This window comes from Talpa europaea, assembly GCF_964194135.1.
Source record: "Talpa europaea genome assembly, chromosome: 5".
Taxonomy (NCBI): domain Eukaryota; kingdom Metazoa; phylum Chordata; class Mammalia; order Eulipotyphla; family Talpidae; genus Talpa; species Talpa europaea.
The window spans coordinates 129882702-130026880 of record NC_140071.1 but is presented as its reverse complement, the minus strand read 5'-3'; the positions used below and the strand labels follow the sequence as shown (position 1 = coordinate 130026880).

At 40.9% G+C, this 144179-nt stretch overlaps 1 protein-coding gene across 2 annotated transcripts; it reads left to right on the top strand.

The window, feature by feature from the left end:
• Window positions 1-51450: 51450 nt before the first annotated feature.
• RBPJ (recombination signal binding protein for immunoglobulin kappa J region) lies at window positions 51451-131694 on the top strand (the record flags this gene model as incomplete). 2 transcript variants are annotated; one of them, XM_084233428.1, is made up of 11 exons in its annotated part: window positions 51451-51524; window positions 98444-98482; window positions 108933-109028; window positions 116495-116660; window positions 121205-121379; window positions 124345-124482; window positions 124637-124749; window positions 129232-129372; window positions 130398-130553; window positions 130928-131031; window positions 131182-131694. In XM_084233428.1, the coding sequence occupies 11 exons, from the start codon at window positions 51466-51468 to the stop codon at window positions 131495-131497; spliced, it is 1503 nt and encodes a 500-aa protein (XP_084089554.1). In that variant the 3' UTR covers window positions 131498-131694. The 2 variants fall into 2 exon arrangements, with proteins under 2 accessions (XP_084089554.1, XP_084089553.1); XM_084233427.1 differs by lacking the exon at window positions 130398-130553 and having other exon boundaries at window positions 51466-51524.
• Between the last annotated feature and the right edge of the window lie 12485 nt (window positions 131695-144179).

The window sequence follows — 144179 nt, the reverse complement described above, 5'->3', positions numbered from 1 at the left end:
TCTTTAAGAAAATGCCACTGTTGTTGGCTAAGGAACTATAAATACATAACCTGTCAGGTTGTGAGCTCAGGTGGATCCATGGAGTGAGGAGAAAACCCCAAAGGCAATTCCAAGAGTTGTCCTTTGGTACTATCACTATCAGGCTCTCACACCAGAATTCAAGCCCTGACAGTAGCATAGTCTTCTGCAGTTTTTTTTCTAAAGCCCTGACTAGCGTCTGCTTTAAGTGTGTTGCCTTAAAGAAGGCACCTTAAACCCTTTCAGGGGAGCAGATCTCAATGGGATCTGATCTTACTTAGGGGCTCCACAGCCTATTGTGGTCAGGTGTAGCTTATTTACAAGAGCCTTGTTCATAAAAGATTGGTCTCTAGGGCTATAAAAATATCTGTGGGACATATCTTGCTATTTTTATTGCAGTCACTGTATACTGTTTTGTTTTAATATGTGGTACAGGAAGTTGTCCTTTCCTATCCTTGCTGGAGATGCTCTTGACAATTTTTGGGTTTTTTTAATTTTCTTTATTTTTATTTTTTTAGATTTATTTATTTATTTATACAAGCGCTGGGTACAGTCAGAAGTGCGGGAGGGTGAGAGAATTCACCAGAGCCAGAGCGGGGAGCAGAACAGGCAGACTGATGAAGAAATACACTGCTGAGGGGAGCAGCAGGCAGCAGGAGAGGTCCACGTGCCATGTGGGACACTTGCTGGTGGCCGGAGATCGAACTGGCACCGCAGAGGCTGCAGGCAGCTTCGCAGCCCAATGCTCAACCACTGCGCCACCAGGGAGGCCCGCTCTTGACAATTTTTGAAATTTTTACTTTTTCATATTCTTTGATTACTGGATCCTTCATAGAATTTTGACTGGACTAATATTTTTATGTTAATTTGGGAAGGGTTTTATTTTCATGAAATTTTTCTAATATATCTTTTGGTTTGGCTTTCCGTTTATTCAATACATGCTATATTTCCTTTTATAAAATTTTACTGCTTTCTTTATATTGTTTCCAGACTTTCCTTGCTAAATTTGCTCTAATACTATTTTTAAGGGGTTTATTGTATAATTTCTATATACAAGATTATTACAATGTAAATAGAAGCTATTAGTTTTAAAAAGTATTATGTTCAGTCCCGCTGCCAATTCTCTTATTGGTTTAAATAATTTTAATTGCGAATTTTGGGATTTCTAGTTGCTAAAGTATGCAAACAAAATGAAATAAGAAATAATGAAATAAGAAAATGCCTTTTCTTATTCAAAATTTGTAATTCTCAATTGCTTTTCTTGTCTTATTACATAGTTTGAGCTCCTCAAATAATGCTAAAAATAGTGTTGATATTTGTTTACCTGCTACTAAAGCTGAAAGTATTTGCTCTTGAAAATTTTGTAGCCAGTACAAACTTTAATGTAAAATAGAACAATAAACTATATCCCCTTGGGACATAGAAATGATTATATCTAGGCTATAGAATAATGAATAATGCCCTGAGAGCAGAGTAAGTCTGAGTCTCCACAGGATAAAAATAAAGACTCGAAGCAATTTTTCATTCCTTAAATTCTGAAAAGAGGAGATGGGTGAGAGGAGCCAGGAAGAATCTGATGTATCCAAGATGGCAGATTAAGAGTTCAAAGATTAGGAACAGCTGGCAATAGTAAGAGAACAGAGATCAGAAAGCAGGATTTCCTTGGACAAAAGCCAAAAACACCAGCTGGGAGGTGACCACTATGTCAAAACAGTTTTATGCAGAAGCCAAAAGGGAATATGAATCTCTGATAGGAAAGAATCTTGAAGATTAATAGAAAGTCTTGACAAGTACCTTCTAGACCAGTTTTTCAAGCTTTCTAAATATGACTTGTCATTTTCCTATCAGTGTAGTGGAGTCCTTTGCCTAGCACATTGCCTTGTAAACAATAGGTTATAAAAATTGTTGTGTTAATAGACATGGAGAGAGAAAAGCAACAGTACCTCGAAAAGTCAAGAAAAAGTGGTAATATCTAATACCAAAAAGATGACTTTTAAAGTCTTTTTTAAGTAACTATTTTATTAAAGCATAACATGGATACAAAAAAAAGTGTACAAATCATATAGCTTAATAAATTATTAACTTCATCTAACTGCAACTGATCTAGAGTATCAACATTTCCCCAGAGGCTCCTCTAGAGCCTCATCTTAGGCAATACCTATCGCCCTGGATACAGAACAGCATAGTTTTAGTTCCCTTTTAACTTTGTGTAAGTAAAATCATCAATATGTACTTTTTTGTGTCTGACTTATTTTGCTAAATGTTGCATTTTTGAGATTCCTCCCTGTTGTTGCAAATAACAATGATTTGTTTATTGTCACTGGTGTATAATATTCCACTATGTGGATATACCACAGTTCATCCATTCTATTGTTGATAGGCATTTAGGGTTTTCAGGTTGGAGCTTTTGTGAATAGTGCTGCATTTCAGTACAGTTTTTGTATAAAGATACATGAGTTCTGCAGAGTATACACTGAAGCATTGAATTATTGGCTTACAGATATTTGTCTTTTCACCTTTAGTAGATACTACTAAACAGTTTTCCAAGGAAAGAATTTATATCCCTACTAACATTTACATTGTAAACATTCTGCTGGATATATAATGGCATCACATTGTAGTTTAGATTTGCATTTTCCTCATGACTCATAAGATTAAAACATTGATTGCAAAACTGAATTATGTCCACAGTAAGATATCCAACAATATAAAAAAATAAAGCCTCTGACATTCGTCTCCTACAGTTGCCATAGCAAAGTACCACAAACTGGATGGTTTACAATGATAGAAATTTTCTTTCTGTTCTGGAAGCTAGAAGTCTGAAATCAAATTTTTGGTAGGGCCATATTTCCTGTAAAACCTGCACAGGAATACTTTTTTTTTTTTATTTTTATATTCCCCATACAATTGCAATCCCCCCATTCTGACCCCAATCCCTCCCCTCCCGCCCCCCACCCCCCAAAAAGTGTCTCTGGTTCATAGTTTTTGTTGATTTTGATTTTCACTTTCTTATAGTTATTCATTTTCCTGGTCCCTTATTTAAGTTTTCTAGATCCCTGCTATGAGTGAGACCATCCGGTATTTTTCTTTTTCTTTTTGGCTTATTTCACTGAGCATGATCCCTTCCAGCGTCATCCATGTTGCTGCAAATTGCATGTGTTTATCTTTTTTGAATGCTGAGTAATATTCCATGGTATATATGTACCACATCTTCTTGATCCAGTCATCTATTTTTGGGCATTTGGGCTGTTTCCAAAGCTTAGCTATTGTAAACAGTGCTGCTATAAACATAGGGGTGCAGGTGTTCTTTGGAATTGATGTTTCTGTGTTCTTTGGGTAAATACCTAGGAGTGGAATTGCTGGATCCTGTGGAAGCTCTATGTTTAGTAGGTCCAGAAATCTCCACACAGCTCTCCATAGTGGTTGGACCAGTTTGCACTCCCACCAACAGTGCAGAAGAGTTCCTTTTTCTCCACAACCTCGCCAACATTTGTTGTTGCTATTTTTTTTGATATGTGCCATTCTCACTGGTGTAAGATGGTATCTCATGGTAGTTTTGATTTGCATTTCCCTGATTGCAAGTGATGTTGAACATTTTTTCATATGCCTGTTGGCCATTCGCATTTCCTCTTCAGAGAAGTTTCTTTTTAGTTCCTCTGTCCATTTTTTGACTGGATTATTTTCTTTGTTGTTGTTGAGTCTCATCAGCTCTTTGCAGATTTTTGTGATCAGTCCTTTATCATTAGTGTTGTGTGCGAAAATTTTCTCCCAGTTGGTGGGGTTTCTCTTTGTTTTTGTTATTGTCTCTTTTGCTGTGCAGAAGCTCTTTAATTTGATGTAGTCCCAGCTGTTGATCTTTGCCTTCACTATCACTGCTTTGGGTGATGTGTCTGTAAAGATGTCTTTGATATGCAAATCACGTAGTGTTTCGCCTATATTTCCTTCTATGTATTTTATGGTTTCAGGTCTTATGTCTAGTTCTTTAATCCATTTTGAGTTGATTTTTGTATATGGTGTGAGGTAGTGGTCAAGCTTCATTCTTTTGCATGTAGCGACCCAGTTTTCCCAGCACCATTTATTGAACAAACTTTCTTTCCTCCAATGCATAGTCTTTGCTCCTTTGTCAAAGATTAGTTGACCATAAATCTGTGGGTTTATTTCTGGATTTTCTATTCGATTCCATTGGTCTGTATGTCTGTTCTTGTTCCAATACCATGCAGTTTTGATGATTATGGCTTTGTAGTAGAGTTTGAAGTCTGGGAGTGTGATGCCTCCATTCCCTTCTTTTTTTTTCAGGAGAGCTTTGGCTATTCGGGGTTTTTTGTGATTCCATATGAATTTCATCAATAATTGTTCTATTTCTTTGAAGAATGACATTGAAATTTTGATTGGAATAGCATTGAATCTGTATATTGCTTTTGGTAGGATGGCCATTTTAATAATGTTTATTCTCCCAATCCATGAGCAGGGGATGTCTTTCCATTTCTTTGTGTCTTCTTCTATTTCTTTTAACAGTGTTTTATAGTTTTCTTTGTATAGGTCCTTTACCTCTTTTGTTAGATTTATTCCCAAATATTTGATTTTTTTTGTTTCAATAATAAAAGGGATGGTTTTTTTTGATTTCTTCTTCTTCAGATTTATTGTTTGTATATAGGAAGGCTACTGACTTTTGCGTGTTGATTTTGTATCCTGCCACTTTACTGAACTGATTGATGAGTTGGATTAGTTTTTCTATGGAGTTTTTGGGGTTCTCTATGTATATTATCATATCATCTGCAAAGAGTGATAGTTTGACTTCTTCTTTTCCTATTTGGATTCCTTGGATGTCTTTCTCTTGTCTTATTGCTCTGGCTAGGACTTCCAGTATTATATTGAAAAGCAGTGGTGAAATGCACAGGAATACTTTTAGGCCTCTTCCTAGCCTCTGGTGGTTTGCCCACAATCTTTGACATTTCTTGATTTGTAAATGCATCTGTCTAATCCTCTATCTTCACCCTATGTTCTCTTTGTTTTCTGGTTTCATTTGGTTATCTTCTTATAAGGACACAAGTGGTATTGGATTAGGGGTCCATTTTATCATAACCTAATGTTAACCATATTTGCAACAGTTCTATTTCCAAAGAAGATCACATTCTAAGGTTTGGGTGGTTTGAACTTTAATGTGTCTTTTTGGGGAAATAAAATTCAATCTATAACTCCTCCCTTCACAACTTAGAATGTATCCTAGAGAAATTTCTCTATGCATTTACAGATGTGTGTGTGTGTGAATATATAATACAAATGTATACAAATATATGATGTGTGTGTGGTAACATGCACATAACATATATAATATATAACTACATCTTACATGTTCTTTGATACACTGCACTATATTCAAACTTTTCATTATAAGATATGTCTATTATCAAAATTTATCATTTTAAATATATTTTTTAAAGATTTATTTTTATTTATTTATACAAGCACTGGGTACAGTCAGAAGCACGGGAGGGCGAGAGAACTCACCAGAGCCAGAGTGGGGAGCAGAGCAGGCAGAAGGACCAAAGCACACTGCTGAGGGGAGCAGCGGGCGGCAGGAGAGGTCTGCCTGCCATGCGGGACCCTCCTCCGGGGCCGGGGAGCAGCCAGGGATCGAACCAGCGCTGCAGAGGCTGCGGGCAGCTTCGCAACCCAGTGCTCAACTGCTGCACCACCGGGGAGGCCCTCATTTTAAATATTTTAAATGTACAATTCAGTAGCATTAAGTACATTCACAGTTTTATGCAGCCATCACCACTATTTCCAGAAATTTTTCATCATTCCAGACAAACTCTATACCCATTTAACAATAAAGTCCTCATCCTCCCCTCCTGTAGTTCCCTAGTAATCTCTCGTCTACTTTGTCCCTATAAATTTGCCTATTCTCAATATCTCATATAATTGGAATTATACAATATTTTTCCTCTGGTGTCTTGCTTATTTTATTTGGCTTAATATATATTTTCAAAGTTCATCTATGTTGTAGCTATACCTGAACTTAATTCCTTTTGACAACTGAATAATATTCTATTGTATGCCTATACCACCATATGCTTATTCATCTGTTGATGGATACTGGATTGTTTCATTGGGGCTACTGTGAGTAATGCCACTATGAACATTGTTTGTTTTTTTAAAGATTTATTTATTTATGCATACAAGAACTGGGGTGCAGGGGGTGAGAGGGATTCACCAGAGACAGAGTGGGGAAGAGAACAGGTCGATCTACTAAAATACACTGCTGGGGGAGCAGCGGGCGAGCCAGGAGAGGTCTGTTGTGCCATGTGGGTAGCTCCCTGGCCAACTGGGGATTGAACTCGTACTGCAGTGGCTGTGGATAGCTTCATATGTTGCGTCTTAACCCCTCGCGCCACCATGGAGACCCCACTATGAACATTGTTAATACAACATCTGGTTGATATCCTGCTTTTAATCCTGGCAGTTTGCTTTTGCCACTTATTAAATATTAGACACCTCTTTAAGTCAGTCTAGTCAGGTATAGCTGAATGATGGATACATCTGAGAAATATATTCTTGAGTGATATCACTGTTCAAATGTCGAAGAATATAATTGCACAAACCTAGATGGAATGATCTATCACGCACCTAGGCTCTGTGGTATAGCCTATTAGGATCACTGTTGTATTTGTGCTCCATCACTGACTGAAACACTGCTAAGCAATGCATGACTGTAAAGACAGAGCTACCTCATTCTTTTTGCCAGTTGCATTGTATTCCATAGTATGATGTGAGGGTGGCATTCTATGGAAGTAAATTTTCTCTTTCTTTGCCTTCCTCCTCTCCATGATGAAAATGAAAAGAAAGAGACTGAGGTTGTATAATGAAAACTCAAGTTTTCTCTAAGTAGAATTTCCATACATTTCCAAAGACCTATCTTATAAATCCACGTATTTCCTTAGTATGATGAAATGGTGTGCTTTCACGTATAAAATTATCTAAAACACAGTTGTAAGCATTATCTGAATCATCTGAATGACCAGTTTCTAATCAAGTGTTGCCAATCTATGTGGGCACTTTTATTTACTGTTGTATTTGTGACTATAATGATGCCAATCAAGGAGGAACACAACAAATTGAATGCAAACCTAATAAGTTTGACTCCTTGCAGACTGAATGGTATGTGCACTGAAGGAAAGCAGGTTTTTAAGGAGGTTGAATAGAGGCACATAGAGAGAATGTGTAAGTGAGTCATCAGTGTAATTCACACAATGAGGCCATGCTGACTTTCAGAAAGGCTACAAGGCTGTGGACCACAGGATTTCTAAAGATTTCAGTAGTTTTGTTTGAACATAATTTTAAAATTTGTTATGGATTCTATCATTGCATATATAAAAACTGTAGCGCAAGCATTTACAACTAGTTTTTTGACCATATATTTCAACTCACATTCTTTGAAAACAGATTTCAATCAATAACAAGTTCTAACCCCCTTACAGAGATTTCCATCCACTGCTCAAATCTGAGAAACACTAACCTAGCAGTTAATTTGATGCAGAATTTCTAGACCAGGGTCATCACAATGGGAAAATGTCAGAACAAATGGCCAAAATGAGCTGAAAGCAGCCATTCTTGAGTTTGAATATGAATTCAGATATAAAAGTTTCTCTACTCCAAAGTCAGAAAGAATGATTCATAAACATGGTCTATGGGAGAGACTGGTTCTAGGAACGAGATGCCTCCTGATGTGACTCTATCACATCTGAACCCCAGCTGCTTCTTCCCTAATCTGGAGCTGGATAATTCCAAACTTGCATGTTTGCTAGAAGGATTATATTGAACAAATATAGAGCATCTGGGATGCATTAGGAGGGTTCAGTGGCAACCACCAACATGACAGGACATTTGATCTGTAGGATTGGAGCATGTTCCATTAGTTTTGCATCAAGCTTCAGTCTTTTCCACTCTTGGGAAAATATTCTAAACTGGGTAACCAAGCATTACACAGCTAACCAAGTAGTATTTGCTAATGCCATTACAGGAGGCAAACACAAAAACAATACAAAGGAAAAACTTTTAGGTTAGAATCTAACTAGTTGAATGTTTATCAACTATTCCTGATTAGTTAAATTTTAACAACCCTAAAGTTAGAAATATTTCTAAGGCTGCCAGTTCACTTTAATACAATATATTTTATGGATTTGCCTCAGCGTCCCTGGTCAAGACTAAAATCACTGAAATATGAATATATCTCTGTGATTGTCATATACATAAGAAAATTAACCCAACTTACCTGACTTCGTAAGCTCCCAGATCATAAACTTGAAGCTCATTTTTTTATTTTATGAAAATTCTGATATCTACTTGCTTTCTTATGATTATTTTTTTCTAAATTGAAGTGTAATAAGGGTGAAGATTCTAGTCCTTACAAATAATGATAATTTTAATTTTTTTATATTTTTTATTTATGTATACAAGAACTGGGGTACAGGCCAGAGGTGGGGGGTGAGAGGATTCACCAGAGACAGAGTGGGGACCAGAACAGGCAGACTGACTGAAATACACTGCTAAGGGGAGCAGCGGGTGAGTCAGGAAAGGTCTGTTTTGCCATGTGGGTAGCTCCCTGGCCAGTCAGGGATCAAACTCATGCTGCAGAGGCTGTAGATAGCTTCACGGTGCTGTGCTTAACCCCTTGTGCCACCAGGGAGGCCCCAATAATCATATTTTAGACAGTTACAAGATCTAAAACAACATAGGCGCAAAATTGATGATAATGGTGTTAAAAGATTTAGGAATTTAGCTTTACTTATCATTCCCCAATATTATCAAGAAGAACATTGAGTACTAAGGTCGGGAACACACCTAGCTGTGTCTTTTCTGAGTACCTGTGTGTCTATATTCCTGGCCGCCCCCCAACTCCGCTGCGCCCCTTGCAGCCATGCTGGGTCTGGAAGGCCCATCCAGACATCATCCTGCCTCCGGATAAGCACCATAGCATCCAGACTCACTTCTTGCTTCTGCTCTAGCCCCTTCCAGTCCACTCTCCATGTAATATGGCAGCTTGGCCTTATTCACTGCCTGTTTAAAACTCTCCCAGGACTTCCATTGTTGCGATTAAAATGCAATCCACAGCCCCACCTGATCCGGCCCATCCTCCCTCTCTCCACCACATGCCCAGTACCCCCTGCCCCCACCTTGCTCCCTGTGCTGCAGCTTTCTTTCTTCAGGCTTCCTGTCATCAAAACTCCAAATCAGGTGTCCCTGGTGGCGCCGCGGGTTGAGCACAGCGCTGTGAAGCTGTCCACAGTCTCTGCAGCGGAGGTTCGATTCCCAGCTGGCCAGGGAGATTCCCAAATGGCATGGCAGACCTCTCCTATCTCGCCCGCTACTCCCCTCAGTAGTGCTTTCTGTCTGTCTGCCTGTTCTGCTCCCTGCTCTGTCTCTGGTGAATCCTCTCACCCTCCCACACCTCTGGCCTGTATGTACCCCAGCTATTGTATAAATAAAAAACATATCTTTTTAAAAAAATAATTTCAAATCATCCCACTTGGGTCTTACTAAGTGCCAAGTCCTCTGCCTAGCATGCACTATTCCAGTGTGTGTAGGTTTGCTTTCTTTGTGTCACTCAACTAACTTCTCAGAAAGGGCTTCCCTCCCTACACATGCCATTACTCTGGGCTGAACACCCTGTCTTCTTTTCTTTTTTTTTTTTATGATTTATTTATTTATACAAGCACCGGGGTACAGGCCAGATGCACAGAAGGGTGAGAGGATTCACCAGAGACAGAGCAGGGAACAGAACAGGCAGACTGAAGAAATACACTGCTGAGGGGAGCAGCGGGCAAGACAGGAGAGGTCTGCCGTGCCATGTGAGACCCTTCCTGGCCGGCTGGGATGGAACAGGCACTGCAGAGGCTGCAGACGGCTTCGTGGCGCTCAACCACTGCGCCACCGGGGAGGCCCTGTCTTATTTTCTTTAAGGTGCTGGATGCCTAATTTCATCTTTCTATTTATTGGATAACTAGCTGATGTCATAACATCTCTCCCCCTAAAATGTAAGCTACAGAAGTGTCTTGTCACTCAATATTAGGCATTATTCCAATGCCTAATAAGATGTCTACAGAAGAAATCTTTAATAACCTTGCTTGAATGAATGAATGAATGAATGAATACCAAACTTCAGATATCACCTAAGTTCTAGCTCTGACTTGGTTACTGAGTAATGAGTAATCTCTGTCAAGTCCTAAGCATCTTTGGGACTCAATTTCCCCTCTACTTATCTAGTAAGTTGAACCAGATGACTCTTGCGGTTTCTTCTCTTATATTTCCATAGTTCATATTCAAGTATTAATTCCTTTTTCCTTTCCCTTTATGCTCTCTTTCTCTTTCTTCCTCCCCTAACCAAACCCTCTGTGTGTGTGTGCGTGTGCACACGCGTGTGCATGTGTGTGTGCATGTATCAGCAGCACTCCCTTGGATTCATGAATGTTTCTAAAGCAGTTGGAGATATTTTATGCCTGATCACAGACCTTTCAAGGATGTATGGTCTCTAGACACTGAAATGTCCTCACAACCACATGTTGTGTTTATTTTTCCTTGCCTCGTCAATCCCATCAAAACCACACCCTCCCCTGCCAAGCCACAGCCCCACCCTGCCTTTGGAAATAAAAATGAACTAGAAGGATCCCTGGTTTCTGGGGGGAAAAAAAAAAAAACTGCTGCACAAATTTTAGCTAGTATAAGGTTTCTTGAGAAATCAGGGTGCAACTAACAGGATTGATCTCAACTTAATAAAATTTCTGAATATAATAAAACCTGTGAAGAAAGATCATAGCAAGTAGTGACATCAGACTTTCTATAGAATGAGAGACAATTTTTAAATGACTTTTTTCAAGTCCATACTTACAGTGACTGCCCTTGCACACACTTAACTTTTAGTCATTTAGTTTATAATATGCCAGAAATATGTATGCATGTTAAAAAACAATATAGTGGTGATAAAACAGCAATATTACATATTTGACCAAACATCATTCCTTATTTCAGCTCCTGTGAAATATGGTCTCAGGAAATGAAAAAGGAAATTTATTCCAGATCTAGGAGAATTGACGTCAATATCAGAACAGCACAGATTTTATTTTGCTTGTAAATGTATATCTACAAAGTTTTAAAAACTTAAAATTACATGAAGACTTAGAATCACAGCATTTATGAGTTGGAAGAACTTTGTGGTCTTTGCTTAGTAAATGAGGAAATTGAAACTCAGACAGGTCAAGTGACTAAACCAAGGTCATTAATGCTGGGATTGGAACTCTGGTCTCCTGGTTCTCATCACACCAAATTACCTTTATGAGACCCTGCACTTACCTGCAATTTTCAATCAGATGTGCCACCCTAGTCACAGGACCTGGTAGACTGGATTATGGGAATTTCAGTATTAGTTGGTATGTTGTCATTACAAGTGCTAGTATTTGTTGAACTTGTGTCAGGTACTATACTATCTGTGTTACTTGCATTATCCCATTTAATCCCAAACTAGTCCCATGTGGCAGGTAATAATGATAATCCTAGTCCTAGTTAATCCCAGTTTGTCCTAGGGACTTACATTATTATAGGTTAGGCAGTCTTCTAAACACTTTACATCTAAAAAGTCATTAAAAAAAACCTATCTTATCAAGTAATATGATTACTCCTATTTTATAGTTGAAGAAAGTAAGTCATAAAGAGGTTGAACCTTGTTCAAGTGCAGCCCCTCAAACCAATACATATGCTACCTCTCTGTGTTACACCACCTACTAATTAGTTTCTAATTTTCCATCAAACCTTTAGAAGAAATAACATGCAATTATTTTTTTAAAGATTTATTTATTTATTGCATACAAGAACTAGGAGGGTGAGAGGATTCTCCAGAGACACAGTGGGGAACAGAACAGGCAGATTGACTGAAATACACTGCTGAGGGGAGCAGCAGGTGGGTGAGTCAGGAGAGGGCTGCTTGCCATGTGGGTAGCTCCCTGGCCAGGGATCAAGCTTGTGCTGCAGTGTCTGCGTATTGCTTCATAGATTGTGTCTTAACCCCTTGCGCCACCAGGGAGGCCCAGAAATAACAAGTAATTAATTTGAGATTCTTTCCCTTGCATTTACCTATCTTTTCAATATTAGCTTAGAGTAGAGAGAGTCAAAGGTAGAGGAAGGAACAGGTAGAAAAGGCCCTCTACAACCTTGGACAATCCAGAATTTTATAATGACATCAGTAATACTAAGCTTCAAAGGTCATAACTATAACCAATGAAAGTGTTCTCTGCACAGTATAACCTGATATAAAATTATAGTCAATAAATTACTATGTGAGCTATATTCTTTGGGCAACAAGGAGCAGAAACATGCTCAAATTATGACAGTAAGGGAATTTGTCATAAGAATATATGGAGGTTCAAGAAGATGTGGTACATATATACCATGGAATATTACTCAGCATTCAAAAAAGATAAACACATGCAATTTGCAGCCACATGGATGGCGCTGGAAGGGATCATGCTCAGCGAAATAAGCCAAAAAGAAAAAGAAAAATACCGGATGGTCTCACTCATAGCAGGAATCTAGAAAACTTAAATAAGGGACCAGGAAAATGAATATAAGAAAGTGAAAATCAAAATCAACAAAAAACTATGAACCAGAGACACTTTTTGGGGGGTGGGGGGCGGGAGGGGAAGGATTGGGGTCAGAATGGGGCGTTTGCAATTGTATGGGGGAATATAAAAATAAAATTTATTATTTAAAAAAAAAAAAAAAGAATATATGGAGGCCTCCCTGGTGGCGCAGTGGTTGAGCGCTGGGCTACAAAGCTGCCCACAGCCTCTGCAGTGCCAGTTTGATCCCCGGCCACCAGGTGAGGGTCCGAAATGGCACGACAGACCTTTCCTGCCGCCCGCTGCTCCCCTCAGCAGTGTACTTCATTTCTTCTGCCTGTTCTTTTTTTTTTTTTTTGGCATTTTATTTTTATTTTAATTTAAATTTTATTTATTTATTTATTTATTTATTTAAAATTTTCTAGAGGCATGTCTTATTTATTTATTTGTTTGGTTGGTTTATACATGCACTGGGTACAGTCAGAAGCGCGGGAGGGTGAGAGAATTCACCAGAGCCAGAGCGGGGAGCAGAACAGGCAGAAGGACCGAAGTACACTGCTGAGGGGAGCAGCGGGCGGCAGGAGAGGTCTGCGCGCCATGTGGGACCCTCCTCCGGTGGCCGGGGAGAAGCCGGGGATCGAACTGGCGCCGCAGACGCCGCGCGCAGCTTCGCAACCCAGCGCTCAACCGCTGCGCCACCGGGGAGGCCCTAATTTAAATTTTATATTCCCCTTACAATTACAGCCCCCTTATTTTGACCCCAAGCCCTCCTTTCCCCACCCCACCCCCCATAGAGTGTCTCTGGTTCATAGTTGTTTGTTGATTTTGATATTTTCTTTCTTATTCTTTTTCCTGGTCCCTTATTTAACTTTTCTAGATTCTTGCTAGGAGGAGTGAGACCATCCGGTATTTTTCTTTTTCTTTCTGGCTTATTTCGCTGAGCATGATCCCTTCCATCTCCATCCATGTTGCTGCAAATTGCATGTGTTTATCTTTTTTGAAGGCTGAGTAATATTCCATGGTGTATATGTACCACATCTTCTTGATCCAGTCATCTATTTTTGGGCATTTGGGCTGTTTCCAAAGCTTAGCTATTGTAAATAGTGCTGCTATAAACATAGGGGTGCAGGTGCTCTTTGGAATTGATGTTTCTGTGTCCTTTGGGTAAATACCTAGGAGTGGAATTGCTGGATCATAAGGAAGCTCTATGTTTAGTAGGTCAAGAAATCTCCACACAGCTCTCCATGGTGGCTGGACCAGTTTGCACTCCCACCAACAGTGCAGAAGAGTTCCTTTTTCTCCACAACCTCGCCAACATTTGTTGTTGCTAGTTTTTTTAATATGTGCTATTCTCACTGGTGTAAGATGGTACCTCATTGTAGTTTTGATTTGCATTTCCCTGATGACAAGTGGTGCTGAACATTTTTTTATATGCCTGTTGGCTATTTGCATTTCCTCTTCAGAGGAAGTTTCTTTTTAGCTCTTCTGCCCATTTTTTGACTGGATTATTTTCTTTGTTGTTGTTGAGTCTCATCAACGCTTTGTAGATTTTTGTGATCAGTCCTTTATCATTAGTGTTGTGTGCAAAAATGTTCTCCCAGTTGGTGGGGTTTCTCTTTGTTTTGGTTATTGTCTCTTTTGCTGTGCAGAAGCTCGTTAATTTGATGTAGTCCCAGCTATTTATCTTTGCCTTCACTATCACTGCTGTGGGTGATGTGTCTGTAAAGATGTCTTTGATGTGCATATCATGTAGTGTTCAGCCTATATTTCCTTCTATGTATTTTATGGTTTCAGGTCTTATGTCTAGTTCTTGTTCTGTTCCCCCTCTGGCTCTGATAAATTCTCTCACCCTCCCACGCTTCTGACTGTACCCAGTGCTTGTATAAATAAATACATTAAAAAAAAAAAGAATATATGGAGAGGCCTCCCTGGTGGCGCAAGGGGTTCAGACTCAACCTATGAAGCTCTCTGCAGCCACTGCAGCATGAGTTTGATCCCAGGCCAGGGAGCTACCCACATGGCGCAGCAGACCTCTCCTGACTCGCCCACTGCTCCCCTCAGCAGTGCGTTTCAGTCAATCTGCCTGTTCTGTTCCCCACTCTGTCTCTGGTGAATCCTCTTAACCCACCCCCCCCTCACTTCTGGCCTTTACTCCGTTTCTTGTATGCATAAATAAATAAATCTTTAATGAAAAAAAAGAATATCTGGAGAAGTGAAGAAGCACAGAAAATAATCTATGTGGGTACACAGCCAGGCTCTGGGAGTATCATTCTTTATTTTTCTGGTTGCAGTAGTAGTTCTAGCCATTCATCAGCAGTTCTAGTTGTAGAGCATAGTCATAACAACTTCCCTGTTGGCCTGCTTTCTTTCAACCTGCTCACAATCAATTGACTTTTGTTGATTTTCCTCTCCTATTTCATTCTGCTACCTCTGCTCAGGGTCTCATCTCCTTTCTGATTTTCCTATCTCTGCTTTAATATCTCATCTTCTGCTTTTATGTATCACCCAGGGTTTTTGTGGTGGTGGTGGTTTTTTGTAGGGCTCACAATGAAACTCCATGTTGTATGTATCCAGCAGATGATGCTTCCAGTGGGCAGAGTCCCATATCAAAGTGTTTAGAAGCTGCCTTTCCCTCCTTCTGGGAGAGAAACACTTCTGATTTCATTAGCTGCAGGCCAGGTATCAGGATCATATAGAATAAAACATAGACCTATATGCTTGGAAGGGAACTTTGAACATGGCAGACACTTTGTACAGCTTGTCTAGTACAGACTCATATCCTCTTTTATGTACTAATGGCCCTAATCAAGCCAAAACTCTTGCAGAAAGAGGAAACATTTTTTAAGGGAGGGGGAATAAAGGCAGAAGAAAAAAGGAAGAAAAGCACTTTTAAGATCTCCTTAAGAAAATACTGTATGTCAACTAGAAGAGCTAATTTGGGCTTCGGGAAGTAGAGGAGAAATGAGGAAGGCTCTATCCCTTGGTCAAAGGTAAGAGAACTGAGAAAAGTAAATAGAAGATAAAGAGGAAGAAGGCAGGGAAGTGGTTAGTCCTTTTTTGGTTATTAAGATTATTCCAAACAAAATCATTTCTGACAACTTTGCAAAATCAAGGAGAAAAAAGAAAACTACAGTGAAAGGCACTTTGGAGTCCAGATTACACATTTCTTGTTGCAGTGAAATATTTTGCTAAAAGTAAAACTTTTAAAGTTACTTCCCACTTCTGCTTTATTCTAATGTTAACGTGGACCTCAATAGCACCCTGAGATATCAAATGTTCTGTCAAGACCAGGAATATGATTTTGATTCAGAAAACCTATGGAAGAGGGATAATTATAGGTAAAACTTCTAAAACATGAGATTGAAATATGGGAATTACAGTATTATTTGTTATGTTGTTGTTTATAAGTGTTATTATTTGTTGAATGTGTGGGTCTAGTCCTACACTAGGTGTGTTACTTACTTTTTTCTTCAAATTTTTAAAACATTTAAATTTGGTTAAATTTTTCATCATTAAGAAGAACTCAACCATTTTATTTTTTTAAAGATTTATTTTATTTATTTATGCATACAAGAGCTGGGGTGTAGACCAGAGGTACGGGATGGAGGGGTAGTGAGTGGATTCACCAGAGACAGGGTGTGGAGTGGACTTACTGAAATACACTGCTGAGGGGAGCAGCAGGCAAGACAAGAGAATCTGCTGTACCATGTGGGTAGCTCCCTGGTTGGGGGATCAAATTCCTGCTGCAGTGGTTGGTGATAACTTCATAGTGCTAAGACTTAACCCCTTGCACCACCAGGGAGGCCCCAATTCAACCATTTTAAAGCAGAATTTTCAAATGACTGTCTCATCTAGCAATGTCTATGACACCCTAAGTTTGACTCCTAGCCTGCAAAGTTGTTAGGGAAAAATACATTTTAATTTTATTAAAATTAGAAACCAAGGATAGATGTTTAGGGGCTCCCCTCAGCAGTGTATTTCAGTCAGTCCACCTGTTCTGGTCCCCACTCTGTCTCTGGTGAGTCCTCTCACTGCTTTCCCCTCAGGAGTGTATTTCAGGAGCTCTGCCTGTTCTGTTCCCCGACTCTGTCTCTGGTGAACCCTCGCACCTCCCCCACACCTCTGGCCTCCACCTCACTTCTTGTACGCATAAATAAATAAATCTTAAAAAAAACCAAATAACCTGAAGCTTGCACTTTCTGAGAATGCAAACACTAAATTGCCTCTTCTCTGGATTTCAAAGAAGTGCGGGAGTGGGGCTAGATAGAAACCTGCCATTCACTTTGCCTGCTTTCCATGGGGTTCATGGAGCTTGAAGGGTCTCTGTACACAAGCTGTAAAATAGAAGAGGCCTGATTTCCCCCCAAAGCCATATTTGCTTGTGTGTTCCAGAGCCTTGGAGTCTGGAGGGGGTGGAGCTTGGAGAGGGGACAAAAGTTGTCCCGGTCCAGCCTCCCAGAGCCAGAATAACAGACTCCCAATTTAGGAATTTGCTGTGGATGCTGCCCAAGGATCATTCCTGGGTTCTTCTGAGTGTATTGCACTAATTGAAGAAAAAAAAAAAAAAGAAAGAAAGAAAAAAGAAGTAACTTGTATTCTTATGTAAATGCTGATATTGTATCATCACCTGAGCAAGAACAATAGGTTTCTAAGTGCATGTTACTGCTAGAGGCAAAGGAATGGATTTAATGAAGCATTCCTGTAGCTGGAAATTTTACAATTTCAATATGAGAGTAACAACTATGGGCAGAGGTCAGAATAAAAAGATCTTTTGACTTAATTTATCTGCCCAATTACATCAGACATTTCTAGAATAATAACAAGTGAATACAAATAAATAAAGGTAGGCTTGTAAACCATTTCTTCTATGTCAAGAATTTGCTAATCTAAATTTCCTAAAAACTGAGCAAGCCTGTAAGTTTTGATTTTTATATGGAGGGAAGAAGGAAAAAATAGCACGTGCTATGATTTAGCTTAAACTTCCCTCTGCTTTAGTTTCAGTCCCGCAGAAATCCATGCTCTCTGCTTGCCTTGCTTCTTTATTTTTCCAAAAAAGTATCTATCCTCTTCTGTGTAAAGTTCTGGTCCAAAGTAATCATTTGGATTATTGGAAGTTGGGCTGTTTTTGCTTCATTTCTGTGGTCTGAGTCATTCTCTCCAAGACCAGGATGCCCTTAGGGAAGATGAGAGGAAATGATGTAATTCTCTTTGGTCTCTTTCACGCTTTGGGCTTTTTCTTTGGACCCAAGCCTTAATGAATCTGTTTTCTAATTAGCCTGAGCTAGGAGTACAGTGAAATAAAATATGGATCTTCTACTTCTCCTTTCTCCTTCCTAACGGAAAACACACTATCTGAGCCTCCAGTGAACTCAGGTGATTTTGCCAGAATTAATGCATAAATCTCCTCAGCTTCATTGTCAAGCAGCTGGAAGCAAAAATATTTTTTATGCCTACTTTACGAGATGGAAACCAAAAGCAGCAAGTGTCTTACCCAAGGTCAAGCAGACTGCAAGGAGAGGGAACAGCAGAAAAGAGGGACGGGAGGTGAGGTGGAGTGGAGGGAAACAATATTCATCCCCCATTCCTCTGCCTCATCCCCCCGGGCTTGGCCTTTCCATGCAAGTGCAGAAAGTAAAAATCTAATTTAGAAGATCTGTCTAGAACAGATTTCATATGTTAACTTGATAAACATGCCGTGAACATTTTGGACACCATAAAATTTCATAATTATAACTTTGAATCCGTTTTGCTCATTTTCTCTGATATTCAGTTTCTTGGACTGTTCTGATAAATTGGCAGCTGGCAAATGTCGGTGCGTTTGCTTGGTGGGAGGGCAGACGCTTGGACCAGGCTTTGTCACTGTACCCCTACTTTGGCTAACTGGAAACACAGCATTTGGCACAGTTCAAAACTCTTTCTCAAATACCCTTCCCTCTGAACCCATGACTCACAAAGGCAGCGGTGCCTGGAAGGTCCACACTTAACAGCTATTTTAACACGTGGCTTTCTCTGTTGAAGTGATCTGTCTGACCTGTCTGTCTACTCAACCGCATGCTTCAGTCTCTAAAGGGCAGGGGCATTTCTTAATTCATTTTTGTTTTTGAGATAATCCCAGCAGCTTGAATTCTAGTGGAGGCTCATGAAATAGCTTTCAGAACTAAAGGAAGAAGAACACAGAAGGGGAAGCAAGGGAGGAGACAAGCAAAAGAGGAGATGCATGTGGAATGCTGAGAGCAGGCAGGGTTCAGGCTGGCATTCCAAATTACCTTGAGGCACTAACATTCTTCCACGAATGTGTAAGAATGAAGTTCTTTCCCGGTCCTCAAGAGGAAGCCACACACTTACTAAAGAGTTAGCTGCCAAGGGTTATGGACAGGGGTCACAAAACTTATGGGTTTCCTATGAACAAATACCCTACAGGTGGGGGAGGGCAAAGGAGGACAGACAACCCAACAAGTAAACAGGTAATATCAATGTAAGGGCCATTGCTATGAATGCTTTAGAGACATTAACTCTTTTCCTCTTTGCCATAACCCCATGTGGTAGATAATGTTATCTCCAACTTACAGATCAGACAAACTGAAAAGTTAAGGAATTTGCCCAAGGTTTCATAACGATGAGGAAGTGTGGGATTTGGGCCGCAGAACGCTAGCCTGTGCCACTTTATCACATTGTTTCCCATAGGATGAGTCTATGTGCCACTTCCAATAGAGCAAACCATGATTTAAAAAAAAGAAAGGCTGACCAAAGATTGCAAGGAAGGGCCTCCCTGGTGGCACAGGGGTTAAAGTCTCAGCGCTATCAAGCTATCACCAGCCACTGCAGCACGAGTTCAATCCCCAGCTAGGGAGCTACCTACATGGCACAGCAGACCTCTCCTGTGTCGCCTGCTGCTCCCCTCAGCAGTGTATTTCAGTCAGTCTGCCTGTTCTGCTCCCCACTCTGTCTCTGGAGAATCCTCCCACACCCACCTCCGGCCTACACCCAACTTCTTGTATGCATAAATAAATAAAAACAAATCTTAAAAAAAAATGATTGCATGGAAACAGAAACTATCTGGCTCAGAGTAAATAGGTGCTCCTTCACCATGTAAGTTGCAGCCACTGGTGTGATTGTTAAAATCCTGATTCCTGGGTCACCCTGGGACCAGGGATTTAGAATCTTTGGAGGTGGGACCTCAGAGATTTTGCAGCAAGCCCCTCAGCTACTAGAATTTGAAAAACATCCATGCGGTCTTTCCTGACGCCCTTCATCCCACCAGATCCAATTAGAGTGGTGTGTTTTTCACTGATGACTTAGCCTTCCAGGTGTAAACCTGGTTTGTCAATTTGGAAAGAACCAGGAGGCTCCAACATAGAAACTATGATGTCCTGGCATTCATTCTGCTGTGTCAAGGCATTCCATGCACACACTCACAGATACACACGCCTGCACACGCACACACCCACACATGCACACACATGCTTGCAGTAGATTCCAGATATCTGCAGAGTTTTGGGTTACTTGCCTATCCCTTAAGATGCCTCCTGACTAGGGCAGCCCTAATCAAGACTCAGGCTGGAAATTAGGTAGAGGAATCAACCATGGAAGGAGGGGAGGAAATATGGTCAGGGCAAAAACTCTTTGTGCAAAGTTTCTTGTATTTCAGACCTTTGATTTCTGTTTCTAGATGAAACCAGGAGCTATTTGCAGGAAAGAGAATGAAAAAGTTAATTGTATTTTCTGAAACTCACTCCATATTTGATGACAGATGAACTTGCATTTTGCCTGCATTTTTTCCAAAGTGATTCATTCTTCTTGGTTCCTTGAACACCTGCTTTGAAACAGGCCTCTCCTTTCGCTGTCCTCAGGGCACGCCGACCATGTTTGAAGCCATGAGGTAGGTCTACTACCAGCGGAGGAGTCCTGAGGTGGAGGAAATTTCTATTTGATCTACATAATGTATTCATTGTTTAAAACCATGCATTGCACAGAAAGCTGTGGTTAGATTTGTGGTGTCAAACAGGGAACTTGATGCAAGCTTTGAGAGCAAGAGTTTCCATGCCCAAGGTGGGTGTTTATATTACAGAGGTTGGAATCCCTGTTAATGCAGTAGGTTTTCCTTCCATGAAAATGGAGTTAAGTTTGGGATTTTCTTTCCCTCCAAGTTTTTCAAAGCAACCCACAATAAAAAGGAAAGTTCAACCAACAGAATCTTCTCGCAATGAAAACTGGTCTGTGTGTCCCAAGTTTGCTCATGGCTAGCACTACCTACTACTCTCCCACTTCCCTTCTCCTTGGTTGCCTCAGTATCTTTTTTTAAGCTCTTTGTCAGTTAATTCACATTTCCTGATTTGGCAAACATTCCCCCCCCCTCCTTTTTCTTGGTTAAAACTTCCTGAGTTGACATTAAAGAGAACTGTTACCTCACCCGAGAGCTTTAGGAGGAAAGTGGCATTTAAGTTGAATGACACAAAGCCCCACAGTAGTTACTACTTTATAAAATTTAAGTGATATTTTCCCAAGCTCCCTGCTTTCCAAAGATGCAACCTCCAGAGGGAAGATGCCGCCAAGGGAGTGGGCCTCCTGGCCTGGGCAGCACCAAGGTGAAGGCCTTCCCAGCTGCAGCTGCTGAAAAGATGCCAGCAGCAGGGGGAGTTGAGGGGAGAATTTCCAAGGCTGCTTTGGAATCAGGGAGGAGGAGGGCACCCATTACTCAGCCAGGGAAGACCCACTCTGTGGCCACTTCACCCAGAGGTCACACCCCCACTGTCAGAAAAGCCTGGAGGACCTGGGCAGGGAGCTGTTCCAACAGGCCCCCTCTGTCCCTTTGTCCACCAACTTTCAGGGGGAAGTGGGCAGTTGTTTACAACAGTAGCAACCACAGCTTGTCCCGGTGCCCCTGGCAGCCAGGCACCCTGAGCTTGGCACTCCAATGGGTCTTCCCTGTTCTGGACAGAAGACTCAGCCAACTCCATCGACACCTTCCCGTGAATCTGTCCAGGCCCAGGTTTGCATCTCCTGGTTGAGTTTGCATCATCTCTGGTGCAGAGGAAAGAGCTGGTTCCCGTCCACTCTCCTACTACCTGTGGCTCTTGTCTCTGGTGTGGTTTCTCCCAGTGGCTTCCCACCCACAATTGTAGCCCCATCCTAATGGCTCCTGGCCTACCTTCTCCTCTGCTTAAATTTCCACTGAAACACTCATCACCTTCTAAAAAATCCTTTGTCGCTGCAGTGCATTTGACTTCATTTATTTTGTCTTCTGCTACCTGCCCCCTTCTGCTCTCCCTTCCTACAGCCGCACTCAATCTCCAGAATGGAAACTTCAGGGCATGGAAGTTGGGGTTATTTGTTCCCTGCTACATCCCACCACCTAGAGCAGCCCCTGGCACATAGCAGGCACTCAATTCATGTTTGTGGAATAATGAATGAATTTGAGGAGTTTCTGAAACCAGAGAGATATGGTAAGGTAGAGTTTTTGATCCAGGAGAATCTCCCCAAAGCACCAGCGCTGGAGGGAGAGGATTAGCAGGCATGGAAAAGAGAACCTGTAAGAAATGGCAAGTTGGCTACTTATTTAAATTTTACCATTAACTCGTGAGTTTGTTGCCATTGCTACGGGTTCCCAAGTGAAGACATGGAGAAACAGAGTGTTGGCATATTTGCAAAGAGAAAGTGTCAGGCAACATTAGGGTCGAGCTGGCTCCACTGTTGGCTGACTTCTGTTCGAGACAAAAAGTGGTGGATTTGGTTAAAAACAAAACCTGAATCCCTTCCCCAGCTCTGCAGCCAGTGGGTGTGGGCCCTTGACAATGTCCCGAATAGCTGGGGGACCTGTTTTCCCTACGAAGAAACAAAAACTTTATGATTCTACTTACCCCTCCATCAGCCCAGGGGATAAGAAAGGGGATGAGTAGTATTAACCCCGGAAGAAGAAATGAAAACCCAGGAAGACACGACTTGCTGTGTGGTTAAGCGACATGTCGACTTGGTGGTTTGGAGAAAACCAGCCGGCAGAGGTGTCTTGATGGATTAAAATTGTTACCTCCTCTCCAAACCACACAGTCTGTAAGGCTCAAAAGAACCTACTAGTATCTCAAAAGAGACATTAAGAGTAACCTCTAACTTGGAGGCTGTTGTAAATTTAACATGTCTACTTCTAAAGGCTCTGATTTTAAACAATCTCCTTGAGGTGACTAAGGGAAAGCTCGAGAAGTCATGAGAGGGTGGAGGAAAGCAGAGGGTAGGTTGAGTGTCCCTGTTTCTTCAGGAAAAGTCTATTTAGTGAAGGAATTCTCCTGTTTCTTTGCAGCGAAGGCAGAGTCAAATAACATTCTTCTGCAACCTGTGAAATTGGATTTGAATGTTTTCCCGTTTTGGCCGGATGGCATTCTATCTTTGCTGGCACAGAATCATCTGGCCACATAGTTTTCTATAAGTAAAAAGCCAAACTTGTGAAAATTGGGTTCTGATCCCTCTCTGTAATACTAGCACTCGTGAAAAATCCAACGTTTATGGAATTCCATAGCTTATGATTCAGGAATCTCCGCTCCGCCCCCTGCGCCACCAGACAAAGCCTCTCCACCCTTGGGTCTGGAACTAGGCTGCAAGCTGGAGGGCTTGGGGCCTGCGCTTTCCAGTTCTTGACCTGGTGGTTCACTCTGGACAGAGGTATCGGTGGGTGCCAGCCTGGCTGAGCAACAGATGCCTGAGAGAGTCGGTCAATGCTGTGGAAAATCAGATTTGTGAGAATTGTGATGTGAAGGGTACATAGCCTCAAGGGGTGGAGGGGGCCTCTTGGTCTCTTTGCCAGGATTCGAAACTACGTAGGATAGCAGTGATGGGGGAGGACATGGCAAACGTTAGCAGAGGGTGAGACTTAGTTTGTATGCGTGGGCTCACATGTTTCCCTAAGAGAAGTGTCCTTCTGACCCTCTCTAGCCCCAAAAGCCCAAAGGAAGGCTTTTGCTGGCAAAAGTAGTGTTTTGAATGTATTACTTCTCCCCATAAGTTTCCAAACCGCTTTTAAAAATTGGATGCAGCATCCACATCCTCTTTATTAGTGACTGCATGATACCTTTCTGTTCTTTTTTCTGCTTGTTGCTTATTTCTCATGTATGTGTATATCTGTAAAACATACACCTATGCCTACATTTATATAATATATATTAATATATATTTACATATATGATATACATACACACATACACACGTGTGTACCCACATATCCATAGAGATGTGTATATATATGTGCATATAGAGTTCTTTTCCAAGCTAGTTCCTTTGCTAAGTATTTATTGAGCACCTACTATGTGCTAAGCCCTGTTGATAGTATTGTGACTGATAATGCCAAGACTTTGACATTCCAGTTAGGAGCTCTTTGATGATCCTGGCCTCTTACCCTCTCTCTCTACTGCCTTCAGTGTTTAGTTGTTTTATTACGTAAACTTTGTATTCATCTCCAATTTTTCATCTAAAGAGAGGGTGCTAAAAATAATTTTCAATAAGAGAAAAACGACTCTCATACCAACATAATATGAACACGTACTAAAGACTTTAACTCATTTATTTGTGAGGGAGTCAAGGTCTGTTACACCTGGTAGTTCTTAATAAATATCACTAAATGAAACTGAATTGAGCAGAAGGTGAGAAGAGGAAGGTGACCAGATCCTAGATGGGCTGCTTAGGGAAGACGCCAAGTTTTACACAGCAGGCTATTCTGCAAAGGATATTTGAAAAGTTTATGCGAAGTCCTCTAGTCGCTTAGACTTGCTTTTAATTTAGGATGATTCTAAGACCAGACGAGACAAGTGGTTATGAATTTCAGTAAAGCCTCCCAAGAAGACAGCAGGTTTTTACAAGCCACATTTGAACTTCTCCTTTTCAGGTAGGAAGAGGTGAAAGGGTCTTTGTGAGCACAATTGAAATAGCCTTTTAAGGACTAGAGTCATAAGGAACTGTTACTACTCAGGATAGCAGAGTAAAAATTTAGCACTGGAGCCTCCCTAGTGTTGCTAGGGGCTAAGTCTCAGCACTATGAAGCTATCAGCAGCCACAGCAGCACAATGATGAGTTCCATCCCGGCCAGGGAGCTGACCCACATGGCACAGCAGACCTCTCCTGTCTTGCCCACTGCTCCTCCTCAGCAGTGTATTTCAGTCAGTCCTCCTGCCCTGCTCCCCACTCTGTCTCTGGTGAATCCTCTCAGCACTACCACCCCCACCTCTGGCCTACACCCCAGCTTATATATGCATAAATAAATAAAAATAAATATTTTTTTAAAATTCAGCACTGGGGCCTCCCTGGTGGCGCAGCGGTTGAGCGCTGGGTTGCGAAGCTGCCCGCGGCCTCTGAGGCGCCGGTTCGATCCCCGGCTGCTCCCTGCCACCAGAGGAGGGTCCCACATGGCGCGCAGACCTCTCCTGCCGCCCGCTGCTCCCCTCAGCAGTGTGCTTCAGTCCTTCTGCCTGCTCTGCTCCCTGCTCTGTCTCTGGTGAATTCTCTCACCCTCCCGCGCTTCTGACTGTACCCAGTGCATGTATAAACAAAAACTAACAAATAAAATAAATAAATAAATAAATAAATAAATAAATAAATAAATAAATAAACATGCCTCTATTGGAAAAAAAAAAAAAGAAGCTATAAAATTCAGCACTGGTGACCAGATACACCCCATTCCTGCCCTGGTTTCCTCACAGAAAGCAGCCCCTGCACAAGTCAGTTCATTTCCCATGCCTGAAAAATCAGAGTACATGATTCTTTTAAAACTTTATGAAGATGCTTTGCAAATGTTTGGTTCAAATTCCATTTTTAACTATTTAAAAACTGGTTATTAAAAGCAAATGGTTTGGTATCTAGAAATGGATTGTTTTGATGGTTGCATGATCCTGAATATACTTCATGCCACTTAGTTATACAATTGATTAAAATGGTAAATTTTATGTTATGCATTTTTTATCTCAGTAAAAATGTTTTTAAAGCAAATGAACACGTAGATGAATTATATATTAAATTTTCATATACTAAAGACTTCTGTGTGCTATTCAGGATTTATGTAGACTTTTAATATAGTATTTACTCCCACTTTTGTTTATTTGAAGAATGTAAAGATTGAAAGGTGGATATTTAAAAATTGTTACAATTTATAGTTATACTTATATACAAGTCCAAATTTTCTTGATATCTACTAAGTAGCCATAATCAATACAGAAGCAAATTGGAGGCTCTAACTATTTTCCTTTAGGTTCTATTTCTAAATGTTTTTAAAAAGCAGCCTCTTGGAATAACATTATAATAGGAGTTGTTTTCATTTTAACAGCGTAAGGTCAATTTATGCAAAAAAAATACATTTTAATCTGTAATACTTTAAGATGCTGTTGAGAGTTCTCATTGCTTAAAAAAATTTGAAACCACTCTACATCATCTTAAAATTCTCTGTAACTTGTTTCTTATTATAATATAAAATACTTAGTGTTTGAAAAAGATTTATACTCTTTGGGTTGCTTTAGCAGCTAATGAAAGCATAATATAAGCAAGATGTGTATTAATCTTTGAAACAGACAAATCAAAAAGTTGGAGTTATTCACTATCTGCCAACTTCAACTGATTACAGTAAAAAAACAGACACTAACGTTCTAATATCTTAATGTCTAAGCAGGAAATTTATGCTAATTTGACAGTTCTTAGTCTTGGTCATATAAAGTTATTTCTTAAAACCCTTTTGTTCTAATTTAATCCTCCTTTTCTAACTGACTTAATAGAGTTCTTTCAAAGAAAAGTGTTTCACCCTTTCCAAATTATCTAGATCAGGGAGGACCTCCCCAACACACAAATTCTCATGCAAACTTTATGCGTATGTGTTTATCTGGGGAGAAAGGCATAGTTTTATAAAATTTGCAAGGGATTTTACAAGATGTAAATAATTGCCTTCATCCTTAATCCTCCTTTTCTCTTTGCAATGTAAATCTTCCCTATGAGTCATCTAAAAAGGAATTTTGCTAAGGACAGTAGGATCTGGTGACCAAGAGAAATAAATCCTTGAAAAGGAACATGTCCATGTCTGACAGTTTAATTTTTCTAGGATAAAAAGCCAACATTATGAAAAACACCTCAATTTAGTATTAATATATATATATATATATATATATATATATAAGAACATGAAACAAAATCAAGGGAAGAAAAAAAATAACTGATGCAAAGAGCTCAATGATGCATTTCATATTCAAATACACATCTAAGACATTTAAATTATGACATCATGAGTTTAATATGTTTCATCATAGTTCAATGTTATAAAAAAGGAAATATTTAGTTGAGATCAGGAAAATATTGCTCCATTTTTTTTAAATGCAGACTCATTTTTTTAATTAAAAATACCTTATTTGGTAAAGCAACATGATCAAAAACTACTGATTTTCTCTTCCTTCCTACTAATACATTTAAATGAGCTCTTAAATGCAGTAATTTTTTGGTCTGGTAAGGTATCCAGAAGACTTAAATTAGAAGTAAATGCTATTGGACAGGCCATCTAACTCAGACGTCTCCATTTTCTCCTAGTATACAAATTGATCAATACATGCAAACTATAGGACAAAATAGGATAATGATTATTAAAAGCACCTCTCAATTTAATTTTTTTAATATTTATTTATGCATGCATGCAAGAGCTGGCCAGAGGTGCCAGAGGCATGGGGGCAGTGTGGGGGAAGGGGAGGGGTGTAAGAGGATTCACCAGAGACAGAGTGGGGAGCAGAACAGGAAGATTCACTGAAATATACTGCTGAGGGGAGCAGCAGGCAAGACAGGAGAGGTCTGCTGCACCAGGGGGATTAGCTCAATGGCAGAAGATGGAACTCTTGCTGCAGTGGCTGCCTATAGCTTCATAGCGATGCGACTTAACACTTGCATCACCAGGGAGGCCCCCTTAAATTTTTTAAAGATTTATTTATTTATGCATACAAGAACTGGGGTACAGGCCAGAGGTGAGGGGGAGGGGAGGGGAGAGGATTCATCTGGGACAGAGTGGGAAACACAACAGGACCTACTGAAATACACTGCTAAAGGGAGAAGCAGGCAGGTCAGGAGAGGTCTGCTGCACCATCTGGATCAGCACCCTGGCCGCCACCAGGGAGGCCTTCTTTCTGCATTTCTGCATAACTATGTCATCCCCAGACAGCAGTTTTAAACCCCCCATTCCATTCCCCACCCCTATGTTTGTACCCAGGCCCTGGAAATCTGTAATTAGCAGTCAGCCACCTTCTTTTAGTCATCTATTGCTGCATAACAAATTACATGCAAATTGAGCAGCTTTAAACAACATTAAGCAGGCTTCCTTGATGATGCAGGGGTTAAGTTTCAGGGCCATCAAGCTATCACCAGCCACTGCAGCTTGTTTTCAATCCCCAGCCTGGGAGCTAACCCACAAGGCACAGCAGATCTCTCCTGTCTTGCCCGCTGCTCCCCTCAGCAGTGTGTTTCAGTCTGTCTGCCTGTTCTGCTCCCCACTCTGTCTCTGGTGAATCCTCTCACCCCCCCACGCCTCTGGCCTACTATACCCCAGTTCTTCTATGCAAAAATAAATTTTAAAAATGGTTAAAATGGTAAAATTTTAAAAATAATAATAATATAAAATAAAATAAAAAACCCCACTGAAGCACCAAGGGGAGGGGTGGGAGAGGAGAAGAACTAAGAGGGAAGGAAGCACAATGGTCTATGGTGGGGGGGGCACTGCGGTGGTGACACTTGACAAGAGTATCCAAACATTACCTCAACTGAGAAAACAAAACCTCACAAGCATGTGCTGGTTAGAATAGGTACCATAAGACAGAATGAAAGTTATAACAACAAACATGTCTAGGGTGAGTCGCTGTTTAGAAAGTGTCTTCCCAGTTTGTCTCCTTTGGGTGTCTTGATCCACAACCAGCCAACGGATCAAGAGCAGTAAGATCCCCATTTAGAAATGAGGAAATGGAGGCTGAATAAGGTTATTCAGCAAGTAAGTTGTATACTAGGAGTTAAGTCCAGGTTTTCTGACCAAAAAACACAAGATCTCACTCCCCTGTAAATAGGGAAATTGGCAGAAAGAGCTTTTGTGTAGAGAAGTGTTATTGGCAAGTGTGACTTTTCCTTACTGCTCACCAACTGTTTTCACCCATTCTATTCATTAGAATTTTTACTGTCAGGAACCTCCTTGGTGGCCTGGGGGTTGTCTCAGTGCTACCACCTGCAAAGGCCCACCACGATGGCCTGAGTTCGATCCCATCCAGAGAACTGACCCACATGGCGCAGCAGACCTCTCCTGTCTCACCCACTGTTCCCCTCAGCAGTATATTTCGGTCATTCTGCCTGTTCTGCTCCCCATTCTGTCTTGGTGAATCCTCTCACCCTCCTCTACCTCTGGCCTGCACTTGGGTTATTCTACGCAAAGATAAAAATAAATAAATCTTTAATAAAAAACCAAAGTCATGAGTTTAAAAAGAAAGAAGAATTTTTATTGTCAAATTACATATTTCTAAAACTATTTGAGGTAGCTTGAAATAAAATATTTAATTTTTATTAAGATGAAAGTTGGAGTAAATACTTTTAGGTTCCAAAATTGATCAGATTAAAACACTTGAGAATAAATTTGGTTCTTTGCTGGCAGCAAAGGGGAAAAGAGAAACATGACAGGCTACAGAGGCTTCACTTTCTGACAAGAGCAAGCATACATGTTATCAAACCCAATTCATGAAGGAACTTAACCCATGAATCTGCAGAGATAATACCGATTGACATTACAGCCCAATGCTATCAATGTGCTTATGTGAAAGATACCCTCATCCCAACTGCGTATAGAAACACAGAGGACACACTTCACCTTAATTTTTTTATTTTAAAGATATATTTATTTATGCGTGTAAGAGCTGGGGTACAGGCCAGAGATGCAGGGAGTGAGAGGATCCACCATAGACAGAGTGGGGAACAGATTAGGCAGACTGACTGAAATACACTGCTGAGAGGAGCAGCGGGTGAGACAGGAGAGGTCTGCTGCACCATGTGTGTTGCTCCCTGGCCAGCCAGGGATCAAACTAGTGCTGCAGAGGCTGCGGATTGCTTCATAGTACAGTACTTAACCCCTCGCTCCACCAGGGAGGCCCTACACCTCACCTTTAATTTGGTAAATGTCCCTGAGCCAGAGGCTAAAGGAAACATAGCCAAGGTAGGTTGTCCTTGAATTTCTTTACAAAATTAAAGGATGGAACTTGGAGAATATGCAGCAATGGATGGTTACTCTGTCTGCTGAACTCTCTTTAAGTATCAAGAGTCATAAGTGACAATCCTAAATAAGCTGCTAAATCTTATTTGTCTTGACCCCCTCTAACAGCACCCATAATGCCAATGTTCTATATTGTTGCTTAAATAAGAGGCATGGGACATGGGCTCTCAGGGAGCAAGTCATGCTAAACTAATGTTATAGAAAATGTAAAATAAGTTGGATCCATGAACTTTAGAGTCCTTTTTTGTGTTAAAATTCTGTGATTCTTTGACTTAAAGGGTGAAATGCTAATATACTTTAGCATAGAATTAACCTGTTTTGATTTGGGTGTGAGAAGGCCTTCTCAAGTATTGACTAATTCTTTTTCTCTGAAAGGAATTTCAAATATATCCCAGCTCCTGTATTCATGACTGATTGAAACCAAAGTTTTATGCTGCATGACATAGGATCCTGGATAGATAACTGTAGCCTGAAAAATTGCTAAAGCAGGTGCAAGCAGCTGTCTGGTCCTGCCACAGAGAACTCAAGTTCAGCTCCAGTAACAAAGTACCTTCTTCCAAGTATTCCAGTTCTGTCAGGGTCTCTCCAGTGAGCTGAAAAAATGTACTCTAAATATCCCTACAAAAGTAGATCACTTGTTTCTATTTGTTAATGGGAATCCTCCTTCCAGAATAGAAATGTAAATGAAATACATGAAAAGGGATGGCTCTGATTTCTGTATTGAACCAGTTGGTTTTCCTTCAAGGAAACACACAGATAATAAATAACCCTTTGTTTAAAAAAAATAAAATTCATTCTTCTTGAACACTGCTCATGTTCACTTCTTTTTTAAAAAAAAAACTTTATACAAGAACTGGGGTACAAACCAGATAGGTGAGAGGATTCACCAGAGACAGAGCCGGGAACAGAACAGGCAGACTGAAGAAATACACTGCTGAGGGGAGCAGCGGGCGAGATAGGAGAGGTCTGCTGCACCATGTGGGTTTCTCCCTGGCCAGCCAGGATCTAACCCTCGCTGCAGAGGCTGTGGACAGGTTCACAGTGCGGCGCTCCACTGCCTGCACCACCAGGGAGGCCCTGCTTATGTTCACTTCTAAGGCTTTGCTTTGTTATCTCTGATTCTATAATACCTGGTGGAGATGTATTGCAGAGACAAAATTAACATGCATGAAACGAGGAGAGAGAAATGAGTGTGATTCTTTGTGTAATTATCCAGAACCCAGAAAAGGAGGCAGGGTAGAGAAGCTATTTGTCAGAAGCTAGTAAACTTGGCTTCCCTTCTGGTCTGTGGTGAACATCTCCACTTGCTAGATTCATTTACCTTTCTTATTCAACAGGACAAAGTTTAGTATAATCCTTTTCCATATCAGAGTTACATATATTCATTTTCAGGGCTTATAAAAAACTAAAGGTTGGATAACTACTGAAAGATACTAAGACAAATTTGTCACTTAGAGTAAAAGAGCAGAGGGCCTCCCTGGTGGCGCAAGGGGTTAAGCACAACACTACGAAGCTGTCCGCAGTCTCTGCCTGGCCACAGAGCAACACATATGGTGCAGCAGACCTCTCTTGCCTTGCTGGCTGTGCCCCTCAGCATTATATTTCAGTCAATCTGCCTGTTCTGTACCCCACTCTGTCTCTGGTGAATCCTCTCACCCCCCACACCTCTGGCTGTATACCAGCTCTTGTATGCATAATTAAATAAATCTAAAAAAAATTGAATAAAAGAGCAGAACTAACAAGTGTACAAACTTCAAAGCCAAGGGAGGATGGAGAAATTTTAAATTGTTGTGGGAGCAATCTATTCTTGGGAATTCTATGAACTAAGTAAATATTTACCTGGAAGAAAAGTTGATGGAAAAAAAAAAAAAACAGAGAAAATGAGCAAAGAGGACATCCTGCTCTTGGGAACAAAAGCTATCTGAATGGAGCCTGGGACCCAGGGAGGCAAGTGGAGAGGCTGAGAGGCTGAAAGGGTAGGTAGGAGCCACATCCTGCTGGGTCACACAGGCCATTCACAGGTTTTTCTTTTCTTTTCTTTTTTTTTTTTGAAGATTTATTTATTTATGCATACAAGAGCTGGGGTACAGGCCAGAGATGTGGGGGTTGAGAGGCTCCATTAGAGACAGTGGGGAACAGAAGAGGCAGATTGATTGAAATACACTGCTGAGGGGAGCAGCGGGCAAGATAGGAGAGGTCTGCTGCACCATGTGGGTCACCTCCTTGGCTAGGGATTGAACTCATGCTGCAGTGGCTGTGGATTGCTTCATAGTGTTGTGTCTTAACCCCTTGCACCACCAGGGAGGCCCATTCACAAGTCCTATTGCTCAGCCCAGGACCCACCTCAGGAGCAAGTCAGCTCTCAGCATTCTCTGCCTTCCTTGGTGGCAGGCCCCAGGGCCTGTGGGATTTCCTTCCTTTTGAAAGCTGTCACTGTTAACTCTCTCTCCTGCAGCCGGAAGGTAGTGCCTTCAGTTCCCAGCTTCTTATTTTCAGTCAGCTTTTTCTTCTTTTTCTCCAAATTTACTGAGATATAATTAACATATATCATAGTAGAAGCTTAAGGTGTACAACACAATGATTTGACTTAGATGTGAAAAGTTGACATCTGTGAAGCCATTTTATTTTTTTTAATTTTTTTAAAGATTGATTGATTGATTGATTGATTGATTGATTTATACAAGCACTGGGTACAGTCAGAAGCGCGGGAGGGTGAGAGAATTCACCAGAGCCAGAGCGGGGAGCAGAGCAGGCAGAAGGACCGAAGTACACTGCTGAGGGGAGCAGCGGGAGGCAGGAAAGGTCTGTCGCGCCATGTGGGACCCTCGCCGGCGGCCGGGGATCGAACTGGCGCTGCAGAGGCTGCAGGCAGCTTTGCAGCCCAGTGCTCAACTGCTACACCACCAGGGAGGCCCTGTGAAGCCATTTTAAATGGAATCAGGGAGCCATTATAGAGAAATGGCCTGATGTGTCTCCTTGACTTGTGCCAATGATGTTTGGACTGGACCAAAGGCAATTGTTTAAAGAAACTGTCAAGCAAACAATTGTTTGAGAACTGATGATATGCCCTTTTAACTGGAGGACAGAATCAGTCCATTCCCTTTCATCCTTCCTACAGAATCAGTGACTGATTACATATAGCCAGGAATCCTTTAAGCCTGTTTACACTAATCAACCTTTTTCCTTTAACCACTTATCTTCCTCTTTTCCTCCCATAAATCCCTGATTTTTACCCTCCTTGTGGCACATTTTAGGTCTCTAGATGAATCAGTCTGTCCCAAATTCACATTCTTCAACCCCAAATAAATGCGTTTTGCCCTTCTAATTACCTCCTGAATTTTTATGTTGACGATATATACTGTGAAGTGATTACCACAGTAAGGTTAGTTAAAATTCATCAGTTCTAAGAGAGAGTTATATATTTGGTGAATTTTTTTTTTCTTTAAAGATTTATTTATTTATTTATACAAGCACTGGGTACAGTCAGAATTGTGGGAGGGTGAGAGAATTCACCAGAGACAGAGCGGAGAGCAGAACAGGCAGACTGACGAAATACACTACTGAGGGGAGCAGCGGGCGGCAGGAGAGGTCTGCGCGCCATGTGGGACCCTCGTCTGGTGGCCGGGGATCGAACCGGTGCTGCAGAGGCTGTAGGCAGCTTCGCAACCCAGCGCTCAACCGCCGTGCCACCGGGGAGGCCCTATTTGATGAATGTTTGAAGTCAACAGTTCACATAAGAGGCTGTACATGGTTTGATCACGTAAAACCATTTGGCTTCACCAACTGGATTTTGTTGCCATCCTTGAGATAAACTTAAGAAAAGTCAGTTAATTTCAATTTTTCCCTGAAAATAAAAATTCATCCTCTCCTATAGATACTAAAAAAGGGGTTGGGGATGTCCTTTCCTTGTGATGAGAACTTTTTTTTTTTTAAAGATTTATTTATTTATGCATACAAGAGTTGGGGTACAGACCAGAGGGTTGAGGGTGAAAAACTTCACCAGAGACAGAGTGGGGAACAGAACAGGCAGACTGACTGAAATACCCTGCTGAGGGGAGCAGTGGGTGAGTCAGGAGTGGTCTGCTGCTCCATGTGGGTAGGTCCCTGGCCAGAGATGGAACTGGTGCTGCAGTGGCTCTGGATAGCTTCATAGGTTGTGTCTTAACCCCTTGCACCACCAGGGAGGCCCTGTCGACTTTTTAGTGCTCAGCGTTGAGCACTAATTCAATTGAGTGCAGGAACAGAACAAAACAGGAGGGATGTGAAAGAAAAATACTAATGGCAGTAGAAGAGGTTAAAAAAAAAATGTGTAGGGATCCCAAAAGGCACATTTTACCTTCCTATTACCTATTCTCAGAATTGATTCTGTAAAAAAAGCAAGTCTGCCAGGGGCCCCTTCCATACCCCTGTTGGCCATACTGTATCAGGGCCTCGATGACAAGGCTGATTTGGAGTTTGGAGGAGGGACACTGGTTGTGGATCTTCAACAGCTTGGTCCCTGTTCATCTAATAATCAGATGGCTCAGGATGTTTGAGGAAAAGGAGGAGTCTCCTTAGGGATTCCTCATCACAACCTGAGCCCCGCTGCTGGATCCATATTCAAACTGTAATGTTGTGGTTACTGCAGGGGTGAAATTAGAGGAACTGTACAATTGGATAACCACAGTAAATCACTCTATTCCTGCAATGCTGATTTGATATCAGTAATTGAGAAAACAGACTTCCCATTTAGATCAGCTGTGCTAGCGCTTGATAAATGAGTCCACAGGGGTACAGTGGAGAGAAGATAATCCCTCTACCTCCAGTAAAGATCCTTTCTTTAAATTTATCAAAAGTTGGAGTTTAGAGGGACTCATTTGATTCCTTGAATAGCAGTTTCTATAATCACCAGCAGTAAAATAACTTTCTGATGTCATTGCTTCTGTAGAATAAAAAGTTGCTAATATTGAGCACAGTGATTTCCCACTATGATTACAAGGACAAAAGATTGTCATATCCCTCCCACCTCCCCTTGAACAGTGCTTTTTTTTTAAGATTTATTTATTTATGCATACAAGAACTGGGGTACAGGCAAGAGGTGGGGGGGCAGCAAGAGGATTCACCAGAGACAGAGCGGGGAGGAGAACAGGCAGATTGACTGAAACACACTGCTGAGGGGCGCAGGGGTGAGGCAGGAGAGGTCTGCTGCACCCTATGGGTCCGTCCCCTGGCTGGGGATCGAACTCATGCTGCAGTGACTGCGTGTAGCTTCACAGTCTGTGTTTTAACCCCTTGCACCACTAGGGAGGTCCTGAACAATGTTTTTTTTTTTTTTTTTTTTTTTTTTTTAGCACTAGGTAGCTGACAGTAGACTGGGCCTAAAACTCAACTCCTGAATGCAGTCGCTGAGCATAAAGCTCATCCTGACATCCTGCCATTAGGACAATATTAATCAGGTTTTGTATCAGTGACATGACTCAGTGAAAGGGATAATACATTTATTTACTCATTTATTCTCTACTCTAAAACTTCCTTAAAAGTTTTCAGGAAACTGGGCCTCCCTGGTGGCGCAGCAGGTTGAGTGCAGAGCTGTGAAGCTGTCCACAGCCTCTGCAGCGTGGGTTCAATTCCCGGCCGGCCAGGGTGATACCCAAATGGCATGGCAGACCTCTCCTGTCTCGCCTGCTGCTCCCCTCAGCAGTGTATTTCCATCCGTCTGCCTGTTCTACTCCCTGCTTTGTCTCTGATGTATCCTCTCACCCTCCCGTGCCTCTGACCTATACCCCAGTTCTTGTATAAAAATAAATAAAATATTTTAAAAAGTTTTCAGGAAACTGCTCCCTATGAACTATTATTATCTTACTCTTAATCTTGATAAATAACCAATGGTTTTATTTTAACCAGTGACATTGATGTCTGTACTCTTTTTTTTTTTCTCAGAGTAGACTATTCCCCTTGGTACCTAACACAAGCTTTATATTTGTAGTTGGCTACCTACCACACCCCCTTTTAAAGATCAAGGTCAACAATAAGAGAGCTTAATACAGAGGCCATAATTCATTCTGCATTCTGCTAACAAGCAACATCCATTTAAAATAGCAATAGTGCTTTCAAGTATTATTATTCAGGGAGGGACTTAAAAGGATTGGTTTTTTGGATCACTTTCTTGGCATACATTGAAGCTCAAATGTAAGATGTGTTCTGTGGGCAACTGTCTGCTTATTTTCTTTCCTAGACAAGTGGTTAACCCGTGTTGCATATCCTGTGTTTATAGAATTCCAGAAAGGTTATGTCATAGAAATCACTGGGGTGTGTGTGTGTATGTGCGTGTGTGCGCGTGTATGTGTGTGATTTATAGAGAGAATGTAAACTGAAACATCTTGAGGAGAAATCCATCGGTTTATAGTGACTGAAAACGTCACTGGAGGATGTTGGCCCTTACTTACAAATGCTGCCTGTGATGTTGACTCCTTTCTGCTTCAGAAGCCATGGAGGGTGAAATACATTCAAGTGACACCAGACAACTGAGCCAGAGCACAAAACAGCTCAAGTCACACAGGAGTTTCTCAATTCTGTCATTTGTAAAGTTGAAAAACTGCCTGAAGTTGTAATCATATGCAAGAAACCCTAATTTACATTAACAAAAACCAATTTATCTTGTCCTAAAATCACTGAAGATTCTTTAATGAACATGAGCTTCTGAAATAATGAGTACTTGGGGGGTGTGCGTGGGTTGGGGGCAGACTAGAATTCATTAGAAAGAAAAAGTCCCACAGGAGCTTTTATATTTTTAACATTTGCTTTTTTTAAAAGCTATTTTACTGTTTATCCCCATGAATTTAACAATTTTTGGAGGGGAAGGTATTATTTTAAATTCAGGGTTTTGCTTCTGATTTAAAAATCACAATTAGCACAATCACTAAAGAAATTGTCTTTCAATGGGCCTCCCCTGGTGGCGCAGCGGTTGAGTGCTGGGCTGCGAGGCAGCCTCTGCAGCGCGGGTTCGTTCCCCAGTCGCCAGCGAAGGTTCCACAAAAAAAAAAAGAAAAAAAGAAAGAAAGAAAGAAATTGTCTTTCCTGATATCCATAAAACAGCTTAATATTTGAATTCACCTAAACACCAACAGACTGCTATAGACCATTTTGAAAACATTCCCTAATCCTTAGAAATAGCATACTTCTCTCATATTCTTTCAAACACTAATCCTTGGAAAAAACATACCTCCTCTCATTTTCTATTCAATGTTTGCTATTGTTGTAATCTAAGTAGGGGCCTCTTTGAAAAAATGCAAAATTAAGTTTAACCCACAATTGAGTCTTACATCCTGTGGTCTTGGAATTTTTAAATTTCATTCAAAACACACATTATAAACAAAGTCTCCCAAATGACCATCTAGAGAGGAATGTGGCAAAAATCCAGAAACTATTGTAATATTTGGAACTAGCATAAGCACAAATAATCAGTGTGTTTTTTCAAGAGGGGATTATGGGTTGCAGTTTGACAAACTCTACAGGGGATTTGCACGAGATGGGCAAAGCTAAATTCCATAGTAGTTGTATGCCTCCAAAAGAAACCAAACCCTGCGCAGAGAATGAAGAGGAAGAAGAGGAATTAAAAGGATTTTCTTAATAACTAATATTTGTTCAATGTAGCCACAATTTGAGGAAACATTCTGGCTTGTAAATTCCTATAAAATTCAAGTTCAAAGCCATATACTTGACAAGCCTGTTCTTTAACACATTAGTTTGGTATTATTAACAGTGGAGTCTGAATCACAGTAGGAGGGGGTTTTGGAGAGGATGACCAGAGACTACACCAAAAATTATGTTACCAAGTCAGGAAATTCAAATGTTAGAGGCAAGAGGACCAGTGGAGTTATTGGAATACCAAGGAATATTTGGAAAAGAGTACTTTTAGAAGTGAATCTATAAATGGAATTTAAGCAAAATGAGGAATAATCATGTTGAAGGCGTTTAAAATCTAGGCTTCCAAGATAAAAGGTAGGACAGAAAAAGCAGGATTAGAACCTCAAGCTATGCAAATATATATCTTACATCCTTTTTTAAAAAAAGGTGAAAGAATGCCAAAAAAGGAATGAAGCAATGAATAAAAGGTTTATATCTCAAAAGAGACATAGGAGAGGAAGCCAGGCACATTTTAATAGGATTTTCTTCTTAGCAAAGTTTAATATGATGTTATCTTATGCATTTGTCATTTTATAACTCAATTCATTTTAAGAGTCTACTGATTCATCAACTCTTCTAATCCCGTTTAGAAGAACTTCTTTATCTAAAAGATCACCCTCAATTTCATGCTTATTTCTAATATAATTATTAACACATAGAACAGATCTGCTAGACACCTTCGGTATATAATATTTTTCTACTCATAAATAATTGAATGTGAGTAGCTCTCACCACCTCCATATTGTTTCAGTTTCAGTTTTAATACACCATTCTGAGAAATTTTTGTGAGCGAATATAGCATTTTAGGTTGTTTTGCTTTTAATCATCATGAAAATGCATCATTTCACTGGGAGGAATGAAGGAAAAAGACTTCATATAAACTGCACTAATTTTATAATACACTTATAGGAATTGCATTATCCTGATAAACAACCAGCATCCTCTCAGAAAAGATAGCTAAGGTGCTTTTAAAAATAATCTGATAATCACCGTTACAAATAGAGCATTGTCTCTGAATATTAGTTCTGCAAATATGTGACCAACCAGGCAAAATAAAGTGAGTGATTAGTCTATTTTGATTTTTTAAACAATTCTGAAATATTTACACCAAACCTCCTCAATATTTTTTTAATGAAAAAGCAAAATTTTTGGAGGAGTAGGAATTGTACAAATTATAGGTTAGCTGGTATATGTAAGTGGGCTCTTGAGTTGGAGACAGAAAGAGAACTTCAGATCTGGTTTGACCACTTCTGACCTGGGTGTCCTTGGGCAAATCACTTAAACTCCTGGAGCCTTACTTCCTTCACCCATAAAATTAGATGTGTGTGAGTGTACATGGGGGGTGGGAGAGGTGGGGGGTAGATTATGAATGTGAAAAGGTGGATGAGCCATTGTATTCAGGATCTGAATGCTCCTCACTTTCCTTTCCCCATATGGACTTCACAAAAAAAATGCTAGTAAAATATCCAAGTCTATACTGCTGAAAGGCTTTGGTATTTACGTAGCACTAGATTCTCAAGAATCGCCTGAATATTGTAAAGGTTGTTTCTCTCTACTTGTGTTTGAAAACTTTTTTTGAAAGCGTTTCACAATTAAAGTACTTTGAGCAGCTTAAGAACAATGAAAGGAATTTACTCTTAAGAGGGCAGTTAATCCAAATAAAGTCGCTTCCCTCCCCCACCTAGCATATTTTCTTTCTCTCCTGTTTATTTTTTTCCATAGCTTTTATCATTATTTAAATTGATCCTACTTGTTTACCTTTTTATTATCTGCATCTCCTACCTGGGACACTAGTCCCCTGAGGGCTATAATCTTGTCTTTCTTGTTCAAACCTGTCCCCTTATACTAGAAGAATCTGGCTCATAGTGTTACAGGGCAGGGAGAGGGGCAGCCCAGACCTGGAACCTCCCCTTTTCCTGGGGACCACCCTGTTACAATAGTAGGTATTCAGTAAGGATTTCTTAATGAGTCAGGAATAGATTCCATGAAGTGCAAGTCTGATAGGCTAAATGAAGCCACTGGTCCCCTGAATGATGTGTGGATTTGGTGGAACACCGACTGAGAAGACAACTGAGTTACCAGAGGGTGTATTTATAAGATTATTAGGACACTCAGTTTATCTGACCTTGGTTCCAAGCAGGGGCCTTCATGAGGAACTTAACAAAAGTACTGATGAACTCCCTAAAACACCCAAACATGGAGGGGACTCCACTGATGGCTACTTTGTACTAAGTGTTCTGCCTGCACGGTTACATGTGTTACTTATTATTCAATACCAATGTACTTTAATATTAGCCTCCTTTTGAAAATAATCTCAGAAGTTAAGCAACAGACCCATAGTCACCCGTTGGTATCAACTAATATCTAACTCTCCTCTGTACATCTTGTGGACCCATTAGGTTTTTTTAGTTTTATGAGTCTGAATTAAAAACACAGACACTGTTGTATTCGTTTTAGATTTTTTTTCTAGATTGCATCTTGTACAGGGGCTTGATAATTATGATTACTTATGGGATTACATTGATTATGGACTATCTCTGGATGGATACTTAAGAAACTGGTAATAGGGTTTTCTTTTTAGAGGGTAACTGGATCTTTGGGAACACATAGTCAGAGGAAGACTTTTCTCTGTATTTAGTGTTGCCAGTTGAAAGTACAGGATGGTCAATGAAATTTGAATTTCAGATAAATAATTTTGCGAATAATTAGGTCCCAAATACGGAATGAGACAAATTTATACTAAAAGTGTGTGCAGAGGGGGTGTATGGAGGAGTGCTTCCTATATTACGAAGAAGTTCCCTGATATGAACTGAGTATCCTACAATTCTACTTAATTCTGACATCACTATCTTCCTGCAGATAGTTCAGATCCCACAGGTTAAGGACTCACAGACTGCAGCCGCTTCCAATGCCAATCACAATTCCAGGCTGTTACCTGTGCTGCTGACCCGCTGGTACAGATTGGAGATTCCCATGATCCCTTCCTTTTGTTTCATTAATTTGCTAGAGTAGCTGACACAACTTGGCTTACAAAACCCACTTACTAGATTACTGATTTATTACAAAAAGGATATTAAAGGATATAAGTCAACAATGAGACGAAGAGATACACGGGGCAAGGTCTTGATCAAAGGAGCTTCTGTCTTGCCTAAGATTCTACCATGTTTCCTGCATGGTGGAACCATTCTAGTTGCCCAACCTAGAAACTCCAATTTATATCCTTTTGGGGTTTTATGGTTCCTTCATTGCACAGGTAGGATTAATTAAGCCATTGTCAAATGGGGCTTGAACTCAACCTACAGCCCCTCTCCCTTCCCTGGAAGTCAGGGGGTAGGGCTTAAAGCTCCAATCCTCTAAACACTTGGTTTGATCCCACAGGCAACCAACCTTTACCCAAAAGTCATCTCATCAACATAACATGGCCTAAGAATACTCTTTCTAAGTAAGTTTAAAGGGGGCCTCCCTGGTGGCGCAAGGGGTTAAGCACCGCACTATGAAGAAATCCGCAGCCTCTGCAGCATGAATTTGATCCCCAGCCGGCCATGGAGGTACCCACATGACCCAGCAGACCTCTCCTGCCTTGTACACTGCTCCCTTCAGCAGTGTACTTAGGTCAATCTGCCTGTTCTGTTTCCCACTCTGTCTCTGGTGAATGCTCTTACCCCCTGCATCTCTGGCCTGTACCCCAGCTCTTGTATTCATAAATAAATAAGTAAATCTTAAAAAAAATAAGTATAAAGGGACTAAATTTGCAAAGATGATTTCAATGGTTTGTATTTTGCTAGAAGAGTACAGCAAAGGCAGGGGGGAAAAAGTCAGAAAACACACTTCTTGATGAAGTTGTAGCTATTACAACCCAGAAGACACCTCACTCATGGCTCTTGGGACAAGACTGTTTAGAGGGAAAAAGTTGTTATCCAAATTCCAGGTCACCTTCAGCTTCATTAAGGTGGAACCTTAAATTCACTGAACATTATATTGGAAGAAAACCTTTTGGGGCTTCTTTTCAGTATATCTATCTTTTCCTTCACATTTGAAAATAAATGTTTCATTGCCAATTTCATCCCCCATGCCTACCCCATCATCAGCTTTCTGGCTTGGCCTAGAGGTGATATCCCAATTTTTTGGTCCTTAAGGTAACATTAGCATACCTAATATGTAATTACTCTTAGAAGAATCCAAATCTTTAGATTCTTAATGCACCAAAGGTACTGAAGAACAAAGTGTTCCCTAAGGCAGCTTTAGTAAGAAAAGTCTCAAGAGCCCACAGCATTCACATTCTAGACGTATTTATAACTGTGAAGGAAAATTACTTAATTTCTCTAGGCCATATGTATCTTTGCTTGCTATTAAAAAGGAAGGAGGAATGTTCTTCAGTGGTGTGAAAGATCAAATGAGTCTGTGCATGAAGTCCCTTGAATTAATTTGGTACTCAATAATTTCAGTTATTATTTTTATCTTCTGAGATACTTAGGATTGTTAAGGAATTTTATCCTTATCAGAAATATAATCTCAAACTTATTATGAATCTAGAAGGTAAATCAACTGACAGTGATGCCTAGTCTCTAATTTTCTCTGGCGTTTATTATTTGTCTACAATTGTCTCAGTCTATGACTAAGATAAAGGTTATGAGCACATTAATTTTTAAAATATCAAACTGAATAAAATAAAATTTTAGTTTTTACTATTTTCTTAAGTTTTATTGGAATACACTTCACATACCATATAACTCACCCATTTTAAGTGCATATCCAATAGTTTTCTGTATATTCACAGAGTTGCTCAACCCTCACCACAATAAATTTTAGGACATTTTCTTTTTTTTAAAGATTTCTTCTTTAATTTTAAAAAGATTTATTTTCATTTATTTATGAATACAAGAACTGAGGTGTACGCAAGAGGTGTGTGTGTGGGGACTGAGAGGATTCACCAAAGACAGAGTGGGGAGCAGAACAGGTGGATCTACTGAAATACACTGCTGAGGGGAAGGAGCGGGTAAGATAGGAGAGGTCCAGCTGTGCAATGTGGGTCACCATCCTTGGCTGGGGATAGGGGATGGAACTCATGCCTCAGTGCCTGGTGATAGCTTGAGAGTGCTGAAACTTTAACCCCTGCACCACTAGGAAGGCCTAGCATACACCTTTTGAAAAACATCTATAGCACAAAATTAAATACTTCTGTGTAATATTCTTCAGAAGTTATCTTTCAGTTCTTACGTCCCTTTTTGGTTTTTGCCTAGATTCTATGATTTGATGCCTATTTTGGAAACTTGGAAAGTACCATGCAAATAAAGATATAGTTGTGCTAGTTAAAAATAAAATACTTAATATTTGCTGGTGGAGGAAAATATGATGCTAGGTAGGTAAAACTCTGATGAAAATCAGATTTGCACTTCATAAGAATATTTCTGGAGAACTTTAGACTTGAAAAGTATGAGCCAAATGCTTCTCCCAGACTATAGTTTCTAACTTTCAGTGAAGTCAAAAGTAATTCTGAGGGCAGAATTTAAGCCAAGTGTTTGGAAAGCTGGAAGGAAAAAAAAAACAGAAGCATGCATAAATTTCCAAGTCATTCCGAATTACTTAGATGAGAGGCAATTTGTAGTTAAGATTTTGAGAGACATTTTTTTCCACTAGTGGGAGAGTCATAACATTTTAATGTAATTTACCTTACCTTGTACAGGATGCTAATCTTGAGAGAATTTAGTTAAATAACCAATGAAGTAGCAAAAACCACATTTAAGACAATACCGGTTATAACATCCAATAGTCTTTAAAGATCCCCTTAAGTAGTTTTTCTATGCATTTCACAAATTAAATAGAACATTATGAAATTGAGATGAAACTCTTCAGCCACTTTTGTTATATAAAACTAAATCTGTACTCAATATTTATTAACAGCTTCATTAGATATGATCTTAACTAATTTTTCCTGCAGTACTCTCACAAGATTCTTAGTAATTCCCACATGATGGGCCTCCCCGGTGGAGCAGCGGGTTGAGCACAGCGGTGTGAAGCTGTCCGCAGCCTCTGCTGGGCCAGTTCTATTCCAGGCCTGCCAGGGAGATTCCCATATGGCGGGACAGACTTCTCCTGCCTTGTCCGCTGCTCCCCTCAGCAGTGTACTTATGTCCTTCTGCCTGCTCTGCTCCCTGCTCTGTCTCTGGTGAATTCTCTCACCCTCACGCACCTCTGGCCTGTGCCCCAGGGCTTGTATAAATAAATAAAATCTTAAAAAAAAAAATAATTCCCACATGATGTCATAATGACAATTTAAAATTTTAATTCATTAATTAAAATATCGACATACTGACAATTCAATTATTAAAAGTGACAATATAGATTTTGATAATGACATTCAATGGGAGAGTCCTTTAGCAGCTTTTGATAGAATTAGGTATTTTTACAAGATTGGAATTGATTGATATCTTCCCTCACTAACTGTCAGTACTGAGCAAACTGGTTCCAAAGTTGATCTTCTTAGTCCTTTATCTATTTTGAACAAGGGTGCTAGCCACAAAGGTCATATCTACAACTTGATGCTTATCATTACACTATCTATGACACTAAATAACACAAATGCAAAGAGTGAAACCTTTCTGGTAGGTTTCCTTTGAAAAACTGATAAAGGCCATCTGTACCTAAGGTTAATAGAGAGAGTGATCACAGGATCTTTTGTTATTCTTTTTGATTTGCTATATAACCACATTTAAATTTTTACAAATAAGTGTGTCAACCAAAAATAAATACAATGAATTTATTTAAAGGCAATGCCTTTAAATTATTTAATTATTTACATAACAGTCTAATGCGATACACGCAACAAAACTCTAAGGCAGGTAGTTTTAACACATATCATAGAAAACAACATTGGTATGGGCAGGAGAATTTCCTAGTGAAATAACTTACTGAGCACCTAATGTGTACTCAGTGATTCATGTCATATGTAAATCATTCATCAAATGTGTATGTCAAATGATACCTCAAAACCTATGCAATAGGTTTTACATTTCTTGTAAGCAGGTGAGAAAAAATTTTCTAGCTCAAAGGTACCCAGTGGTTAGTGGTAGAGGTAGGAATGCAATGACGGAGCTAGTCCAATGTTCCTTCTTTCATACCCTGATTATTTTTTTAACTATGGGTGTTCAACATTGACTTAACAAAGAACCAAAATCATTGTACTATATGCTACATGACATGACAAAGGGGAAAGTTTAAGATATCAAATTTAAATAGATTGCTTTATAAACTGCTAACTAGAATTTTAACAAGCTGTCATTTCTTATGTACATAGTATTAACTGGCTTTATCTTTTTCATGCGATAAAAAGAACAAATATATCAATCACACATGGAAACATTTTCTTCCAATGATATTAGTTAGAAAAAGTTCTGACAAATTGTTAAATTTATATACTTTCTTCTCACCAAATATGCATATGATTTCATTCTATTCTTCTTCACTAGAGTAAATGGTCCCATCTTTGCCTGCTTCACTTTCTTGAACTGCTGTGCATGTCAGCAAATTAAGCAAAACTTAACTTGGACCTGCAAAAAGAAAAATCAAATTCCCAGGACCAAAGAATCCTGTGAAAATCAAACATAATTGGAAAGAAAAGGATAAATATTTAATTTTGTTTCTCAAGTTCTCCTATACTATGGCTCATTTCAGTGTGCTCTTTGTGTTAATCCTAGAGTTAGGGCTCGTTTTCTTTATATAATTGCATAGACTGAAGGAGTCCTTCATGACACTTTTTCGATCTCCTGTTACATTTTATTAACTTTGATTAATATGTAGTAGAAAATGATAGAGATACTGTTACTAAAAAAAAAAAAAAAACGGAGGCATAGAGACCAATGAAAACCACAAGAAACTTTTGTGCAGCAAATGGCTTGTTTCTAAAGTGAGTTATCAGTGAGGCTTTCCTATGCACACAACCGCCTCACCATTTGATCACATCAAACCCTGCTTAACATCCTCAAAAGCTCTCATCTACAGCAGGTTTCACAACCTTTTTAGAAATGAAATAACAATATTGTCACATTTGAGTGGGATATGATAAAGACATGGATTAACACCAGTCTGGATAAAATCATCAGGGTATTGGCCGTTTTAAAATTTATTTTTGAAGTGTTAATGGTATCTTCACATATCTTCTAAGACTTTTCATTAGATGAATGCAACTTAGGGATTTATCAAATAAAAATATTAGTCAAAAAACAAGAGTGTAGCGGTTATGTTACAGATATCATCTATGTACTTTGAATCCTCATGACTATCCTATGCAGTAGGTGTTATTAGCTCCATTTTACAGGTGAGGAAAATGAGAAACTGATATTTATGTAACTTGCCTAAGGTGTTTCAGCCAGAATCCATGCAATGTGGTGGGAGAGCCCATATGCTCCATCATGAGGCTGCCTAACAAAATTTCAATGTTTTAGTGTTCGTTAATGAGAATATAACATAACCTTAGAACAAAAGCAATGTTGAAATGTGTCACTGTATTTAAACCACCACAGCAAAATGGAGTGACTCCTCTCAAATGCGCTGTTACTGCCACTGACTGCTCCCCTTGTCCACGACATGTACTCTCAGGAGCTCCAAACAAGCACTTCTTTTTTATTATCAATGTATTTCATTTATTAGTTTCCTAAAAAGAAGCTATATGCCATTACTCCCTTTAATGTGAAATTCCCAGAGAGATCATACTCAACTCCTATAATATTCTCAAAGTATCACAATTTGCAATAGAATCCCTGCCCAGCATGTTAGACATGCTAGAAACATCGTTGGTGGGCGGCTTTGGTCCAGATGTGCTTATTTAGAGCCGCAGAGTGTGGGACCCAGTTGATTCTGATGCACACTCGCTTGTGAAGACCACTCTTGTATTCCTTCTTATGACCCCGTTTCGGATGTCCACCCCACTTCTGCGAGCACCAAAACCCCACCTGGAGTTCCCCTAAATACAAGATGCTCTTTCACACCTCGCATGTAGTTTCCTGTGCTTTCATGCTTCCTCCTTCTCTTATTGTTTTCTGAACTCTACTCCATAGAGTCGGTTCAAAAGTCATCTCTACAAGGTGTCCCCAGCCCATCAGGAAAGTGTTTAGTGTTTCTTTCATGGTACCCCAATGCCATTAAACTCGCACCTCTGTTCCAGAATATGTACTGTTAGTCAGCAAGTCCCCAAGGTATTCCAGTTATCTGTTTTATAACCACCCCAGATGATGTTCAACTTCATCTACGAGTGGTAGGGGTTTTGAACTTCTTTGAATGGGCTGTGAGCTCAGTGTTACCAAATGGAATACAGACGTTCTGCACTTCTTAATTGCAATGAGATGGTGAATCATGTACATAACTTCCATTACAAAACAATCTAGCAAATAACAGAAAGGAACAATTTTTTTTTTCCTCTTACCACATTTCTTTCTTGCCCCCCTGGTTTGGTTTTATCTTTTGAATAGGCAATATACATGCATGTGGAATAAAATCTGAATCTAAGAGAGCCGACCATGAGATGAGACACCTGCCCACCTATGATCCCCAACCCTCCTACCTGTGAGTCCCCTACAGAGAAAATGTCAAGGTTACAGTTTCTAATGTGTCCTTCTAGAATCATTTAAGGCACATGTAGGCAAATAAGTATATATTTATCTCTCACTGCTTTGTACTTTTAAAAAAACTTTGTGATCCTTCCACATAAGTACATAAAAAGTGGACTCTATTAATAGATGAATACTATTTAATTCTATGAATACATCATGTGTTTTTTATTTTTTTTAACTTTTGGATAACTTTTATTTTTAGTATTTACTATTCAACCCACACTTAATATTTAACGTAATCTTTTAAAATTTTTTAAAATTTTTAAAAATTTGTTAAATTTTTTTTTATTTTCATATTCCCCATACAATTGCAACCCCGATTTTGACCCAATCCCTCCTTTCCAACCCTCCCCCCACAAAGAGTGTCTCTGGTTCATAGTTGTTTGTTGATTTTGATTTTTTTCTTTATTATAGTTATTCTTTTTCCTGTTCCATATTTAGGTTTTCTAGATTCCTGTTATGAGTGAGACCATCCAGTATTTTTCTTTTTCTTTCTGGCTTATTTCGCTGAGCATGATCCCTTCCAGCTCCATCTATCATGGGTTTTTTAAAAGGCATCTCTTGACTGACATTTAGGTTGTTACCCATATTATCTGCCATAAATGACACTACAATATAGAGTTTCACACCTGTCAGTATATTTGTAAGGATACACTTCTAGAAATGGAACTGTATGGTTAATAGGTAGTGATATTTTATCAAAAATGGTTTTCATGGGCCTCCCTGGTGGCGCAGCGGTTGAGTGCTGGGTTGTGAAGCTGCCCGCAGCCTCTGCAGCGCCGGTTCGATCCCCGGCTGCTCCCCGGCCACCGGAGGAGGGTCCCACATGGCGCGCAGACCTCTCCTGCCGCCCGCTGCTCCCCTCAGCAGTGTACTTCGGTCCTTCTGCCTGCTCTGCTCCCCGCTCTGGCTCTGGTGAATCCTCTCACCCTCCCGCGCTTCTGACTGTACCCAGGGCTTGTATAAATAAATAAATAAATAAATCTTAAAAAAAAAAAGGAAATCCTTTAAGTAAGTAGAGGCACACCTACTGGTTTAAACTAGGAATAAGAATTTTTTTGCAGAAAAAGCTGCTCTAAAGGCACCTCCATTCATTCTCCAGACACCAACCGAGTGCCCCTCCTGCTCCAGGCTTTGTTTTCTCATGGCCAAGACTTGAACAATAAACAAAATGCACAAAGTCCTTACCTGCATTGATTACATTGTAGTGGGAGAAGGCAGACAGGAAACACAATATATGTTAGTTTATGATCAATGTCAAGGACAGGATAGGAACCATGAGGGGGTCCCTTTTATAGAGTATAGTCAAGGGAGGTCTCACTGAGAAGGTGACATTAGAACAAAACCCTGAAAACAGTGAAAGGAGGAGACACCAGGTGTCTGAGGGGAAAAGAATGCCAGGCAGCTGACAGAGCAAAGGCTGGTTGGAGTGTGTCTGGCGTGTCCAAGAAACAGCAAGGAAGGCTACTGGTTACAGCTCAGTGAGCAAGGGGCAGAAGAGGAACTGGTGAGGCCAGGGAAGCCAGATTACCCAGGTTTTCATAACAGAATGGGAAAACCATTACAGAGCGCTGGAAGGTTACTCTATACTCTATTGAGAACAGACTAAGAGAAGGCAAGAATGGAAGGGACAACTAGTGAAGGGTCTTCCTACAAGCCGGGCGAGAAATGAGATGGGTTAGTCAAGACTGCCCTGTAGCCAAGGAGGTCTTTGGATTGTGTGTCTATTTTGAAAGTGGAGCCAGAATGATTTGCTAGGGTAAGTGCTAGATAGGAGAGGAAAAGGAGAAAGAATGATGCAAAAGGTTCTTGGTTTAAATAAATGCAAGGATGGAGTTGCCACTTCCTGAGACGGAGAAAGACTCCAGGCTGAGCATGTTTTAAAGTGAAGATGAGTTGTGATTTGACTTGTGGTTACTGTGACTTTCCAAGGGCAGTGGGCTTCTTGATGGCCATGGTTCTAATTAGCATAAGGGACTATGTCATAACTGAGATGCCTCCTTGGGATGCAGGCTCCAAGCAATGGGTGCCCATGGGCATTGTCCTGAGCCAGCCTGTTCTAAATCAAAATGGCACTGACATAATGTATGTTTTACATATTCTGTGTAAAATCTGTAACCAAAGGAATAGAAAAGTGCACACACATATAAAACTAACAACCTTGAAGACGACTTAATCATTTGCTGGTTATGTAGAGGGGCTGGAGGCCCCTCTACATAACCAGCAAAACCTAATCCCCTATTAAAAGACTCACTGTCTTCCAAAAGCCTAAATTCAATTTAACTCTTCATTTAGGGCTTATGATGTTCCCAAGACACCAGTTCCTGCACAAAACCAGACTAGGTTGGTGCAGAGACCATAGGAGAGCAGCATGAAATGTGCCTCATTGCAGACTGTAGGCAGGAACTGACTGGATCAATCAATCAATCATCCCCAAAGACGGGATGTGCTTAAAAGAGTTGGCACTAAGTATCCGATGAAACAATACCTAAACAGAATGAGTATTTCAACAAATACATAGAAAGGTGAGGGAAAGCAAAACCAGTCTTTTAAGTCATATCAGAAGGAGGAAAGAAACAGAAAAAGAAAGAATGGAAATTGCTATTAGGGGTTACTTCAAAGGGCGAGGAAAAGATTAGGGGCAAGAAATTTTGTAAATGATGTACATGAATGAGAGCTGGGATCCACACAAGCAAACAAAGGGAGCCCGGAGAGCGCTATTTTTTCCTTCTCAACTCTCGAGGCCAGCGGGTGCAGCGGACAGCAAGCAACCCCTGCTCGGAGACAAGCGTTAAAGGAATTCGAACTCGTTTCACAGCAAGTCAAGCGGTGACCAACGAGGTGACTCATGCCCCTGACTCAAACCCGACCCGGGGATGTCAGCTCCGGAGGCCGGGGGGCGGCGTCTCCCACATTTCAGGAAAGTACCAGGCTCTCGCGGGGCGCCTGGAAACCTCCCGGGGGGCCCGGCCCGGGGCTCCTCCTCAGGAGGGTGAGCTCTGCCCATGGGCACCCCGAAGGGCTGCTCATCTCCCGGCTTCCCCTTCCACCTTGGGGGTCCCCCCACCACTCCTGTCCCCCAAACGTCGCTCGACGCGCCCGCTTTCCAGCCCGCGGGCCTCCCCCGGGCGGCCCCCAGCCCCGCGCCCCCCGGCCCCGCCTCCGCCCCAGCCGCTCCCGCCGCCCGCCGCCCGCACACGCGCGGCACGGACAGCGCCGGGCGCCGCTCTGGACGGACACCTGTCCCGCCCGGGCTCCGCGAGATTTGGGGCGGACGCCCAGGCAGCGGCGGGCGCGCTCTCGCGAGGCTTCGGAAATTTCCCACGGCCCGTGTTGTGTCTGCGCGGAGCCGCGGCGGGCGGGGGCAGGCGGGGTAGCGTGAGACTGGGCTGCCCGCAGTGGGCGCATGCGCAGAGCCGCCCGCGCGGGTGGCGCCAATCCTGCAGCGCCTGCCGCAGGTCTCGGCCGGAGGATTCCAGTTCTCCGGGTTTTGGGGTTCCCTGAAGGAGGCAGTGCTGGATCTGGGAATCTCTAGGAATTGAGAGGGCGGGGTGGCGGGGGGTGGGGGCAGGGGTGCTGCAGGTGGGCAGGGGAGGAGGGTGCGCGCCCTGCACCTGTCCATGAAGGGCCCAGACGGGCCCAGTTGGCTCGGGGCTGCCTGGCCCGGCCCGGCCTCGGCGCGGCCACGAGCGCTTCCAGCGCCGCGGGAGGACCTGGCCGGCCCGCTCCCCCTCACACCTGTGCGCACACACGGCTGGGGCTGCGAGGGGCCGCGGGGGAGGCTCGCGCAGCAGGTAGCGCCCTGCACCCGGGGGGCGGTGGTGGGGGGCGCCCCGGCTGCAGGGCAGGTCTCCCCGCTGCAGACACCGAGCGCGCCCGGGCGTGCAGCGAGCTGGGCAGCGGCGGCGTCCTCGCCAAGGGCCTGGGCCGCGCCTCGGTCCTCCCCGCGGGGTGCAGAGCGCGGGCGGCCGTGCGAGCGCCCCCGGGTCCCGGGCCCCCCCCCTCCCGGCCCGGCCGCAGCCCCCGCCCCGCGCCCCGCGCCCCGCCCGAGCGCCGGCCCCGCCGGGGCCGCGGCACCTGCCGCGGGCGGCCCGGGGCGCGCGGGTGAATGAACGGGGCCGGGAGCGCGGGAAGCCGCGCGGAAAACACCCCGCGGAGGAGGCGTTTCCTCGGGCCCGCGAGACGCGGCGCATTTTCTCAGGACCCCTCCTCCCGCGGCCCCGCCCCCTGACCCCTCCATTCCCCGTCCCCGCCGCGGTCCCCTCCGGTTTTCCTCCTCTCCGCGCACGTCCCTCAGGGCGCGCCCCAAAACCCGGATCCCGGAGCGCTCCCCATGGACCGCGCGGAGGGCTCGCCCGCGGGGCGGCCGCCTGCGCATGCTCCCGCGCCCGGGTAGGTGTCCAGGCCGGCGGCGCGCCGGGGCCGACTCCGCGGGCGGCGCGAGGCGTCCGGCTCCCGGCGGCGGCCGCGCGGGGCGACGGCGCGCGGGGCTGGGTGGCCGCGAGCCGCGAGGAGCGAGGGAAGGGGCGGGGGCGCGGCCGGGCCGGCGGCGGGGATCTCGCGAGGGTTGGAGTTTTGGCGAGAGTTTGTGGAAGATGGCGCCTGTTGTGACAGGGTAAGTCTGGGGGACCCGGAGCGCCGGGAGCCGGGAAAGTTGCGGGCGTCTCGCTGCCCGCGGCGGGCGGCGGGCGCGGGGCCGCGGCGCGCGCGGCGGGCGGGGGCCGCGGGGGCGGCGGCGCGCGCGCCGGGCGCGGGGGCGGCGCGGGCCGGGGCTGCCCGCTCGGCGCCGCCGGGGCTCGGGCTCCGGCGCGTGAGGGCGGGCGGCGGCGGCGAGGCCGGCGGGTGCGGGCGGGCGCGCGGGGCCCCCGGGCGCCGTGCCCGCCGCGCGCCCCCCGCCCCGCGCCCGCGGGCCCTGCCTCCCCGCCCCGCAGCTTTGTTCCTCCCGGCCGGCGTCGCCCGCTCGCCGGGCCGGTGCCCCCAGCTCGGGCGCTTTGTCTCTCCCGCTGCCCCCCGCGACTCAACCCCCGGCCCTTTGTCTCCCCGCCCCGGGCGCTTTGTCCGCCCCGGCGCTCCCCGCATCCCTTCTGCATCTTCTCCCCGGCGCTGTCCTTCCTCCCGTGCGCCTTTGTTGTGCCCCTTGCTACTTGGGGGGTCAGTGACCTGCCGCCGTCCGGGCACCAGATTTCTGTGCGGCTCTTTCCATTTTCCCAGCGTTTTCGTTGTGGGTTTCCCTCTCACCTTTCTGGTGGGTCCCCGGGCACCCGCGGAGGCTTTGTCTCCCCCATCCTTGAGCGTGTTTGCTCGGCACCCCCTTCTCCTACCATCGCTTGATTTATCCACTACCCACGGAGTGTGTTGGCTGCGCTGTCTCAGCCCGGGGACTCCATCTGGTGCTTTTACGTGCAGACAGACTCTTAAGGTTTGTTATTGTTTTTGTGGGTCCGAAAGATGGGGGTACTTAGTTTCCTCTTCAACGCCTCTCCTCTCGGCACCCCTTTCTCTCGGGATTACGTGCACGTCTTCCCCCCCCCACCCCCCTCTTTTCTCTCGGGATTACGAGTCTCCAGTTTTCTTCGCCGTCTCTTTGGGCCTGTGGTTGTTTTGCTTGGAAACAGTAGCCCTGGAAAAAGATCTGGTCTCTGGGTTCTAGCAAATCCTCCCTCCCCCCGTGGAGTTTTGACGGCCTAGGCCAAGGGCAGCTGTCGCAGCTCCGCATCTGGGTTACCTGAGGGTATTCTAGGACGGTTGCAGGAGACGCACGCTATTTTTTTTCTGTTGACATGTGAGAATAGTTTCAGATTAGCCGCACTGGCTATTCCTTTGGTGTGTGATTAGCGGTTGAGTGAATTTAGATGTTAAAAATTTGTGAATGTTCGGGTGGAGGATTCCAGTGTTTTTCTGAACCTCTAGGTGTACAATTCAGTTATTTTATCAGTAACGCCTTTGGAAGGAAAAAAGTTACACATCTTGCTTGGGAATTTGATATAAATGTTCTACTTTTAAGAAATCACTAGATAGTTTACTGTGTAAATTGTGACAGCCCCTATGCCTCGTCGGAGTTGAAATGAGGAAAAAGCTGAAGAGTGCGATTTCTAGTTGAGTCCTGCTTCTAGAATCTTTTGTGGGGTCATTGAATCAAATGCAATTAAAAGACATTTAAGTACTAATCTTAGGTAAGGTAAAGGCACTTCTAATGTTAAAGGAGAGTTAAGTTATTCAGAGTTCTTATTGTTATGGTAATATAAGAGCTGGGGGTTGGGGGAGGTGGGTGACGTGGTTTATTTAAGAGTCCTGAATATTCTGGTACTGAGCACTAGAGGTTTTTTGTTAGACCCAAGAAATTGCTTAGGAGGTATTTTCCTCTCCTACTAGTTGAGCACTACTTTTGGAAGATATGTTTGCCCATAAAATCATTTGAAGTGTAATTTCACTTGTAAAGTTCCCCAGAAAGTGCTACTTACACAGGATATATACAAGATCTAGCATGATGAATGTTAGTGCATTGGAAAACACTTTTTTTGAGCACTGTGCTTAGAATTTGTACTTTGAATTTTAATAATGAAAATCATGTTTCCAGATTGATTTATGGAGTTTTGGTGAAAATTTGAGTAGATTTTACCCAATAATCATTTCGCCAGCCTGTTACTTGTTCTCGGTGCCTAATCATTCTTTTGAAGGTAAAATTTTGAGTGGGCTCTCGGTTTTGACTAGGCAAAGTATAAATATGGTATAATAACAAGGTATTTTGCTCTGACTTGTGAAGGATGATCACATAAACACAAAAGCAGGCTCATGCAATTTGATTTGTTTTTCACCTAAGTCATGTAAGACCTTAATTCACGACCAACTAAAAGGGTGCCTTTACTAACTTATATCAAACAGCAGCATATTTAGAAACACATGGAATGAGTTGTGGTTGGGAAACTTTCATTCTGAGTATTGACTATTAAAACTTTAAAAATTTATTGTACATGCATGTAGCAGATGAAGCTATGGAGAGTTTATTTTCAGGGGAAAATTAAAGAGGCTCATTTGCAGTATTTCAGATCTTTTGCAATATGCTTTTAGGTACCAGCTTTTTAAGTAGTTTGGTTCGTTAAAAAGTTATCTGTTGTCATATACTATCTATTTTTTTTAAGTGGCTGAGACTGTAAATGACTGGGGGGTAGTTACTCTTGCTAGCTGTAATCCATTAGGGAATCTTTGGCACTCTGGATGGATAAGACATTAGGGAAAAAATGGTGTGTTTGAAAGGTCTTACAAATCTTAATTCTAGTATTCTGTCATTTAAAAAAATGAATTCTAAAATCCTTAGACTTGGCCTTAAGTATTATTTTGCATTTTGTTTCTTCCTAATGCTGAATTTCATGTTATTGCATCTAGGGGCAGTATTTTCTCATGGATTGACTAAAAGTTGTTATTTTTGGCATCTGCATTTGTGATTATTTCCAAGTTACTCTGCTTCCCTTGGGTCAGTTTCCTAACTATGTAGTAAAATGGGAATTGTAATAACTTGCCACATCTGCACAGGATTGCTGTACCTTAGGATTTACAATGAGCATCCTTGGATGAAAGGTGTGGTTAAAGTCTAGGAATTGCTGCTGAAATAAGCTGATGTGAAGTAGGTCATATTTTATAGGAAGTCAAGTAGGAGGTTATGAACTACGTTCTTGGCAAGTCACAGTGGTGGTAGTGGGACCAAAAAAACTCTCAAATACGTACTATTGTTTGGATAATAAAATAGATCTATATTTTCCCATATAAGCTTAGAGAAAGAGGGGTAAGTGAAACTGTATGTTTGTGTTGTGTAAATGATTGAAGATCTGTCAAACTAAAATACAGTAACATTGTAAAGTTATGGGATGCTTTCCCTCTATTGATTTGTTTTCTGCATGTAGTAATATATTTTTTTTAAATGGTAGCACAAAATGTTTTTTTCTAGACTTTAGGCCAAGTCTGTTAATAGTAATGACTCATTTTAAATCTGCCCTATGTTTTTTAATGCTTTGTCATTTGCTGTCTGTAATATTTTCTAGCAACCAGGACCATAATTCAGACTTGACCCTTGGCCTAGGAAAGTCTTGCATTTGGGGGACACCCTAATAGTTATTTATTGAACAAACAACTTGTTGCTTTTCTATTCCTGGTTGATGATATCATTTCCCAGCTAGTTCCCAGGACAGATTTCTGGATTCCTCTCTCATAGTAACCCCTTTCATCTAATCACTAGAACTGCCCATTTTCCCTTCTGCAAAATCTGTTTCCTTCATCCTCACTGCCAAGGTTCGTGTGCTCATCTTTTCTCACCTGGATTAAAAGCATTTGCAGCTTTCTTTTTGCTTCTGGAATGCTCCCCCCCCCCCCAACTTCTATAGTGTCTTTTAAAAGAGCAAATCTGATCGCTTCACTCCTTAGTTTAAAAACCTTTCAATGGCTCCCCCTAGCAGTCTTCATTAAGACAGGCAGCAGAGAGGAGAGTGGGAACTCACATTTAGGATTTAATTTGAACTGGGTTCCAGTTCTGCCTCTGCCGCTTGAAACCTCGGCAGTATTGACAAATGATATAACCTCTTCTTGCCTGTTCTGTCAATTGCATGATAATTACTCAGTGGGTTGTTATAAGGATGGAAAGCAAGAAAATACGTAGTAGGATGCCTGGAACATAGCAAGTGCTCAAAAAATGTTAGCTAGCATGGCAAGTAGGGGCCTCCATTACTATTTCAATTATCTTTTCTCCAGCTGAACTGTGCGTCTTTCTCTCTTTCCTTATGCTGCAGCCATATTTAAGAACTTGGAGTTTCCTGCGTCAGCCCAGTGGTTTAATGCCTCCCTGTGCATGGAAAGTCTAGTGTTAGGGGTTATTATTCAAGATTTAGGTCTGAGGGTATTCCAACAGGATCCACCAGGCTGAGTTTGGTGCTCCTCCCGTGTGCTCTTAAAGGACGGGGTATAATTCTCTTGGAAGCATCATACTGGATTTTAATTGTCACACTTGAAGGCTCTTAGTGGCAGATACCATTTTCTTCTTAATCATTTTTACACTTTCAAAGGGAAAAAGCTTTTCTTTGGGCATCAGTAGAAAGGTTTTTTAAACAAAGGACTCAGTACTTTGAAGTCTTGATGTAACAAGGCTCATATATATAGTATTAAATATAGATTACACATATTTAAGTATTTTATAATATAGAGATTTCTTTAGGTCATTTAATTGCTGAAATTCCCAAAGGAATAGCTGTCTGATAGCCTAGACAACATTATAATAAGATCTTTTTTATTTTTAATTTTTAAAAATATTTATTTATGCATACAAGAACTGGGGTACAGACCAGAGGTTGCAGGGGGTGAGAGGATTCACCAGAGACAGAGTGGGGGGCAGAACAGGCGGATTGACTGAAATACACTGCTGAGGGGAGCAGTGGGCGATACTGGAGAGGTCTGCTATGCTATGTGGGTCAAACTCTCTGGCCAGGGATCAAACTAGTGCTTCAGTGGCTGCAGATACCTTCATAGTGCTGCGACTTAACCCCTTGCACCACCAGGGAGGCCCAAGATCCTTTTTTTTTTTTTTTAAAGATTTATTTATTTATGCATGCAAGAACTGGCCAGGCCAGAGGTGCTGGGAGTTGGGGGCGGTGGGGTGGTGGTGGTGGTGAGAGGATTTACCAGAGGCAGAGTGGGGAACAGAATAGGTAGATTGACTGAAACACATTGCTGAGGGGAGCAGCGGGTAAAACAGAAGTCTGCTGTGCCGTGTGGGTGTGGGTGGGATGGAACTAGTGCTGCAGTGGTTGCAATAGCTTCATAGTGCTGCTACTTAACCCCTTGCGCCACCGAAGAGGCCCTATAATAAGATTTTTAGGCAGAAGTTTCTTTTGGATTATTATAAAATGCTTTACTTGTGTAAAACTGAAAAGGTGAAGTGTCATATTTTGTTTGTGAAATATTTCACAAAACTTCCATTTTTTTTTAGGTTTATTTTTATGTACTTAGCTGCATAATGGTATACACGAAACCTTAGGATACTGTTGTCTGCTTTTTTGGGGGGAATCCATCCCATAGAATCAAATGATATGTGGGAGGTTGAGATCTTGTGGACAAATTACATACAATAATTTTTCCAAGTTTCAGATATTACCAATATAAAATAGGGAATGATTGGTTTTATTGTATTTATCTGCCAGGCATATTGTGACTATCATATAAGATAAAATACATGGTGTCATAAAAGTCAAATAAGGCATGTGTAAGTGATTTGTAAATAGTAAAGCATTTATACAAATATTTTAATTATAACAATTGGTTTATCCTGGTAGCCTTTCATAGGCATGGTTCAAGATGGACTTTTTTTTATTGCATCCTGTGGTTTGTGGGTCATGTTTTAGGAAGGCAGCAGTGTATTTAGTGCAGAGGACCGCAGCCCTTGAAATATGTGCCTTGGCATTTTGAGCAGACATATTTGGTAAATTACTGCTAGACCACAGATGTTATCATTGAGTAACCCCCAACTTTTGGGGGTCTATTTCTTGCTACTCTTTTCTCTGCTTGAACAGCTGAGTAAATGCTGAATGCCGAAATGCTCCCATCTCTCAGACACCCTGCCCACAGTTCTGGATGCCCGTTAGGCCTAGCTCTATCTCATAGTGTAGCTTATGTCTCATTAGCTGTACTTTTGCTTCAGGGAATTAAATGATAACCTAATGGTGTGAAAGGGTTATATATTTGCCCGAACACAAGTTCTGGGAAAAAGGCATTGGAGTCACTCTGGCTTGGCTCAAGTGGTAGTGATTATGTATCTCTACAAATATTTGTATCAGTTTGTTGTTTTGAAACAATGTAGTGATAAACGTGACAGCTTGTCTGTTAGATTGGGCATGTTCATAGCAGCCTTGGGGATATTTACACTATTTTAAGCTTACAAAACAAATAGAATCCATTGCATGTTAGGCAGCCTCAGTTGCAAAAACCTTGCAGTGAAAGTGCAGCACCTGTTGGTTGTGAGATGAATATACTAAAAAAATCACGTTGACCTTTTTAAATCTCCCGCAGCTTTTCAATAGTTTTAACTTGGGCCTTGGAGCTATTTTTTTATTGTTAATTAGATGATAGAATTATAAATGAATAAAATAGTTTCTCATGGAAAGTTTATATAACCAGGAAGAATTTTATAACTTCATGAAACATTGTTATAATTTTAGTATTGTGCTAACTTGTTATAAAACTGCAGTATTATTTGCCTAATAAAGTATAGAACTAATAAGATTTGATTAATTTAAATAATTTTGTTGTAGGACATATTAGGCTTGGGCTGTTTTGCATAACTGGAACGAAGATATTTCTTTTTGGGGAACTGCAGACTCACTAAGGTCTTCCTTTATTTGTCAGCATGCCTTTAAAATAGACTTTATTTTTTAGAGCAGTTTTAGGTTCACAGCAAAATTGAGTGGAAGGTACAGATTTCCCTTGTGTTCTCTGCTCCCACTCCCCCATAGTCTCTGCCCTTCTGTCCCGCCCCCCCATAGCCTCCATGGATGACATCTCCCAGCAGTGATGTATTTGCTGTAATAGATGAATGTATGTTAACACAGTGTTATCTTCCCAAGCCCATAGTTTACATTAGAATTCATTCTGGATGTTGTATGTCCTGTGGGTTTGGACAAAAATCCTCTATGCACTGCTTGCTTATGCATCCCGCCCTCCTCCCTAATTCTTGGCAACCACTAAACTTTTTATTGTCACCATAGTTTCCAGGATATCGTTTCAAGTAATTTAACTTTTGGTTTGGGATTGAGAAAATTTTTCACGTAAAAATTATATAATTCTATGCAAAGCTCCTGTTCCATGCACCAATTGGAGACAATAGAAATATGAAGGTCCCAGACCATCCTTTAATGGATCTCCTTTATAATTGCTTTAATTATGATATATTTGTTACAGAAACAGTTGTTGTGCTCTCAAGGGGTACAGTATATTACTGTGTACTGGCCTTATAGAGATGACTGAAAAAGGTCTTTGATACTCATGAATTAGGGGAAAGTATAGGATAGTTAACAAAGAAGATTGTGCTGTAACAGGTGTATAATGTTGATGGAAACACAGATGTCAATGATTATTTCCTAATTGGAGGAGAATTCATAGAAGAGATGAGTTTATAGGGAAGGGTAGGAAATAAAACTGGAAAAGTAGTTGGGTTGGGGGACTCCTTGGAGAATCTTGTGCTAAAACTAAGGATTTGATTATCAGTGCGGGGTGGGGGGGGAAGCTGAACATTTTGAAGATGTGCAGCTGGATATATTATGTATAAAATAGATTGGGATTGATGGGGGCCATAAAAGAAATGTAATCAAGGTCTGATCTTGGTGGTAGGCCTGGGAATAGAAAGACAGGAAAGACAAAGCATCTTTGGGATCTGCACTGTCTCCATAGCTCTGTGATTATGAGCATGTCACTTAATGTAAGTCTTTCCCTTATCTAACAAATGGGAGAATGTATCACTTCATGGATTAATGTGAGGATTAAGTGAGATAAAGGGTATAAAGTGTCCAGCTCAGTTCTGGGAATAGTTAGTACTCAACAAATAGTCTCCTTTCCCTTTCTGGAGTAGAGGATAAGGTGGATAAAAGGGTTAGATGGGGTGGAGATTGTAGAAAGGAAGTGGGGGGGGCAGCTGAAGGATTGAACCGTGGGTGATGAAGTAAACATAGGTGAAGAGGTGGGAAAATCAGAGTGAATGGTATCAGCTAAAATGTCACTTGCGAGGTGAGTATGACTTGGATTAAATGATATATAACACTTGCCACTAGGTGGCAGTCTAGGTGACAGGGCTGACGTTTGACTTGGATTGGTTTTTCCTGTTGAACTCTCTGAGAATCTGATCCCCTTAATTTATGTTCAGATTTCTGGCATTTTTGGACTCTACTTTTTGATTTGCAGTGTGAAACATAGCAAGTAAGAAACTCAGTTTTGAAAAAAAAAATAGTAATGATATTAGAATATGTTCTGTGGGAAAAACCGAGGAGAGGCTCAGCAAAATTTACTAACCACTGAAATGTACCATCTCTGGTACATTTAAAGTGGTATTTAAAGTGGTATCTCTGGTATTTAAAGTGATGCCTGGTGTTTAGATTTTAGGCCATGAGTATGTGTGTATATTAACACTGTGGATAGATTTAAAGGAGGAGACTGTGGGTATTTGTTCCTTACTGGATTTAATGAAAGACGATGAAGTGTGGACTCTAACAGAGTACTAGACTGATTCTGTATTCTCTTATTTATATCCTGGTATATTGTACTCTCCCTGTTGTGGATAACATACCTTAAAGTATAACTCTAGACTGTGTCAAATGTTGTCGATTATTGACTCCATTAAATTCAGGAAACTTCAGAGCTAGAAAGGACTTTGCTATTAATATGTTCTAAAGTAACCTCTCATTTAAACACAGGCATAGACAGAATAAATGATTTACTGTTAGCTAATGACTGAGACACTCAGTGACTGAGCTGGGGAGGACTAGTTCCGGGTTTATAGTTTTGCGAGGGAGATTTATGCTAATCTTTTTATTCTTTTCTATTTATACTACTCAGCTGCCTTTTACTATTGCATGCACTTTGTTTTGTTTTTCAACTCCCCCCTTCCCCCCGTTTCTATGGATTTAGACCAAGACTACAAATCCTTTAGCCCCAAGGCAGGTTGGTAGAGTGCTGCTGCCAGCACTCTACCACCTCTGAGCCTGCTGTTCTGTTGTTGCTGTTTTCCTGTTCTTGATGGTGCGTGTGCTCTTTATTCTGTATTCCTCACTGAGCAAGGAAGCCTCTTTGAGAATACAGTCCTGCACACCTTCTCACCCAGTCTGCTTTAGCTGCTCTCTCCTTAAGGACTGCTGGCTTCCATTTCCCCTGGCTCACTCAAGCCTCTGCCTCTTGCCTCTCTAGCTTCTTAGTTCTGCCACCTGTACTACATGCAGCTGGCTATTTCCAAAGCTTCTGAAGGGGGAAATGAAGGGACAGAAAAGGAGATCCAAGACTATAATGTCAGGAAAGTTGCCACATTTGAAATATTTTTATACTGAAAGGTGGACTGGTTTATGAACCTGATGATGTTCATATAGTGGTTTTCCTAGTGTGTATGTCAAGACAGTATGACTCTTGACTGTGGAATTCATTAAATCTGTTGAATCTGTCGTCTGCTTATCTAAATGTCCAGTAAGTGAGATTAATTCATTTTCAGCTTTCTAAAGTAGTGATAGTATTTGGTAATATACTTAAAGCTTACAATATTAAATGTCATTATTAGATTAAATGCTTGGTGCTGAGTTAGTGGGAGTTAGAGCTTCACTTCTGTAATGTTAAAGATGCAAACATGGATGGCTGCAGTTTTTCATTTATTTTGGTAAATAAGTCTTTCTTCATCTTGGCCTTCTACGACAACGTGAGTGTGATAATGTATGCTTCACATGTCCATTATTTAAACTTAGTTTCTTTTTTTTAAAAGACTATATATTAATGCTTCAAGCTTTATTCCCCCAAAAGTAATAGATTGTTTAAAACCAAAGCTCAAAGCAGTAAGTGTAGAGTAAGGAGGCTCTGTTCTCAGTTGGGTGGCTTTCTGCCACACCTCTATAGAATGTGCCTACAAGCATAGGAAATCTTGTTTTTAATTTCTGTTCTCCCATTACCTAGATTGGATCTTGCTAGTTACATAATATTGTTTTCAACTTGTGTGGAAACAGTGTTTCTTGTGGAGTTCCGGGAGTCCTAGGTGTGTCTCCTCATTATTGATGGCTGCTTTTGCGGTAGCTTCCAGCTTTGAGTTTTTTATTTTTTAAAGATTTTATTTTTATTTATGCATGCAAGAGCTAGGGTACAGGCCAGAGGTGTGTGAGGGGAGGTGAGAGGATTCACCAGAGACAGAGTGGGTAACAGAACAGGCAGATTGACCGAAGTGCACTGCTGAGGGGAGCAGCAGGTGAGTCAGGAGAGGTCTGCTGCGCCTTGTGGGTTGCTCCCTGGCCAGCTAGGGATGGAACTTGTGCTGCAGAGGCTTCAGAGAGCTTTATAGGTTGCGTCTTAACCCCATGTGCCACCAGGGAGGCCCCCAACTTTCAGTTTTTTACATGCCTACAATATGAGCATGTGTAAAGCTATCTAAAACCTGGGTACTTTTAAGTGGGGTCACTTTTTTCCATCAGTTCATTGGCCATTTATATTAAGTATTTTCTCTTCATTCTTCATTTAATTTTTTTGTCTTATGGACATTTAAGATTTATGCAGACAAATTTGTAGTTTTTTCTTTGGTTTTATTTTCTCCCCCTACTGTTAGCAAGCAGATTGAGGGGCACCCGGAGGGAGGACCCCCCACCCCCAGCCTGCATGCTCTAAATGGGTTCTGCCACCCACCACATAAAGACAAAGCATTCCTTTAGTGTGAAAGAACTTTAATAGGATTAGTGTGTATGGTGAGAAGAGGAGAGAAGAAAGGATAATAGTTTCCCAACAAATCACCCAGTTACCATCCCCTTGTGGTTAATTGCTCAGCCAGAGTTGGGCCCTAGCAGGGCCACGGAGGCCCAAAATCTTGCCCCAAGTTCAAGGCACCTTCTGGTAGGGAACTACTGGAAAGGGCAGAAGGCCCCAGGCAATTCTGAGAGGAAAGAAGCAAAATCAAAGTACAAGTCAAGGTAACAGCTGCCAGTGACAGCCTCCACCGGGTCTCTTACCCACCTCTCCTCCAGTGTCTCTGTGTCTTGACTCTGTGCGTCTCTTTCCATGTCCCCCGAATCCCTGGTGCAAGTCCAAAGCCAAGAAGCAAGTGGGTCTTCACGTGTCTCGGCTCCATGTGCCGCCTCCAAGTCTTCTCCAGCTTCCCCTACCCGCTCAGCTCCACCTTCCTTGGGGCAGGGAACATGGGACCTTCCCTTTTTAGATTGAGCCCTTTAACACTTTGGGGAGGATTTTATTTTGCTGTGTCTTATGGGATGTAGCCTTTACTGTCAAATTTTTCAAATGTACAATCAAGTGTATGGCATTTTTCACGCTTTTCTATCTTCCCTTCTGTTGCTGTAGAGCTGTGGTTTTTAAGATGAGATCCTTGGACCAGCAGCTCTTGGATATTGTGGAAACTTGGTGGAACTGCAAAGTCTTTCCTTCTGTCCCAAATCTTCCAGTATCAGAAGCCCTGGAGGTGGCAGCCTATAATCTGTTTCAGTCGTGCCCCAGTGATTCACACACCCGTGATGTTTCCAGATCACCGCTGAGAACTCCTCTTTCAGGACAGCCCCCTGCGTGGGCAGTAGGTCCCATAGTCTCAGCTCCTCTAGTATAGTCATTGAACCAGTCAGCTGGCCTTCCCTTTCCCTCAATTTCTGTGCGTCTACTGTAGCTTTCTTGACTATACATTTGACCTTTGAACAGTGTTGGGAGCTGGGGGCATCCCCCCTGCACCATGAAGTCAGAAATCCCTGACTGCTAATAACTTGACTGCCCAGAACTTTACTAACAGCCTGCTGTTGACCAAAAGCTGGTGATTAACAGTTAACACATATTTTATGTGTTAGGCCATATTGTCACAGTAAAATAAGCTAGAAATGTATTTATAAATATTGTAAGTTTAGGCAATTTGTTTACAAGAAAATCCATGTGTAAAGTGGACCTTCACAGTTCAAACCTGTGTTCAAGGATCAAGTGCACAAGCGCGGTGTTATTTCTCCTCTGGACTCCACACACCCCTCTTGTTCCTTATTTCTCTTCCTCTTTGCAGCAAACTTCTTCTAACTTAACTGGATCAGTTGTTCCTTGACTAGGTCAGTAGTGTTTGATATCTTGGGTCATTCCCTTCTCATGCAAATATTTTCTTGTTTGCCCTTGGGGATACCATACTGTTAGCGCCCCACTTCCCTGGTGCCTGCCTGCTCCCCTTCCTGTCCCCCTTCCTTTTTTTTTTAATAGCACAAGCACTTCATTTACTTACCAAAGGGATAAGCTTAATGAAATCAATACCTTGAAAGAGTTGCATACATATAAAGTATTTATGATAAAGATAATTGAATAAGGTAATGTGGGGGGGGGAACAGTGTGAGGATTTGCACATGTGTGGAGACTTGCTCATTGAACCGAACTTGTTCGGCTAAGCAGTCTAATTCCTCTCCAAAATAATAATGGACGTTTATTTTCCTTTTTCAAAGACCTGAGTACAGGTGTGATTATTCGCACCCATTCCACCACCAGTTTCCCATCTCCCAGTTTTCTTGCTGTTTTGCCCTCCTTCCCATCAGCTTCCTGCTTTTGAACCAGTGTGTCATTTGTAAAGCTGCCTGCAGTCTGAGTTCCTCGGCCATCAGCTATAGTTTCTTCAAACTTCTCTCCCAGATGACATGAACACTTGTTTTCAGAGTGCTCTCAGTTTTTGTGGTGAGGTTTTTGCCTTCAAAAGCGATGACAATCTGGTTTGGCCATTGCTCCCATTTTATACCGAGCTTTTTCCCCTCCTAGTTCCTTCATGTCCTGTTGCTCCCCAAGCCCCCACCAGCTGTGGGAAGGTGGCCTTGGTGGCCTTGGAGGCTGTGAAGAGAGGGCAGGGCAGAGTCCAGATTGAGTGGGTACCAATGGCACCTTTTTCTTGGTCTCCTTTCTTGTGTTTTCTCAGTCTACCATCCTGCTCCCTTTTTTTTTTTCCCCCAAGATTTATTTATTTATTTATACAAGCACTGGATACAGTCAGGCGCGGGAGGGTGAGAGAATTCACCAGAGCCAGAGGGGAGAGCAGAGCAGGCAGAAAGACCGAAGTACACTGCTGAGGGGAGCAGCGGGTGGCAGGAGAGGTCTGCGTGCCATGTGGGACCCTTGCTGGCAGCTGGGGATCGAACCCAGCGCTCAATCGCTGCGCCACCGGGGAGGCCCATCCTGCCTTTTTTTAATCCCACATTCTATGCTCCTTCCCTGTTTTATTTTTCACATGCATTTATCAATTTCTAACAATATGTGTTACTTCCTTTTTATCTTGTTCTCCCCCAGTAGAATACAGTGTTTGGCACTGAACTAACTGGTATATGCTGAATAATTGAACAAATGAAGTGTTCTAACAACATCACTGCTTGAATGCTCTGTCCTTTGTTCACTCACTTAAAATGCTGTTTTTACTACCCTTTGTATACTTACAAAGTTTTGTTGCCCTCCCCCCCAATTAATACAGTTTCATCTAATGTGTTTACAATATAACCTGTTTCTTGAATGTGGTGTTTAATGGCCCTGGGGTCTGCTGTGGCTTTTAGCCCTTGCCATTGTCTGCGGAGGAAAGTAGTGTTTCTTTGTTTTATAGAAACAACCAGGTTCACCTGCTAGTTGGTGGGAGAGGTGGCATTCAGACCGGGGTGTCTGGATTCTGATTCCATTGTCATGAACATCTTCAATGATACGTAATCTAATATGTGATAACACTACTGGGTTCTCCTCCCCAGGGGCTGGGTAACGCTTAATCATCCATCAACGTATGATTGGCTGTGCTCCTAGCGAAGGATTCTCTCTCTAATAAGTCTAGGAAGAGTATACATCTGAACAGGAGGGTAAAGTTGCAAGAGGGAATTGCTTTATGTGCAATTTTTTAAAGTAGGTTTTATTTTTTAGAAGTTTTCTCTGCGTTTTTGGTCTCTATTTTAGTGTATAATTTTGGAAGAAAGCTGTGGAAAGAGCACAGACTGGTGGTCATGAAACAGATTTGGTGATAATCTGTGTTTCACTTGTTTCAGCACAAGTGATGTCTGTTCCAGCCGTTAGGTTAGACATACTGCGTGCGTTGGAGAGCTTAGAAAAAGATTGCATCCTGTAAGTGAAAGGTATTACCATTAAAAATTAGTCAAGATTCTCATGCTTTCTGCATTCTAGATACATTCTTTCATTATTCTGGAGTCCCTTTGTTTTACATAAAACTGTTCTGTAAAGTCACCTTAAAGTTTTTGCTGTCAAATATTGTTTTTCTAACTCAGATGGTGGCTGTGGCTTAAAAACTCATGAGCATCTTCAGTGACGAGCCTTTATGAGGCCATGAAAGGCAGCTTACACAAATGGTAGCCGCTGTTGCAGTGAAATCTGTGTTTGTTATTTGTGTATCCTTACAGGTGAATGCATTTTGAGGGACCTGAATTAGGATAGTACAAACCGAAGGGAGGGTTTCTGTTCTGGTAAAATGTGGGGCAGGCATTTCTGCCACTGATCTTTTCTAAAACTTTGAAGGAATTTGGAATATTCTGCTTGACTTTTTATGATTCTCTAATGTTTTGATGATTTGTTGATATGTTAAGGTAAATTATCATTTTAAGATACTTTATGTATATGGTTTCTGTCATCAAATATCTTTGCCTTCGGCAATTCCTGTGTCTGTATAATAGCACTTGTGGGTGATGCTTCACATCTGCTCCCCAAAGCTGTTAATGTTGGGTTGTTGGGAGTGAGACGTTTTCTATCTGCTGTGATGGTCTCATACATTACATTGTGGGCATAATGCATATACATACCCACTTATTTCAGGAGAGTATGGTTTTAGTATGTTACTTAGCAGTTAGTCAATTACAAGTTATTATAAGTTTTATTCAGATATTAAAAGACCACATCTGGAGCTGAGCTACAGGAAATAAAGGATCTGTGATATTTTCTGAAAAGAGCTAGATGATAAACTTTTCAAGCTAAAAGAATTCTTGCAAATGTTATTCAAGAAAAAAAGAGTGTGTAGTAGCCATAGTTGGAACAAAGGAGGATTCCTTATCACAAAAAGGAAGGGGAGAGAGAGAGAAGAGAGAAGAAAGGAGGGAGGGAGGGAGGGAAGAAGGAAAGAAGGAAGGAAAGAGCCAAAAAACACCTAAAAACTCCACCACTCTGTGTGGGATTATGGTCATTGTATCTTGAAAGACTTGCTTTATTTATTTATTTGAATCATCATAATAGCCACTTTACTCGTGGAGGCAGCATTTAACATGCACCCTGAGCATAAAGTATGGTGTTTTGATGATATTAAAGAAAGTACAGAATCAATGTGCTGTTAAATTTATTTATTTTTTTTTTTTAGTTAAAATTTAGCCTCATTTTTCCTAGTGGCTACACAAGTTTAAACTTTGACAGTAACATCTGTTCTTTTATTGTGTGGGACATGTTTTCAGGAGAATTTCATGCACACTAAAAATAAATTTTTTTGTGAATTGTAGTTATTATCCACAGTCACTTTTAGATATCAGAGCATTCCCAGTGAGTATCTTCTGATTCATAACCAAATTTTAGCAGAGCAGATGTAGATTACCAATGGAATAATTAGCTAAAAATATTAAGGGGTTACAGAGCCCTTTGTGTAACATTTAACTTTAATTTCTTGGCCAGTTTATATGAATAATTAAAGTTTTGAGGCAGTTAAAATTTCTTCTCTTGGGATTTCACAGTTGTCACTGATAGCTGTAATCACTAGAGAAGTAGAAATATTTCCATCAGACAGATGGCTTTCCAAGTGCTGGTCCCTGATGGGGCCTGCTGAGATCCGTGTTTATGTTGGATGGTTTCCTAACCACACCAGCATGGTATACTTTTGCAGGACCACACCTGGCAGCAGATGAAGGTGTAGACAGTAGCATAACTGGTACATCTGAGGACATCCACACATGGAGGTCTGCAGGACCTTCCTGGGGAAGGTAGTCTGCTTTGGGGAGAGGAATCAGCACATAGTGGTGACATGTTTCCGTGCTGATTGGAAGGACTGTATCAAGAGAGGAAGGGATGACACTCATTAGAAACTCCCATCAACACCTTTTCTGGGCAGTATGCTGTATCTCATGTCCTCATGGGAAGCCTGAGTGGGGGATACTTTTGCTGGGGATTATTTCATTTTATTGAGGAAAAAGTATTTTTTTTCCTAGAGGGAGGAAGTTTATGATTTGATTTTTTTTTTTTTTTGGTATTTTTTGCTTAGTCTCTCTAATGATAAAAGAGGTGGAATTTATTAAATTCCTGTGAAGCCAGAAAAGTTTGTCTTTCTTTGAGGGTATGTGGAATATGCAACAGTTGGTGTTCCTGGTAATACGACCATAGTCTCTAGGCTTTGGGTTGCTCGCCCACCTTAGTAAATAGTTAGCATGTATCCCAGTATATTATGTATTAATAATTTACTAATACACATTGAAATATGTACCATGACAAAAGTGAGGTAAATTAAGTTTAAAAAAAAATTATTTATGCATACAAGAACTGGGTGTAGGCCAGAGGTGGGGGTTGAGAGGATTCACCAGAGACAGAGTGGGGAACAGAACAGGCAGACTGACTGAAATACACTGCTGAGGGGAGCAGCAGGGAGACAGGAGAGGTCTGCTGCGCTACGTGGGTCACCTCCCCAGCCGGGGATCAAACTTGTGCCTCAGTGGCTAATGGACAGCTTCACAGGTGGCGTCCCAACCCCCTGCGCCACCAGGGAGGCCCCGAGGAGCACCTTTTCTTAAAAAAAAAAATCTATCCAGGTTTTGTCAAATCCTGAGTTCAGAATTTTGTTTTCTTTTTGAGATGAATATAAAAGCCCCTAAAACTCAAGGAAAATATTCACCCTTGTTCAGACCTACAGAGGCAACCAACCGTCCAGGGGCCTATTTGCCCACTGCCCAGAGGCCGGCCCAGCCCCGCGCGCCTCACTCCGCCATCTTGTGCTTTCAGTGCTCTATTCTTTATGCCTAAGATTGCTTATAAATATTTAACTGTGGACTGAATTTGCAATTGAGAATGCTTTCTTATAGATAACTTCTTAGGTTTTCCATTTCATTAGAAGCAGGCAAAGACTAAGCTGAGCCATTTAGAAAAAACGTAGAAACTGCTAAATTTATGGCTAATTTCTCACATTATGTACTATTTGTAATATTAGTTCTCCTTACCCACGATGATCTTCAACAAATGTCTTCTGTGCATCATTTATACAGTAATTTGCTGTCCATAATCTTTCCCAAGTCCTACTTCAGTCACTTCTACCAGGACAAGCAGAACAAGTTTTTCCCCAGACTATGTGGCTTCTTAACACTGTTTCATCAACAACCACAAAAAGCAAACTTCTTACCAAAAACAGTTAAATTCAGTGAAGCTTTCCAAAGTACTGGGAACTGAAAATTATGACTTTAAAACTTGTTAGAGAGAAAAAACAACAACAACAACAACAACCCTGCATCCTGTAGAGATGTGTAGCATTGAGTGTTTTAGGCACTTACATTTTAAAGTCCTTTACTAATTTTGATTATTTTACACTGTCATTTGCTAGTACTCCAGGGAGACTTTATACATAAGGTGAGGTTATTGTTGATAGTAGATGTAAAATCTGTATTTAAGAGTTATCTTAGGTTGTTTGTCTCATTAACTGTCTTGCTATATCCATATCTGATTAATGACTCTTTACTTGGTAAAGAGGGTATCCTGGGAGGAGGAGGCATGCTTCTGCTGTTTCCTTAGTGTGCTGGAATTGTGAGTATTCAAGAACTTTTGCAGAAATCATCTTAAGACCACCTGTTTTGTGAGAGCTCAGGTCATTCAACTAGATACTTAGAGGTATGTTGAAACAAATCCGTCAGAAAGAAAGCGTTTTGTCAGCCCTTCATTGTAGACCACCTCCTCTTCCCTCAGACGGGAGTCATCTGCCATAGTCTGGGCTCTAGAGAGATGGCCAGGGATGTTTGAGTTCCACCTGTGTCCAGCAGTAGGATATACTAGTGGACAAAGCACACACACACAAACACACACACACTCCTGCCTGCTAGTGAATAGTGGTTACATTTCACTGAGAGAGAGAGAGAGAGACCAAAGTCAAAAATAGCAAATATTTATTGAGGTAAGGGTTTTAGGAGGAAAAACAAGTTGGGCGTAAGAATAGGTTCGGCTAGGTAAAACACTTCTGGAACATCTCACAGGGATGTGGCATTTGAGCACAGAACCTTGAGGATAAGGTAGAAATTTGAGGCAGTTGAGTATGTGGGAGAAGAACATTTCAGCAAGAAGCAACAATAGATGAGTGTGCCTCAATGTGAAGTAAAGACAGGTTTTGGCTTGAACAGTGGTAATTACAGGGTTATCATTATTTGATAGGGAAAACAGCTTTGGGTGTGAGATTGGGAGATGAGGATGTATGCAAAGGAATAATTTGTTTGAATGACTTTTGAGTTTTGCACAGTGACAGATTAAGTGTCAGGCTGGGCCTCCCTGATGGCGGAGGGGTTAAAGTCTCAGCACTGTCAAGCTGTTGCCAGCCAGTGGGGCATGAGTTCAATCCCCTGGCAGGGAGCTGACCCACATGACACAGCAGACCTCACCTGACTTGCCGGCTGCCCCCCTCAGAAGTATATTTCAGCAGATCCACCTATTCTGCTCCCCACTCTTATCTCCGGTGAATCCTCTCATCCCCTCACATCTCTGGCCCACTCCCCAGTTCTTGCATACATACATAAATAAAAATCTTTTTTATATCTTTTTAAATAAAGATTTATTTATGCATACAAGAGCTGGGGCACAGGCCAGAGGTGTGGGGGGTGAGAGGATTCACCAGAGATAGAGTAGGGAACAGAACAGGCAGATTGACTGAAGTACACCACTGAGGGGAGCAATGGGCGAGACAGGAGAAGTCTGCTGTGCCATGTGGGTAGCTCCCTGGCCGGCTGGGGATGGAACTCCAGTTGCAGTGGCTGGTGATAACTTGATAGCTGTCTTTAAACCCCTGCACCACCAGGGAGGCCCAAGTGTTTGTTTTTGTATCTACATAATGGAATCATTGTACCTACCTTCAGAGTTGATAGTAAATAAATGGGATAGTGTCAGACATACAGAATTTGTTAATTATGTTACCTCTTACTTGCACTTGCCATTTATCATTCAGTATTCTTCAGAGCATGACACAATAGATACCATTACCAAGGGCCATTTTCAGAATGATTAACATTTTGCAATAATCTTTATAGCCTTATCAATTTTATTTAATACAAAATATGAGAAGGTGGGTTTTGTTTTTACCATCAAATGTAGGTCACAAAGAAAACATGCAGAGTATGGTGAATGAGATTTTTATTTCCATTTTTATTTTGTTAAGGATTTGAAACTGGTCAAACGATCAGAATATGTTGAAGCTATATTGTATTTAGACCCTGTGATATAGATGGGACACTCCCTCCCACCTTAGTGTTACAATAGAGATGAACAGTATTTTAAGTACCCTTTGCCTATGATATGTAGTGATTTTTGAGATTTATATTCCTTTCAACTCAAAGCTTTATTTATCCAAATAAGTGGAACTGGAACTCCACTTAAAACTTATTTATCCTTCATTTATTGAATTTGAAATTGCCAGAGTACATTTTTTTTTTTCTGAAGCTAATCATATCCCATCTGTGAAACATCTAGTTTCATGTACTGAACTATTTTAAACAAACTAGGAGGTGTTTTTTGAAAACTTTTGTCATAGACGAGAGCTTTGAACACCTCGAGTTTATTAAAGGTAAGTTCAGTTTGGTCCTTTGTAGTTCGTGCCTCAATAAGGAACCCAGCTCTGCTCCTGGCTCTTTTTTTTTTTTTTTTTTTAAATAGAGGCATGTTTTATTTATTTATTTGTTTGTTTGTTTGTTTGTTTTGTTTATGCATGCACTGGGTACAGTCAGAAGTGCGGGAGGGTGAGAGAATTCACCAGAGCCAGAGCGGGGAGCAGAACAGGCAGAAGGACCGAAGTACACTGCTGAGGGGAGCAGACGGGCGGCAGGAGAGGTCTGCGCTCCATGTGGGACCCTCCTCAAGTGGCCGGGGAGCAGCCGGGGATCGAACCGGCCCTACAGAGGCTGCGCGCAGCTTCGCAACCCAGCGCTCAACCGCTGCGCCACCGGGGGAGGCCCTGCTCCTGGCTCTTACAACAGAGACATTTCACAAGGAGAGTAGAAGTACAGAAATAGGAGAAGTGATTAATTCAGGTTGGGGATTTCAGTGAAGGCTTTATGAAGGATGTCTCCGTCCCTCTCCTTATTTTTCAACTTTTTTTTTTTTTAAGATTGATTTATTTATACAAGCACTTGGGTACAGGCCAGACGCGTGGGAGGGTGAGAGAATTCACCAGAGACAGAGCAGGGAGCAGAACAGGCAGAAGGACCTAAGTACACTGCTGAGGGGAGCAATGGGCCCGTCAGGAGAGGTCTGCCTTGCCATGTGGGAATCTCCCTGGCCAGCCGAGGAATTGAACTGGCATTGCAGAGGCTGCGCACAGCTTCACAGCGCTGGGCTCAACCTGCTGCGCCACCGGGGAGGCTCCTGTTTTTCAACTTTTAAGTTATGCTGGAGGAGGATGAGTTCTGGAACTCTGGAGGCAGGAAGATTTGTTAAGGAATGCCTAGGTGCTGACTCTGTCCTCTGCCCTATTTTGTAGCATGTGGTTCTTGGGAACAAAAAAACCATGAGTACCTACTGTTTGTAAACATTTGTTTGAATGGAAGAAAACAAAGTAGAAAGGTTAGACTGAATAGTGGCCAAGTTAAGAGTGTGGTTGGTTTTTCAGCTCAGCAGAGTGTCTTTCAGACAGCCATCAGCTCCCTTAGGAAACTTGGACCAAGGGAAATCCACACCAAGTGCATAGGCTGCATGCACTTATGCTTCAGTTCAGTTGTAGATTGTTGGCTAGAGTAGGAACTAGATCAGACCAAATGGATTAACAGCTAGAGAGAATGTCTTGTCTGTTTGTATCCGCTCTCCCTGCCTATTCATATCCCTTTGAAATGTTACACAATTGATATAAGTTCTGTATCATTATTATGATCACTGAGAAGCCCCCAGTTACACTCCCTTCCCCAGAAGTAACCGCTTTTAAAAAATTGAAATATATTTTTCCAGATCATTTTCCTTGTATTTAAATACACATAAAAGTGCATCAGCAGGGCCTCCCCTGGTGGCCCAGCGTTTGAGCACTGGGCTGCGAAGCTGCCCGCAGCCTCTCTGCAGCGCCGGTTCGATCCCCAGCCAGCAGCGAGGGTCCCACATGGCATGACAGACCTCTCCTGCCATGCCCGCTGCTCCCCTCAGCAGTGTATTTCATCGGTCTTCCTGTTCTGTTCCCTGCTCTGGCTCTGGTGAATTCTCTCACCCTCCCACGCTTCTGACTATACCCAGTGCTTCTATAAATAAATAAATAAATAAATCCTTAAAAAAAAAAAAAGTGCATCAGCATAATTTGGATCTTCTTCGGGCACATGGGCTCATATTATTATATTTGTGTATTAATATATTTACTTTAATATTTAATAATTTAGTTCTTCCCTAAGCATACATCTAGGATTACTTATCTCTCTCTTTAAATATTTCTGTATAATATTCCATATCCACAATATAGTTGTAACAGAATTCATTTAGCTATTTTCCATTTCGTGGATAAGTAGATATTTTTCTCTTTGAGGAATAGCGCTATAGTAAATATCTCTTGTGTACCACATATGCTTGAGTATTTTTGTAGGAAAGATGCTTATAGCATACATATAGCAGTGTATGAGAACTGATGAATAAATTTAAATAAGAATTGAAATAAAAGGATTCTGCACAGATAGAGAAGCATGAGTATGGGCATAGATGCAGGAGAGCCTAGTAAATATGGTGGGGAAAGTAAAGAACCTTGTTCGAGTGTACAGAGTAAGAGGGACTTGTGGAGGAAGAGTCCAGAACAAGTAGGTTAGACCAGATAACAAAGTAGTTTATTAATGTGTTTCCCAGAACTTTAAACTTGAATAGACAATGAGACAACTTAAAAATACTTTAGAAAGGTTTTATGTATGAACTTTATTTCAAGAGTAGCTAGTACTAATAATCATGTGAAAGCTAGGGTTTTTTTTTTTTTTTTTTTTTTGTGGGACCCTAGCTGGTGGCCGGGGATCGAACTGGCGCTGCAGAGGCTGCGGGCAGCCTCACAACCCAGCGCTCAACCGCTGCGCCACCAGGGGAGGCCTGTGAAAGCTAGGTTTTTGAGGATAGAAATTTTACTATGAGGCTTTTAGAATGACAGTATGTTGTGATGAAGGTGATGACATTAGAAATGAAAAGAAGGAATCAAATTTGAGCAGTAGTACAGAGTTAAAGGCAGTTTAAGATGTGGCAACTTAGAATGAGATGGAGAAAGATTGAATGTTGTCATTATCGGAATACCTTCTGGCTTATTTTCTTTAGCATTATCTCTAGTATCATCCATCGTAGTGAAGGGTAGGTACCTTTTTTATAGCTGCATAGTAATCCATTACACATATATGTACGGTATCTTCCTAATCCACTTATCTGTCCTTGGGCACTTAGGTTGTTTCCATAGCTTCATTACATTAAATAGCGCTGCAATGAAAAAAATTCCAACACATGCAAGAACCAAATAGACTAATTTGAACTTGTCATATCTCTCAACCCTTTGCAGTATGTTTCAATAAACTAATAAACTCTTTTAGACTACCTGAGCATGTCCAATTTGTTATCCAAGGAAGCTCCTGAAAGCCTGCTCAGATCTTCAGAGTCTTATTCCGTGTCTGTAAATAATTACTGTTTGGGTTGCTTAGACTGGAAACCTTGGAGCCACCATTGCTTTTTCTTTTGTCTTTGAATTCCATGCCAACAGATGTTGCCAGTTTTCTCTTTAAAATATACACAGAATTTCATCTGTGACACTTCCGGTGATTCCCCCATGCTGTAAGCCTCAGCCATTGTTAACCTAGATAGTCACAATAACCTCCTACCTGACTGCTCTCTACTGCATCTTCCCTCTGCCTCGAGGTCTTTCTTCTCTCAGCTGGCAGAGCCAGGTGTTTATCTTCCTCAGTTTAGATCCTTAGTATCCTTGACTCAGAATTTGGAGTAAAAAGCTCAAGACCTTCTTGATCTGTGGTGTTTTCAAGAACATGCACACCCCCAAATCTATAACCACCTGTACTCAAACAAACTCACATCATCTCTCATCTCTTAATACCCTCTCCTGTGATTTCTTGTAGTCACATTGGTCTCCTTGCTGGAACACTCTGCTTGAGGGCTCTTGGACCTGACACTTACTCCCTTCACATGGAATCTCCTTTAGATTTCTTTGCTCAAATATCACCTCAGTGAGGGCCTATTTAAAATACCCTGTCTTCCCTGTCCTTTCCTTCCTTCTGTTTTTCTCTGAAGCATTTACCACCACCTCACATTGTAATCATTGTAAGCTTTGTTCTGCCAAGGATCTTGTTCTGATTTGTATACTGAGTTATCCTCTGCTTTCAAAAAGGCTGACACATTGTACATGTTCAAATATTTGTTAAACTAATGAATTTGTCAAGTGAAAGGAAAGAATGCTTGGAGGCATGAGTTAAAGCCACAGATGGGATCATCACCCACATAATTGGAATAAATGTAAGTGTGAAATTAAAATTTAAAGCATAAGTATTTCTTGAACATTAAATCAAAACATTCCTGGGAAAATGATTTATTTTGATTTTAGAATTATGGTATTAGCAGAAATGATGACCACATTGTGCCTTCACAAGTCAGTAAACGTTTGTGCCTCCTCTGACAGGCAGCGTCTTGGGTGCGTTCACATTTGATCATTATTTAAACAGCATTCCTGAGGCTTTGTGCTTGTGTGAGCTAGAGAGAGAAGCTGTGACAGGTTGCAAGTTGCACATTCAGTAACTTTCTAACCTGTGGCTCTTGACTCCATGTTCAGCACACTGTTTATCACTCGACCACATAGCCGTATAAGTCACCAGTGCTGCATTTTATTTTAAACCAAAAATCCTTAAGCAACTGAGTTGAAGGAGAACAGCAATATAGAGAGAAACTCAGTTCACTCATAAATGTTTTTATCAAGATGTAGATGACACCTGTAAAGAGTATACATTTCATTTAGGCTCTTCAGCATTTCTTCCTTAGTTTCCTCTCATATCTTAGAAAAGAAGGAAGATCCTGTTGGTTTGCTTGTTTTGAATAAATGTATAGTAGTGTTTTTGGACTTAATTACTACTTCTCCTCTCCTAACAGTCTTTTTACTCAGTACTTTTGAACCTCTGTTCTTCCATCTCCCTCTTTTCTCACCTTTCCTAGTAACGTTGTTTTCCCAGACAGGTAACAGCTTGCTAACACTCATCCACTTGAAAAAGGGTAGGTGCGTGCACATATGTGTGTATATGCACCTGTATTTATGTTTAAATCATAACTTATCCATAACTATTCTGGGGAAAACCGAAGGTGTATCACTGTTGAACCCTGGCTTTTGCCACTCGACGTTAACAACATTAGGCACTTTGATAAAATCAATTTTGTGGAAAATTAGGATTATTTTCAGAAAAGAACTTCTGCAGTTGGGAGTTCCTCAGAAGTAAAATTAGCTGAATAACCTTTGAAAATTGCTAAATAACAACTGTCTTTAGTTATTGGTTTCCCATTGGTCCTGAGTCGCCTCTTAGCTGTCCATGCTGGATGCTTCTTTTGCCCACTGTTTAACTGAAAAAGGAATCACTGTTCTATTATCCAGATGGAATGAGATAGTTCATGCTTCTAGGAAAGATTCTTTGACAATTACTAGCATTGCAAAACAAGTTTAGAGTTGATGTTCCTAGAATATGTGATTTTCATTCTTTTGATAATAGCAATGGTTAATATTCTGTCATTATATAGGAGGTTTGTTTCCAACTACTTGGTTGACAAACTTGTTTAAAGTTCAAGTGTCTATGGAATGTATACCCTAAATTATTGTATCTAATTTAAAAGACTTTGCTTCATCAATTCAATATTCATTGTTTTTCTTTAAAATTTCTTATTTACAATAAGCTTGTGAGAATTTATGTAAAAGCACCAACTGCCTTAACATGTAGTATATCATACATTGCAGGGGCTTAAAACAATAAAAGTTGGGCCTCCCCGGTGGCGCAGCGGTTGAGCGCAGGGTTGCGAAGCTGCCCGCGGCCTCTGCGGTGCCGGTTCGATCCCCGGCTGCTCCCCGGCCACCAGAGGAGGGTCCCACATGGCGCGCAGACCTCTCCTGCCGCCCGCTGCTCCCCTCAGCAGTGTACTTCGGTCCTTCTGCCTGCTCTGCTCCCCGCTCTGGCTCTGGTGAATTCTCTCACCCTCCCGCGCTTCTGACTGTACCCAGTGCATGTATAAACAAAACAAACAAACAAATAAATAAATAAACATGCCTCTATTAAAAAAAAATTTAAAAAAAAACAATAAAAGTTGTTTTTCACTCTAGTCTCACCCATTTTATTTTCCTCCTTTAGTCTTACATTGTACTTTTAAATAGTGTATGAGTATTGTATTTTACTTACTCCACCTGCATTTCATGGGTGTGAAAGGTTCATGTTCAAAGGTTCACAGATCTGAAACACCATGGTATGTTCCAAGGAATGTACAAAGTTCCAATGCAGCTTGAGCATACATTGTTATTTATATGGGTGGGAGGAGCCCAGAAGCAGCTGGATCAGGAACCATCATGTGAGAATGCAGTTGTTGCAGTTAAACCAAACTGCAACCTGTCTTCTTTCATACCTCTTCTTAATATTGTGCTCCTCGTTGCAGAACAAAACAAACATACCAGGAAACTTAATGTTTTTAAGACTAAGTACTTAGGGGTACTTTAAAAGCTGGCACATTTCTTGTGCACCATTCAGTTATCTCATCAAAGCTTTCCATTGAGATTTGTAGTGGTTGTAAAAGTAAAGAGTAGAATTTGGAAGAGTATCATACAAAAATATTTGACAGAGTAGAAACTTTTGAAGTATTTTCTGACATTAGATCACTGATTTAATGGGTCCAACTTGCCCTTGATTAAAAAAAAAGTTGAAGGACAAAATGAGGGTTCATCATATAAAGGGTGACCCACTAGTTGTCATGAAGTTAATTTAGTAGATTATGAGAGGCATTTAAACATACTCATGACGAATCAAATAGATTGCATCTGCCTGCATTGGGTTGTCATCTGTACCCTACTTTTGGTTGCAGTAAGCAGAATTTGAAAATCTGGTTTAATATTTGTATGCTGACTAACCTTTCTAGTATTTTAAAAGTAGAATCCATCTATTAGGTATTTAAGAACGCACTGCTTCTCCTTCACTTCTCATTCACTGGGTCACCATTATATGCCAGAGCTCTTCTAAATATTTATATGTACGTACTAACTCATTTTTTTCTTCGTTTATATGAATGTTATTTTAATCCCAACTTTTTAAAAGAAGAAACTTAGGTAGTTTCTAGTGATTTAACTTGTCCAGCATTGCACAGCCAGTGTGTGGTGGATTTGGAATTCACACCCAGAGCGCATTCTTCTAACTACCAAAATTTATCCCACTCTAATACCTCAGTGAAGGCACTGTGACATGTGCCAAGGATACATTTGAAATTGTCCTTGAAGGCATGAAACTCATATATTTATATTTATAAACACATTTATACCTTTCTGTCCTTATTAAAATATGTAACTACATATGCAGACATGTCATTTGGGAAAACATTAGATATATAGTGAAGTAGCCACATATATAATTAGTATGTTACCAGGTTATAAATGTTAATATTATTAACTTTTTTAAAAAAGATTTATTTATTTTTATACAAGCACCAGGTACAGGTCAGATGCACGGGAGGGTGAGAGGATTCACCAGAGATAGTGGGGAACAGAACAGGCAGACTGACAAAATACACTGCTGAGGGGCGCAGCGGGCGAGACAAGAGAGGTCTGCCCCGCCATGTGGGACCCTCGCCAGCCGGCAGGGATGGAAACCGTCGCTGCAGAGGCTCTGGACAGCTTCACAGTGCGGTGCTCAGCTGCCTGCGCCACCAGGGAGGCCCCCAGTATTATTAACTTTTATTCCATTGTGTGGATATGCCATAATTTAAGCATTCTCCTGTTGGAAAGAAATTTATGTTGTTTTAGTTACTGTGTGAGGCTGTTTATAAATGCATAAAAATTTGAAGTAATTGGCATCTGTTTCTAATTACTTTTCTGAAGTTTATGCCTTAGCAGTAATGGCTGATCTTATAAACTTATAAATTCAGTAGTTAGAAACAAAATAAAACCCAGTGGTCAAAAATGCCCAATGTTAATTTAAATTATCTAGTTTCAAAGTAAAATCTGTTCTCGATATTGTCATTGCAGCCTGTGTAAGCTACACCTAAATATTGTCTTGTATTCACTCAAGAAATATTGGTGTGCTAATACTGTGTTTTAGAGCACATTAGACACCCCCTCCCTCATGAACCTTCTATAGTTAGCTGTCAATCATGTATCCAAAATGAAGTCTATAACTAAAACTTAGGTCAGTTAGTGCCCAGAGTGTTCCAGGTTTCAGTGGTTGGATGATTTACAAAGATGAAACACAAAAGCCACTGCCCTTGGATGCAGCACAGTGAAGAAGGTGATCACAGCTGACATGGCATGCATTTCTGTCTCGTACAGGAAGTGCACTGTTTCGTAGACACTAAGACACGGTGATTAATGCACATTGATATGGCAATTTACAGGTAAGTAGTTGGGCATCAGAAATTCTGATAGGCATACCTATTAGAATCTATTTTGTATGTCAATGCTTATAAAATGAATTCTGTGGAAGAGTCATACTATTATTGATGAAGACATTTTTTAAATGACCATACAGGTTTCTTACTGTAACAGTTTTGTAGTTCTGCAGAATTTGTAGAGTAATTCTGCATGATTTCTTATCAGCAATTTTAAAATGGTTTCTTTGTTTCATAGACCTTCTTAGTCAGCATTGGCCTAGTGGGTCTCATGACCACTTCGCCAGGTAGTTTAGGAATGCAGTGTAAGTGCATGGTTTCTGTTCATCCTGAAGTTACTTAGGAGCCTTCTGTCCTTAACTTGGGGGATTTCTTTTCAGTAATCATATTTTGAAGCACTGCAGAGAGCTGCCCATTTGCTTTGTCTTTCTTTACTGATAACCTGATTGTATGGCCTCATGTCTTTGAGCTGATAAATGGTTTCTCTGCCATTGATGCTAAGAATGGTAATGTTAATATTTCATGGGACAGGGCCAAGCTGGGAAATTTTGGCAAAGTACCCTCTTCAGGAAAATGCCCTTTATACTCTGTGAACTAGAATTTAGATTGCTTCAATTACAATTTCCAAGTCAACTTTTTAAGATATTCAAGTGCATAGCCTCAATGAAAACTAGATTCATTCATAGGGATCAATGAAGTTTCTGGTTTGAGTGATTAAACATGATTCTGATTCTTTGTAGTGACTTGAATAAATGTGTATATAGCCTCTTGTTAAACCATAGCTAAAAATCTGTATACATTGGATTTTTAAATAAGAAGCATTTGTAAGATTAGATTATTGTTACATCAGCCAGGTTGAAAAATAAACTTACTTGATTTCTCACTTGATTTCTTCTGGGTGGACTGGTATAGCAACATGAGTGTGTATTTGAGACTTGGACATGTGAGAACAAATAATCTGTCCCACCACTTTCCATCTCTGACGTATGGAATTAGCCAATTACGTAAATCTCTGAGTCTCACTTACAAAAGGAGGCAACTAGTCATTCTTATGAGTGGTAGTTTAGGATGAAATAAAGTAACATGGTGAGCTTAGCATGGTACTTGGCAGATTGTCAACAAGGTTAACCTTAGTACCAACGATATTATACAATAGTACTATACTTACAATATCCTCCAATGTTGTAGTACAGAAAGTGCAGTAATTCCAGCTAGAAGATCTAGATTTAAGTCCTACCTTTTACAGTATGTTTTCTTGGCTTAGTCACTTGACCACACTCTTTTCTCCTCTGTGAAATGGAATTTCATAGTAAATGAGATAATGAGTAAGTGCTTCAGAGTTAAACTCTTATTCTTCAGTGTCTGGCTTTATTTTCCAGTGGTTAACATTTTATGACTCAGGGAGGAGCCATACCTGATGGTCTATAGATTACATTTATTTGGAGCTGCAGATTATAGGAAATGATATGGGTGTCCTTCCTGGAGGTTGTATGCATGTCCAGACCCACTAAGTGGTTTAAAGCTGGGGTGGGAAGGTTCAGGGGCTGTACTAATATAGTAAGATAATCCGTTTTTAAAAATCACAATGGGCCAGGCTCCTTGTTTCTGTTCATTAACATCATACTGCTTAACTCTGCCATCATGATCAGTTTTCTGAAAAGTGACCTACATTTTGTTATCTTCATACCCCACAACCTGCAATAAATTCAAATCTCAGAAACAGGTAATTTTCTGACACTGAACTTGAAGGTTTTCATCAGTTGAATCTGCCCTTTAAAAGGAAAGAGTTTCACTTTCTCCTTAGCACACACTTTTGACCCCTAGCTGGGAAACTTTGTCATCTTCCTTTCCTTGTCTTACTAACCTTTACACCAGCTATTCTGCAGAATAGAACAGAACTTCTGCCCACTTTGTTTCCTTGGAAGCCTTTTTATGGCTTGCTTTAATTAAAAATTTCCCAGTCAGTCATCCTGAGGTAATTTTAATTGCTTTATGACATACATGTATATGTGTGTTATTGATAATTTATCCACTAGTTTTTGTGTAGCTAGAGTATCCTGTTTTCCTTTTTGAACTATAGAGTGTCAAACTGGAAACAAAAGTAGAGTGAATCCTTAGATGTAAAATAGGATACATGGACTTCTTACTGTGTCATTTTAATGAATGAAATGTTTTTATATAATAAAGGTAGGGTAGAGTGTGGAGGAAAGGGACAGACTGCCAAGGCAATCAGAGCTGCAGTAAAACTTGAGTTGGCCATGTATCTGTTCATTTTTATGTAGGCTTTTGATTGATGGGGCTTGAGAAGCTAGAGCTCTTTTCTTTTTTTTAAAGATTTATTTATTTTTATTTATTTATGCAAGTACTGAGTACAGTGAGAAGCGTGGGAGGGTGAGAGAATTCACCAGAGCCAGAGCGGGGAGCAGAGCAGGCAGAGGGACCGAGGTACGCTGCTGAGGGGAGCAGCGGGCGGCAGGAGAGGTCTGCGCGCCATGTGGGACCCACCTTCGGTGGCCGGGGAGCAGATGGGGATGGAACCGGCCCTGCAGAGGCTGCGGGCAGCTTCTCAACCCAGCGCTCAAACGCTGAGCCACCGGGGAGGCCCGCTAGAGCCCTTTTCAAGTTGCGACTTTGGATTGTGGTGATATTGATTCCAGGGGAAGCATTGTTTGAAGGAATCCCTGTTCTGTCTGTTACTGAACTCCCTCTTATACAGGTGTGTGGGTGATTTCCAGCACTCATTCAACACATAATTAGACTAGTTAGTGAATAGGTGGATCTGGCACCTACCAAGTGTTCAGATCTGTCTCCTAGGTTATTTTCATCCTTGAGAATAGATCTGGAGAATCAGTTGGGGTAGGGAGATTATTTATAGAGTTTTGATACATCACAGTAAAACAAGGGCTGACACCATTAAGCCTGTAGTCCTCATTCATGAGGATTCGCATTAAAAATGACAAGTGTTACTTAGCAGCAGCAAGTTTCTTTGCTTTTCTTAGTCATGGTAGCAGTTAATACAGTGCACTAGTGGCTTAACATACCGACACTTAAGTCCTTATTTTTTGTTTTTGTTTTTAAGTCATTGAAATTATGAGACTATCATTCAGATGGAAGCGTTATAGTTCTTCGGAACCATTATGATCTCAAAAGGAAAAAGAGAATGATACAGATACACTGGCTGAGGTGTTTTGAGGTGCATCGAAGTGTTCCAAGCAGTGACTTACCTTAACATGTTCTTGAAGTACCATGGCGTGGATTAAAAGGTATGCTTTAGAAATGTCCCAGTGACCCCTGAAGTCATAGGTAGAATGAATGCTTGATTTTTCATTTAACTATTGCATATTTTAATATTTAGAACGCAGATGTGCTTATGGATTGATGGCAGTAGTATTTTGTGTCAAAAAATAATTACAAGCGTGATGGGTGATTCTCTCCCCCCCCCACCCCTTTTGTGGTACAGTTACAGAGACACTGCTGTAGTTACTTACCTAGATCCTAATAGTAATGAGGCATAAACTTTAGGGATTATTCACGAGTCAGTATCTTTATGGCTTACCTCTGAGACTAGTTTCTCTGCAGTGCTGTCATCTCATGGTAGTCTGAAGGAAACAGTTGGGTAAATTCTTCAGTTGGAGTATTAATTTGAACCAGTAATTCTTACCTGGACCCTTTATATAGTTTGTGCTTGTTTTTGTCTTTTATAACGAAGTTTTACTGAGAGAATGAATGTTCTTTTATTAATGGTGTGACTGTTGTCTCTTTGCCAGGGCATGGATGCAGTTAATCTTTCATGTGTTTGTGGTGTGTAGTCCCACTGTTATTTGTGGTTGCTAGTGGTGGTAATTCTAGGCTTCAAATTACCCACTTAACCATCAAAAATCTTCAAGGTTTTTATGATCATAACATTTTATTTGAGTGATGTCAAAATCATTTCTCAATTATTTGAAATCTTGGAAACTTAATTTTATACTCTTTACTTGCTACTAAATGTTTTCTTAAGGGGGTGGAAGTGAATCAAATCTGGGGGAATGCAGAGTTTATTAATGTTTTTTTAGATAAGGAAAATATGTTTAAATAATGGATAGGTAACACTTAATAGAAATACAGTGGTGCAATCTAATTTTTTATCAGTCTACCTTATGTTAAGATCCTTTTGATATGTCAACAGTTAAATTCTTAATGGAATTGAGGTATTAAAACCTAGGACAAAGGTGCTTTATATTAAATTATAGTCTATAATGACAGTGACCTAGGAAGTTCCAAGCTCAAATGGACTCACTGTTAACCAAGGCAGTCATTCAGTTTAACCAGGTATTTTATGTAATAGCACGATAGTCTCTCCTCTCCATAAAGGTCTTTTCTGACACAGTGGGTTGGAAGTGGTATTTAATACGCTGTTTACAGAATTTATTTCCCTATAATATTTGCTACTTCAACTTAAAAAGATCTCTCTTTGGGATAGCACTTTGGCATCTCTTTGTTTTGTTTTAATTCCACAGGGGATTCTCATACACAGCCAGAGTGGAGAACTCCTGTTCCCTTTGAAAGAGTTATGGCTTAGTGGTTAAGAGGTTAGACTCTGGAGCCACTAACCTTTGTTTTAGATCTAACACTTATCTTGATAGGTTATAAGAAGGATCTGGAAAAATACATGTATGTGTAAGTTAAAAATACAAAAACACAAGTATAGTAGGTGCTACTACATTTTTTTCTTACCCTGAGTCTTACACTTTTCTCCTATGATATTCCTAGAATTAAATAAACAGTCATATTTGATGTTTTCAATTCTTTGGGCTTTTTCTTATCAGTAAAAGGTGGTCAATTAGTGAGTGGTAATTTATCTCTGGTCCTCTTATCCCACTAGGTTGATTTTGTGTGTGTGACCTCTAAAGTTGTGTTTTTGTAATTGCAGCTTCAGCCCATTCATTACTGGCTCAAGGTGTTGATTTGACGGGTTATGATTTGTTTTATGACATGTATTAGAAGTAGAAAATAAATTGTCAGTGCAGTGATTGGAGAAAAGAAATTGTTTTCAAACTTATGCTTTAATTTTTTTAAATGCTGAAATAAACTGTATACACACTTATGTGTAGGTTGAGTGAATCATTTTAGTTCTACTAAGGATGTGCTTCCCATAGCCACAGATAACCCTCAGAAGTGATAATAGTTTTATATTGTTCTGTCTCCTGAGAGGCAGTCCTGGGATAGTTTCTAGTCTGTGGCTTCTAATGGTATATCATACTCTATTTCATCTTCAGGGGTCCTTCAACATCCTTTTGTTTGAAGTGAAGATTATTACTGGAGAAATCTAAGGACTGGAAAAGAATATAATAGCTATGGCTTTTGAGTGGCATTGACCCAAGGCTGTTTTATCAAGTAGAGTGATAGACTGCTCCTTGTTCTTTTTGATGTTTATCAACTCATAGGTCAGTGGTTTTCAAACTGCCAGTGGCAGCCATTCTGTAGTCAAGTTAATAATGAATTGGCTGTCCTCCATCCTTGCCTCCCCCTCCTCAAATTAGATGAAGCCAAAAAGAACAGCATATGAAATGTCAGGAATAGATTACGTTATATAGTTTTATAAACTTGTTTCAAGTGTATGTATATGTACTGGATGCAGAGACCTCTATGTTCTAGTAATGATCAACTTGTAAGATCAGATTGTATTGAAACTCATTCTTAAAAACCATTATCATCAAACTGACCCCCAGTCAGAAAAGCATTCAAATAGCTGAAGCAGGATCATCAGCTCAGTGGTCATTGATAATAACAATTAATTAGCTATGAGGCCGTGTGTGTGTGTGTGTGTGTGTGTGTGTGTGTGTGTCGGTGGTTGTTGTATTAAGCACAAATCATATATATATAATTAAGTATTTGAGATAGTCAAATGTTTGAGGTTCTGGTTTCATAAGGATTTTGATAGCATTGAAATTTTTAGTTTTCTTGGATTAGAGCCTGTGGCTACCAAGCATGTATACATAATAGCAGATATTTGCTTTATAGATTTATTGAAGATCACAGTTTCTGGTGAATATTTTAAAATAAATAAAGCTCAAAGTAGGGCAGTATCAACATATGTATGATTTAGGATTGTGTCTAAAATATAGTTTTTTCCTCCCAAGAAAACAGTAAGAGAATGAAGATTTCTGGTAAATTGTTTCATAGCAATGGAATTTCTACTTTAGTTTTCTACACTTGGGAGTTGAAAAATGGAAGAAATGTTGGCCATAGTATTAGGCCAAAAGATAATAAGCACAATTCATCTTTCTCGGCCAGTTCTTAGAAACTGAGTCAAACACATTTCATCCATGTTCTAAATTGGGCATGATACACAATTTTGAAATTAAAGAAGATGTAACAGTAATTCCCCAACCAGTGGGTCAGCATCCCTTGTAGTGTTCCTTTGTGTGCACATATACTGCTAGTGTGGGAGGCAGAGAACAGGAGCCTCTGGACCTCTGAAGAATGGGAAGAGTTGAATTCCTTTTTTTTTTTTTTTAAGATTTATTTATTTATTTATACAAGATTGATTGATTTATTTATACAAGCACTGGGTACAGTCAGAAGCGCGGGAGGGTGAGAGAATTCACCAGAGCCAGAGCGGGGTGCAGAACAGGCAGAAGGACCGAAGTACACTGCTGAGGGGAGCAGCGGGCGGCAGGAGAGGTCTGCGTGCCATGTGAGACTCTCCTCCGGTGGCCGGGGAGCAGCCGGGGATCGAACCGGCGCTGCAGAGGCAGCGGGCAGCTTCGCATCCCAGCGCTCAACCACTGCGCCACCAGGGAGGCCCTGAATTCCTTTTTTCCATCACTTTGTTCCTGTAAGTCTTCCCAACCCCACCCAACCTTGTTGTCTCTAATCATGCAGTTCTTCCCCCTCCATCAGCAGCCTCGCTCGGCCATTATTTTGGTCGTGCTTATTCCCACTGTCGTCACTTTCTGCCGCCAATCACTCATCCTGTTGCGCGTGCGGGGTTTCCTGGCGTCGCTGTGGCGTTTGTTTCTTCAAAACTGTGCCCCTTTTCCTTGGTTATCATGCATGAGAGCAACTTGTCACCTTTTTCTTGGGTAGATTTACCCCCCTCCTAAAGCGTAGTTTAGAAGGAAACCGAATGACTACATTCTGGGTTAGTTGGTTCTGAGCTGAATTCAACGACCAGAGGCGACATCCTTCTCTGCATCTAGTGCAATATAGAAGAAAGTATATCCTAAGTTAACATGTTCAATTACTAAATACGATTGCAGTATAGTTCTAGTACTGAAAATAAGTCAGATCATCCTCTAAGAATGAAGATTAGCTGCTTTGCAACTTTTAAAAAGATGTCTTAGATTCTGAGGATAAGGTTTTACAGGCCTTTTTAGTAAATGGCAGTATTGTTAGCACTGGCACGTCTGTCAAGCTAATTTAGATTTCATTACTTTGGCAAAAAATTACTATTTTGCATGTCTATGGGATCTGGGATGTCTGTTGAAAGAGTACTTGGAACTCCATCTCCAGTATGAACCTAATTGAAAAGTGGGGTGTGCTGTGTTAGTAATTGTCATGAAAATCAGGGGCTGTCCTCCTTTTGAAAAAGGAATGAAGTCAGCTTATCTTGTACTGTTGTACTGTTGGGGAATTATGAAGAGAGTGTGTTGATGAACAGGGAAGTGTGCATGTATTCTCTTCAAAATGCTAACGTGTTGCTTAAGTGAGAAGTGGTTTACATTACAGAGACTATCAGCGATGTAGCAGGCACTTACTGTCAGAATCAATGAGCTCTGTTAGCTGGAGAAGAATTTTAATTTTAACTGTAAATTAAATGTCAGCTTTAGTTGGCCTGCACATGTCTTCAGGTCTTGCTTTAACAAAAACTTATACCAACATACAATCTTTCAAAATGTGCTACTTTGGAAAATAGTGGACAGGAAGGACATATTTTCTTCCCCCACCCCCTAGTTATTTGTTGTAAGGAACCCTGAAGAACAACTGCTGGTGGGGGTAGAGAGTAGAGAGTAATTCAAAGCATTACTTTGAGTGGCTTGTGTTTTATCACAGCAGAAGACATGTAAGTGATTTAAAGTGTAATGTAGAAGTGCTGGTAGTACAGCTAAGCAGCTAGATTAATCAAATGCACTTGAAGTAGCTTTATTAAAAGTCATTTATTGTAGAAATAACTAACCTGTGAGTGAGAAATTCTAGCCCACGGCAGGGACAGGGGGTAGAGTCAGGTGGCATAAATGTACATCTAAAGTGAATGACTTGCTCAGCACTATCACCATTGTGGCCTGAGTTTCATCCGCAGCTAGGGAGCTAATCCACATGATGTAGCCAGCTTCTCCTGTCTCACCTGCTGCTCCCCTCAGCAGTGTATTTCAGTCAGTCTGCCTGTTCTGTTCTCCACTCTGTCTCTGGTGAATCACCCAGGGTATCTCTCACTCTGCCATTCCTCTGGCCAACACCCCAGTTCTTCTACACAGTCAGTCAGTCAATCTTTAAAAAGGAAAAACAAAACAAACCAAAAAAAAAAAAAAAAAAAAAAAGGGTAACTTGGAGCAGGTAGACTCCCTGGAAGCATTCACTTTAGACAAAAGAAGCTATCCAACCTTTTCTCCACCCCACCCCACCCCTCCCCCCAATACAAATTTTGTCTTGTTGACCGGTAAATCCCCAGCCCCAGCACTGGCTAGTGCAAGCAGATACTTACTAAATATTTGTCGAAAGAATGAACTTTTATAACACTGGTTTCTTAAGACCTGTATCTGTCCTTAGCAGAGCCACTCTTCTCTTAGTTACCAACCTCTTAGTTTACAAACAGTGGCCAGATTCTGTATAAGGAAGTAAGTGTTTTTTGAAATGATCTTAGTTTCTGCAATTTGTTACTACTGAGCTCCTCAGTGAGTTGGGGTTTTTAAGCCTAAAGGCCAAGAAAATAAGAGTGCATAGGAGCTGACATTTAATGAGTGTTTTACTTACAAAATGCCCCTGTGCCAGAGCAGGTTGTTAGAGTTGCCATTCCTACTTTACAGATGTGGAAACTGAATCTCTGGAATAACTGTGAAAAGAGTTGGGTGTGCATTTCATTTTGCTGTTGTTAGAATGATCTGGACTTTGGGCAAGCAAAAGTGGGGAATTATGTAACTCAACAGAGTTTTATCACAATAGTAACCAAGTGAGAGATTATTTGTGTGTGTGGGGGGGATGGTTATGACCCTGTGATCATAGCCCACAGAAGAAAAACTCTGTAAACTAAAACATTTCCATGTTTGGAATTGACTAGATTTGGTTTGCTAGGTGGATGGTCGCCTTTTATGGCCACCAGATACTCCACTGCTCTTTTCCCCTTGACTTGGTGACTCTGACACTTTCTCAAGCAATCTTAACTGCTCTCTCACACACCATGGTTCTCTCTCCTCCTCTTCCTACCCTAACTCCTCTTTACCCACTACCCCACGCAGTTTCATTTGCAACCTGAATAAAAAGGAGAACTTCTTGTAATTCTCATTTAGATGATATGTAAACAGTGCTTTCAAGCCTGAGAACTTGGCAGACCAAGTGAGAAGTTAAGGATGCTGTAGAAATAGCATAGACCGCAGCTCCAGGTGGTCCAGAGGTGAAGGGGGCTGACCTAGTATTAGTAGTAGTGCTCTTTCGGAATAATTTTGTTGACCAGTCAGATTAACTCTTGGGGAGTACTAAAGTCAGACCAAGGCATTGATAGAAAATCAGGAAAAAAACTAACAATTGGGATGGTTCCTCTTTAATTTTGATTGTCATTCCAAGGTCCAAATTCATACTTAGAATTAAAGATTTCATTTCAGTATTAAATTTCATACCAAGGAAATGCTATGATTTAAAAAACTCAGACAGCTAATTTGTTAGCCTCATCCTTATTATTGGCTTACATAATAGGTCCTTGATTAGCATTTGATTATTGTTATTACAATAAAAAATGGCCTGGGTGAAATTGCTAGACACCCACATCTATCAGTTACCAACTCAGCAATATGATATGAAAGAATATGAAATTCTACGGAGCTCTTTGTGCATTGTTTGTAGCCCTATTTAGATTTGATGTCACGTCCTCATGGAATCTGTTAGACATGCTGATTATCACTTTGTTGAAGTGTCAGCAGGCCTCCTCGAACATTGCTATTAAGCAAGTAACAACAGGGAACCTATAACACTATCTTTGCATGGAAAGGTAGATGCTTTCATTAAGGTGAAAATTTCATCTTTATTTTAGCTTTTTGAACTTGGTAAAATAATTTCTTTGCCTCATTGTAAAATCTGTAAAATTAACATCAGTTCATTCGGGGAACATTGTTTATCATTTTTGTTTTCCATTATAGAAAAGAATGTATTTGACTGTTAAGATCAGTTTGTTCATGATCATTATTTAATTCAAAGTAATTGATCTAATATTGCAATTTTAAGAGGATGATTTTTGATATTTTTTTGTTGTTACCATTTTACTTTTAATAGACGACTTCCTAGTATATGCATTTAGTGAGCACATTATGTATAGACTTGTATTTGATGTTTGAAAATTTGGTTTTAATATTATATGCACTTGAGGTCAATTTGAATAAAATAATGATCATGAACAAACTGATCTTAACTGTCAAATACATTTTTTTCTATAATGGAGAACAAAAATCACAATATATAATGTTAATAATCCAAGCTTTGGCCATATTTTTCTAATGTATGCTTCTGTTATTTAAAAACATGTTACCTAGCATATAAGTTATGATCTGAAATATCCACTATATATCTTCAATTTATTATGAAAACTGGTCAGCATTTTTTTCTCCTTGTCAGGATACTTAGCTATAATTCTTTAAAGGCTCTGGATTTGGGGCCTCCCTGGTGGCCCAAGAGGTTAAGACACAGCACTGTGAAGCTATCCACAGCCACTGCAGCATGAATTCGATCCCCGGCGAGGGAGCAGCTCACATGGCACAGCAGACCTCTCCTGTCTCGCCCGCTGCTCCCCTCAGCAGTGTATTTCAGTCAATCTGCCTGTTCTGTTCCCTGCTCTGTCTCTGGTGAATCCTCTCACCCCCCTGCACCTCTGGCCTGTACCCCAGCTCTTGTGTGCATAAATAAATTTTCTTTAAAAAATAAAGGCTCTGGATTTGACTAATCCCTAGATCGGTTAACATAATCAGATTTCCCTGGTTTATTTAGCCTTGTGTTATAGCATTTTATCCTTGGAATTCAACAGTTTAAGTTTGCTGAGAAGTAATTTTAGATTAGGAAGTGCATTTTTTTTTTTTGAAACATGAAATAAAATTTCATATGATAGGTAGTTTAACAGGAAAAACAAGTGGACCTTTAATTTCTCATTGCATTGTGGGGGAGGGTGAATATTTTGGGAAAGCACAGAAGATTGAAGAACCAGAGTGTTACTTCTTCAATATTTATATGTGATTACACTCAACCTTAGTGTAGTCAGTGTAATCAATATGCTATCAAAAGTAGGGGATTATCCTACCTTCTGAGTTTCTGAGCTTCAGTTTTCCCTTCTAAGTTTGAAATAATGCCTTCCTCTTAGGACTGGTACTGAGAATTAAATGAAGAGTACATATAAAGAGATGTGTACTGTTTGTTGCTATCTGCTTCTCTGTTCTTTCTTTCTGTCTGCCTGTCTGTCTGTCTATCTAACCAATATAGGAAGCAATGGATCTAAATAGTAATAAGTGCTTCACTTGATTTCATGGAATCAGAGAATGGAGATACAGAAGAGAATTTGGAAATACAATTGATGACATTTGTCAATGAATTGTTTGTGGTGGAAGGCAAGAATGAGGAGAGGAGGTCCTTTTTTTTCTTTCGAAGATTTATTTTTTTTATGCATACAAGAACTGAGGTATAGGCCAGCGGTGTAGGGGGTGAGAGGATTCACCAGAGACAGAGTGTGGAGCAGAACGGGCAGCTTGAACTGAAATACACTGCTGAGGGGAGTACCGGGTGAGTCAGGAGAGGTCTGCTGCACCATGTGGGTAGCTCCCTGCCCGGGGATCGAATTTGTGCTGCAGCGGTTGCGGATAACTTCATAGGTTGCCTCTTAACCCCTTGCACCACCAGGGAGGCCCGAGGGGAAGAGGTCCTTAATGGCAGTACCACACCTGTCTTTAGGGAACTTGCATTTGCAGATGCTGGTTGGAGAAAGAATGTTGAATTAAGTCGCTACAGTGGAGCTCATCTTTTAAAAAAAACCATCCTAATTTCTGGTTAGAAAATTTGACGTGGGTCAGTTGTCTAGACATTTTAGTAAACTAACTCTAATACAACAGCTTTGCAGTTTATGTAATTTAAATTCACAGCACAGCAAAATGCAAAGTAAATGCATTTTTTAAAAGATTTATTTATTTATTCATACAAGAACTGGGGTATAGGCCATAGGTGTGGGGTTAAGAGGATTCACCAGAGACAGAGTGGGGAGCAGAACAGGCAGACTGACTGAAATACACTGCTGAGGGGAGCAGAGGGCAAGATAGGAGAGGTCTGCTTTGCCATGTGGGTCACCTCCCTGGCTAGCTGGGGATCGAACTCATGCTGCAGAGGCTGCCGATGGCTTTGTAGTGCTGCGTCTTAACCCCTTGCGCCACCAGGGGAGGCCCCAAAGTAAATGCATAACTCAAACTGTGGAAGTCTGCACCTACTAGAGTCTCTATCTATTGGAGGCCTTGCTCTGTTTTCTCATGGCTGTCTCAGTGCTGGTGCTTCTCCACCGTAAGTTCCTGGTGATCTGTACCTTCATTTACTTAATGGTGACTCTTAGTACACAACCTTTCCTTCACGTGGACTGAGCAAGGGATCCTCACGTGGTTGCTGAGGTGTTAGGCTGCCTGTAGTACCACCTAAGACAATCCTGTGTTGTTTCCCTTTCAGAACCAGCAGCTTCCTGAGAGGCATGAGTGAGCAGAGACTAATGCAGGGCTTACTGAGTGTGAAGGCAGCCTGGCAGGTTAATGGCTCATATACACTCTGGCTGAAAGCCATTCTTTAGCTTTGAATTGTGGTTGAGATCACTTCTTCAGAATAGTTTTTTGACTTAACCACCAATGTAGATTTGACTATTTTAATATGACATATATTAATAGAAAGCTTAGTAACAAAGAAATGTATTGTTTTGGGTATTAACACTCAAGCAAAAAGGCATTTCCTTACTGATTGGTGTTTTAAAGAATGTTTTTAAATCTTCCCCATTCTGAACACACTATTTTTGTTTATTTAATATTCTCCCATTTACTGATATGTCCTGTTTGACACAATTTGAATGATGACTGCCATCTTTTTTCTTTTTACCTTAGCCACAGTCTTCTTTTAAACAGTGTAAAGCCTTAGAAACCCAAGTCATAGCTTTTCTTTTATGCATTAGGCCTTATTTTGGTAACAATATCCATAAATGTTTGAATCTGTGCTGTTTTAAAGGAAAATCAAAGGCAGATGCACTGTTGAATCCAAATACTTTAGAATAATACCAAACTGTATACGAGAGATTTAACTGATTAATAGGCCTGACAAGACTTGCTGGAGAATGGACTGATGCTATATCTACTGCTACCAACAGGAAAAAAGAATTTAAGCCTTTTCCGTTAAAGTGAAGATGACTGTAGACTCTTGATCCTTTTCAACCCATAAAAGTACTTTGCAAAATTATGACTGATAGTGTAAACACCAAACTCATGAGACTCTTAGACTCTACTCCTTCTGCAGGGAAGATGCAACAGTAATTATTTGTCAGGGAAGATGTAGGTGCCATTGTCAAACTTAAGGCACATAGGTACGTGGGCACACACTCAGGTCTGTGTATGTGTTTGTGTGCAGCAACCAAGGCATGGCTCCCACAATGTGTGTCTTTAGACTTTCTGAATTTAATATATTTATAGCTTTAGAAACATTTTCATTTTTGGTAATCAAAGAAAAAAATTACACTTTACCCTTATAAAATTTAGCCAGTGACTGATATATTAGGAGAGGAAAGAAAGGTTTCCTTTCAGTTTTTTTGTTGACCCACTCACTGAAACAAACCAAGTACATGTTCATAGTAAGTTTTATGTTCAATTAGTGTGCTTTACTGTTCTGACATAAAAATTCCTATCTTGGGCACCTCTTTAGGGACCTTTGCTTGACTAGAGGTGATTATTGCTGACAAAGTATAAAAAGTTATTAATAATTGTGTGTGAGATGTGTGTGTTGTTTTATATATGCACTTGGGGGAGGCAATAGAAATGCAGACCACATTCTCTTATTAAGAATTAATACCACTGGGCCTCCCGGTGGCGCAGCGGTTGAGCGCTGGGTTGCGAAGATGCCCGCAGCCTCTGTGGCACCGGTTCGATCCCCGGCTGCTCCCTGCCCACCGGAGGAGGGTCCCGCATGGCGCGCAGACCTCTCCTGCTGTCCGCTGCTCCCCTCAGCAGTGTACTTCAGTCCTTCTGCCTGCTCTGCTCCCTGCTCTGGCTCTGGTGAATTCTCTCACCCTCCCGCGCTTTTGACTGTACCCAGTGCTTGCATTAAATAAATAAATGGGGGAAAGGAGGGCTTGGGGTAAAAATAAGGGGGTTGTTATTGTATGGGGAATATAAAAATAAAACTTAAATTTAATAAATAAATAAATAAATAAATCTTAAAAAAAATAATGCCACTAACTGGATAGCTTTTGTATATACATGTAGATGTGATTGGGAAGTGCTGTGTAACCAGCAATCCATTCTTCATGCACACATGTGTTTAAAAATTTTTAAATACAAATAATACCTATTGAATATGCATATATGCATATTTAGCAGAGTCACAAATTGTTTACCTAAAAATTTTCCAGAATTGAAAATGACTAGGAATTCAAAGAAAAGGCACATCTTGAATAGCCATTGCCAAAATGTCTTCCAAAGAGATTGCACAAATTCACATCCCCAACAGGATACAAGGATTCCTGTTTTTCCTCTTGTACACCAATGTGGTATCACACTTTAAATCTACAGGACAGCAAGTCACTCTTAAATAGCTGTCATAAGAACATAAAAGCTGGGCTAGGAAGCCAGCCAGTCTCCCAAGTGTCTCTTCCCATGACTGTTTATTGCTAAGTTTGTCACGACTGGGTTCTGTGCTAAGTTGGGTCAGATCAGCAACTTGGCCTGAAGATGAGTGCTTCTCTGGTGCATCCTTGTTTAAAATTCTGATATAATTCAATTTACAGAAAAATTGCAAAAATACTACAAATAAATTCATCCTAATCCCTTATGTTAACATGTTACCACATTTGCTTTATTTCTGTGTATGATACACATACACACACACACACCCCACTTTCCATGAACTGTTTCAGTGTAAGAAGCAGACGTTATGCCCTTTTCTCCCTACATACCACAGTGCTGCTAGAAATAACGGCATTCTCTTACATAATCACTGTACAGTTACCAAACCAGGACATTAAAGTTGATATAATCCTAGCCTTTAATCTGTTGGTTTTATTCAGATTTTGTGAATTATCTAAATAATGTCTATCCAGCAGAAGTTAATTCTGGACAATATGTTGCATTTATTTATCTTTAGTCTCTTTTAAATCTGAGCCAATTCTTGAGTTTTTTGTCTTTCATGACCATGATGCACTTGAAAGTATAGTTCAGGTATTTTTGTTGACTGTTCCTCAATTTAGGTTTGTTATGTTTCCTTATGTTTAGATTCAAGTTCTGCATTTTGGGGCAGTAATACCACCTTCTTAATGCATCATCACAGGAGGCATTTGATGATGTTAGTGCGTCCCATTCATTCTCTTGACACATGAAATTGGAGTACTTTGCCCAGCATCTGGTTGCTGTCTTCTTCGTCGTCGTCTTCTTCTTCTTCTTTTTTTTTTTAAAGATTGATTTATTTATTTATGCAAGCACTGAGTACAGTCAGAAGCACGGGAGGGTGAGAGGATTCACCAGAGCCAGAGCGGGGAACAGAACAGGCAGAGTGACAAAATACACTGCTGAGGGGAGCTGTGGGCGTGGCAGGAGAGGTGTGTCATGCTGTGTGGGACACTCGCTGGTGGCTGGGGTTCAGCTGGGGATTGAACCGGCGCTGCAGAGGCTGCAGGCAGCTTCACAGCCCAGCACTTAACCGCTGCGCCACCAGGGGAGGCCCTGATTGCTGTCTTGATGAAGCCATAGATGTTAAGATACATACCTTTCAGTATTAACTGTGGGAATGAATGCCAGTGTTCCTACAACTCAGTTGTGACATTTGGGTAGATTGCTCTCTGGGTGGGTATGTGGAAAGGCACCCTTTATAATAATGGAGAGGCCTGAAGCCAGATGCTAAGAATAGCTGAAGATGGTCAGTCACCCCTCGTTTATATCTTTTCATTTATACAAACTGTTGGCAGACTGCTTTAAAGTTAAATTCATTGTTGTGTTTAAAGGAGAAGATAGAATAAAATTGAAGAAAATAGTGCTTTTCAGATGTTCTGCCCAGTATACATAATAAAAAGCACCAGGTGGAGCAAATTTCTCCACCTGATGGGACCAGGAGCAAAGTGTGTATCTTTGAAGCCTACCCGATATGATTGTAGCAAAAATAGCTTTAATGAATGTGATAGTCCAGGAGATTATATCTTGCCTAAATTATCTTTCTTGCAGTAGTCAAGGACCATTGGTTATACCTACCCAAGTTTTGAATGGTATTGCTATTGAATGTATTTTTTTTTTTATAGAGGCATGTTTTATTTATTTATTTATTTGGTTGGTTGGTTGGTTTATACATGCACTGGGTACAGTCAGAATCGCGGGAGGGTGAGAGAATTCACCAGAGCCAGAGCGGGGAGCAGAGCAGGCAGAAGGACCGAAGTACACTGCTGAGGGGAGCAGCGGGCGGCAGGAGAGGTCTGCGCGCCATGCGGGACCCTCCACCGGTGGGCGGGGAGCAGCCAGGGATCAAACCGGTGCCACAGAGGCTGCGGGCAGCTTCGCAACCCAGCGCTCAACCGCTGCGCCACCGGGAAGGCCCTGAATGTATTTCTTAAAGGAAGCGCAGGTTCAAAAGTAGAAATTGAAGTACAGCAAAGGCTGAAATGTCTTGCTCAGAGTTGTCCTGCCACTCATGGATAATGAATAAGCATCTAAAGAAAAAACAAATTACATATTCACTGAAAATATTTTTCAGTTGATCAAGTATTAATCTCGTCAAGCGTATTGAATAGCTACAATATCTGTGTTATTTGTAAGATCTTTCTTCTTATAGATGATGTACATGAACATTTTTGAACATGGTACTGTCCATTTGTCCTAATAGCATTTAAATTCCAGCGGGCCATGGATTTGTGTTGCATGTCTCTTGTTCACATAGGTATACCAAGGACCTATCCGTGGTTCCCACTAGGTGAATGAATGAATCTAGAGACAAGCACAGGAGGTTATATATAGCTATTCCAAATGAGATTTTTGCACGTTTTTGCAGAAAGGGACTAAACAGCTTCCTAATACCATTTGCTTTGCTTTTCATATTGTATATTATTACAGAATATAGTAGTAATGTTTATCACCAATTTGTGTCTTCCTGCTGATAAATGTTCCACGTGTGGATCTTTAGGGCAGGAATCAGGTTTCCTAATATTTCTCCAATCAAGTGCAGATTCATTTCACTATTATACACTATAATTTAAAAAATCCCAGTATTTTTGAACTATGTAAGATTTATTTACTGGTGCTGCAGGTTTGGTGTAAAGTTTAGTCTAATTATGAGTTTGGGTTGTTTATGCTTTCTTTTTTACTTCTTTCCTGTAAATACCACATAAATGTTTCATGCCTTTTATTTCAATATCATATCTGATTAAGCAGAAAATTTGTGCAATACAGAAAAACAGAGGAAATTACAGTAGCCCCTCCTAAACTGTGGTTTTGCTTTCCGTGGTTTCAGTAATTACCCGAGGTCAACCATGGTCTAAAAATACTACAAGCAACAAGATATTCTGAGAGGGAGAGACCACTCTCACTTAACTAGTATTACAGTTTATTGTTAGACTTGCTCTCTTTTATTGTTGTTAATCTCTTACTGTGCTTGATTTATAAATTAAACTTTATCATAGGTCTTATTCTATAGGAAAAAAACAGCATATATCATGCTCAGCACTATTTGCAGTTTTAGGCATCCACTGGGGTGATGGGATGTATTCCCTGCAGTTAAGGAATTATTACCATACATTTTGTTTAACAACCCAAGCGCAGAAAAGGGTCCCACATGACTTGAACTTTTTAAGCTGTTTTTAAAATCTGTTTTTAAAATCAACATTCTGATATTACTAGACAATATTCTGGATAACATCAGGCTTTTTGTCTTTTGTAGCAGTATAATTACCAAATTATTCTTACTCAAAAAATCTTTTTTCTTCTTCCTTTTTGGAGTTTTGACTTGGTGTTCTCATGTGAAGTATCTATTAGCTGCAAAAGCTGTTTAAGATTGGTGAAGTTTTGATCACTTTTATCATGTTTTTCTTCAGTTTGTGGTCACATACTTCCTTACAGATTGGTAAATATGTATCTGATGTGGGAGAAAATATGAATCTGGTGTGGGAGAAAACAATATTGCACCTCCTTCCTGAGCAAAAGAAGTGTATAATATGTGTAATGTGCATACAGATTTTTTACTTATTTGAAAATTACAATGGATTGAAGTACATATGAGCATCTCAGTACCATTTAGGTAGGAAGCTCTGGATTTCTGCTAGACTGGCAATGCAAACAATGCCCTAAGACTGGTATTCAATAGGGTTGAAGTATTAAGTCATAAAGGAGACATCATGGTACCTAGAAAGCTTCCGTGGAATGTGTCATACAACCTATTCAATTTTTGTTCTTTTTTCTTTTTTCCAGAAAATTTGGTGAGCGACCTCCACCTAAACGACTCACTAGGTAAGCATTGTATTAGCCTCTCATACAAACATTTCATCAAAGCATTGGTCCTGTCATTAAATGCTTTTGAAAAGAAGTTATTTAGATACTGGTTATCTAGAACATGAGCTTATTCCCATCATCGCTTCTCCACTATCCTGCCTCCTAACCTCCTAAGTAAAGGGGGAGGCAGGATGAGATGCTATAGTTCAAGGGGGAAAATGAAAGTATTTCAAGAATTAATCTCAAGCATTATATGATAAATATAATAAAGGCTATAATATACATAGCTTCCTATATCTAGTTGCATTTAACCAATCTCAATTTGTTGGTTACAGGTGAGACTTGAAAGTTATTTAATATGTGCTTTTAGAAAAATTTACAAAATATAACCCATTAAAAATGTTTTTAGTTGAAGTAACTATGGTTTATAAAATAACTTTCAGCTGTGCAACATTATACTTTGTTATCTGTGTATATACCACGTTATGATCACCACAGAAAGTCTAGTTTCCACTTAAGATTTTACCCATTCTTAATGAGACTATAAATATTATAGTATGTTTGAATTATGTAAATTAATTTTGCAGCATGCATTTTATTTTTATTTATTTATTTATTTTTTTATAGAGGCATGTTTTTATTTATTTATTTTATTTGTTTGTTTTTTGTTTATACATGCACTGGGTACAGTCAGAAGCGCGGGAGGGTGAGAGAATTCACCAGAGCCAGAGCGGGGAGCAGAGCAGGCAGAAGGACCAAAGTACACTGCTGAGGGGAGCAGCGGGCGGCAGGAGAGGTCTGCGCGCCATGTGGGACCCTCCTGCGGTGGCCGGGGAGCAGCCGGGGATCGAACCGGCACTGCAGAGGCTGCGGGCAGCTTCGCAACCCAGCGCTCAACCGCTGCGCCACTGGGGAGGCCCCTGCAGCATGCATTTTAATTGCAAATGTTAAATTTAAATGTTTTAATCTTGAAGATGATTTTGAAAATTTCTAATAGTGATTGTGACATAAAGACATCCAGTCCCATAGTTACAATTACTGTTAATGCTAACCCTGCATTTTAATATCTTTCAAGAAAACTATATGCATATATAAACATGTGCCTGTCTTTATTTTTCAAACTCTGGCATCAACTCCACCATTGTTTTATTCCATTTAATGCCATTTAACTGTATGTTTTCTTCCTTTTCACTTTAATGTCTTCAATTTTTCTTTGTTTTCCCATTCATCTTTATGTAGCATTAACATTGATGATCACTTGGGTTATTTCCACGTAGTATTACTATATAAAAGGCTGTTATACTCTTAAGAATGATGAAACGTGCCAGAAGGAAACACAAAGAGAGCCACTTTGAAAGGGTTCCCACTGACAGTTATGACTGAAAACTCAGGGAGTAAAATGACAACGTAGAAGCTACACTCATAGAGGAGAGGAGAGGAGCTGGCTTTTCCATACAGAAGACTCCTAACTAATACATGCAGTGGGAACAATGGAACTAGGAAATCACACTTTGGCAACCACTACCATGGTGCTTGTTTCAAACAAAAATAATCAGTGGATGCTTAAACTCTTGGATTGAAGTCTGATGAAAAACCCAATGGTTATATAGTCTAAGTGTATCTCACAAAATCCATATTAATTATAAAGTGAAAAATAGTAACATGACAGTGAAGAAACCTGGCAGACATTACCTTAATTAAAGTGTCCTAAATTAAGATTATAAGTAAAGGGTCAGATAATAACCATGATAGGCTTTTGGGGGCCTGCTGAGTCTATAGTGACTTCTTCACTCTATCTTTCTATTCCCAAATCTGCCATAAATGATATGCAAATGAAGGGCATGGCTGTTCCAGTTCAGTTTAATTTAGGAAGCCCGATGGCTCTCCTGATTTGGTGAGGGAGTAGTTTCTCAGTACTGTTGTCATGGTCCCCGTCCCTCGGCCTGATAAAGGACATTATGGATCTGTAGATATTAGTATTGTATCAGTGGTAATTACATTGTGATTGTATAAGAGAATAACTTTGCTTTTAGGAAGTAAACATTGAGTGCTTTATGTCTACATACCATGTGATTCCACTCTAGAACATGCAAACTAATCTGTAATGACAGCACAGCAATGGTTTCCCAGGAAAGGGGAGGAGGAAAAGGAGGGATTGCAAAATGGTAGCAGAGACTTGGAAATGATGACTCTCTGTCTTTATTGTGGTGATATGCCAAAACTTACTAAATTGTTCATATGAAAATCAGTGCAGTTATGTGTGTCCATGAAATCTCAATAAAACTATAAAAAAGTTACAGCTTTTATATTTTATAATACCCTAAAAAAAATTAGTGCCTTTTTAATGGGGAATTCAGGTGAGCTTTATTTCTAAGTCTCTTAAAGAGAGCAAACTTACAAGTTTTTATTTTATTATTAAAGCTTAAAATAAATCAAATTTAGTGAAACAGTTGGCCATTCTGTGATAAAAATTTAATTTTAAACCCAAATTTGAACCAAGACATTTTCCCTATTGCTAGTATAGCAAATTTTAGAATTTTTCTTATTGGAAAATTTTGGTGTCTTATTTGAACAAAAATATTCAGTTTTTAATGCAATTTCTTTTTTTTTTTTAATTGAGGTAACATTGGTTTACAACATGGTATATGATTTAGGGGAATAGACTTAGGGGGAGATATGATTTAGGAACACCTTCTGAGATGTATGTCACACACCACACCCACCACAAAGCACCTATAACCCGTTACCATAGGCCATGGACCCCTTCCTGCTTTGTCTTTACCCCTACCCACTCTCCTCTTCAAATAGCTTCAGTTCTACACTCATATTTTTAGGGTTTGTTTGGTTTAGTTTTGTCAGTTCCTTCGTTTCTCTGTGTTCTACATATGAGTAAAGTCATCTGGTGTTTGTCTTTCTCCTAATGACTTATTCCACCTAGCAAATCCCGTCAAGTTCCATCCATATTGCTGAAATGGCACAAGTTCATCTCTTCATTTATGGCTGATTAGTATTCCATTGTATATATGCACCAAATCTTTTTTTTTTAATTTTTTAAAAAGATTTATTATTTATTTATGCAAGCACTGGGGTACAGTCAGAAGCGTGGGAGGGTGAGAGAATTCACCAGAGCGGAGAGCAGAACAGGCAGACAGGCGAAGTGCACTGCTGAGGGAGCAGCGGGCGGCAGGAGAGGTCTGCGCGCCATGTGGGCCCTTACCCGGCGGCCAGGGATCAAACCGGCGCTGCAGAGGCTGCGGGCAGCCTAGCAACCCAGTGCTCAACCGCTGCACCACCAGGCAGGCCCAAATCTTCTTAGCCCACTCATCTGTCCTGAGGTTGTTTCCATACCTTGGCTATTGTGAATAGTGCTGCAGTGAACATAGGTGTACATATATCCCTTCAAATTAGTGTTTTTGCATTCTTTGAGTGGATACTTAGGAGTGGAATTGATATTTTGAAGAATTTCCATGCTGTTTTCCATCGGGGCTGGACCAGTCTATATTCCCACTCAATGGTTTCTTTTCTTCCACACCCTCACCAGCATTTGTTGTTTTGATTTTTTGACATGGGTCATTCTCATAGGAGTAAGTTGGTGGTATCTTATTGTGGTTTTGATTTGCATTTCTTTGATAAGTGATAGTATTTTTTCTGTATGTCTTCTTTGATTAGGGTCTAACTCTTCTGTCCATATTTTGCTCTTTTTCCTTTATGTTGCATATGTCAGTTTGTTGTAGATCTAGGATTTGTCCCTAGTTGGATATATGATGTGCAAGTATTTTCTCCTCTTCAATAGGGTGTCTCTTTATTTTAATGGATTTTTTCCCACTGTACAGAAGATTTTTAGTTTGATGTAGTCCCACTTAGTTGTTTTTGCTTTAGCTTTTCTTACTGCTGGAGTCGAGTTTCCAAAGACATTATTGAAGCCAGTGTTGTAGAGTGTTTTGCCCATGTTTCCTTTTATACATTTTATGGTTTTTGTCTTATTTCCAAGTCTTTAATCCATTTTGAGATAATTTTTATGTATGGTGTGAGAGATTGGTCTAGTTTCATTTTTCTGCATGGGACTGCCCAATTTTTCCAGCACCATTTGTTGAAGAGACTCTGCTTTTACTAGAGTATAGCCTTGGCTCCTTTGTCATAGATTAACTATCCATAAAGTATGGGTTTACTCCTCGGTTCTGTTTTCTGCCATTGACCTGTGTGTGTATTTTTATCCCAGTACCATCCTGTTTTTTTTTTTTTTAACTTTTTTTTTAAAAAAGATTTATTTATTTATACAAGAACTGGGGTACAGGCCAGATGCGCGGGAGGGTGAGAGGATTCACCAGACACAGAGCGGGGAACAGAACAGGCAGACTGACGAAATACACTGCTGAGGGGAGCAGAAGGCGAGACAGGAGAGGTCTGCCACGCCATGTGGGACTCTCGCCGGCCGGCCGGGATCAAACCAGCTCTGCAGAGGCTGCGGACTGCTTTACAGCGCAGCGCTCAACTGCCTGCATCGCCAGGGGAGGCCCAGTACCATACTGTTTTGATGTTTTAGTTTAGTTTGAAGTCTGGGGCATATTACCTTCTTCTTTTTTTGTTAGAATTCCTTTGGCTTTTTTGGACTCTTGTGGTTTTGTGGTTTGCTCTATTTCTTTGAAGAATTCCATTGAAAGTTTGGGATTGTATTGAATACACATGACTTTGGATAAGATGAATATTTTAAACAGTGTTAATTCTTCCAATCCATGAGCATGTGATATCTTTTCATTTCCTCTTGTCATCTAATTCTTTTGGCAATGTCTTACAGTTTTCTTTGAAAGAGTAAAAATAGTTTAAAATCTCATTTTTTCTCTCTTTTTTTTTTTAAAGATTTATTTATTCATGCATACAAGAGCTGGAGTACAGGCCAGAGGTACGGGGGGTAAGAGGATTCACCAAAGACAGAGTGGGGAACAGAACAAGCAGACTGACTGAAATACACTGCTGAGGGAAGCAGGGGGCTAGACAGGAGAGGTCTGCTGCACCATGTGGGTTGCTCCCTGGCCAGCTGGGGATCGAACTTGTGCTGCAGAGGCTGTGAATTGCTTCATAGTGTAGTACTTAAATAGTACATGGTTAACACTATGTATTATTTAGCATTACTGTGGATTCCCTTTATCTTTTTTTAGTGTTGCATTCTTTCCCACTCTCTTGAAATAGTTTCTTTAATGTGGCTCATAGATATAACACTGTGGATTTAGAAAACAAACAGAATAAGCAGCCCTTATACTAATGTGTAGAAACAATTGTTCTTTTATTGTGGAGGCTTCTCATTTTGTTATTTAGAGCCTGGTATCATCAATGACAGTATTAGTTGCAGTGCAGTTAGGCACCAGGAATGCTGAACAGAGCATTGATGCACCCATTGTTTATGTAAGATGGGTCGGAGCTCTGAAATTAGAACTTCCGCAGTACCATAATATGTGGTTTACAAAAAATAGACTTTGAACTTAGTACCCTGTGCCATAAGTCACTTCGCTCTGTTACCAATAATGAAAAGGTTATAACTGGAATCTTGAAGTCTCTTGTGTGGTAAGACTCTTCCATGGCATGTAGTCTTGACCTTCTTCCCCTCCACAGCTCTTGGACTGGCACCCCTACGTCATGCTTGTGCTTGAGTTTAGGATCAAGGATTTGCTTCATAGGTTCATTTATTTAAGGCTGCTGTAATTGTTGGACCTATTATATATTGTTTTCTCTATTTGAAAACTTTATAGCTTGGATTAATTACTTTTGGTTTTTAAGGCCCTATTTGTTGGTTTCACTGCCACATGTCTCTGTTCTCATTGTCCTAAACATACCTCTATTACTGCCCTAGTCATTTGTGGAAAAACTCAGTTTCTGAGGCTCTTTCTTGACTTGTTTTGGAGGTTGCCTGGAGTAAGTCCTAACATCCAACATGATAGTTAAGAAGTTGCTTCCATATCTGTTATCCACTTGAACATTGGTTATATTTACTTTATAACTATTTGTGCATTAACTTTGAAATTCCATTATCCTTGAATATGCCCCTATTTTTTAAAATCTCCTTTCCTATCCATAGCATGCAGTTTTGAGAATTATTTTACCAGTTCCTAATGCAAAACTCTTTAAAAATGAATTCTCCTTGTTTACAAACAAGGAAACTACCCTGTCCACTCCAAATTATAGCTAAAGATGCTGTTTACATGTCTATTAATGATTCATCCCTTCATTTTCTAACAAGAGAACCATCCATTTTTCATTGTTGACTTTGTTCTGATTAATGTCTATATTGGGCCTTTTCTAATAATAAGAGCTACTTTATGTTTGGTATCACAGGGTACCACTATCTTGTTTTAACATGAGAGAGACTTTTGAAATACCTGATACAACAACAACAACAACAACAACAGAGGTTTCTTTACTAGAAGTTCATGTTGGAACTTTATTATTTGAGTTTTAGATGTAATAAAAATCCAACCTGAGAAGTACAAGGACCAAGCATGTTGGTGAGGACAATTGACTGCCTGGACCCCCTGTCTTGAGGGCTGCTTTCCTAGTAGGAGGGGCTGGCTGTGGTTAGCTCCCAACTCAGTTGCCTATAGGCACACCTCAGCCCTCTGCCTTGCACACACTAATCTGGCCTAACTCACTTACCCACTGCCCACGTCATGGAGTTGTATGAGGCGGTGAAAAAGTAAGGGGAAGAGTGGGCGTTAGCAGCAGACATTATTTTTGTGCATTTTGTTTGCAGTTTTTAAAAAGCTTGACATTTCTAAAGGAAAACAGCCCCAAAATTCACAAAGGTAATGGTAGAAAATTTAAGCATACCGGACCTCCCTGGTGGCGCAAGGGGTTGAACGCAGCGCCGTGAAGCTGTCGGCAGCCTCTGCAGCATGAGTTCATTCCTCGGCCAGGGAGCAATCCACATGGCACTGCAGACCTCTCCAGACTCGCCGCTGCTCCCTTCAGCAGTGTACTTAGGTCTATCTGCCTGTCTCTGGTGAATCCTCACACCTCTGGCCTGTACCCCAGTACTTGTAATCATAAATAAATAAATCTTTAAAAAAAAAAAAAGAAAAAGAAAATTTAAGCATATCAAGCTAGAATGGCATTTACCATGATTTTGCATTGGTAAAATTACTAATAAAAATGTATCTTGTTCTTTTCTAAATGATTAAACTCTTCTGTGTTTTGAGTAAACAGACTTTTTCAAAAGATGTTCCTCCATGGTGCTCTGCAAATAACTTATAATTGGTTTTCTTTCAGAATAAATAATTTATACTAAGTGAAATTGACAAAGAATGTACTTAAAAACACTAGTAACAATAGTGTTTTAATTTTAGTTATTTTAATAATTAGGATCAATAACTCACCTTTTTGTAGAAAGGGTTTGCAGTTGCCTTGGGTATTCATAAATACCCAGTTTGTTACCTGCTGTGAACGAAAGGAATAGAAGTATGAGATAAGGATCTTGCCCATAAAGACTTTGTAGTATGTTTGGGAAGATGAGAGAAACTGACAAGGAGTCTGACAAATAAGTAAAGCCAAATGATATAATAGGGACTATAAATGCAACAGAATTTAGGGTGGGCAGATACACCCTAAATTTTTTCTTTCAAGTGTATAGCAACTTTTCATGTTTAATATCAGGGATGACTTCTGTGTCTGTTTTGTTAAGATACTGGCCTTCTAAATTCTCTGTGCTTTCTTGTCAACCCTGAACTCTATGGTCAGTCACCTGACTAAACAACACCTCAGATCTTGTCAGTGTTATCCTCTCTAGGCTGCACTTAATGTCCAGCACACAGCGGGTTTGAGAATATGCTGGCTATACTCCACCATGGAGTATTGGTGGGAATTGCCTTGTCATTCATGGAGTCCAACATTAGCTGGTGGTTCTTTGATACTTATCTTTACCTGCCCATAGTTAGTTGCTTTCGCCATTCGCTAGAGGGTTTTTCTACTTTCCACTGTTATTTTCTTACCCATTAGACAACCTCATTTTACAAAAAGTTTCTAAGACCTGCTGTTAGCTGGCATCTGTTAGCCTCTGCAGCATGTCACCTTTCATTGTTCCTCTCTTTTGCAGTCACTCCTTTCATAGCACCTAAGAATAGTCTCCATTCTACCCCTTACCAGCCCTTCTACTTTTCTAATATACATTTTCTTGACTCCTGTCACTGTGTTTTCTTCCTGGGAGATCTTATTTCCACAGCTTCACTTGCCAGAGGCGTACCAGCAGTTCCCACTTTCACAACCCAGACGCCTCTCTGGAACTACAGAGGTCGTCCAACAGCCTTTAGGTACTTCCAGGTTGGAGGTTCAGGACACTTCAGAGTGTTATTTGTCAAGCAGAACATATTACATATATACCCATTTATTCCCCCACAGCAGATCTCTGAAGTATTAAGTCTTTTCCTCTCTTCCCCCTACTGTCTCCTATTACCTTTCATTCTTAGTGTGTCAGCCTCTTCTCTTGAATTTGTCTTGCTTCTTTTCTAGTCCTTTTTTGTTCCACCTCTAGAATTAACTAAAGTGGAAAATTAATTGTATCTTTAAAAAAACCATCATGATCTCTCACTGCCCTTTCTGTATATAGAAAACTCAAGTTCCGTATCATGGTGGGGTGTTTTTTGTTGATGTTGTTAGTTTTTCTTTAGGTCTCTTAAGAATTTTATTACTGCTACATCTTTTCTCATTATTTATCATAGGGTAATACTTGAGTTAGTTTAAACCTTTATCATCAGTATTTAAGTTTACAAATGTCAGATTTTTTTTTAAGGAATTTGACAAATTTTTCAAATCTGACTCTACCCAACTAGTCAGCTTTATTCATTGCTGTGACTCACTGTAGAATCTTAGAGGATTTATTTCAATTCCTGACTGCCATTTTATTAATTGTAAGACATTGAGCAAGACATTCGAAATGGTATTAACAATACTTACCTTTTTGGATTATGCGGATTAAATGAAATAATTCATTTAAAGTGCTTAGTTCAGGACCTGGCGCATAGTCAGTCATCCAGAAATATTAGTTGCTGCTGTTTTGTTGTCGTGGCTGCCTGACTCTTTAGCCTGAATCTCTCACTGCACCCTGCCTTTCCTGACTGCATTCCTTGTTCTCTTCTCCCACTGACTGTGTCTACGCCTCTTCCTCCAGAATTTAGCTTTTCTAAGAAATTTTTTGCTAGCATGTAATCCTTTATATAGACATTCCGTCTGTCTGCCTTTTGTTCCTACCTGTATTTCAATCATATATTTCATTAAAGTGTCATTTTCCAAACTCTGGTTTCCAGTGCAATTTGAGCTCTTTCTTGGGTAAGGATTAGTCCTCAATCTATTGAGTGCTCGCTTCGGCAGCACATATACTCAATCTATTGGATGGACTCCAGTTTAATGCCCTGCCTTGCAGATAACAGGTTTTTAGTCAATAGTCATGAATCCTCTAGCTTGACCTCTAGATTATCTCATTTAGTCCTTATAGTCACTCTGTGTCAGGTCAGCATTATATTCTGTTATTATCAGATACAGAAACCAAGGCTGGATAAGGTTAAATGATTTGCCCCAGGCTATTTAGTTTTTAAGTACTACAGCTCTGTGGAATTCCCCATATTTACTGACATACATTGTAACTGCCCTCCTGTACATTTGTCTACTACTTATAATGTAAATTTAAAGACCATTTAATTTATTAAAAGTATTTCTTGATCATTGTCTTTGAAGTACCTTTGCTTTAGTTTTGTACTAAAAACATCTCAAGAATTGGGATTCTGCTGACTCAGAATTATCAGAGTATCATCTGTGTAGACTTTGTATTCTTTAAGGTGTAACTTAGCAAAATGTCAATAAATATCTTTAAGAAATTGAACCTTCTTTGAATAATAGTTTCATAATAAATAGGTAGTTGGAGTAATTTGTACATGGAAGAATTAAAATTGTTATTTTTTCCCCAAATTCATTCCAGTTGTTTTTCACTAATTTGAATTCTCTTTATCAAATTTTACTGTACATTTGTAATGACCATCAAGATAAATATAAATGATAGCCTTTCTTAGTCCTTATGTGGGGTTATTTTAAGACTATGTCATAATATAAGTCATGTTATGACTGTAGTGAATTTAAAACACTGGGGAGAGGAGCTGGTGGTACATTATTAAATGCAAAACTATTGCACATCATTAATTTTATAAACACTTTAAAGCCATATTATAAATATAATAGTGATTGTAGTTTTTCTAAAAGTTGTAATGTTTTTTAATAGTTACTCATAAATTCCAAGCAAAGGGACAGTTTCTTCTAAGGAATGGAATTGAAGATGAGCAGTGGTTATTACCCCGTTGTGTAATTCAGTTCATGGGTATTGCTGTATTGTTTTTGTTGTCAGATTTACTTGCTTGAAGAAATACAAGTATTCTTCACATTTCAGTGCATGAGTAATATTCTACATCTCACCCCTGTAATTTACATTTTATTTTAGGGAAGCTATGCGAAATTATTTAAAAGAGCGAGGGGATCAAACAGTGCTTATTCTTCATGCAAAAGTTGCACAGAAGTCATATGGAAATGAGAAACGGTAAGATTGTTTTTCTGATGGATGGTTAATGGTAACTGCTACGTGAATTTGTAAATGCTATCTAATAAGTAAGAGGATAGCTTCATTACTACATAATGTGCAAGTACAGAATGAAAAATATGTGGTTTGTGTCTATTGAAGGGGAGAAACAAAGTGAATTGTGGCACATTCAGCAAAGATCATTTTACTAAACCCCCGATTTTACAAAATAGTTCGTGATTTTTCTTTTGGACTGCATGATGTTCCCTAAGTATTTCTGTCACATATTAGTTCATTTGCAAAGTAGTTTTTCTTTGGGTGGAAAATTTTATAGGCAATTTTATAGGCAGTAGCAACCTCCAAAACACTATTTTTTAAAAAGATTTATTTATTTATGTATACAAGAATTGTGGTGCAGGCCAGAGGTGGGGGGGTGGGGTGGTTTAAAAGGATTCACCAGAGACAGAGCAGGGAACAGAACAGGCAGAGCTACTGAAGCACACTGCTGAGGGGAGCAGTGGGTGAGTCAGGAGAGGTCTGCTGCACCGTGTGAGTTGCTCCCTGGCTGGCTGGGGATCGAACTCATGCTGCAGAGGCTCCGGACAGCTTCATAGTTTGTGTGTTAACCCCTTGAGCCACCAGGGAGGCGCCCCAAAAATACTATTTTAGCAAGGAAAAGACAGAAACAAGCCCAGGTTGAACTGGGGTAATTTTAAAGAGGTCTCAACCCTCCGTATCTTCACTTGTGCATGTAGGGGTCCTCTCAGACACATGGAGGGAGTACCATGGAGAGGACCTATGCCTCAGATGAGCCAAGATGAAGTCATCATTAAGTGACCTTTATGTTTAATACTTGTCACAGTATTTTTTAAATTTCATAATTTTTGGTGTATGGTTGTGGACTTTGTTTTTTTACTTGGTTTCTGGATTTTTCTTGTTAATGGTTTTTCAAGTCTCACATTTTTCTATTAAGTTTTTATGGACAGAGGTGGCTTGGGGAAGATTTTTTTGGACTGACTAAAGGAGGCACCAACATGAAATAGGATAAGGAATGAAAACTCAGGTGTGGGTATTGGGTTGAAAGGAATTGTTACGGGGCAACCCCAGTGTGAAACGGGTTGGCCTAACTGTGGGTCCTCACCTGTGCGCTTAAAAGGGACTTATAATTATGAGACTCAACTGCAGGCACGCACAAAAAGGCTGGCAAGAAACAAGCACCCCCAACCCCACGTCTGGTTATATACCAACCTGGCTGCTTACCTCCAGGCTTAGTTCCCAGCAGTCCTGCCTTTGGTGACGATGGCATTATGGAATGTGCAGTACTTGGTGACTTGGATCTCTCTGGTCGGGGGTGGGAGTGGGGTCCATAAAACCTATTAGGAGTTGTTCAGGACATCCTTCCCCTCAATAGAATGAGTACAATCTATGTGAGATAAAGGGAAGTCTTAACATATGCATAAGAGAAGGGAAATGTTACTGTAGAATCAATGTACATATTATGAGGAAATTAAGTCATTTTTTTTAAAGGCCTCAAAATTTGAACTGAAACGAAGAGGAAGCTATTTAATTGACAGTCTTATCCTCAAAGAGGGTTGTTCAGGACATCCTTCCCCTCAATAGAATGAGTAGAATCTATGTGAGATAAAGGGAAATCTTAGCATATGCATAAGAGAAGGGAAATGTTACTGTAGAATTAATGTACATATTATGAGGAAATTAAGTCATTTTTTTTTAAAGGCCTCAAAATTTGAACTGAAACGAAGAGGAAGCTATTTAATTGACAGTCTTATCCTCAAAGAGGGTGCACAAGTGAAAACAATGTTAGGGCTCCTGCTGCCAAGTGTTGTTTTTTTGAATCGTTATTCAAGTTTGCTAAATAGCTGATGATTTTGTTTTACTAATGAAACACGAGTTTGATTAGGGTTAAACATGGGAAGAGGTTAGAAGCCAGTGTGGCCACAGTCTAACATGGCAGTAAAATCAAGGTAGTGACTCTTTATGAAGCTGATACTGGATAGCCAGTACTTTTTTCCCAATAATGAACATGTTACTTAGGCTGTTCTGTTTTCTAAACAAAACAGAACAGGTCAACACTGATTAATTGAGAGGAGTCAGGCTAGCCTTGCGCTTCATAGTGCAAGCTGAGAAGAAACAGCTTTTCTTTCTTCAACTCCAGTCATGAGTCAGACATTGTTCTGGAAATGCCTCAGAATAATTTTATAAAGTAGGCACATTATAATCTTCATTCTTTGAATGAGGAAACTAGAGACCAGAGACTTTGACTATGCCCAGTTTCACGTTAGTTAGGAATCAGTGAAGCCAAGATTGGTACTCCTGGGTATATAATTCCAAATTTCTATTACCCTCATTTTTATAGCCTTCCTTTTTGTGTTCAAAGTGATGGTTATCTACAAGTAGGGCTTGGGGTGGAAAAGGTAAAGAAAACCAGCTTTGTAAGCTTTAAGTCTGCCAACGATTATTATCCCTTTTACCATTAGCTGAGTGAGACTGAGCTGGACCTAATGGAAATATGAATAGACAGGTAGTACTGCATTTCTCTCTCTCTCTGTGTCTCTTTGAAAATGCGTTTTTGTATAGTTGGATTCATTCATTAACTAAATTGTTCTTTATTTCTGATGACCTAATAGGTACCAGGTCCTATGCAAAAGGATCTTAACTGGAAGTTTAAAAAGTCACATGTCATTTAATACTGTGGTGGATGACAGACCTGGTGGCAATTATAGAAGAGAAAGAGCTACGCAAAAAATTTTGTGCAGATAAGGTTTCTATTTGTTAGTCACTGTTAAAAGTAAATGAGTTCAAAGCAATAGTGGATTATCAAGTTAAAATAGGTGCTTTAATGGATTATCTTTTATTGTGGTTGCCTTTATTTTAAATTCTTTCTTATTTGTATATGGCCTGGCCAGTCTAAAACCTTAAAGGAAACTTAAAGAATGTAAGCCTTTATCCTCCAAAAAAATGAAGAGGCCAGAGTAACTACTTTCTTGTATTTTTACTTAACTTGTATTAAAATTTCCAGAGTAGACAGACCTGCATTCGTTTTACAAAGGTGAAAACCTTTTTAAAATTACTCTTTTTTAAAAAGTAGTATGGGATAGCATCCAGCCCCGTGGATGCCGACAAGGCTTCTTCCTTGAACTCTAGTCCCTCAGTCACTGGTGGGGTACACAGCAGTGGAGCAATGTCTGCTTTTCTTGCTGACCCAGATGCAGTCCTTTCTGAAAAGCTGCTGAGACTTTAAGGCATGAGGTAACCTGGGGACATGACCACAGTTCTCTTGGCTTATAAAATAACTCCTGTGAATGATGCGAGAAATATTTGGTCAGGAAATTCTACCCTAGAATTTCAAATTGTTCTTGATACTAACTTTTGTGCCTAATAACGAATGTTTATTTGCATAGCACACAGCACATCTGATACCCCATTTATGTTAGGTTGTTTTACTTTTTCATCAGAGAAGATCTTTCCTGATGGAAAAGTAAACTTTTTGAAAAAGACAGTTTTGTCTAGAGGAGAATTTCCATTAAATGCATGAAAATGCCATTTGACATTAACATTTCTTCAGCTTCACTTCAAGGGAGATGCTTGGTGGTAGCGAAGATGAGCGTGGCACCTCTAGAGGATAGGTAGAGCCATTTAGACTGTGATTCTAAAGTCATACTGAGGGTGTGTGCTAATGAGGGACTGTGGTGTGCAAAAAGTTTCCATTTTGTTGCTTTTGAATTGTATAATTACCAAAGGGCAATGAGATTCTATAAAAAGCAGTCAGATATGTAAATGGTGTTTGGATTTTTGTCTGACAATTTATTTTCTGTATTAGCTGAATAAAAGACTTATTTAAATCTGTAAGGTGTTTTCCAGACCTCTCAAGATTTGAGGAAAAAGTTGTTGAATCATTCTCTGAAAATAAAGACTAATTGTTTGATCTAGGAAATGATAAAATCATATATGTGTGCTTATCGCCACCAAGTGGCAGAAACAGCATTGTCATAGCTGCTGAGAAAGGTTAGGAAATAAAGCACATTGTTTTTCATAGGATATCCCCTTACAGCAGCTGTTAAATTCTGTAAGCTGGCACTTGTTGGTCAGACTTTTCATTGAGTGTTTGATGCATGTCGACCAACTGTCCAAATTCAAAAACATCATCAATTTCACACACCATTATATGGTGCATTTAAATTTTTCTTTTGTTAATTAGGTGGCCTTCTGTTCCTATCCCCTCCCCGCCATTGTTTCTTTTTTTTTTTTTTTAATAGAGGCATGTTTTTATTTATTTATTTATTTATTTGTTTGTTTGTTTGGTTTATACATGCACTGGGTACAGTCAGAAGCGCGGGAGGGTGAGAGAATTCACCAGAGCCAGAGCGGGGAGCAGAGCAGGCAGAAGGACCGAAGTACACTGCTGAGGGGAGCAGCGGGCGGCAGGAGAGGTCTGCGCGCCATGTGGGACCCTCCTCTGGTGGCCGGGGAGCAGCCGGGGATCGAACCGGCACCGCAGAGGCCGCGGGCAGCTTCGCAACCCAGCGCTCAACCGCTGCGCCACCGGGGAGGCCCATCATTGTTTCTTTTATCTATATTCTTCCTTTTTTTCGTATATATACTTCTTGAATATCATATTACTACTGAAGCCTGTGGAAATGAAAATTTTATTCATTAGCTCTTTTGGTGGCAATATTGGGATGTTTAAAATGTGATTTCATCACATTATAAAAATATCTTAATGGTAAGATTATATTGGATTGCTGTTTTCTTGAATCACAACTTTTTGAATCATTGGTAGAGTTCATATAAAATAAGGCTAGCTCATAGGCAGCTACAGAGTTTTTTCTTAAACTTACTACATGATTAGAAAGCACTTTCAATATAGAACCTTGGTCATTGCTTGGAGTGATTAAGAATTTCTTGTCAACCTGTCTAATTTTATGCTCTGTTAGTTTCATTCTATTTTATCATAGTATTCTTGAGAAAACCAGCATTGCCTAGTCTTTTATAGCCCTCTTTATTCAGATGTGAAATAAAAGTACCTTTTATGATAACTTGTTGAGATTTGACTACTATGTTAGGTATACGATCCTGAAACACAGTCTTTCGAGTTTCACTCAGGAGTGTTAATATCAGTATTCAATAAAATACAGTTAGGAAACGAGTTTTCAAAATCATGCCATCTCAACCTCCCCGTAGTGTGCCAGCTAACGTCTTTTGAGTCTGTGCCACGGTAAGCATTGGGTGGCTCCCAGGTTTATAGGCCAGAAAGATCCTGGGTGCAGACTCGATCGGAGCCAACTCGAGAAGTAGCCCAGCTAATCCAGGCATCCCTCCAAACTTGGAATGACCTGGAGCTTAGCCACCACCTCAGCTATGACCTCTACGACCGTGGCCACAGCGAGCGTATACAGGCATGAGAGCCTCTCTGACTCTTTTCTGTTTGGGTACGTTTGGAAAGACTCCAGAGGCTTCCTCCTCACTCAGCTTGGCTAGCTGGTTCTGTTTTCCCCATGACCTCTGGCTTCAGCTATTATTCTCTCATCTTCATTGTCCCACTCACTCAAGTCTGTTGTTTTCCCACTGGCCCTGATAGTTCTTCCTACTCTAGGCCCTTTGCACTTGCTTTTCTCTGTTGAAATCCCTTTGCTCCAAGCACCAATAACCATGTCATTAGGTTGTGACTGAAGGTCTCCGTAAGAAAGCTTTTCCTGGCCACCTGGGTCTTCTATTGATAAATTTTAAGTGCCCCTTCCCTACTGTATTTTTTCCCATGGTACTTAACGCCAGCTAGCAGTGTATGCTTTATTTTACCCTTTATTGTTTGTGTTTCTCTGTCTCTCCTATTAGACTGTGAGTTCTCCCAGGACAGAAAATTTTATCCTTCTTTTAAACTACTATATTCCCAGTACCCGGTAAGACTAGGGATATAATAAATAATTGGGTGAATTAATAAGTATTAAACCCAGTCCACTTGTAGATTATATTTAAATTGCTTCTAAATAGTCTTTTTACTAAAAGTTGAGCAAGAAATTGGTACCATTATATATACTGATTCAGTTCAGTCAGTATGGTAGTCGGCACTGAGGGGGCGCAAACAGGAAGTCAGTGTCTGTAGGAAGAGGAGCTGAAGGCCGGGTTCAGCTCGGCAGTGCCTGCGTGTGCACATGTTCACATCCCCGTTCTGAGAAAGTTATGTATTGTTGGCCGACGAAGTATTAAAAATATAAATTAGTCACCAAATTTTAAAATTAGGAATTTGCCATAAAGTTGGATTTCAGGCATCTGTTGACTCCTCAGAGGGTGTGGCCAGCGAGCAAGGCCCTCTTGCCCTCCTTTCAGGGTGTGAGCGGGTTCACGCCCACGATGCCACGCCCGTGGCCTGTTGTGTCACTCCCCGGTGCTGGCCCTGCATTTAAACTCTTGCTTTGATAGAGTGGGATAAAGAGTAGTAAGAAAAACTTTGCTACACCCTTAACTATACAAAGAGTGGGGCTGTGTGTTACAAGTAAAAAGAGTCCATGGAAAAATATTCCTACTTATTTATTGTACTTCTGGTTCACCCATTTTAATTGCTTGCCTGACTGCTATGTGAGTTTACTTGCCTGTTTGACTATGTATTTCAGTTTTGAGACCCCTTCCTGAGATGTGGTGTAGACATTTTAAAGCATGCATAAGTCAGCATGTATAATTGAGAAAAAGTGAATTATACCCTATGTAAAGGCTGGATTGATGGTCTGAACTATGTAAAATATAGGGCTTGAGCCAGACTTTGAAACAGATATTTTTTTAATTGCTAAAGAGAAGATTATAGGGAAGCATTCTAGGTGGGAAGAATTTACGAGGGCGGGTTTTTGGCAACTACCAAAACAAACCTGTTGGTAGTCTATGAGTTGAAAGGATACAGTGTATTCTTTTAGGTATCCCCATACACCAGGCATTTGGGGTTTAGATATATAAGACACAGCAAGCCAGCGATCCATTTTACTTCAATCTACATGGTTTTATTAATAATTTGAAAGTTTCTGCTTTGGCCATTGCTCTGTTTTCCAGGTTAATCATCAAATAAAGTATAATATCAAAGACAGCAGTTAGTAATACATCCTTTTGAGAAGACTGAACCAGTAATTGTAGATTCTGTAGCAGTGTATAATGTTTTGTATTAGGATACACTGGATTTGTTGAGCACCAATGGTTAGAATTTCTAACTGTATGAAAATTTAAAGAGAGTGCTCCCAGTTCTTAAAACATAACTCCAGTATAAATGAACCTGACCTAAACAAATAATTTTTGAGAAAGTCTTGATTTCTGTACTGTGGGCTTTGTTATTTGCGTTACAAAAGCCGTCAACAGAGTGTTTCATTTTAACATAATAAGCTAATTTATTAGTCCAGGTAAATATAATTTTCTATTCATATCTTCAAGAAGAGGAAATGCTTTCTTAAATCTCATTGCATTGTTTTGGGGTTTCTCCATTGCTTCAGGTTTTTTTGCCCTCCTCCTTGTGTCTATCTCATGGGCAGTGGATGGAAGAAAAAAAAAGAACAAATGGAACGTGACGGTTGTTCTGAACAAGAGTCTCAACCATGTGCATTTATTGGAATAGGAAATAGTGACCAAGAAATGCAGCAGCTGAACTTGGAAGGAAAGGTAAATTAAAAATTAAGACTGCACTGCTTCCCTGTGAAGGGCACATAATCCCAGATTACAGTCGCTTATTGGCTTTTGTGATGGCAATTTTTTCTTTTATAGCTCTTGGTAGCAGTTTCTTGAATATATAAATCAGAACCAGAAATAAGCTTATAAAATAGCTGTGGTCTGATTCATGGAACACCAGCTGTTGACATCTATAGGTGGCACACAATAAGCTTCATCAGCCTGCTAGGAATTTTGGCAGCTATAAATCACATTTCTATTGGAAGCTGATAATATATTTAGGAGGCCATTTGCTCATTTGTCTGACAGGGGCATGGTATTTAAGTAACAGTGAAAACACAAAGTTGGATCATGTTTTACTTTGCTCTCCTAGTCTCAGACTAGAAGTATTGTGGATTATATAAATTCCAGGATACCTTTGCCTAAGTTAAAAAAGGTCATAAATGTCTCATTTAGCTGCCATATAGAGCAGAACTATAGAACTGTGCTATATAGACAAGACCAGTCAGAGTCACCTTTACTCAGACTTTTAAGAATTTTGTTTGATTAATTTGCTAGGGAGTGAAATTTATGAATTCGTTTTACTAATTATATTTTGTAAATTTGGAAAGCAGGCATTTCTATTTGTACCTTTGGTATTCAAAAATAGTTCTTTAGTAATTTAGCATTTAACTATTTTTCTTTGACACTAAAATCTGATAAATGGTTAGTTCTGATCTCAATGACCATGAATGTTTTAAAAAACTGTGCATAGAATGTTATTTCCCCATTCAGTAAGTCTTTGTTGTATATGTTAGTGTTTGCTGTGTTGTAGTTGGCCCTAGACATGGGGGTTGGAAGGTGATGTTGAGGGCTGTAATTTTTTTACTCTCAAATTCAATTTTAGTCATTTTATAGATAATGATTACTAAGAAGTCTGGATCTTAACCTCATTCAAATTTGCATATATTTCATTTGTGTCTATAATTTTTATCAGTATAACTTGTCAGCTATGTATTTTAAATTAGGTTTGGGATAAACTTACTACAGTAAAGGTTGTTTTATCTTAAAAGAAAATAGAGCTGTAAAAATATATTTCTAAATTATGACCCCAGAGCCAAAGTAAAGAATATAACTACGCAGTAGTTTGATCTGAAAGGCCTCAGCCATCTCTTACCGTATTTCTGTTACACAGAAAGTCTTAGAGTTATATGTCTCCAAGCCATGCATCTAGGCATTTGGTACTCTGAATGATTAATAGATTAGACAGGTAGTGAGAAACTAGGAATTCAAGCTACATGTGTTTGCGCACACACACGCATACATGTACACACATGTATAAATAAAACTGTGTAAAGTGAACAGCATTCTTGCTTGAACCAATTTCAGGGAGGCAGTAACAAACAGCACTCCCAGTTGCCTTTCCCAGCGTTACAGCTTGGTACATCTTCCTTCATTTTGTATCATTATATCCTTTTCTAAATCCTAGAAATTCAAAGAAGAGGAAAAGAATACCTAAGAGTTTGAGCATCTAGTATTTAAAATACCTACTAGTAGGGTACTACACTACCTAATAGCTTAAAGTATATGTTAATACTCAGTTTCATGAAAGGGGCTATTAGAGAAGTCTGTGTAAAATAAGACTTGTGGAGAGTCATCAGAAAGCTTTCCGGAGAGAGCAACCTAATCATGTGCTTGGAGCTTGAAGGTATAATAAGAATATGGAATGTGTGGGCGGGTCCCTGAGCAGGGGGATGCTAAGCTTTGGAAAGAGACAACTTGGCGTCTGTCTGTCCATTCATTTAATGTAATATTGTTTTCTTCCAACAGTCTGTTTATTGAGGAGTATAATTAGGCATTATTGTGAATGATGGGGTATTTATTTTGCATTGTTGGTTATTTGTACTTATTTAAAATGTTCATTATAATAAAGTTACTGTGTGTGTATAAATATATATATATCCCTTTAAGTTTATAGTCAAGACATTTGTATGTTGATAATATTTGGAGTGAAACTTCATTTAATAATGTTGTACGTTTGTTAAATATTCATTTCCTCAATTTTACATCTTACATAGCTGGAGCTAGGTAAGCCAAACACATTAATTACTTCCCCAATTAGCACACTTGTGTTTTTCTTCTTTTTAAAAAACTACATCCCCTATACCTCTCTTACTAGTGAGTTTTTTCCCCTATAATTTCAGCTTTACAAATGAAATTTTATATAGTATATCTTTACAGCAGTATATCTGGTGTTTCTTTTTCTTTTCAGGGCAAATGTTTTTTTTTTTTTTTTTTTTTTTTTTTATAGAGGCATGCTTTATTTGTTTGCTGGTTTGTTTGTTTGTTTTTTGTTTATACATGCACTGGGTACAGTCAGAAGCGCGGGAGGGTGAGAGAATTCACCAGAGCCAGAGCAGGGAGCAGAGCAGACAGAAGGACCGAAGTACACTGCTGAGGGGAGCAGCGGGTGGCAGGAGAGGTCTGCGCACCATGTGGGACCCTCCTCCAGTGGCCTGGGAGCAGCCGGGGATCGAACCGGCGCCGCAGAGGCCGCGGGCAGCTTCGCAACCCAGCGCTCAACCGCTGCGCCACCGGGGAGGCCCTCAGGGCAAATGTTTTTATTGCCTGAAGATCCTATCTTCAGGGATTTCAAGTTGAAACTTTTGTTAATTTGGAGAGAGATTTAATCTGTGCTATTTTCTGTTAATTAACCTGTTAATGTGATTAGCACATGCTTTTCTTTCTTTTCTTTAAGATTTATTTATGCATACAAGAGCTGGGGTACAGGCTAGAGATGTGAGGGGTGGGGAGGAGAGGATTCACCAGAGACAAAGCAGGGAGCAGAACAGGTGGACGGACTGAAATACACTGCTGAGGGGAGCAGCAGGGGAGACAGGAGAGGTCTGCTTCGCCATGTGGGTTTCTCCCTAGCCAGCCAGGGATCGAACTCATGCTGCAGAGGCTACGGATTGCTTCATAGTGCGGTGCTTAACCCCTTGCACGACCAGGGAGGCCCAATTTCTTTATTTTCTTAAGGCCAGAATACTTCTTATGAGTCAGTGACTTTTCCTTTTTTTTTTCTTAATGGAATTTAATAGTTTGTGGTCATTGCTCTTATAGAAAAAATTAATAGTTCTAATAAAGTCATCTCAGAGGGCCTCTCCTGGTGGCGCAGCGGTTGAGCGCTGGGCTGTGAAGCTGCCCACAGCCTCTGCAGCGCCGGTTCGATTCCCGGCCACCTGGTGAGGGTCCCACATGGCGCACAGACCTCTTCTGTCGCCCGCTGCTCCCCTTAGCAGTATATTTCGTCTGTTTCTGCCTGTTCTGCTCCCCGCTCTGGCTCTGGTGATTTCTCTCGTCCTCCCATGCTTCTGACTGTACCCAGTGCTTGCATAAATAAACAAACAAACAAATAAATAAATCTTAAAAAAAAAAGTCATCTCAGATATGATTATTTGTAGAGTCAAACTATTCATGTTAAGGAGATATATACGTTTGCTTTTTTCCAAACAAATTAGAGTCCTTTGTCTGTAGATCTTAGGGTTCAGTCTTATCTGCTCTTTTTTGTTTTCTCTTTTGCCTGTTGATGTTATCATTTATGTTAGATTTCGGTATTTTTCTTTTATATCTTCTGCTATAGATCAGAAGATGTTAACATTTAAATTAAGTGATTTCAACATTTTTAAACTTCTCCATTATAATGTAATTGCTTTCATTTTTGTGACTTTTTTTTTTTTTTTGTTCTCTGAATGCCATTTTTGGCATATTGATATCCATTTTCTTTCTTTCTTTTTTTTTTTTTTTTAAAGATTTATTTATTTATGCATACAAGAGCTGGGTTATAGGCCAGAGATGCGGGGCTTGAGAGGATTCACCAGAGACAGAGCAGGGAACAGAACAGGCAGACTGACTGAAGTACACTGCTGAGGGGAGCAGTGGGCGAGTCAGGAGAGGTCTACTGCGCCATGTGCGTTGCTCCTTGGCCTGGCCAGGGATCGAACTCATGCTGTAGTGACTGTGGATTACTTCACAGGTTGCGTCTTAACCCCTTGCGCCACCAGGTAGGCCCCTGATACCCATTTTCTTAGAGCTTGCCTTATGTTGTAAAACAACTGCAGTTCAGGCTTGACTTCACTGCTGTTGCTTTCTGAAGTGTGGTGGACCCGTGGCTCCCACACAGCAGCTCTCGGGTGCTGGGTCTGAGAGCTTCTTGGTTGAGGAGCAGAGTGAATCCATAGTTCTGCTGTTTTTATTTTCTCATCACTATTATTAACTTTTATGATCTGATTTCTTTAGAACAAAGCTTCTCTAAGCTGTTACCACACTTTTGAATCTAAAAACTCAGTTGAATTTTATATATAATTTTGCTGATTGCAAAATGAAAAAAAAACTTGTTATTTTTGGTCTGCTATTAAAATTGACAGCATGAGATTTTCAAGGTTAAAAACCTAGAGTATTTCAGCTGTTTCAGTGTGCCTAACAGCTGCCGTCCTGAGCTGTTAAGTGCATTGCAACAAGGTTTTGGTGCTATTGAAACTCTCCTTTTTCTTTCACAGAATTACTGCACGGCCAAAACGTTGTACATATCTGATTCAGACAAGAGAAAGCACTTCATGCTGTCTGTCAAGATGTTCTACGGCAACAGTGATGACATCGGTGTGTTCCTCAGCAAGCGGATAAAAGTCATCTCCAAACCTTCCAAGAAGAAGCAGTCCTTGAAAAATGCTGACTGTATGTAGGCCTGTCTTTTTGAATTTTTTGGAATTCCTTTTTGGTAGTCAGTTAAGTCTTGACTAATATTTTTGTGGTCCTCACCTTATCTGAAAGGGTCACTTTCAGGTGTTAAAGCTGCTTTCTTATCTTTTCTTCTTAATACTACATACACAGTGCCAGATCTGAGGGTGTGGTTCTCATCCAGAGTTAGTTCCTTACTGTTGCCCAGAGGCATTTGGGAAAATGGGAGTAGTGAGGTCAGCATTGGATGTCTTGGGCCAGTGATGCCAAATGTGTAACAGCATCCCCTCTTCAAAGAACTGATATACCCAGACTGTCAAGTGCATGTTGAGAAAATTGTTATTACATCAAATTGTTATTATAGCAAAAGGTTTCCAAAAACCTTGGCAACATTTTAAATTGTGGTGGTAGCACAAAACACTGTCTCAGCAGCAAACTTATAGATTGCCAAAGATAAATGCTGTCTGTTTGAGTTTTACTTTTTAACCCCTGCACTGTTTTTTTTTTCTTTTTTCTTTTTCTTTTTTAAATTGTGAAAATATATGTAACAACAAGAAAGTAGTGTAAGATACTAGACACCTGCCTCAAGAGTGTTGCTAATTCTTACCTCCTTCACCACCAAAACCTCTTCCTCTTCCAAATGCTAAAACATTTTAATGTAAATCCCGGATGGCAGAGCCTCTCAACCATTTCTGAATTAGTGGCTCTTTTAACAGCCTTCTCTCTGAGCATCATCCAACTCAGCAGAGTGAACTGTAGCTCCTCACTGCCACCAGTGGCTAGTCCACGTGTGAGTTTGCCATGCCGTCTAATTAATCTCTTTCGTTCTGTTTTTGTTGTTTTTTTTTTTTTAAACAAGCCTCTTCAAACCTGGGTCCAAAGTCCACACATCTCAATCTGTAATAGATTCTTTTCTCTCCCACCAGCCTGTTTTTCTTTGATGTCTTTTTTTTTTTTTTTTTCCCTTCGGTTGAAGAGACTGTGTTGTTTTTCCCATGTGGTTTCCATATTTTAGATCTGGTTGATTCATGTTCTACTGTTTTCTCATATTTTCCATGCACTAGTGATTAGACCTGAAGACTTTCATTTATAATTAGCTGGTCTAATGTATGTTCATTTCCATTGGTTCAGAAGTCATGTAATAGTATCTTGTCACATCAGGATGATTATTGTAAGTTATTAAGCTATATCATCTTCACGTTCCTCAGCAATCTTTAGTCCAGCGGTTTTAGTAGCCTTTGATGGTGACTGCTTAAATCCATTATTTCATGAAGGACTACAAAATAGTGATTTTTCTAATTCTTTTAGTCTTCTCATTTGATGGTGGTTTGGAGGTCAGTGTAGCTGGCAGAGGAAGCCAGGGTAAATGTAATCAGTATTCAAATTTTAAATTGTCTAAAATGTCATTTTTTTTTATATTCTTGGTTGTAATCAACAATTCAAATAAGGTTTACAAGGTATTACAATATATATTGTTTTGACCTTCCTTCTCCATTTTCCTCTCTCTTTCTCTTCTTGTAGGTTATTAAAGAGGCTGAATCATTTGGGCATGAGAGACTTTCACATACTGAATTTTGTTCATTTCATTTCCTTGGTGTAGTTTTAATATGTTTTCTGTAAATTAGTGTCAAAGTGAAACTTTTGGACACTACCTTTATGGTGGTCAAGACAGATTTTATTCAGCACTCTTGAATAGGGGGAAAGAGACTTCTGTAAAGAAGCCAGCTCAATTTGGAATACAAGGACAAGCAGGGATTTATCACCAAGGAGCAGAATGTGTGTATGTTAGGGGCGGTGGGGGTTGTCAATGGATGGAAAATTACTAGGGGAGCCATCAAGGCAAAGGAGGTTCTTGCTTAGCTAGCTTAACAGAATTCTTGCCAAAGGCAAGTGATCAGATGTAAAAGGTGGAAGAACTTGATGTCAAGAGTAGGAGGATGACTGAGCAGGATTCTTGTGGGCTAGGCACGCTGGTGTTGGGGCCCAAAGAAGAGGCCTGGTCAAAAAGAGAGCTCAGAGGAGCCTGTCTACAGTATGGTCAAGGAGACAGTATCTGTCAGTAGTTACTTTAGAAGTTTTAATCAGGTTTAAGTTTGTTGTTCTTTGCTACTTTTTTGTTGCTACAAGGTAGGGTCTCCTTGATAGTGGTGGATTCTTGCCTCAGAAGGTATAGAATGCCATGTATTTAGGTTATGTCCAACCCAAATTACAGGATTTTATTTAACCTCTTCAACTTTGTGTTTCTATTGATTATAAGTTTCTTGATGGCAGAGAACATCTTTCACTATCAGAATATTTTCCTAATTACAGAGATGGTGTGTTTTTTTCATGAAATTTCATGCAGTGCTATACTCTAAGGTATTAAAAAAAAAAATGAAATCTAAAATCACAGTCTCCAGAGGCAGTGGCCCTAAACTTTTGGCAAATATCCTTCCAAACTTCTATGAAAATATTCCAGAGATTGTGTGTGGGACACCACCCCCCACCCCTCCACGTGCACATACGCACACACACCTAATGGAACTACAGCATACATTGTTTTCTAGCCTACCTCTTCTGTTCAGTAATATTCCAGAAAGATATTTTCTTATCTGTGCATTTAGATGTGATATATTTAAATAGGTGAATGAGATGATCATTTACTTAATCAATTTCTTACTGTTGCATGTTTATTATTTTAAATTCCTTTTGACGAGCAGTTCTGCATTTAACACATTGTGCGGCTCTCATTTAAGAATGATTAGTTTGGCTTATGTTTTATCTTTACCTTGACAGCTTTTAAAGTTACCTTGACTTTTGGGGGAAAGGGCTATCATCCGTATTTTCTTTGAAGGTTAAAGCACTTGCTGTCAGAATCTGTTACTTAAATTATTATAAAGAATAAGCATTACTCGCCGGGTAGCGGCCCTTTTTGCTCCCCCCACCCCAAATCACATAAACATTAGCTACTTTTTCTTTGCAGTATGCATTGCCTCAGGAACAAAGGTGGCTCTGTTTAATCGACTTCGATCCCAGACAGTCAGTACCAGATACTTGCATGTAGAAGGAGGTAATTTCCATGCCAGTTCTCAGCAGTGGGGAGCATTTTACATTCATCTCTGTGAGTATAGAAAATGTGCACTTGATGTTTTCAATGTAAAATTGTTCAATTTGTTTTGATAATAAGACATAGGGATATGTTTAGTTTTGTCACTTAAGCAGGTTAAATGGATTCTGAAAGATAATTGTTTGCTCTCTCTTTATCCCCACTCCAGTGGATGATGATGAATCAGAAGGAGAAGAATTCACAGTTCGTGATGGCTACATCCATTATGGACAGACCGTCAAACTTGTGTGTTCAGTTACTGGCATGGCACTCCCAAGATTGGTAGGGCTCCACTTTTGCTTTTGCCATATATGAAGTAAAAATAAGGAAAACTGAAAAACCAAAACATTTAAATGTAAAAATACAGCTTAGCCTCTTCTTTTTAATTTCAAAAGAAAAACCTGTTGATCATTGACAGTTATACCACACCTTATTTTAAAAAATGGCTTCAAGCATTTAGCCAGTTTTTATGAATCCATTTTTAATGACTGGTTATATTATTTCTAATAAATTTTGGTTGTATGTTCAACACATGTTCAATAGAGGGCACTGTGAAGTCACCCCACGATTTCTCTTACTAAATCATGCAGGCGCCCTGTCTGTATTCCTTGTTTGTTGGGCTAGTTGGAACCTTCATCCTCATGTAAGATCAAGTTTTCAAAAGGACCGCATTGTTATTTCTTTAAAAACACAAGCATAATTTTTATTAATTTACTCTCCCATAAGAAGACAGGTTTAGTAAAAATGTAATAAAATTGGGGAGACAAGTTTTTTGTTCACTTGGAAGCTCCTGAAACTATAAAAACTTTTCTTAACAAAATGAAAGCAAAAAGATTTTAATACCCCCTCCTGCATATTCATGTCATAGTTATACAAGGTGATTTTATTTCCCATTTCCCCTTGAATAGATATGAAGTGTGGCAGCATTCATGCATAAAATCTTGAAATTGGGACAAATTAAAATAAAAAGGGTAAAAGTAGGAAACAAAGGCTGTAAAAAAAAATGTAAAAAAAAAAAAAAACGGACAGAAAAACACAGAAGTCCCAGCATGTACTCTAGTTCTTTCCATTCACCAGGTTATCGCCTCTGTCCCAGGATCATGCTTACCTGCTCTTAGGGCAGAAGCACAGCTCAATGTGTGTGTCTCTGATCAGCCACATGTGACACACAGTACTTAGAAGAAGTCTCAGGTCTAAAAATTGCATTTCTTCTTACAGTTTCATGTAAAGTGCCAGTAATCTGCTATGCTTCAAAGCATCTTTAATGGGATATTTTCAGTATTCAAAACTATTAACATGTCTTTGATTATTAAAACGTTGCAAATAAAAAACCAATCTAGATGATGCCTTAAAAAATTTGCTGTACCAGCATTAACGTAGTGATAAACACCTCTTTCTAGAGGATCCATGACTGAGAAATTAGTTTCCTCAAAATTATAGTTTTTAAATGATCTACGTGTATAGTTTTTCACAAAGGCATGGTCTTGTATAGATGGCTTTCTGTAGCTTTGTTGTACTTTTGAAAAGGAAAATCCTACCTTAATATCTGAAAGTTGATTTTGATGATTCTTAGAATATCAGCCACATTGGAGAGCCTTGCTTAGAATATACTTTCACTCCAAGACTAGGTTCAGTTGGATAAATGTCCTACTGAGAAAACCTACTGCTATTTAGGGTACTCTCAAAAGCTAGATCTATACAGATCTAGCTAACTAGTGATAACCCTCAGTTAGACATTTACCTCACTCTTCAAGGTTGCAGAGACTCCAGAGATTTAGGGCCATCTAAGATCTGTTACATGAACTAGTCACTGACATAAACTCAGCCAGCATTTGCTGGATATTTACCCAATATAGTGGTAGAAATATGAATTAAGAAGTGTTTCTTGTCCAAGGGCTACTGCCAGTTAACCTCAGAAATACAGTAAATCCTGGCTCACAATCCACGAAGCCATCACAGAAGGGTGATGGACAGTTGATGTAACCCCTGATGTTTTATGAATATTGAGTTTACCACTCATTTAGCTTAAGTAATAATGTTCATACCATCTGGTTTCTCAGATTTCTCTCCTCTTCATAATAATTAGAAATGATCAAAGCAAATCTTGGTTTCTGTACTGGTAAGAGATTGGTCACTCAACATTATTCCTTTCCAAAAAATCATTGTGGGGAGTGAAAATGAACCAAACGTGGCTATGTTTTCATTATATGCTGCTTACTGTTGCTAGCTAGCAAAGAAGTAGCAGCATACAAGTAATAGTACTTCAGACAGAGAAATATAGTACCACAGTCTTAATCCTTACATGGTTGAGAAGCATAAATAAGTTCTAGACAAACAGGAAGCTTTAGACTTACATCATTAAAAAATCGGCTATTTCCTTAAATCCAAACCTCGTTAAAATTTAAATACAGCTTTAAGACTTTAGTATAGAATTGAGACATTTTGCTTGAGTTTAATTAGTTTGGCAGACTATCTTAGAAGCTATAATTGCTGTGTACTGTCTCTCTGAAAACTTAGTGGAAATGTAAATAGAATGACAAGCTGGCTGATAAATTCAAAGCTAAATATGTAACTATGAAGAATGTTAACTTTAAAGATTGGGATGTATATTCAGTTGTGGCTGAACTGAAGAAAAATGATCTTTGAATGTGAGGTGTGAATCTTATAATAAAAGCCAGAAGTAATGCATAATATTAATAGTCTATTTTAAGCACTTTCCCATGTATTGGTTCCTTTAATCCTCACACTACATTATAGTTACTACTAAGAATGCTCATTGTCGAGGAAAGTATTTCCTTCCTGTGTGCATAGGTGTGTTCTGCAAATAGCCTTGACCCTCCCTCACACTGGGCATGTCTAGATGCTGGTAAACTTTTGTCCTTATGGACCTTATGTTTTGATGGGGAGATAGACAAAAGTCAGCTAAAGAAAAGCCCATATAATACATATACTAAAAGGTTAATGTCATGGTTAAGAAGAAAAATAAAACAGTATAAAAGGACAGAGAATTGTAGGAGGGCTTAGTGGGGTCACGGAAGTCTTTTTGAAGTGGGAATATTGGAGCAGGTCAGACGGAGTCAGGGTACACTGGGTGAGGCACACTTTGGGCAGCAGACAGAATGAGTGCAAGGAGAGCTAGGGCAGGAATGTGTGCAGACTGGTGAGGAGGCCACTGCAGCTGGAGCGGGGGAAGCAAGGAGGAACAAGTGGTAGAAGAGGAGGCTGCATGGTTGGCCAAGGGCGATATTTTGAAGTTTCTATTGGGGTAAGGACTTTTTATCTGTATTTACCAGGTGCCCGGGGGTGATTCGCACGCATTAAATGCAAATGGTAACCAGGCTGCTGTGTTCTCACAGCAGGGAGGACAGGGATGTAGCAATGGAGGCAGAGACGGGTGGCAGGGCTTTTGTAGCGGGGAGGTGACGCGAGGAGAATCGATTTCAAAGCAGACCTGACAGAATTTGTTGACAGATTGGATGGTTGGATAGGAGAGAAAGCAAGGGGTCAAGGATAACTAGTATCTGTGATTGAACAGTAGTGCCATTATTTAGCTGTGAGTTGAGAGAGAATCAAATTTAGGAAGAAGCAAAAAAGTTTGGTTTTGACGATTAAGACTTGGCTCCCTAGAACACATCTTGAGTGAAGCTTTCGGATAGTAGTTAAATACGCAAGGAGAGAGGACAGGGCTGGAGATAAAAACTTGGGAGTTGCCAATCTTGACATAGGGTAGAAAGTACAGAGTATGAAGAGAAGAGACGTGGTCTGAGCACTCAACCCTGGGACTCTAACGGCCAGCTTACAGCAGGTGAACTCCAATGGAGAATGGTCTGTGCCAGCTGCTTCTGAGAAATCTCATAAGCCAAAGAGAGAGAAGTGTCTGGAAGTCTCTGGCAAGAGCAACTCTGGTGGAGACTTGGAGACAAAAGACTAGAGAGATTGCAGGAGATTGGATGGTTGTAGAAAAGGACTTTGCTATGAAGTTGAGCAGAGAAATGGGGTGGTAAGAGTGAGGGACAGTGACGTGTAGTCGAGGGAATGTTTTATTTACGTTCAGTCTTAAACATGAAAAATAGTTTGATGTGTTTATAGGCTGTGAGGAATGATCTTCATCATCATCTCCAAACAATTAGGGGTTACTTTCTATGTGGTAACTGACCTCTGAGATTTGATAGGATGATCTTTCAGATATCCATATGGATGTTGTAGAAAACTTGGATTATAATTATAGAAAGTACTGATTAATGGACCGCACTGGTGAGCACACTCACGTAGCCTTTAGAGAGACTTTTTCCTTTGACATTGAAATTTTTGTTATTCTGTATATTACGGGAAACGTCACCTGAACTTGCTACTCAAAATATGGCTCGCATACCAGCAGCATAAACATCACTGGGAATTTGTTAGAAATGCAGAATATGAGGCCCCAACCAAGATTTGTTGAATCGTTTGGAACCTGTACCTTTGAAAACATTCCCAAATGACTTACATGCACATTAAAGTTTGGCAAGCACTGATCTAGAACACAACGGCCTGCTGCCTTGGTGGTTTAGGCATTCATGGGAGGTAATGGTTTCCACATACTGACATGCTTGTCATTTATTTTTTTGCCCTAACCTTATTGTTTGTAAATGTTTTTGTAGCTCTGGCTATGTGACAAATAACTGTGCTGTATAGCATAAATTTTGTGTATTCTTGACAGTGTACAAAATGAAAACTGCATATGTGATGACCTTTTTTTTTTTTTTTTAAATTGTTGAAATAAAGATAATTAGGAAGGTCGACAAGCAGACTGCATTGCTGGATGCAGATGATCCTGTGTCACAGCTCCATAAATGTGCATTTTACCTTAAGGATACAGAAAGAATGTACTTGTGCCTTTCTCAAGAAAGAATAATCCAGTTTCAGGTATGTTTTTTTTTTTAAGTTATTGCTGAAATCCAAAATGGGAAAATTTTCATGTTAACAACATAGTGAAACCTGAGCCTTTGTTTAAAGTTAATTATTGGCAAAAACACGAAACTGTGTTCACACATTTATCTCAAGTCCAAGCATCCGTCCCTCCAGTAGCCTTAGACATGACAGTCATCCTAACTCAGCAAGGAACTCAAAACTACAGAATGTTCTGAGAAAATCTAGCATCTAGTTCTGAGGAACAAAAAGCCCTTCAGATTATCTAGAAACAAATTTTGGAATGTCCAGGGTCTTTGAAATTAGGTGCAGATATTGTGTGTGGATGCATGTATATTTTGGGGGCTGGTTCATAATTTTCATCAGATTTGTGTTGGAGTCTTCCAAGATAGTAAAGACAGTGTGCATTAAAAGCTCACGTGTAGCTACTTTTACTCAGAAGGCTTTCCTGAGGACATTTTAGACATGGGCAAATGATTTCACAGGATAATTAAGCTTTCCTGTGAAACTTGTTTGTAAACATTAGCATCCTGTTTCAGAGATAATAGCCACACGCAGCTATTCTGGGCCATCCAGCACTGTGGACTGGTCTAGTGTTTTAAAGTAGGCATACAGGATTGCCAGGACACATCTTGGTTCCCTCCTGTGAAGGTGCAGTAAGTTCCTAGTTTTTCTCCAAGCGTGAGGGGCTCCCAGTCTCTCCTCTTAGGGTACCCTGAAGAATTTTAATCAGCTACTTGAATCAAACACACTGATCTTTTATTAAAGAAATTATGCAGCTACCGATGTACTCTTAAGTGGTTATTCTGCAAGGTGGTGTTAATTACTTAGTCACTGAAATATTTTGTATTATAATAAAAAACTACCCTATGTGAACTTTCCACATTAATATTCTGTATTTAGGAATTGGCAAAGTGCCATGGTTGACTAAATTTTCTCCATGTTAGCTACAGCCTGTGTTACTTTGATAAGCTTGTCTTGTGCAACAATATGTGTAAAACTCAGAATTCTTTCTGCATCAGGCCACTCCATGCCCAAAAGAACCAAATAAAGAGATGATAAATGATGGAGCTTCCTGGACAATCATCAGCACGGATAAGGCAGAGTATACATTTTATGAGGGAATGGGCCCTGTCCTCGCCCCAGTCACACCTGTGCCTGTCGTAGAGAGTCTTCAGGTGAGGCCACTTAACTGCCAGGTGACTTGTAGCTCTTTGCAGCTGCTCTCAGTTATCACTTGGTGTGATTTTGTTTTGCAGTCGTTGTGTTCTTTTTCTCCAAATCTTTGCATTTAGGGATTTGCTATACATTCACTTATTAAAAAATGGAAATCCCAGGATCATACTATTATGCAAGACACTTTAAATTCAAATAAACTTGAATGTTATCTTGAGATCGTTTAACTCACTCTGTAATCATGTCACTTTAAAAGAAATATTTCAGTTGCCATTTTTTTCTGTAAATGATCCTCCAGTGAGAAGTTAATCTGTGCTTACGTGAATGAAAAATGACAAGTTTTCTCAACAGTTGTTCCGATTTCTATGAATTGCAGTTGAATGGCGGCGGGGACGTAGCAATGCTTGAACTTACAGGACAGAACTTCACTCCGAATTTACGAGTATGGTTTGGAGATGTAGAAGCGGAAACCATGTACAGGTATTTGATAAAACTCATTACATCATCCAGAGGTTTTGCTGGGCCTGTGCATGTGAGATTCTTGCCTGATACTGATTGTAATGTATTTAAACACCCAGTTTCCATTGTAGAATTTGCCTTGATTTTAAGTGACGCCTGTTTCCTCCTCAGATGTGGCGAGAGTATGCTCTGTGTGGTCCCAGACATTTCTGCATTCCGAGAAGGTTGGAGATGGGTCCGGCAGCCAGTGCAAGTTCCAGTAACTTTGGTCCGTAACGATGGAATCATTTATTCCACCAGCCTTACCTTTACCTACACACCAGAACCAGGGCCTCGGCCACATTGCAGTGCAGCGGGCGCAATCCTTCGAGCCAACTCCAGCCAAGTGCCCTCGAACGAATCAAACACAAACAGCGAGGGAAGTTACACAAATGTCAGCACAAATTCAACCAATGTCACATCATCCACAGCAACAGTGGTGTCCTAACTACCGTTCTTTTGCTAGGACTTAACTGACTTGAGTGCGGCAAAAGGGTGGCAGAAAAAAAAAGGAAAGAGAGAAAAATGAACAATCTTTTGTGGTTTCTTGGGAAAACTTTTCATACCAGTGATACTATTCAAAAACCCCGTTACCTGCAAGTGCTGATTGGAAATGCAGAAGCCACAGTAAAGCCAACAAAAAAAACATCAAAATGTACAAACCATTGGAAATCAGTTATTTTCAGCTGTTAATTTTGTTTGTTGGTTTTTGTTTGGTTTTGTTTAAATGGGCAAGAAATAGAGATGTGGCTGGAATAAAAGGTAATCAAACTAGAAGATACAAATCTAACCTAGTTTTTATGGACCAAGGAACTTGTATAAGCTTTAGTAAAAGGTACATGTTCACCATACCTTTTTATATCACCGCATATAATTCACCTTTGTTACCAGATAGGTGGTTCTCCCCGCCCGGCCCCCTTCCCCGGAGCTTTTTTGCTCCAGTACATTCAGGTTCCAAAGCCTGACCATGCTTGTGTCACCTAATCACCACACTCTTCCAGGTTTTCTTGTGGTCTAAGGCTGGAACTGTTCTTTTTATTTTTTTTTAAAGCTGAGGTCTTATGACTTTTCCCAAGTCGAAATTGTTTTGATTTCAGCAAGTCAACTCTTGTAAAGGCCTGCCTATTTTTTTTTAAAGATTATATGAAGTCTGTGCAAAAGCTTTAAAAAAATGCCTCTGCCTTGCCTGCAATACATGCAATGTATGTTCACCTAGTCTCTCTCCTCAGATACTGTTGCTAGTTACTTCCATGTTTTCCTTTTTTTTTTTTTTAATGTATTTATAGTGATAACCCAAGAGGTTCTAACAGTGACATGGAATTCAGTGTGGCCATTTCGTCATTAATGAGTTAATGGCTCAGAACATTTGAAGTGTCCCCTCCCCTTGCCCATTGCATAAGTGTGTCAACAGCTTCCAGGATTTGTTCAGTCTGTTGTCTCTCTTAATCTTGTACATAACTTGTATTATGTGTAAGTTAAACATTTTATTTTGAACTTGGAATGTTCTGGTGATTTCCTTCAGCAGGGTAATTTTTGCCTTGCTGGCATACAGCAGAAAAAAATCATGAGAAGTATTTGCTACCGGTGGGTAGATGGTGCCCTTACACGATAATGAGGAAAATCTCGACAAAAGGCTTGTTTTTAATTCCTTTTTTATGGTAGCGTAGGTCAAAACATCATTGTAACCTTAAAACAAGATGCTTCTATTAGGTGACCAACTAAAATAGCTGGAAGACAGTACTTTAGAAACAGAGAGTTGTGAGAGTCTACAAATGCAAAAGTAACTCACCTTTCCACCCCCGCCCCTCCTCGCCCGCTGTGTTCTCTTCCCTGGTACTGGCCGCTGGTTGCGTTCAGGGCTGTGTGTTGGCCTGCAGGTCCAGCTCGAGAGTCTCACACCGCTTCCATTCCGGCATGTCGGCGATGCCTTTGTTCGGTCTCTTAGAAATTAATTGCTGCAGACCCTTCGCGCGGGCTGCATGGCGTTCGGGAACCACATGTGTGATGTTGTGAGACATAGTCCCGTGATACAATCGTCCTTGTTAGAGTAAAACTACCTCTCGATTGTGGTAAGCTTTTACTGCCCCGTTGACACAGGAGCCACAGGTACCTTAGGGACGCAGACCTGGAACTCCGTGCAGTGTGGCGCACCGCGCGTGGTCTTTCCGGTGTCCCGGGCTGTTGTGAAGAAATTTCCACGAGTAAACTTTTATGTATCAGTAGCTTCCACCTCCCTCCCCCAGCTTTGCCGCCATCATCATCGTCACCATCACCACTCATTCTTTTGCTCAGACTATTGTAAATACAGTTCCTAACAGCTACAAATCACTTTTTCCTCAGTTTTCAAGGGGGAGTCATATGTAAAACAGGTTAGTGGTTTCATCAGAGTTATTGTGGTTTTCCTTTACTGCAAGCCTCCTTAATGACTCACAGGCTGCACTCTACTATATGCATAGCCTTCTCTTCAGGTCGGCTCAGTCACTCGCTTCTCTTGTGAGCTGATCCTGCCTCACATTTTAAACCTGTTCTGGTGATCAAGGGCAGAACTCATTGTGGCCTTATCTTTCTTTGTTTTTACTGTTTACTGTTGCTTTTTCTTGCAAACTTGCTCACTTCTGAGTAGTATTTATTCTTTGTTGAGTCACGGAAATAGTCTTTACACAGTGCTTTTTGTTCAGAGTGCGGAATTTTTTCAGTGCTGCTCTACTTGTAATGGGCCACAAGTTTCCGCCACTTCCCAGTAACAGAATTATAAATTAACCTTAACAGAGGAGATGCTTTTGAAGAACAAATCTATCCTTACTTACCCAGCTTTGCAGCTCAAAATAGTTTAAGCTTATGGCTTTATTAAAATGAACTTTTGCTTTTCCACTGTTTATATCTTATTTTGCTTCTTTTTTTTAATAAGATAATTGAAATATTTGACTGTATGCCTTTTTCTTTTTTTCCCCCAAGTCCAGGAATGTACGTATATATCCAGGCATTCTCCCCATTTCTGTGTCAATAACACCACAAACTAAAGACTGAAATGATTCGTCTACTCTAGTTTATTGTTTATCAGTAGTTCTTCCGTCAGCTGCTTTGAAAAATCTTTTGTCATGGATTTGTGAATCATGTTCAGTGTATAACTTCCGGGAGTGGCAGGACACAGCCCCTACCCCAGCGGTGGCTTTGCTCAAGATACTGCTCTCTGCCCGCCAGAGCAGCCCCTCTTCAGTTCAAGTCCAGCACCCTGGAGGGCTGATTCTAGGTTCTGCTGTAGAAGTGTTCCTGTGCGCTCACGATTCTCTGCAGATTCCAAAAGTACACATAGGAGCTGCGCTGTGACCCAGTATGTTTTGATTAGGCCCACTAAATTTATCGCATAGATTGGAAAGGCAAACAAGACTTTACACGTAGAATGCCCTTTCGTTTTGAATGATTTCAGAGTTGAACACTAGTATAATATTTAACCTGCTGCTGACTTTTTCTCAAACTGTGGCAACTCAAGGCATCCTCAGATCTGTATTCATTAGTGAGATTTTGGTCACTGACTGCACAGACTTAACTCGCAGTCCTAACTGGTTAGGGCTTGTTTTTTGTTTTTGTTTTTTTAGTGAAACTGGTGCCATCTGTGCCCTTTCAGAAAAAATCCAAATGCAGTTTTTGACAACTAACTAGTCATGTTTAACCAGATATTCTACAAGGGGGTCCCTTTTTGAAACAAAATGCTAATCAATTATTAACCCTGTTACTTCCTTTTGATTTCAAAAGCAGCTGTTTCTGATGAGTACTGAACAAATGTGTGTGATTTTTCTGTGCCAGACTTTTGACTTTGTTTTCAAGCACTGTACGTGGGGTGGATGGTTAGAGACAATAATATATTAGGGTTTCTGTTTAACCCTTTCAGGACTGAACTGTATCTCCTTTTATTAATTTTTCCCTGTGTCGTGATAAATGTTTGCCAGCATTCAGTACTGTGTTGGTCCAGATGTAGGTTTATATGCTCATTTTTAGCTTATTTCTTGTACCTTGCAGCATGCTTTACGCATTCAGTCCTTAAGGGGTTTATTTTACAAACTGTGCGCCTGTAAGGTTTATTAGCAATAAGATAGAAAATGGAGCAAGTTTATACCATAATTTTGTAGAAAAAAGAATCTGCTCAGTTCCATATTTCATTCATGAGAAACCTGCAATATGGGCAGTTTCAAGGAATAAATAAAAAGGAAATGTAAACCATTGTAAAAGTCTTCTGTTGGATGTGCTGATGCATGTATTACCGTCTTTGATTTCAGAATACTCCATAAAGATAAAATTAAATTCCATATCACAGTTTGTGTATTTACAATCTTCCCTTGCTATCTGCATCACATGAAAATGAAGTTTTGTACCTGCATAATACTTTAAAGAGTTCTTCCCCTTGTGGAAATGAGGAAATGGACATTGTCACTCTAGGTGTGTATTTCCCAATTCAGCATTTCAAGCTAATCCAACAAAATTGCAAGGTAGCGTGCAGCAAGAGCTTGCTTCTCCAATCTAAGATTGTCATTTGACCTGGTGTATGAAGGAACATATAATGGTGTGTTTTTTTGAGTGGGGGCTCCTGTTCTCTCCTTACCAGAGAGAGAACATTCTTCGGTTAACATGGAAACAGTAAAAAATGGAAAGTTACATATTTTTAAAATCACAGCAAGTTCATTTCTTATCTGACTTCCCCAAAAGGAAATAATATAAGTTAGCAGGAGTTGGCCCAAAGTACCTTACTTTAAAAATAGTGATTATTTTTAAAAAATCCATAGGATTTGAATTGTGAGGCTTTTAAAGGCTGAGGTGGATATTGGTTGCAGATTTAGAATCTGTACTAGAGTAATAAAATAGTAAGTTTCCACCCTTGGTGTAAATAGTGCATAATCACTTTGTAAGCAGTCTCATCCCATTAAATTATTTTTTGTTACTGAACACACCCTACATGGTTGACAGATGGAAAGATGCAGCGGGCCTGCTCCATTAGTTTCCAACTCTTAATATTAGGAGTGAGCACAGAGGGAAGTTCCTTCCTTTAAAAAAAAAAAAAATGTAGCCCCTGAAAGCTACTTAAAAAAGAAACCCTACAGAAAGTTTGTGCTGGAAAAACAGCGAGGGGGAGAGATTGAGCAGATGTATGTAAAGTACAAATGCAGTGATTCATCTTGACTTACAGGTTAGAACCTAAAACCGAAGACTAAGACCTAGAACTGTAAGCCATGGGCCTATCAAGACCCGTATGTAACGACAGTTGCACACACAGCGATTTATGTTAAGGATGAAGTCATTGACGTGGCTGGCACCTATGTGTTTGATAAAGTGTTATGCCCACACAGGTAGAAATCGACTCATCTTAGTTTCTAGAAAGGGAGAAGTTCTTAATAGCACCAAGAAACATTTGCAGGTCCTAAATTTCTTTTGGAGATACAGAATGCTTTGCTTTGGGGAGGGGGCACTATGAGGTGGTTGGTGTTCTGAGAAAATAATTTTAGAAGGTAAGTATGAAGTTTAGGCGTGTATCATGTTCTTTTTAGCATATTACTCTAGTCCCTGCTTTTGATCTACTGCTACTCCTCACTCCTTTGGTCATTTCTACAGTATAGAGTCAGTACTTAAATCCCAACTTATTCCAGATACACCTGCCTCATCATACAGAGGAGTAGCCTGTGCTAGGTCATTCCCACAGTGACCTCTGGAGCAGCGACAGCTGTTCTTTTATCTCAGAACTAACTTTCTCCTCCTAAGACTGTCTTTGTTCACTTGGTTTTGTGAACACAACACAGTGACTGGTTTTCTCCTTAACCCTTCACAACTAGGTTATTTTATTATTTATGCACACAAGAGCTGGGGTTTAGACCAGAGGTGCGGGGTGACGGGGAGGAGGTGGCGAGAGGATTCACCAGAGAGAGTGGGGAACAGAACAGGCCGATCGACTGAAATACACTGCAGAGGGGAGCAGTGGGTGAGACAGGAGAGGTCTGCTGCGCCATGTGGGTCACCTCCCTAGCCGGGGATTGAACTCATGCTGCAGTGGCTGCAGATAGCTTCATAGTGCTGAGACTTAACCCTTTGTGCCACCAGGGAGGCCCCCACAACTAAGTTCTTAACATGACAGATGACAAAATTTTAAGGTTTTTGGAAAAAATATTTGCCTTTTGGGGCTTGTCCTAGACAGTGACGGTACAAGTTGTGAGCTGGTGGATTCCGAAGTTATAAATGGCATGATTGGGAGAAGAACAGCTGAAGGATGACGAGACGGGCAGCTGTTTGCTTGGAGGCGTGACTCCCCAGCCATGTTATTTCTGGGTAGCGCCACAAATTAGAATGAAGACACTACTGGGAAATTTTAAATGGCTAGTGACATCATGGGCTCTGAGCTCAGTTAGGGTGTGGGTTATTTCCTGAAAATTTCCACTAAGGCTTATCTTAGTCTGCTCGGCCACCTTAAGAAATTGCTCCAGAGTAGTCAGTTTGCACAATGACATAGGGTTTCTCACAGGTCTGAAGGCTGGAAGTCTGAGATGAGGGCGTCAGCCTGGCCAGGCTCTGGTGAAGGCACAATTACTGGCAGGCAGCCACCTTCTCGCTGTGTGCCCACATGGCCTCCATGGCACACTTAAAGCCAGTCCTCCATCCATGCAACCTCATTTAACCTTAGTTTCCTCCTAAAGGCCCCATCTCCAGGTCGAGTCACACTGGGAGTTAAAGGTTAACATGAAATTGAGCATGGAGCATCATTGATTGCATGGCGCGGCTCTTCTTACAAACCTAGATTACAGTTTAAATGATAAAATGGTTGTCCACGTGGCAAATGGTATTTGGGTCTCTTGCATGTTAAGACCTCTCCTGCCGCCCGCTGCTCCCCTCAGCAGTGTACTTCGGTCCTTCTGCCTGCTCTGCTCCCCGCTCTGGCTCTGGTGAATTCTCTCACCCTCCTGTGCTTCTGACTGTACCCAGTGCTTGTATAAATAAATAAATAAATCTTTAAAAAAAAAAAAAAAAAAAACCTGGTTGGGGTTTCTTAATGGCTAGCTGAGGGCCTCCCTGGTGGTGCAAGGGGTTAAGATGCAACCTATGAAGCTGTCCGCAGCTACTGGAGCACGAGTTCAATCCCCGGCCAGGGAGCTACTCACATGGCACAGCAGACCTCTCCTGTCTTGCCCGCTGCTCCCCTCAGCAGTGTATTTCAGTCAATCTGCCTGTTCTGCTCCCCTCTCTGTCTCTGGTGAATCTTCTCACCCCCGTGCCTCTGGCCTGCCCCCTGGTTCTTGTCTGCATAAATAAATAAATCTTTTTAAAAAGCTGGCTAAGATGATAAATGGACTTTGGCAGAGGGCAAGATTGAGTTTGCGCCTTTTTAAAGTCGCTCCAAATTCAGTTTTGCAGATGAGAGAAATGGGTCCTGCACGCCTCAGTCCCTTGCCTGTCTCTCCACAGTTAGGGCAGGATCGGTTAAATGGAGCCTCTGTGGGCTCTTCAGTTTGTGTAATGAGAGGCTCAGATTTACAACCAGTCAGGGAGAAACACCAGGACGCTACTCTAGACTGCTGTGAACCATTTCTATGATGTATTGAGGTGCTGTGCTAAGAGCTTTATACGAACTGTTTATTACATTCCTATAAGCCAAAATAATGAGGTCACCCGCCCCATTATTAAGCCTCCTCTTTCTCCCCCAGGCAAGCCTTCCCTAGACATGCCCCTTCCATAGATGGCACTCGGGAACTCTTTCCCTGCTCCTCTCTCCCCCAGCAGAACCGCTGAGTTCGGGATGGCTGGACAGGCTTCCTGCCAGGTTCTGCCGCGGGTCGGGCGGGAAGCAAGTTTGAGGTCAGGTGGGCTCGTTTTTGACGTGTGACCTGAGAGGGAAGGAGAACTGGTTGGCAGGGAGCATGAAGCCAACACCCACAGGGAGGTGGGCGCACTCCCAAGCCCAGTTCCTTTCTGAGATCCGCTATTCCTGCCCTTGGGGGGGAAGAGACAACTCATTTTCCTTCAGTTTTACCTTCACTTGAACAGGTTCCTGTGACTTGGAATGGGTGTCCTAACAGGTAAGTTTCATTATCTTAATTTTACCCCTGGAGACATTCAGAAAACAAGGCAAGGGTCTTAAGGTGCCGCAGCTTTCAGTAGCAAATGATCCAAACCCAAGAGCACTGCACTGGGGGCGATAGGACTTGGAGGTAGCACTGACGTCTGGGGTAGCATAGAGAAGACACCTCACCGGTGTCCCCAAGAGTGAGGAGGTCCAGAGTGTCACAGGCGGAAGAGGAATGTGAGGACCGGTGGAAGGCAGGGAGCTGGACTGGACGCCATGGTCAAGGGCAGGCCTGTGTCATGGAGCCGTGGGTACTGCACAACCGGCTGCTACAGGATTTTGCACAAATATAACAGGTACCTGGGTCAGATGGGTACAGTCGCCAACCACGTGTTGTGGGGCGCAATTCTCCATGCCTCCTACGTTTATTCTTGTGGAGGGACTTTCCCTATGTAAGTGCAAGATTCCTGACCTCCGCCCTGTGTGATATTAATAACTTTGCTGAACTTGTCTGTTGAGCTCCACTGCAGCCCGGCGCCGCAAATACCGCAATGAAACCCTGCTTGTCCCGAGCTTTCCTTCTGGAGGAGAAAGACCTGCTGAGATACAGACGGCAGCGCCTATTCACCCGGTCACGGCTAAAACGGAACATGTCACTTCCCTAGTACCCCGAGATGTTGGCCGTCAGGGGATGTGGGTGAGCAGGACCTTGGCCCAGGGGCACCCAGTCTGCAGTGTTCAAGGAAAACCTGGGTCTTCCCCCAAGGCTCCCGCCCTGCAGGGGGCGCTGCACGCATGGCGAGGCTCAGGCCGGGACAGTGCTTGTCCTGGCTGTCTCCGGGGAGCTGTGGGAGCCGCCTGGAGGCGATCCCTGGGTGACGGCTGGTCAGGGCCAGGTGAGGTGCCGTGAGCTGGAGGCCTGGAAGGTTGAGAACAGGAGTCCCGGTCGGGAAGGCCACCGGGAAGCAGACTGTGATTCAGTGTGCTGCTGCGGAGGCTGCACGTGCCTGGGGTCTGTGGACCTGACAGAGCCGCTCCTTCGTCCAGAGCCAGGCCCGTGGGGGGCAGAGATGGAAGAGTACGGCTGAGGGAAGGCGTGAAAACTGGGAACCCTGGTGCCCCAGCGCATGTCTGAGGAAGCCCTGACAGTGGAGTTTCAATGCCATCTCTTGGCTTGATCTGAGTGACCCGCCCCCCTACTGGGGTTTGCAACTAGGGGGATGAAGACGCCATCACCCAGTAGAGAAGGCCAGTGGGGGATAGGAGAGAAGAGCAAGTCGGGGAGGTGGGGGAGGAGACTGAGTTTAGGAATGTGGATTCTGAGATGCCTGTTAGGCCTCGGGTTAGGATGGCAGGTGAGCTGTTAGGCGTCCTCCTCTGGCGCTCAGGGCCAAGTCTGTGCTGGAGAGAATGACGGGTTTGGGCATCGGTCTCATGTAGACGGAGATCAAGGCTGTGAGCCTGACAAGCTCACCCAGGACAATATGAGTGGACGAGAAGTTCCAGACCCAGCCCCTGACAGCCCCGTTAGAGCGCCGGGATCATAGGATCCCCTGGGCAGGGTGTTAAATGCAGTGGAGACCTCACATTTCCAACAAGCTCCCGGTGACCTGGTCGCTGCTGGTTAAAGAACCCACTTTGAGTAAGGAGGGACTAAAGCAGTAAATGGAAGTGATTGAGGAAAAGAACAAAGTGCCTCTTCACCCCATAAAAGCGATTATTCTTGACTAACACCACTGTTTTCCGAGTCACTATTAACGCCCTAGTAATGGTTTTAGAAATAGTTTTCTTTAAGCACACAGTTAAAATTTCACTTTACCCTTGAGACGACCTTACCTCCCAAGTCACAAATGGGCCAGTCAGATTCTCATTAGAGGGTTAATGATGTCTGAAAATTGAAATGTTCGCCTGTAATAATGCACGGCACGGAGGCCTGCATTACCTCGTGTCTGCGCCACCTCAGGTTATGTAACTGTGCGTCACAGACCCCAGAACCTGCAGCTCCAAGGCAAAGTGGCTGCACCCAAAAGTTAAAGGAATAATGAGTAACTCCTGAGTTACAAAAATCTTTGGTTTGGGGAGAAAAAGTCATTTTAATTAGGGTCCCTTTTCATGAGAGTCATTCTGCAAATGCAGAGACTAAATTATTGCAGAACCTGGAGTGGTGTCTGCACTAATGAGGTGGCAAAGGCAAAGACAGTTGTCACAGCTGGGAGAGCCAGCCTTTTCCCTCTGTGGGCTGGGCTTCCCTGCACAGAAACTTCCAGCGCTTGTCTGTAGGAAGGCCGTGTTTTCATCCTGTCACGGAGATTTTAGAACTCGGTGAAACACCCAGGTCTTCTAGGGAACGGTATTGTAGATGGGAGGTGAGCAGAGAAAAACCAAGCAGGGCAGACCCCACTCCTGCTCAGAAAATATTTCAACAAATAACAGAGTGTTTTTGGAATGTGGGTCTTCACAATTTTTTGTCGTGTGATTTGAACGCTGGCGAAGTATGTGTGAAGACTAATGCTGGGGAGCCCTTTACTGGAATTTGGTTCATCAGGGACAAGCAGAGAGACTTGACTCTATAGGTAGAGTCTAGCGGAACCTGAAGCTTCGCTTCTGTAGTTTCATCTCCCTGGTCTTTGTGACAAATGTGGAAATACCGCATGTGAACTACTTTGTCTTATGAGCTGTTAAAAAAAGAAAAATATTTGCAAGTCCATATTTGTTAGCTAGATGCAGTGTTTTATTATAATGTTGCTTTGAAACATGACCCATCCTTTTTATTCACGTACTTGACATAGCTGATTCCGCCCCTCATTTTTAAAAATTTGTTTATGCATACAGGAACTGGGGTGCAGGCCAGAGGTGCGGGCGGAGGAGGTGAGAGGATTCACCAGAGAGACTGGGGAGGACAGGCAGATCTACTGAAATGCACTGCTGAGGGGAGCAGCCAGCGAGGCAGGAGAGGTCTGCTGCGCCATGTGGGCCACCTCCCTGGCGGGCCTGGGGTCAAAGTATGCTGCAGTAGCTGGGGATAGCTTGATAGCACTGTCTTTAACCCCTGCACCACCAGGGAGGCCCCTTCCCTCATTTTTTTTAAAAGTGTTTTAGTTTGTTATTTTTTTAAAGATTTATTTATTTACTTATACAAGCACTGGGTACAGTCAGAAGCGCGGGAGGGTGAGAGAATTCACCAGAGCCAGAGCGGGGAGCAGAGCAGGCAGAAGGACCGAAGTACACTGCTGAGGGGAGCAGCAGGTGGCAGGAGAGGTCTGTGCGCCATGTGGGACCCTCACCCAGTGGCTGGGGAGCGGCCAGGGATCGAACCGGCGTCGCAGAGGCCGTGGGCAGCTTCGCAACCCAGCGCTCAACCGCTGCGCCACCGGGGAGGCCCCTCCCCTCATTTTTGAAACTCTTCACACCAAGCTTTCTGGCAGGGATGCAGCAAGAAGTAGGAGGAAAAGGAGAGATTCAAATGCTCAAATTCAGGTTTCGTCTCTAACGACTAGCTCCGTGGTCTTGGGTGCCTCCTGTGACTTCTCTAAGCCCAGCTTCCTCTTCTGTAAACTCAGGGCACCGATATTTGCCTTGTTGAGGTTGTGGATAAACATAAAAATGCAAATCACTGTGGAAAGTGGTTGGCATGGAGTATTAAAATGCCGGGTTTGATTTGAGTCGCATGGAAACTCAGCTCTGCTTTCCGGGCGAAGGGAGCAGGCGTGGTGGACAAGAGGCAGGTGAGCCTTGTGTTCCGGAAGCCAACTGGGTTTTCAGCCCACGGAGATTCTTCCCTTGGTGGAGGAGGTGATGGGGGGATTCACCTGCGTCTGATGAATCACCGGAATTTTCTAGGAGCAAGGGTGAGTGCCCCTGTTCTCCGTCCCTGGAAATCACTTCTGTCTTTGTGGATTAAGCTGCCCAAGATCCAGGATGTCCCCGGGGGGAGCAGAGAAAGTGAACTTGAGTGGGGAGGGAGGCAGGCGGGCTTCTCCATCTCTGCCCTGGGAGCAGACTCTCCATGTCACGAAAGTTGTGCGACATTTTTGAATTCCTGCAAATCACCCTGAGTTCCAACCCAGAAGTGGAGGGAGTGAATCCTGGAGGGGTTATGATGCAGTTGGGCCCCTACCTATGCTCGGAGCAGCTTGCAATACAGCCAGAAGGTCAAGGGCATAGAATTCAAAGAGCCTCTGAGTTAATAATAGTGGGACCGGGAAGTGGAGACTCTAGTGAAGCTTAGGGGCCCCCCAGCGAGAACCTTCTCACCTGCAGAGTAGGACGCAGCCCTCCTGGGGGAACAGGTGAGGGGAGCAGCAAGTCATTTTTCTAAACTTCCTTGACTGGTTCACCTCTGGGTGTGGCTCCGTAGCCTGCAGGAGATAAGGGGTGTTCAGGGTCACACAGGTGTGAGGGATCGCAGACCCGGCCCCAGTTCCAGTGAAAGGGTCCTGCCGGCTTCCGAGTGTTCTCACACGGCCAAGGACAAGCAGGAGCAAATAATGGAAAAATAAATAAATAAATAAAAGGGACCCAAAGCAAATGTTGACATTAAACAGAAGACTCCTTTGAACCAACAGGGGGACATGTGTAGCCAAACACCAGCCAGGCTCTCTCAGGGCGCTTCCCGGCAGGTGGGGGCGACCGTGGATACCGGGAGGTAACCAAGTGACAGGCTGGTGACAGATCTGCACCTGAGAGGGGTTCCCATCAGCTCGTCTGGGCCTGACAGGTGTTGGGGGGTGGGGGCTGGAGGGGTGGGGGGGCAGGCACAGCCCGCACATCCTCTCTGTGACTTCCCCAAATCCAGAATTCCGGCCATCTGAGGAAAAGCCCCTTCGTATTCCTCCATGTCAGATCTGGCCCGTAACGAAACGAGCCAATGAACGCCAGCCAAGTCCACGGTTCTTGGCCCTTAGCCCATTTCTTGGCCAATAAAATTGAACTCCTTTGCTCTCAACCCTGGTCCCTCAAGTCTACATAACTTTGTTCCCTTTCTTTCTTCTTTTTAAAAAACATAATTTATTTATATGGAATATAGTCTCCGTAAAATCCCCGCCACCTTCACCCGTGCACTGTCCTCACAGCCCCCTGTGCTCTCTCTCCC